Genomic DNA, 119,402 nt, shown 5'->3' on the forward strand with positions numbered 1-119,402 from the left:
GAGCTGCATAAGTACAGTACAAGAAATTCCCCTGCCCTTGGTTTATCAAGACATAAAACTTCACACTCTGAAAAGTCTCCTCACCATGCCTGTATCAAAATATACAATGATAATCGAAGAACTTAAATTGTTTAACCAGTTCAATCTTAAGGAATATTTTGCTTAGATACTAATCTGTGATTTCTTTTGTAGATGACTGGTCTATCCGTGTTTTTATCCATTTTAACTTTAATCGATGTTTTTGTCTATTTTATTCTCAAAATTTATAATTTTAACCTGTCAAAAATGTTGTTCCTTAGTATTTATGTACTATAATGGTAGTATCTATTATTATAGTCTAATTATGTTTTAGTACTTCTCACATAATTTATGTTAATATTAACAAAAGACCTCTGTATTAGATTTAGTAATTAACCACTCCATTGTCCTGCCGTAAGGCCAGGCGACCCCACTATATAACATACAAAACAATCCCCCAATTGTTCAAATGCATAAAAGGTTCTTCAATAATAAGAATTTTATAATAAAATACACTTTAACAATAATAGTCGTTTAATAGTCTACAAATTTGAAAAACAAGTTACAAATGGTATAATATGATGAAAATACAATAAACAAAATATATCCACTTAATAATAAGATATTTTAACGCTATTATATATACGGAAACTAAAAAGTAATTTTTACAAAAATAATATAATGTATAACGCGAATATAAATGCAATAAATTTACTAAGCTAAGGCAAATGTGCAATACAAAAATAACTATAAAATGTATATTTGAAAATGTTCCTGTCTGAAAACTAACTCTCTCAAAACGATTTAATTCATAATAAAAATTAAATATTCTCGAAATATAAAGAAACTGAAAAGAAGTGCCTTTTTCTATAGCAAGAACTTGTAAACAGCCTATTACTTGAAAATTGTTATCTACAAATAACCAAAAGGTATTACAAATATAGATATAGAGCGATCGTTAAAGGCAAAGTTCAAATTAAAGAAAGATTTCAATAAATGGCCCCATTAAGCATACACCCAGTATTATTCGTTAAATTAACAAGTAAATGATAAAAAGTGTAAGATCTTGCTTTAATTTGAACATGTAATAATTTGTATCCTGTATACATGATTATCTATAAACTAGCACCACAATATGAAATATTTATTCAATTAGCGTAAAGAAAACATCAAACGATTAAATTGGCTCAATAGCCGGTAATCAATTGAGTCTTAAGTGAAACCAGTGCACAATTAGACACTGGATGAGGTTGTTATGCTGTAATATCCAGTACAAGTTAACAGGTTCAGGACTACACTGAACAATCGTTTATGTTCCAGAGAAAATAGGCCAAAATTACTCTGGAAATTTACGTGAGTACCTTAAGTAATATTATCTCAAAACTAATGTACTCTCATCCACTTCAGTTCATAATGTGTTAATTATTTAATTTGTACAAATGAAACACTTTTTTTTTAGTAGCATTAAAGAAAAACCTAACAATTTAAAAAGTGTTAAAATATTTTATAGATAATTTGACATGAATGGTTTTTTAGCACCAAAAAAGTCTACTCAGTCTAAGTTCAAGGCACAAACGTCCTAAATAAATGCAAAAAGGAATGGTTTATTCTTATTCAGACAAACGATACGTTAACATATAAAAAATATGGATGTGTATATAACTTTTGACTTAAATGTAGTGATAATCGAAAATCCATTAATGTTCATACATAAACATTATAATTACAAAATTAAAATAAAAAATATACAAAAACGAAAAAATCATAGTTTGTTTTTATAGCTGTATGTTTTGCCTTACCAAGGCACCATCAGGCTCCGGTGCTAAATTTATGTATTATTATTTTATATCTTAATATTGCAACTAAGTCAATTGATTTTCCTTGAAAAATGCTTTTTTTCTTACTAATAACATTTAAAAATTATAATATTACAGAAGATGAACACAGTTTTCCTAAATGTGGTAAAACAGTGAGGTTTAATAATTAGTGACATTTGGCAAGTTCCTATTACGATTGTTAACATTGAAACAATTATTATAGTGTTATTTTAAAATAATTAAGGTAACACTTGGGCAATAAAAAGGCACGTTTTTATGAAAATGTTGTTAAAATGCCACTTTTTAGTAATTACATAGTTAGAAAATATATTTCCCAATAAGGCAAAACCAGGTTGGTTTTTTGGGAATAAAATTTTAAAAAAATTACATTGTTATGTGAATATTATGTTATTGCAACATATTTTTTAATAGTTTCGCACCTTTACTAGAAGGTAACTGTATATTAACAGATCATCAAAAATCTTGTTTATTTTGAAAGATTCATCGTGTTTTATTACATTTTAGAAGTAGGGACTAAAAATTGAACCAATTCTCAGCATAAGTAGATAAGTAGAAATTCATAAGTGAAACTAAAAAAACCTAAATTATTATATATATTTGAGTATTGAGACATGAAAGGTTCAAAAATGTCACTAGATAGCCGAGAACCCATTGTCAACATATAAAAAAAATATATATATATAATTTAAACAACTTATTACTATTGCTGTGTTTCGTGTTAATATTCAGTTACCTTGTGTCACAGGGTCGTAAGGTTGAACATAATTGGCGGGCAACATGCCTACCTGGCCCGTCCTTTGGACCTGACCTGTCATCCAGCCCCTGTCAACGCTGCTCCCGTTGATAATTAGATCTCCATCTTGAAAACTTACCTCGTCTTCGTCTTCGGCTTGGTAATCGTACATAGCCCTAAAAATTGAAGCATTTCATGTAAAATTCAAACGTGTTTCGTTAACAATGTTTGCACTAGCAAAGTGTATATCTGTCATTTATTCAGGCAAAAAACTAATCAACATACAAATAACAGTCAAAAATAATTTGTATGTACAGTATACACAAAAAAAAAACAATAAATTTTCACTAAAATTACATCCAAAGAGGAAGAACAAAGCCAATAAATATTTCATTATTTTATATACAAAAACATGTAAAGATCCACCATTCAGGGTTGTCAACAGATGGTTCTTTAAAGCCTCTTTGTGCTGGCAGCATATTATATTTGCTTAACCCATTAAAAACAAAGAATTCTGAATACTTGCTTGGGTAACTTGTAATAAATAAGTTATTTCTATTAGATGTATTATAATTATCAATATCAGCATTTGTATGGGACCTTCCCCAACAGGTACTGTGATGTTAAGTAATAGACGCTCTTTAACTGGCAACCATTTTAAATTATATAACATTTCTTTCTTAGGAGTCAATCTCTCTAGTTTTCCTAGTATAAAAGTGAGCGTATTAAGAAATAGATGCTGTTTAACTGGCAACCATTTTAAATTATGTAACTTTTCTTTTATAGGCGTCAATCTTGGTTGGTCGGCTAAAAGAAATAAAATACTTGGGACAATAATTAAAATGTGGCAATATTAGAGCAGATTCATACCGTTTTTTTTGGTCCAAGGACTTAGATAATACGAACATTTAGACAAATAATATATTTTAAATGAAATTTTTTTAATACATGGGCTTTAAAGTTTAAATCCCGATCTATCCAAATCCCCAAACATTTGAATTTGGATACTCTTTCTATAGTATTTTCACTAACCTTTATGTTTAGGTCTATTGGTCTTCAAAATGATTCCTTTGCTATAATCATGTAATTAGTTTTTTTAATATTTACCCTTAAATGATCTAAACTACACCAATTATATACTGATTTCATAATTTCATTTAATGTTATTTGAAGTCTAAGTATGTCGGATGTTGAAAAATAAAAAAAGGCAAAACACTACATTTACCCCTTATTAATCTTAAGTACCTGCTTTCTATTTTTTAAGTCTTGATAATTATAAAACTAATCCAAAACAATACCACCTAATCATACACTCCCCAATTTCACCATCAATCGCTTTCGATTCAGTTTCAAAAGCCTTTCTGACATCTGAAAAAATAGCACCAGTAACTAGATCTTGATCAATATTTCGCTTCCAGTCCCCTAGTAGTACACCCAAATGAAAATCACTGATTATGTGGTTGTCAATGATTTTCATTATCATTATGTGGTTGGCAATTAGCACATTGCCAATGACAACACAAAACATTTATTAGTTTTAAATAATTAGCCATTTTAAAATTATTTATTTTTGGAATGGAAATTACTGTTGATATTTTTTTGTGTTTTGTGTTTAAGTGTGTCCCCTATTTCAAGTGAGGATGGCTATTTTATGCTCTCAAATGCGTTTATAAGTGAGTTGAAATATGTTTTAACTAGATTTAACGTATTGGTCATATCAAACAAGATTTTCTTTAAATCAATATACCTTATTTAACGGAACTCGTTAAATGTAGTGGATAAATTATGTTCCCGAGGTAGGTACTACTTCGGGAACTACTTTTTTACTTACTATTTTATTTATGTCTATTAAAAATTCATTCACTCTCAACAAAAAAAGAATTTAGTTCAATGTTCCATTTATTTATTTCCACTTCATCTAGACTCAGTACTTTTTCAACATTTCCCATTTATTTCCATATATTTTATGCTGCAGCATTTCTTTTTGATTTATATTACTTTTATATTTTTTATAGCTAAAATCCATTGCCTTGGTAGCTTTTTTAATAGAATTGTTCCACCATAACTTATATCTAGGAAATATTTTAATTGTTTTCAAGGGAGCAACAATGTCTAAAGCATTCAGTATGTTAGAAATAAAATCATTGTACTTATCATTACTACTAGCATGTACATATCGAAAATTACATTCCTATAGTAGAGTATTAAAACCAGCAAGATAAATAGTTCCTCTACTTTGGAGTGTTTTAATCATTCTTGAATTGCTAGTATGCATTACTTCTATTATGTAATGATTTGTAATTTTTGGTATAACCTGGGCCTTTCCTTTAAAACTGTTCTTATTGGTTAGTTAATACAAGATCTATAATTATTCAGTCTTTATCCCTACCAGATCTGAGTTGTATTACAAATAATACAGGATGCATCAGAGAAACTTACTTATTTAAAAAAATTCCCGCGCGGTGAGTTGGGCGGGTAGAGGGGGCGCACCTAGAGGGGGAAGTTCCCAAGTTTGTTTCTCCCTCCAGTCAGTTGCCATCATGCTCTGGTCTAGAGAGCAGCGGGCCTTCGCAGTCGAGAGCTTCTTTTCTAACGGTCGCTCACTTGTTGCTACGCAACGTGCCTTCCGTGCTCGCTTTGAAATTCCTCCCCACAGACTCGTTCCTGGCCGTAATTCGATTCTGTCCTGTGTTAACTTATTTCGGGAGTGTGGAAGTGTCGCTAAACCCAGAAATGGACTTCAATGGACCATCAGAACTCCGGAAAATGTCGAAAGAGTGAGGCAGTTAGTTGTGCGTTCGGCTCGCAAACACGCAGCTGCTTTGGGAATTTCTGACACCACTGTTCAACGAATTCTCCATAAAGACCTTCAATTTCATCCCTATAAATTGGCTGTTGTGCAAGAATTAACTGAACGCGATTTTTTTGCCCGTCAAAATGCATGTGAAATACTGGTTGACAACCTGCCTGAAGACGCGGTCGTTTTTTTCAGTGACGAGGGTCACTTCCACATATCCGGCTGCGTCAACAAGCAAAACATGCGTTATTGGTGTGGTGCAAATCCACGTGAGCTTCACCAGAAGCCACTTAATTGTAAGCGAGTTACTGTCTGGTGTGCGATGTCGGTAATGGGAATAATTGGGCCTTTTTTTTTTTAAGAAAACGAACGCGCAGTTACCGTGAATGGAGCTCGTTACAGGAACATGATCGAGGAATTTTTTCTTCCAAGACTCGAAGAAATGAACGTTAGGAACGTGTGGTTTCAGCAAGATGGAGCCACAGCACGAGACTCAATGAATTTGTTGCGACAACATTTCCCCGACCGCCTCATCTCTCTCAGAGGCTATCTCCAATGGCCGGCACGCTCTCCAGATTTGACTCCATGCGATTTCTTTTTATGGGGTTATTTGAAATCTCTGGTTTATGTCGATCGACCACGGACCATAGCACACCTCAAGATCAACATTCGCGACGCAATTGCCAACATACCGATTGATATGCTGCAAAGAGTGGATACGAATTTCAAAGATCGACTTTATCAGTGTATGCGCAATAGAGGTCGCCATTTATCCGATGTCATTTTCAAGACTGCATGAAAAAAAAATTGGGATATTGTATTGTCAAATAAAAAAAAAATTAAAACAATAATTGAAGTACTTTTGTTTTTATTGACCTTTCAAATAAGTAAGTTTCTCTGGCGCACCCTGTATTTTTCAAAGTCACATCAACCAAAATATTTCTTAGATGATTTGCCTCATGTGTTTTAAAATCAACATTAAATATGCAATCAAGGTTTTTATGATTTTTGAAAAGTCAATAAAATGTTGACTTATTCATCACTGTATAAATGATTCAAAGACAGTAAATATCGCATTCCTGCTAAATGAACATAATTTGATGTTTGCTAATAATTGATTGAAAAAGGAAAATAATTGCAATAAGGGAAAACTACTACGCTTAATAACCCATCTGCAATTATTATTCAAACTGTTCTAATATGTCTCATTACAAATTCCTTTTCTGTTTTCAGAGAATATTCCAGTTTTCAAAGGTAATGCTTAAATTTCCCTTTAGTATTAACATCTGTCCATTCTTGCAGAATCTGTACCAATCTCCTTTTTTCCTATTCTCCATCTGTTCATTGATGTTAATTCGAAGTTGTATAATCAATTTCTGTCAAAAGAAGGAACAAAATACTAAGTGCCCAATAAAAATATGAAATTATAGTAAGTTGCAGTAAAACAGGAGAGAACATTCCTGTTTTCTCTGTAATGTCCAATTTTAATAGAATAGGTTTTACATGTCTTTATAACAAAGTGACCATTAAAGTTCTGTGTGCCTAATTTAATGTTGAGCTGCATATATGGTTAAAAAAAACTGCATGTAAATTCTATTATTTTTCTATTAACGTTTATTTGTATATATATTTGTGCTTGTATATATAATTATTTTGCATAACCATCTTACCTCGTTATTTTTAAATACACATTTTTAACCCTTCCTTTTGTTAAAATCAGCTTAAATTCAATGTAATCCAAATTCTAAACAAACTTCAACCGACTATTTACCGATCATTCCTAATCAGGTAATTGTAATAATTTAAGATTCCTCAAACCCAATTTCTTTTAGATCCGAGCAATAAAAGATTGAGGTCGTGTGAATCTTTTCGTTGACTTTTCTAAAGCTTTCGACTCTGTGATTCATGAAAATTTCTTAAGTAAGTTCGATGTGGTGTACATGGATGACCTCGTTATTTTATTATAGGTTATTGATATTCTAGGCAATTGAAATAATTTTTTTACTTTTTAAGCAGTTAAAACCCGTAATTTACTAATGTAGTAAGTAAATTCATTTCTTAGTTCTTTCAAGCAGTTAAGGCCAGTTAACTATTAAGACATTTACTAGATTTAAATTAAACATCCTTTTTAGAATTTGTGAGTGTTATTATTCTTTAATCCCCTAAATCTCCTTAAAGAAACCGTAACAACCCCAAATTTCTATATATTTTTTATCATAAAATAAATGAACTCTTCTGAATCCTATTTTTGCTGATAAAACGTCACTTATATTTGCTATGAAACTAAATCCAAGTGTAAAGCTGGTTTTCCTTAAAAATAAATTTTCTTACCTATAGACTCTACCCATACCAAGAGACCCATAATTATGATTAATCGGATCCATATCATGGACCGAACCGATTTGCCTATTCGGAGTTGGTTCCAGGACGCTACTGCTAGTTTCAGAGTTGTATATCAGCGTTTGTGACGTTCTCGACGAATAGGGGCTTTGGAATTGATGGTTAGACGATTGTGGATCGTAGTCGGCTATTTTACCAACAGCCGGATGCTGTATAGGCGCTACATTATTCATGATAGGCTGACTTGTGACCGTTTTACTTATATTCGCGGTGATGTTTTCGGCGTTTCCGTTTTCGTTTAGTTGCCTACGTTGTTCCATTTCCGCTTTACGTTGCAGGTCTCCGTGGTAAGTCACGTTACTGAAAGAGATTTTGCCATGATGAAAATTTGTCCATGTAAAATGTAAATTCAGCAGTTCAAGGAAAATACAACAAAATTCATAAAATGTATTGAAATTATGTACTCTGGATTCATAATTTAAAATATTTCATTCCACAGATAATTCATTAAGTCTTATTTATCAAGCCAATGGGTGAGGTGAATAAAAGAGAGTAAATGCTTTTACTTTCTAATTTTTAAGTAAATTCTTAACAGTAAGTGAATAATAAAAGTTATAGTCCTACTTGTCAAGCAAACACTTGCTATCTCGAGTTATTACTCCTAAAGCAACTATTTTAAGTGTTTACTTACGGTCGGGGTGAATAACAGCAAATGAAAACTTAACTTATTAAGTAAATACTTTTATTTTCGCAAGGTCGATTTGATGCTACCTTACCATAAGATTTATAATTTAAAGTTTGTAAATTATGGCAGCATTTATGAATATTCGTAAAATTAAACAATATCGTGTATGTATCGTAGAGATGTAAGTCTAAATAGTGCAAAACGTCTTTTAAGGTTTGAAAATGAAAATATTGAGCTCATTACGAACTATTTCTTACCATATAGCAACGAAACTCGAGGTGGTGCACTTTCTTCAACAAAATATATGGAAATATTTCTTGGATATATTAGTGACCCTGGATTTCAAAATGGTGTTGCAAATGATTTTGGTGTTGATAGAACAACAGTGTGTAAGACTGTAGATTATGTTGCACAAAAAATTATGGTTAAGGCAGATCAATGGATAATGTTTCCAACAACTGAACGACAGTTAAAAGAAACTAAGACAAGTTGGATGGAAAAATACAGAATTCCCACCGTAACTGGCGCACTTGATTGTACCCATATACAAATTAAAAAACCTGGCGGGCGGTTTGGCGATGAGTACATAAATAGAAAAATGTTGCTTCATTAAATGTTTAGATGATATGTGATGCAATGGAAAGGATCACAAGTATAGACGTGCAATGGCCTGGAAGTGTGCACGATAGTAGGATTTGCAGACAAAGTTCTGTTCAACAAAAACTTGCAATATTTCAAGGAAATGTTTGCTGGGGGACAGCGGATATGGTATATCTCCATGGCTTTTAACACCATTTAGACAGCCACAAACTCAATTAGAAGGGCAATACAATACATTACATTCAAAAGAACGAGTAGTAGTAGAACGGGTATTTGGCCAAATAAAACAGCGCTTTCCAATACTCGCAAATAGATACATATTTATACATAATTATACATAATTGTGTTATAAATTTTACTTCAACAAAAGAAAATCTTGCAACCTATATTCTTTATTAAAAGGATCGTCAGTTTTGGGTATTATTGGCTTTGTTTTCTTGCTCACGTAGGATTTTTAATTGGAGTTCCTCTTTTTCAAATTGTAATTTCGTTAGTTTAAGCTGCTCTAGTAGTAAAGCGTTGGAGCTCGGTTGTTAATAAACTTACAGTTTCTTCTATTTCGGCTGCTAACAATTTTAGTTTTTTAGTTTTGTGGTCACTGGATACAGAAGAAATATCTTTGGCATATTCTTTGCGTAAAAGGTGTATGGGAGGTAAAACACTTTTATTACAAGAATCTAGCCCAACTGTTACTCCTCCTAGTATTTTACTGTACATAGGATTTTCTTCAGCATTTAAAATTTCTAGAAAATCTTTTTCCCATTGCAGTAGCTTAATTGGTTTATTTCCTATTGCTGACAAGTCAGTTTTCTTCTTTACAGAGCTTTTCATATTGTTAAGAAGTTTTTCAACTTATCTATAGTTACGGTTTTTCCTGCATATTTAACAAACTCCTCCCTCATTCTAGTCCAGGCGTTCTCTTTTGCCGAAACCATTTTTGGTACCATGGACTTATTTGAAACAATTTTATTGTTTTCTTGCTGTAGAATTCTGACCCACTGCGCTCGGTTATCAGAAACAAGATTCGGTTCCTTTATGCTTTCTTCATCACTGGAAGACATCCTTGTTAAATATCTTGCCTTTTTTTAATTGGTCCGATTTAAAAACAACTAATTTAAACAAACATTTACCTAAATAGAACGTAAAGAGGTCTATATAACACGTGATTTATAAAGTAAATAATCATAAATAAGACGATCCAAATATGTGAATAAGGCTAAACAAGCTTAGACTCACAAGTATTACTTCAATATTAACAAGTAAACCTCATGTCTACTCATAGAGTCATGTCTTACTTTTATTCACTCATTGACAAGCATTTGCTTCAATTTTCAAGGCAACACTTTTCTTATAAGTAAATGCTTATAAGTGCTTACTTGATTTTATTTACCTCACCCAATGAGTTTTATATTGTGGGTTACAAAATTCAATATACATATTTGAGAGGCATATTCCTGAGGATGAAAACTGAACTGAAAATTTGAGCAAACTCCAGATGTACGGGTTCAATAGTGTTAAAGAAATACCACCTGGCCCAGAAAAAAACACTAATTAAAAACGATAACAACCAATTATCTGTTCTCTAAAAGTAACATAAAAATCTACAAGTGTTTTCCCCTAAATTTTATTTTTTTGCCTACCACACCCCTTTGAACAAAAACCACACATAAATCGATCATTACATGTAAATAACATTCAATATATTAAAAGTTTATATATTTCTGATAACCCCAATGTCGCCATTCCGAATTCTTTAAAACGAAGAGCAGACATAATTAAAAAACTGTGTACAACAATATTTTCTGCTGTTGTTTTATCTTATAAACTTTTAATTATGCAAATCATTAGCTATAGTAACAGATAATTTATTAAATATTTATTGGCACCCTTAGTTCCGAGAAGACATCACTCGCCTTAACTGAAATGCTGCTTTTGGGTGCACTGAGTGTAATTTTTGTTGCAAGTTCTATAGAAGGAGCGAAACCACCAGCTGATCCTTCTATTTTAATAATTGGTAGTGGACCGTCGGGAATTGCAGCAGCAACAAAATTATTAAAAAATGGTTTTAATAATTTTAAGATTTTGGAAGCCGAAGGCAGAATTGGTAAGTAAATATTAGTGTTGTAAGGTTCATATGTTTTTTAGCAGCAAATTACATATATACAGTGTTTGCCCAATATTAGCTGATTCATTAAATTTGAAACTTATCAGGTTTCAGTAATTAAAAAAACACATCGAAAAATATATAAAATAGTAATAAATCTAAGAATTTAAATGCTGTTTCAAAAATCAATTCTTATAATTTTCTATTAATTTTAGACATAACCCTACTCAGTTGATAAATTCAATAAGTGATTTTAAATGCTTTATAATTGTTAAATGCAACAATAAAATCAAATATTTTATTACATAGCAAATATGTATAAAAGAAATCTAAGCGAAAATAAGAAAGTTTTATAAGACTGCTTTTATGATTATATATTATGTATCCTTCTTATAAGGCTATTCCTAATATTTGCAATATTCAAAATAAAATCTATGAACCTCAATAGTCACTATGGATTTAATAACACAAGAAAAAAAATAATATTGAATGTCAAGAAGCAATTGTCGAAGCAACAAGAAGTTGATCCTCTTTAAATTTAACACTATTTATCAATAAAAACAAAGGTCAAAAACTGTGGGCTCATAAGTTTAATTATTATTTTGGCTGAAAGCTATTCCTTCTGAAGGCCTATTAATCATGTGTCTTAAAATGTGAACAAAGTGGTTAAAATTATTGCATTAAATTAAGCCAATAATGAGCCGAAAGTCATTCATGAGTGTGTTATCAGAGACATGCAATTTTTGCAACACAATAACTGTCTCACGAATGAATAAATAAATTATTAAACTTACACATTAGAGTTTTGCTAACAGAAACTGCACAAATTTGAAATCTCTACTATTGTGACCCACACAAATTTGAATTCCTTTCATATTGTTAAATTTGACAAAGTCCAAAAAAGGATTTTGGGTTGTGATATCTTTTATGTTGTGAAGAGGAATAAATATTCATAAAAAAAACCTCCAACGAATGATGTATACTGAATACTATAAATAACAATATCTCTTAAATTGCGTTTTATTTTAGACTATGGTTTATTAAATGCACAGGAAGAATTAATTAATCTCAAAAAAAATCAACCATTCCTTAGTACAGATCCATATAAAAATCTCCTATTAGTCCTATCTATCTGGATCTGAATAATTAACGAGAATTCCCATTAACATCCAGAAGAGAAAAAAATGCATGATTTTGTTTCACTTTTGAAATCTTGAATTGTTCTAGGGATTGTTCGTCTCTACTTAGCAATATTAACCTTAAAATTCCCTCACATACTCTCAGGAAACCTGACATATTGAAAATCGAATAAGATCATTAATCATTTTGAATAAAAATCCATCACTTGATCCTTTAGGGAGCTCACTGCAAGTTTTTAAGAAGAAATGTAGTCGGTTCGATATAAAATAGAATAGGCTGTACTTTTCACGTCCATTCCATTAGCATCGATGCTATAAGAATATCTATAAGCATTCCAGAATTTTGAAGATAAATTTTGTCTGGAAGAATTTATTTGTTTCTTCCAGGCAGTTGAATTGCATATCCAGTTACTTTCTTTTATCTCTATAAAATTGTTGCATGCCCCTTAACTGCCTGGAAAGAATTGAAATTTTCTTTCAGGCATTGTTGGACTCGCAGTGAATTGTTTTACTATTTTGTTCACTCTGGCAGAAATAATAGGATTTTTCTTAACATTTCTAGTTTTTCTGGCATATGCTCTCAATTTCCCGGAAAAAAATAAAAAATTCTTTCAGGGTGTAGAAGCGCATCTAGTTACTATCTTTACTTTCATTGAAATAGTTGAACATTTTAAAACAAAAAGATGTTAGATGAATCATATTTTGTACGAATAAAATCAAAAAAACTTTTTACTGAATTACGTCATTTTTAAAACATCGCAACACAAAATCTCTCAATTGATACATGTCATTTTTCACAAGGATATTTGGCCATATTGCCATACTTGCCAAAAGTCCATCAAGTGTAAGTAAAAGTTGGCAGTTATTAACAATTCTTCTTGGAATTTCTTGTATCGTTCAACATTCGGATTTTAATTGTAAGTTATATGAAGTTTTGTTTGTGTATAGTATTGGTTATATTACCCATGGGTTATATGGGTATGGGTTTATATTAATATTATTTTAGATGTTTTTATGCTCTTGCCTTCATATAACATTGGGCCTGATGAATAAAAATCTAGCAATTACTTGAAGCAATTGCTTAACTAGCAAATGCTATAAGTAAAAGCAATTGCTGGATCTTGATATGAATAAAATTTTGAAGCAAATGCTGCTTTTCCTATATGTATGTTATTAATTCTCTTTTTTGCTGTCCCAATTGACGAACTATATTTGTTGGCATATCGTTATTTTGTGCGTCAATTTCATAATTGATTTCTTCAATAAAAATGAAATCTTCATCATGCAGATATTTTGTGATATTATGAAGCACAACGCAGGCAATTATAATCGATGGTGTACCGAAGGATAGAAAATCTTGCTTTTAACTGCCCAAAACACGTTCTCGACAGAAAACATTATAATTTTGCTGCTGTTGGGTTGTCGGATTTCTCCAAGAAGTCATAACCTAAGGCGATATTGAGTAGCCATAGTCTCCTAATAGTACACATTCTTCTGCGCTGTTCTTAAGGATGTTGTATATATTAGAATTTTTAAAAATTCTGCGTGCACAGAGCCTGGCCATTGGCAGTCCACACTTATTCTTCTGCATATTTTTTCTGCATTACAAGTCGCCTGCACGTTAATACTGGGATTTCCTTTTCGGTTTATATATTCATTACCGAATGCTTGAAACTTTGGAATCCTTACGTGTGTGCAGTCTATCACTCCGATGGCATTGGGAAAACGGTATTTCTCTGACCACAACCGTTTGGCTTCCACAACAGCCTCAGCACTTCTAGGAAATTTAATAAAGATATTGGCCTTCCCCAAAACTGCATTCATTACCGAAGTGAATGTCTTACAGATAGTGGTTTGGTGAACGACTTCTTCACCTACAGAATTTTGAAAGCCTGGATCTGCCAATACTCTCAGAAATATTTTTATCTTAGTTTGAGGTGATAATGCAGCTCCTCGTCTTTCACCAGTACTATTGAAGAAGTAATTTGCTAACCAGTCAACATTTTCACGGTCAAATCGACATAACTTTCTAAAATCATCGTCTCTGCAATTTTTACGTACACCGTATATTTTAGTTTTACGCACAGTCATATATTCAGCCATGTTAACCGACACCGACAGATTAAACTTAGGTTTGTAGCCACAAATGAACGAATTTACTGTTATCAAGCAAAATGATGCTGCGGTTGACCTACCTTAAATTTTTTAAAGCAATTGCTTCACGACAAAAAGCAATTCCTTAATTTATTCATAACATTTTCAGCAAGTGATAGCAATTGCTTCTAATATTTAAGAAAAAGCTTTGACTAGAATCATTTTCTGACCTTTTCAGCAATTGCTGGAGGCAAAAGCAATTACTTCAGGTTTTATTCATTGCTTTTCAAGCAAATACTTAGATTTTATAAGGAAAAGCAATTGCTGCAATTTTATTCATTAGGCTAATTGCAATTACTTTTAGATGCTGAAACCTGTATTAAGATTGAAACTTTGTATTTCAATGGGGTATCCCATATATTGTCAAATATGTAAATAAGTAAATATTTATTATAGCAGTGCATTTATTTACTCCAACTTTTTGTTATGTTTTTAGTTAGTTGACCTTTAATTTTCTCCCCAGTGTTACTATTATTATTATTTTTTACCTATTTTAAGTAAAAAGATAAAATAAAAATAATTTTATTTCATATGTTGTTTTAGTGTGGGGTTAATTAAAATCCAAGATGTTAACTTTCTTCCTTTTAATACCAACGTTTCGGCATATATTAAGTCTTCTTCAGGGTACTCCAAATTAAAAAAAAAAAACGGTAAAACAATTATAGATAAAGTTAAAATCATTATAGTATACAGTGGTAAAAAAAAAATAAAATATACACATCAAAATGGTCTAAGGAACACTTAGAAAGATAGTTTTTTCGCCTTATAAATTTTTATATATTTTTATTTTCATACGCAATAGATACTACCTTTAATATTAAGATACCAACGAAGTAAAATAAATATTGGGGTACAAAAAATCATGCCAGAACAGCGTTTTTTGCTACTTGCACATTTTGTCGAAATCACGCAGATTATAATTTTTAAATTCTAACGCAATATCGCATTTTCTATTTTTCGGTTCCAACGGAACAATTGTGATTTAGTTTTTATTCAATAAAAATGGAAAGACGACATTTAACTCGAGAGGAAATGCTAAGAGCAGTCGGAATGCTTGAGGCAGGAACAAGTCAAAGAGACGTTGCAAGAGCTTTGGATACATCTCCCAGTGTAATTAACGGTTTGTGGACAAGATATAAAGAGACAAATGATGTTAGAGAACGGCATCAAGGCCCGTCGCGAGTTACCACACCTGCCCAAGACCGTTTTATAACTTTGCAAGCTCAAAGAAATCCCACGGTAACAGCCTCTGTTTTGGTTCAGCAGCTCTCACGAGTGCATAACGTCGAGGTTTCAGGTCAAACTATTAGAAACCCTTTGCATGAGAGAGGACTTCATGCCAGAAGACCCCTAAGGGTTCCTCGGTTAACTTTAGGAAATCGAGGTGCAAGATTAATGTGGTGCCAAGAACATGTTAATTGGAATCAAGAAAGATGGGCCACAGTTCTTTTTACGGATGAGTCTCGATTTTCATTTTAACCTGATTCTGGTAGAATTCGTGTCTGGAGAGAGGAAGGAAATGAAAGTCGTTTGCGTCATGCCCGGGAAGTAGTAAGGCAACGTGGTGGATCACTAATGTTTTGGGGTGGCATTATTCTTGACGAAAAAACGAACCTCATTTTTGTGGAAAATACAATGACTGGAATAAGTTATAGGGATAATATACTACTGCCTGTAATTGTTCCATATTTACGCGAAATGGGCCCAAATTCGTTGTTGCAACAAGATAATGCCCCACCACATCGAGCACGGCTTGTACGAATCGCTGTTAAGGAAAATCCCTAGCCCTCTACCTCACCGGACCTTAATCCAATTGAGCATGTTTGGGTTTGGTTAAAAAGGCAACTTCTTCAACGATTTTACTTTTTTCAAAGCGCTCTGGAGCTTCGTCTTGCTGTGACACATGTTTGGGAGGAGTTGCCCCAAGAATTAATTAATAATTTAATTTTAAGTATGCCTAGGCGATGCCAAAGTGTTATTAATAATAGAGGTGGACCATCTGGCTACTAGTTTAATTTGTATTTGGTAAATTTTTATTTTCATAATTTTTTTTAATAAACGGTAATAAATGGAATTTTGTTCTTTATTTTTATTTGAGCCCTAAATTATGAGTAAATTATAATCTACAAAAAAAAGTTAATAATTATATTGTTATTTTATTCAAATAATGTAAAAAAATTGTAATAATTAACTTTTTTCCAAGTGATTACTTCAATAACTCAAATACACCTTTGAAACACAGAGATGAAAATAAACAATAAAATTTGAGAACTATAATTAAAATTAAAAATTAAATGGGAACATACAAATGTACTTACAACAAAAAAATTAAAGCTTTTCGCTAGACTGTAAGTAGCGGTATATTTTTGATGATTCCAGTTGGTTTATTAGTTTTTGAGGATATCAAAATGCAGGTGTGTAAGCAACAAAACTAATCAATAATAATGAATAATAATTTCTGTTGTAAGTACATTTGAATGTTCCCATTTAATTTTCATCTCTGTGTTTTAAAGGTGTATTTGAGGAATTAAAATAGTCACTGAATAACATAAGAGTTTAGTTTTAATGCATTTTAATATTGTTTTGACCATAATGTTTTAACTTTGTCTATAATTGTTTTTCAATATATTTTTTTTTATTTGTAGTGCCTTGAAGAAGGCCTAATATAGGCCGTTGGCATTAAAAGCAAAAAAGTTTAGAACAGCTTGGATTTGAATTGACCCTGCACATCCAACTTAAAAGTTAACAAAATAAATTATATATGATCAAATGCTGATATATTACCTTTCTCGTGGTTTTGTCCTACAATGACAGTAGCTCAACTGAGTTACTATCAAACCTACTTATTCCAATATATTTTCACAGTGTTTTCTTATTTGTAGGTGGCAGAATCCACAGTGTAAAATTTGGAGAAGCTTACGTTGACTTAGGAGCAGAATTCTGCCATGGCGAGGAAAGTAATATTGTCTATTCCATGGTAAAAGACCTAAATCTTCTGAAACCCACCGGGATAAAAGGGAGTTTCTTCATATCAAATGGAGAGGAAGCTGAAAACAGCACCAAGCAAAAAATAATGGATTTCGCCGAAAAGTTAAATTCAAATAACGATCCCATTCCGGGCTGCGAAAATGTAACGTCAGTGGGAGACTGTTTAGATATTAAGTTTAAAACTTTAGTAGAATCTGGCAAGGACGATAAAGAAAAGGAGGTGTTATCAAATACAATGGACACGATAACTAGTTACATTAGTGGATATGATAGCCCTCTAGACCTGCACGATTTAAAATCAACCACATTGTTTCAGACTAGCAAGGGAGACCAGACATTGAACTGGGACGGACATGGATACAAGACGATATTAGAAATTATGATGCAAAAATATCCGGATCCAACCAAACAGTTGCCCATAGATGACAAAATCTTACTCTCACATAAAGTGGCCAACGTTTCTTGGCAAGATGGCAATAAAGTTAAAGTAGTAACAGAAAATAACACCATGTTCGAGGCTGATCACGTTATATTTACTCCCTCGCTAGGGGTGCTAAAAGCCAGCCATCAACATATCTTTAAGCCACAACTACCAGAAGAGAAAATTGAAGCAATAAAAAACATGGGATATGGGGCAATTGCAAAAGTGATTGTGCACTTTCCGGAACGCTGGTGGGGTAACACCACGTGGTGGTCATTTATCTGGACCAAAGAAGACAGAGAAAAACTTACAGAAATGAATTTATCATGGCTAAGAGACATAAGTGCCTTTGTCCAAGCAGAAAACAATCCAAATGTCTTAGTAGTATGGGTCGCAGGAGGATTTGTGCCTTACATAGAAACTCTATCAGAGGACAAGGTTATGGAAGGAGTTAAATATCTTATAAATACATTCTTGCCCACACATTTTAATGTCACCATGCCAGATACACTTATAAGAACTAACTGGTATTCTAACCCAAACTTTAAGGGCACATACTCTTACGAGTCTACAAAGGGTTACTTAGCAGGGGGTAAAAACTTGCAGGAAAAACTGGGAAAACCTTTGAAAGACAAGGATGGGAAGCCTGTTGTTTTATTTGCCGGAGAGGCTACACACCCTTATTATTTTTCGACTGTTCATGGAGCTATTGAAACTGGTTATAGAGAAGCTGATAGATTAATACACTGGCATAAAAAATATATTTTGTAAATTAAATTGGCTCATTAAATTAAATGTTGTGACTGAAAATTTTCCATAATTATTTTTATCTCCATTTTAATTAATGCAAGTTAATAATAATCAATATCCTAATAAATGTGTTAAAAATATAATGCAAAAAGTTTAATATACAAACAAACCATGTAATACTTGATAACATAATTCCACTCATATGGCCTGTGACATCACATGTAAATATATTTTAAGTAGGAACGATAATTTAAATAACACTTATTTTTGAAATTTCTGGGAATTAATGCAGCAATCTAAGTAAATGATAAACAGATATTTACCTAAAAATTTTGGTATTTTGCTTAATCCTTAGAGTTTCAGGGTCATCGGCAACTTGTGTACACTTCCCTTTAGCCTTTTCGAAATCAGCATGATATTTCACATTTGATTGTATCTTGGTATTTTCCGCAATCCTTTTCAGTTCCGGGGTTTCTGCCATTGTTGTAGCTTTGGCTTTAGGTACATGCCTATAATATTTGAAAATTAACAAAACTAAGATGGATAGATTCCAATCGCACTTACGCATCACAGTAAGGTTCTTTGTTAAAACCTTTGTAGTTTCTCATGTTAAGTGCCATCCCACAGTCCTTGCACTTGAAGCATAGCCTGTGCCAAACCTAAAAAATCAGTTAAGAGGTATATTTTCACACAAATTTCAGTACAAGTATAAATTATTAAAACACTATAATTATTTAGAACCATCTGGACAGGGAATTAAAACATAGTGCAGAAGCAATAGCGTCATCGATTTAACCGCCTGCTATTGGATATTTACTGAATTACTTCAAAGTGTCTTTCTTTAGCTTGGCTTCCTCAGATGAGGGATAGAAAATCCATTAAGAGTACTAAAAATATATTTGCTGACTGCCCCTTTTACTATTTACCTTGAGTTTTATTGAGCAGTATTTTGATCATATGTATTTCCTTGTCATAGACAAATTTCTATCTGCAATGAGGATATAGAGGCAAAAATATTGGAGGACTTAAAAACTGTTAAAATTGCCATGCTAAAAACTTACTATCAATAAAAAAAATGTATTCTAATAGATAGGGCCAGTGTGTTGTGTTTGAATGAGTTTTCATGTGAATAAATAGTAACAAAGTAAAGATTTTCTATAATATACTCTATATGATTTTCATACATTAATGTTGACAACTATTTTCTGGTACTAGTTATATTTATATTAGGCCTTAATACTTATTTACAGATTCTGATCTAATTTCTTATATATGGAAATCATGTTGCCTCTTTTAGTATATTAGGAAATATGCAATTTTTAAAAGAGAGATTAAATAAAAAAAACAGAAGATTGCATCAATTTGTAATAATCCAATAACGTACAATGTCTGAGGTGCAGAAAGAAAGAATAATTATTAGGCATTATATATTAAAAAAAAGATGCAAACATGCACATACAAATTTTTAAGTGATGATGCATGTGCTCTTTGTTTTATTAGGATTTTACAGGTAGCTTAGTTCTCAATTTTTTTGTATTTTAAAATGAATTTTTTAGAACTTAATATAAATCAATATATATATATATATATATTTTTATATATTTTAAATATAATATATATATTTTTTTTTAACCTTCATCTAGAGTATTTAAAATTCTATTACAGGGATTCAATTACATCAAATAAAAAATGTGCAATCAATATCTTTTAAAAAACACTTAAGGTATTGGTACTGAAGACTATGTCTACATCATACATAAATATAATTTGCAATGGTTGGTAAAATCTTACTCTTTCTCTAAAGCTGCTCTATATAGCCTAAAGTTACTTAAAATTTTTTATTACCCTTTTTACAAATTAATCATAATTTTCAAGATTTGTATTACTTCTTATATACATATGTATTTTAGTAACAAATTATAAGCCTCTGCTGCTGGAACTAGCGGGCTTTTAGTGCTTTATTAGTTCTTATAACATTTCCCAAAAGTATGTTTAAGCAGTTTCCCAAATCATGGCCGTGAATTTGTTATTAATATAGTTTAATTTTGTGTTAAATTTGTATTTAAGCTTTATTATCTTATACATCAATTTACATTGTTCTAACATCAAAATATATGCTACTGGTCTTACTAATAATAAGTTTTTATTAAGTCTCTGTCAAATAGTCGCTATTAAATAAAAATTTTAATCCTTTAGGGTCAAGTGGGTCAATTGTAAACGATTTTGTCAAGTTTAAAAATTTTCGGTTTTTATATGTGTGGCGCAACTTCTGTTTATTAAATATTTTAGCTACAATTAATTTACTATATTGCATAGATCTTATATTTTGCGAAAATCCAAAAAAAAAACATTTAAAAAGCTAAGAATTAAAAAAAATAATTGAATAAAAAAAAAGTTGTCACTGTTTACTTTTACCCCAATGGTAGTGGGGTAACTGTAAACAGCTACTACAAAAACCATTTAAGTAAATAAGAAAATTTGTGGGGCAATAGTAAACATTTGAATTACAGAAGTACAAAAAACATTCCTATTTAGTTTGAGTGGCTGTTTACATTTACCCCTAAAAAGTAAAAGGCATTATTTTATTATTGATTTTTATTTAGCTAAGTATTAAAAAATACTAAAAATAGAATACAAAATAACTTATTTTTTGCCTTATAACAAATAATAACAAAGAAAACCATATAGATTTGTTTAACATGTAAAAACCTAGGGAAAATTTGGTAGCATTTAGTAACTTGGTAATTTTTTATTATTAGTCATAAAAAAAGGTTGGTACTCTCACAAAAATGTAATATCAGAACATTAATCTTCTACTACTGGAACACTTTTCTCAAAATAGTAATATATCCTTTCTCCTTTCGTTTTAATTATGGGGAAAGGCAAAACACCTAGTATTTGATCATGCTTAACATAACTCAAATCGCTAGAATTGACTGCAAAATTTTGTTTGGTGTCATCAATAGCTCTTAATCCTACGACTTCAACATCATTATCTATGATATTCTCGACCGAACAAACATATTTATAGATTGTTGTGTTTCTTTTCCCGCCTTTAAATTGGACAAGAACGAAACTTCCAGTTTTTAAATCCGAAAGAGCTGTCTTGTTTATATCAATTGGGTCTTCAATTTTCTCATCTTCCCAATCCCAAGGGCTTTCGCTGTCACTTACGATGGCTTCTATATCAATATTATCATCTTCACTTGAACTATCTTGTTTGCTTTTCTTTTTGATTGACTGTTTTGGTTTTTTAGGTTTTTTTGTTAGTTTTTCTTCGGTTTCTAGTGTTTTCCTTTTTTGCTTTTCTTGTTTGGGTTTCTTCATCTTCTTTTCGTGTGCTTGTTAAAGCCTATCAAGGACGTCTTGATTTGTTAAAATTTCGCCATATGTCTGCTGTCTTAATCTTGTTATTACTTGCTTTACTATTGTAGTGACGTTTTCCTTTTTTTTTTTTGGCGAGTTAAAGAACAATTTGGTAAGTGTGTGTGGTGTGTCTAGTATATTACAACTAGATGTACAAGTTTCAGTGGTAAGGTGTTTACAAGATTGTTTTTTTTGGTCAAGTGTTGGAGTTGCTACCCTCACCTCTAGCGACGTAATTGAATCGTCGTGGAGATTATCGGAAATACCAAGTGGGATATTTTCAGGAGTATCTTCAGAGCTTTTTGTTTCTTGTAAGCCATTATTAAGTTCTTTAGATGAATCGTTTTGATTCTGCAGATATTCTTCGAATTCTGGAACATCCTTAGAAGTATCTATATCTGTTTCTTGTAAACCATCATTAGGTTCCTTAGAGAAACTGTTTTCATTCTGCGGATATTCTTCGATTTCTGGAACTTCAAATTCATAATTATTTCTTGGGCTGTCCGTTTTTTGTTAACTATTATTAGGTTCTTTTGATAAAGTATTCTGATTCTGCAGATACTGCTCTAATTCACGCTGTTTAAAGGAGGCTATCGGAAATTTTGTTTTATCGACAGGAAAAGTCCCGCAACTACTAAAACCAGATACAATATTTTTTGGTTTTATTACATGAGCCCAAACTTCGGCTAGTAGTTCCACAAATTCCGATTAAGACAATCTTCCGGTTCCCTTACCCATTTGTTTTTTTCCATACGCGATAAGTTTTTTCTCCCAAAAAGTCTTGGCAGGACCAAACACACATTTGTCAAGGGGTTGTAACATATCCGTCAAATGGCTTGGTAACTTAATTAGGGTAACATTGTTAGAGATAGCTTCTTCAACTATGCGAACACTAATATGGCTAGCACGTCCATCATATAGTAGCACCGCAGTTTGGTTTGGAAGATTCTTTAATTGTCTTATATTTTTTATATAAGGGATAAAACCCTTGGTAAACCAAGTGAAAAATTATGGTTCCTCCATCCAACCGTTTTTTGACACTGCATACAGAGTTCCAGGATACGCTTTCTCGGACACCCAGCGTGCTTGTACACCAGCCCCCTTAAATACAATAAGAGGAGGAAGCACAGAACCATCTGCTTCCACACATGCTAGGACTGTAGTAGATTCGCGACCTGATCCACCAGAAACGCGACTTAAAGGCTTGCCTTTTTGTCCGATTGCCCTTAATCGACTTGGGTCACTTTTAAAGCCTTCTCATCCGCATTAAAAAGGAGACATGCCTGTTCTGGAGATGTTATTTGGAATTGATTAAATGCATTGCTTAAATCTTCATAGAACTTGTAAATTACATCCGGCCTTCTAGCGTCTATCCGACATTTTTGCAGATGTTCAGGCTTTTTTAAAAATAAAAGATTTTTATGCTGTTTTAAAAATGAGCAATACCAATCTATACCTGGGCGGTCATCAACAAACTGTGTAGATATATTACGTGATTTTACATACTCCTGAATGAGATCCAGCAGTTCGTCCTTATCGCACGGAAATCCAGCTTTTGCACGAGCCAACAAGCAATCGACAATTTTCTTTTCTGTGTCATGAGCAAACGTTAATTTACGACCTCGCCCTGTAGAATCAATGGCGGTTCTTCTTCCATTAAGGCGGTGGGAAATAACGGAAAATGGTACAGAGTAGTGTTCTTGTATCTGCCTGTAAGACATATTTCTATTCTGCACATCTTGATCGTCATTTTCTAGGTATTCTTCCTTGGTATAAGCTGGCCCATTAGTTTTTCTAATATACTCTCTGGGCATCTGAAACAAATGTATTTACTAAAATTTATGTTCACATTTACCCCATAAGTCTGTTTACATTTACCCCAACCATGCGTTTACATTTACCCCCCTTCACTTTTTTTCCGGGTAAATGTAAACACTTTTTTTAAAGATATTAAGGTAATATTTCACTTTAAAACTATATTTAGACACAAGAATTAGGGTATTTTTAACAATACAAAGCTTATTTTATAGTACTTACCTTTATAATTAAATTTTCACATAAATATTCACACAGTGGCCACCAATGGAAAAACAGAATTATTGTTATGGTTGGAATGAAAACACAAAACAAACTAAAATCCAACCTGCAGACACCTGCATCTTTGTATAGTATGAAAGGAGGGGGTAATAGACTACTGTGCCCGGAAGTTATAAGGTTTTAGCGACAATTTTAAAAAGATTGCCTATGGCGTTTACAATTACCCCTGTTTACATTTACCCCACTCGACTTTGTAAGATTTATATTTTATTAAAATTTGTTTGGTAGCAGGTTCCCCATACTTAATATCATACAATTGAGAGAAAAAGGCAAAACAAACTTTATACTTAGCATTATTTGTGTAGATTATGTTCCAATTTTGCACATCCAAAAATAGTCCTAAATATTTTATATTTCCTCCCTTATGCCTATATCTGTTATAGGTTTATTTTTTTGTTTAAATAGCACATATTTAGTTTCCTCAACATTTATTTTTAACTTCTTTTGTAGCAACCATTGATATTAATAATATTATTGAAGTTTAAATCATTATTGGCCAAATTTGCTACTTCTGATGTTTTTTCCAGTATAGAGCAGCATAGTGTCATTAGCAAAAGCCACCAAGTACTTGGGGCACTGCACAGAAATTTACTCTTTTATTTATATCACTTTTACAATTATCTAAGCTTACATAATGTTTTCTATTATCTAATTAATTTAACTATAATTCCCCTAAATCTCATATTTTCAAGTTCTCTAATCAAAAAAATCATGACACACCATATCAAATGCCTTTTGAAAGTCAATAAAAATAACCATTACAATATAAGTAGCACTTAAATCGCAGAATTAAGTGTAAAAGTAATGATGTAACATTCAGTATTGGAAAACTTGGGCTGAACATTAATGAGTGTTTCACTTGAAACAAATTTTAAAAAATGATTCTGATGGTATCTTCCACAATTTCTCACCAATTTGCATAATTTTTATACCAAAACCTTGCGTAAAACAAATCTTTAAGGCCTATTGTCAGACTGTCTAAAAATATTTAAAAAATTTCGTTTTATTACGGTTTAAATCAAGAAAAACATGGATAAATGTAGCATGTTCTTTAAAAAAGTCTATAATTGGAAAGCAAAGCAATATTTCAATATATCCCTCTGATAGGTCATAAACAATGCCCCAAAATACTGTAAATTTCTCTTTCCACAGTGGAATAAGAATTCCAGGAACCAGTTGTACTTGTTTTGCAAGAAATGCTATATATATAAAATAGGCTACAGTAAGTTCATTTTTGAGAAAAAACTCAATTTACACTTCAAGATGATATCAACGAATACCAGAATACAATTTCTTTCAGTGATTTGTCTTTTCTTGCAACAAAATTGTGAATCTAGCCATCGCTTTATGGTCTCCAAGGTGGGATAACCTTAATAACAATTTTTAAAAATGTTTAATTCTTCGGAAAACAAGTCAGACACAATTCATCGGAAACAGTCATTTATCACTTTAGTTAATAATGAATTTACATGCTCCTTTATATGAATTAGATCATGCACTGTAACATTATTGTGCCCAAGAGCAGCTTTTTTTAAAGATTAATTAAAATGTCATTCATTACATCTTCACAGGATGCATTTAAAACTAAGCTTTGATTATTTATTACTTTACCAAATCAAATACTAAATCTTACTTTACTAAGTCTATTTACATTATTTTTTTCAGATTCAACATTCCTAATTACTTCTAAATCTATTTTGGAAAAATAATTATTCAGAAAATTAGCAATGTCTTCTGTTTGTAACTGGATCATCATTAATATTCTGTTAATTAATAATAAATTAGAAAGCTTATTAAAAACACTATTAGATCATGATTCACATACTTCCAATATATTAACTCTAAATTTTATATTAATTGGTGCAATTTTTGACACTAGTTTAATGTTATTCATCTGAATGAGAGTTGGTCTAAATTCACTTATTTCATGACATTTATTAATTCTAATGGATTTGGTTATGGGTTGGTTGGTATGTGGTGTTAAGAAATGATATTTACAGAATGGAATTATTCATAGAACAAGGTGAGTATACAATGAATTTAAAAAAATAATGTGGTTTGGTAGTACAGAGTGTTTATTAAGTATGTACAATAAATTTAACAATAATGATAACAATTCTTTGAGTAATTTTAAGACAAAAAGTTCAAATAAACATGTCTCTGCAATTGCTTTATTTACAAGTTACAAATTGGTTTTTCTGCAATATCTTTTATCCAATTTTGTTGTAATTTGGTGGTGTAATTTATGCCAGTAAGGTGTTAATTTAGTCCTAGTTTAATTAAATTTTAATTATAAGTCCAGTGGTGACCTTATTGGTACCTAAATGACTATTTTAGAAGAATGCACACCACTGACTTTTATGGATTTTTTAATTCTTTTTAGATAAATCAACTAAAAATTTTTGTATCTTGCTTAGTTTTTCAGAAGAAAAATTAAAAAACATGGAAAAAAGCTTCTTTTGAAATTTTTTTCTTTTATAATTAACTCCTAAACTAATGATTTCTACTTAACCCTTTGTGTGATAGTGCGCCTGCGGTGAGGACACTTACAAATTAATTTTTACTGACGGTCCTGGTGTGCTTACAGCAAAGATATCATTGATGACGTATGCGGAAGCGTGTCGCTCCTCTAAATTTAAGCGCCAATAAGGGTCGAGTATTATTTGGACAGTTTGCATATTAATGTTCGCATGTGGTATTGTTGTGGTAACAAGTTTCCCTGTTTTTTGGGACCATGGGTGGTAAAATTTGCTTTTATATTAGAAATAAAATATCTAGGATGATATTTATGTTATCGCTAGAATGCAATTTTGAGAAAAGGGTATTAGTTTTATAGAAACTATATGTGTGCTCAGGGCGGTGACACCAGTCTCTTAGGCAAATAATTTTCTCAAAATTTCATGAGTGTTTTTTTAACAGTTTTTTTATAGGATTTTATTTTTATTTACAGATAAATTTTATAACAAGCTTATAAATCTCAACTCCAATGACCTGTATGATTATTTGGAAGAAATTCCTTGTGACAACATTAGCGAGTTGGATTAGGAAGTGTTAGTGAAGATGAGATTGAAGGGGACGCAGAAATAGTAGGCCTAACGGCAGCGGCGTCGCCAGCAATTGATTTGTTTGACATAGAAAATATGCCTAAATTATTTGGGAATGATACTTTGTCCCAAGACGCTGATGCTGACTTAGCCGAATGGAGCAGTGAGGATGAGCTACCTTTGTCACTAATATGAGCCCAGGAAATTCACAAAAAAACTATATGGACAACTCCAACTCACACTGTGTTCGAAATTTTAAACAATTTGGAGAAGAAATAGGACCAAACATTCCCACCGATATAGAAACCCCTACCGACATGTTTTTGCATATATTCCCTGAGCATCTGTTAGACCACATATAGCTTTTCAAACTAACTTATATGCCTTGCAAAGAAACGGAGGTAATAGTCATGCATTAATATAATGTCAATAATGTCAAGAGACAGGTTTTCATGGATGTTAGCCAACCTGCACCTAAACGACAACTCTGTACAGCCTGGCCGTGAACACCAAAACTTTGATAAGCTTTACAAATTACGACCTTTGTTAGATGTATTATCTGATACATATAAAAATGCTTTGAAACCAAGTCAACATCAACCTATTGATGAGTCGATGATCCGATTCAAAGGACGAAGTTCCCTAAAACAGTATTTGCCAAAGAAAATGTGGCTATAAAGTTTGGATTCGTTCCGAAAATTATGTGTATAGAATTATAGGATATGTATGTCAATTTCAGATTTACACTGGTAAAATAGGTCAAATGACCGAAAAGTCTCTTGGTGGTAGAGTTGTTAGAGACCTTATGAGAGACTTAGTTGGAAAAAGGTACGAAATATATTTTGACAATTATTTTAATTCGGTCGAGCTGCAAAAACAACAAACTGAGCAAACTGAGTTGATTTACGCTTGTGTTACCGTCAGAAAAGATCGAAAGAATCTACTAGATGACAAGCAGTTAACAAGGGGTGAATTCGATTGGAGAGTTAACACTGATATGGGTTGACATTTTTGAAATGGCTGATTTTTTAACTAATTATCTGTATCCATGCAAAAATCAATGGGTTTCCCACAAAAAAAAGATGGTTCTGCTGAAGATGTTACTTGTCCTGAACTAGTAAGGAAATATAATACACATATGGGATATGTGGATAAGATGGACATGCTCTTTAACTCTTTATGAGGTTGACCGAAAGTCGAAAAAATGGTGGCATAGAATTTTCTTCTATTTCATAGATTTATCCTTAGTAAATGCATTCATATTGTATCAAAAAAGAACGGATTCCAATGCGCAACTTTCGCTAAAACTTTTTCGACTTTCAGTGGGCCTAGGACTTGTGGAAGCTGCACAAGGTTTACCGAAAAGGGGTCCAGCAACGGTAAATAATTTCAAATGTACTGTACCATACGAAATTCGGTACGACTCTTGTTCCCACATGCCTCTATATGGCAAGCCTGGAAGATGTGCTTTTTGTAGTACCAAGGTGGAACCTCACAAATCAAGATGGCATTGTACAAGGTAGCTGTTGATATTACAATGATAAATAAATAAACATAGTTAATTATTGTTATTTTTTTAGGTGTGATGTTGCCCTGTGCCTTTCAGATAAGAAAAACTGTTTTCGTCAATATCATACCAAATAAATTTTTTATAATCAATGTATTTTTCTAGCAATAAAAAATTAGTTTTTGCCAATTTTTTTTTGTTTATCTGCCTAGTGTCCTTACAGTGAGCACACCTCATTCTAACTAACTCATATGCAAAAAAAAAGATTTAATATTAAAAACATATTAAATAATCTTTAATTAATTGAGCAAAACAAAAATTTTCACCAAAAGGTAAAAAAAAATAAATATATCGTAGATAATAATCAAGGGTTGTAATTTATTAAACAACTTCACAGTTGTTGTCAAACTCTTCTTGTTAATTATTGTTAACCTTTATAATATATTGTCAGTTTTTGGTGATTATTATTTATTCAGAATGGTTTAATTTACTAATAGTGAAATGGCAGATATGCATTTCTGTTATGGAATGACTCATGGAAAGCTGCAAGACACATTTATGAAGAAAGATTTCCTCAGCATGTACTACATAAAGGGAAAACTTTTGTATGTCTCCATGCTCGACTTTCTGAAATGGCATTAAAATATCAAACATAGTCATCTGGAGCTCTGTGGCTGTACATACAGTTCAAGTTAAAGAGGCTGTTTTAAATAAAATTGAAACAACAAAGTACTCAGAAAATCTTACATTAATTAAATAATTTGAATATTAACCATGTCACTGTGTTGTAGATTTTATCATATGCAACATGTACAATAAGCTCCATTGCCTACAGATTTTTTTCAAGAGTAGCTTTTTCTGATTGGAAATAAAAAACTAAAAGAAAAATCCAGGTTTTCTAAAGGAAATATTGTTTACAGATCAAGCCTTTCTCAAAAACTAAGCCATGGAGAGAACCAAGTTACATGGAGCTATGGAAGCCTGGAATTCACTGAAGTTAATCTTATGAAATTAAACAATTCACTAGGTAGAAATGTATATTTCTTATACATTTATTCTCAGTAATGATTTTAAATATTTCAAATAGAAATTTATTACACCTACTAAGTGTGTATATAAATTACTCATCAAACAATTAAGACAACTTATATTATGTATCTGGAAAGGCCAAGGAGGCCACAAACCAATGAACTTAATTAACATCTCTAATACACCCACAAGAAGACAAAATTACAGTCTTTAAGTCTATTATGATTAAGAGGACAAAAACAGAATAATTTGTTGAAAATGGTCACCTAAATTAATGTTACAATAAATTTGCAGATGTTTACAATATGGGTTTTGTGAGTCATAAACCAATTCTTGTTCAGCCTTGATTAAACCTAATTTTAAACAATGAGCTCATTTATAAGGGTGGTGCCCTAAACGAATACCGACTAGACAACATAATCTAAATTCCCTTTTAATTTCAATTAGAAGCGGCCGTTCCAAGTATCGAATTAACAGTAGTTGTAGTATGGAAAAAAATAATTACCTTGTCCAGGCATTTTAGTTCTTCGGTAGGGTAGACGGTCTTGTCGCATCTCGCACAACGTTTATTCATGGCTCTACTTTATTATATTCCAGAAATGATCGAATGGTTGAACTAAATCGAAATTAAAAAAATAAATAAAAAAATTATGGGAAAACAATAAAAAATCGCCAAGCCTGTTCACTGTGCACCCGTTGATTTCCCTTCACAATAAAAAAACAAAGTGACACTAGTGACATTGACAGCTGTCACCTTTCCTCGTTTCTGGGGTCACAATGACCCTCGCATTCTGTCAAACTGCATGTGTCACTGTCATAAACCACGTGTTTATGTGTCAAGTCAACTTTTGACAAGTTTACATTACACAAGGAATTATTTACATTTTTGGTCAAAATATACCTTGAAAAGTATCAAAAAACATTAAATAAAAAACCCTACAATTGCAGTTCAGGATCAGCACTGATATAAAGGAGTGAAAAAAAGTATATTACTTACCTTTTTGAATTCACAGCCTTAAAATTACGTTCTCCAGGATGAGTGACGACGACAGGGAGGTAGATGTTGAAAGTGATGTAAGTAGCATCCCCAAACATCCAAATATGAGTACTAAGTATGTAGCTTAAATTGACTCTAGGTTTGTTTACGTAGTCCTGAATTTAACAAATACAGTAACTCACTAAATAAGAAAATATTTTCCAAAGTTCTTTGGGTTTATTCGCATATTCCAATCCAAGTTTACCATAAATTAACAATCAGTTCATCATACTAATTTTAAATTTCTTATTTTAGTTTAAATCATTAATAGCACTTACTGGTAGGAATATAATATAGAAATGTATAAATTATCCATGTTTATTTACTTTGATGAAGTGCTCTTATCTATCCTAAAACCAATGTTGTTTAAGCTACACATATTAAAAAAAAAAGTAATTTAATATATCCAAAAATTGACTGGGAAGAAAACATTGTTTATTATATTGACCCTGGACAACTTTGAAAATTAATCAAAATACACTTTGCATCACATTAAGAACAATAATATCATCAAATCAACATCAAAAAATAAGATCTATCTCTTTTTTTTATATTATATTTTAGTTTAATGGCAGGGCCAATTTACAATCTTTTTTTAAATGCAATAATCTTGAAACAAGATAAAGCAGCGGCACACATAGAAGTATAGTAATTTAAACCATTTACACATACCAAGCATCTAATCCATAAAACACTAGCCCAATAGAATACTTTTTTCTTGCAATAGTAATAACAATCAGATATTTAAATTTTAGATTTGAAAAACCTTAAATTGCCTGCAAAAGGGTCAATATTTGATCAGTTACAGGTTCTCATCATTTTTGTGAGTAAGGATAAACTGTAAGATAACAGTTTGCATTGCAAGTACACAACTACTTACCCCTTTTACAAGATGTTGCGAGTTTAACTGATTCAGATAAGATGTTTGGAATAATGTTAACTTAAAAGAATATAGTAGTATAGAAGTTTATACTTAGGAGAGAAGTGGAACTATAAAGGTTAAGCAAGGTTGTTGTTCTCCCTACAATAAAATGCCAAACGTCTTTAATCCAATGTATTATGATTAGTATCTGATGATCAGTTACCATCATCAGATACTAAAACAACACAAAAATCATACACTTCTAATCTTAATAATCACTAAAAACCTACCAGAACTAATAAAACACATCACAAAGTTCAGATAAACATTGATTACCATATACCAGAAAAATATTGATTACAATCAGTAGCATAAAATAAATGTTTATCTGCATTAGTTTAAAGATGTTTGGCATTTTTAATGTGGGGAAAATGACAACCTTATTTAACCTTTAAGGAAAATATAGTTTATTAAATACAAGAATGGCGTCAATGATCAGGTTATATTCCTCAATTTGTAAAACTCTTCGTGATGAATGTTTTAGGTCATATATTGAAAGATTAAATACTGAAATTTCTCATGATCCTTCTTCATTTTGGAAACACATCAATAGATTACGTAGGTCTGATTCATACCCCAATAGCATACATATGGAAGCCGAGGTTGCTGGTAATGGTCAAGATATTGTAAACTTATTTGCTAGGTATTTTGAAACTACATACAGGCAACCTGTCCGCAAGGCTCCTGACTATAAATTTGATTACAGTCTGGATTTAAATTGCATCTCTTTTTCTTTATTGGACATATTTGATGAAATCTTACGCCTTCCGAACAAACATTCTTTTGGCCCTGATGGTATCCCATCTGTTTTTCTTAAAAACTGTGTGTGCACTCTGAGTAAGCCTCTGCATCACCTTTTCAATCTTTGCTTGACATCAGGCAAATTTCCTGATTATTGGAAGGTAAGTTTTTTAACGCCAATTCATAAAAATGGGGATAGAACTGATATTTGTAACTATAGAGGTGTGTGTATTCAGTCTGTAGTTCCTAAACTGTTTGACAGGTTGTTTTCTGTGCGATTTTCGTGGCACTGTAGGCGATTGCTTATTGATCATCAGCATGGTTTTTGTCAGGGTAGATCTATGGTGACTAACCTGTTGACTTACCAGTATGATTTGATTGGTGCTTTTGAGAGGTCTGTACAGGTCGATAGTGTGTACACAGACTTCTCAAAGGCCTTTGATAGGGTTGGTCATGAACATCTGGTTCAGAAGTTTGGGGCTATGGGCCTTGGTAGGACTTTGGTCGAGTTTTGTCACAGTTTTTTGACTGGTCGCACACAGTTGGTCAGGATAAGTAATTATATTTCTAATGGTATTGAAGTATCTTCAGGAGTGCCTCAAGGTTCACATATTGGACCGGTCTTTTTTAACTTGTTCATAAGAGATTTGAGTGATGTAATTGTTCATTCAAAACATCTTGCTTTTGCTGATGATTTTAAACTGTATAAAGCCATTGAGTCATATCTTGATGCTGAGCTACTTCAATTGGATTTAAATAGTGTTGCTGAGTGGTGTAATAGCAATAGTCTGGAACTGAATGTAAAGAAGTGTGTATGTATTTCGTTTGGTCGTTCTAATAAAATTATTAATTATCAATACACAATCAACAATAACGAACTCAAGTCAGTTGATACAGTTAAAGATTTAGGTGTTCTTTTTGATACCAAGCTAACTTTTTTGCCGCACATTTTGGATATTATTAACAGGAGTATGCATAGTCTTGGTTTTATCACTAGAAATAGTGTACATCTTTCACCTTATTGTTTCAAATTACTTTATTACTCTTTGGTACGTTCCTTGCTTGAGTATGCGTCTGTAATTTGGTCCCCTTATTATGATTCTCATATTGAACACCTTGAGGCTGTACAAAGAAGATTCTTAAGATCCCTTGCTTTTAGAGCTGAAGTTAATATTTTTCGTAATTATTACATCGACTATAATGCTATCAGTGTCCAATTTAATATCCCTAATCTTGAAGTCAGACGGCATTATTCTGATGCTTTAACGTTTTATAAGATCTTAAATGGTTTATATCATTGTCCTACAATCTTGGAAGCAATTCCTTTTAACACCTGTCAAAGAAGGATCAACTCTTCTATGTTTCGTTTACCCTTTCATTCGGCCAACTATGGGTTTTTTTCTCCACTGACTAGGACTTTGGGTTTCTTTAATAAAAATAGTTTGGATCCATTTTCCGGCGGCTTACGGTCATTCATATCAAAAATAAATAATCTTATACTTTAACCTACGTTCCTTGGATAGTGCTAAGTTTTTAGCCCTGTTGATGACTGTTTTTTCAGAGGTTTTACCGTGGTATATATATATTTTTTTTGTAATTCTAGTATTGTATTTATATTGCTATATTGTTTAGTATTTTGTATTATCTATTTTGTTTTTGTAAACTGGCTCTGCCGTATATTGAAATAAATAAATAAATAAATAAATAAATTTTTCGCAGCATTGAATTTGAAATTAAAATAACTTCCTGCACAGTTCAATTCCTCTTTTGCAATTCAGCACTCTTCTCAAATTCCTTTCAAAGCTACAGATTCAATAGCCAGACAATATAACTAAAATTAATTGTCATAAGTAGTAGATAACTAACTAGTTCTTACAAAAACCGCAACATTTGTAAATTTTTTAATAAATGACACTATTTCATGATTCCAAAACTGTATTCTTAACCCCTATAAGTATTTCATTATATTCATGTGAATTCATGCATAGAAATGTAAATGTGGTCAAGCCTCTTAGGTGCCCCTCAAACCCCATTTTGTTTTAACTTTTATAAACAATATCCTGATTGTGTTGCAAGAGATTATCATAATTATAGAAATACAAAATGATTTAAAACATCTTAACACCTTTATAGGATGGAGATGATTCAGATACCCGCCAATCTCTTTCAAGACAGTCCTCTGGAAGTCAATATTATTCCCAGGTTAGTGTCAACTCACATTTAAATTGTGTTTATGCATTAAACTAACCAAAATTATATTTTTCAATATTCTATAAATCTTAAAAAATATTTGTTTTTTAGGCTGAGAAAAGGGCACATCATAATGCGTTAGAAAGAAAAAGGAGAGATCACATTAAAGACAGCTTTAGTAGCTTACGAGATTCTGTACCTGCTTTAAATGGAGAAAAGGTTAACATTTTGATTCTTAGTAGTTAAATAAAATACATGTGTACATATTTTTTAGGCAAGTAGAGCTCAAATTCTTAAGAAGGCAGCGGAATACATTATGTTCATGAGAAAAAAGAATAACTCACATCAGCAGGACATTGAAGATCTTAAGAGACAAAACAGCCTCCTAGAAGCTCAAAGTAAATCATATTAAAATTTTTCTTACAAAATAATTGTTGGTATAATGTGTTACTTCTTGCAGTTCGTACCTTAGAAAACGTGAAACAAACAGGCGTATTTGACTGTGACCTGGAAAAAGATGATATGTATGACACTGAAGAATCTGACGAGTCAGAAAGTGAAGATACCATAACACAGAGACGACCTCCCAAGAAATTTAAAGCTTTTCATTAATGATGAATGTTTTTTCTTGTAAAATATGGCCCAAAACATTTCTCCATATTAATAGTAGCTAGTAGCGCATTTTATCATGGAAAACATTATGGTTTAGTATTTGTATATTTTTAAGATCATCTGAGGCTGGCTTTAACCTTGAAAAGGGGAATCTTCTTTATTTAATGAAATTAAAAAAAAAAATCTACAGTGACCCAGATTCAAGACTCACCATTGGGATCTCAGAATTAGTCTTGAATTTGGGCCACCCTTTACTGTACAGTCTTCAAATATATACCCAAGCATATTGGGTAATCAAAGATGTGTTCGAAATAAAACTGTCTATAGGCAAAAAATGAAGGAACACAACATATTAAACAGAGATAAGAGTATCATAACTTTGCCTATAGACAGTTAAAATTTGGTTGTTTTGAAGCCATCTTATATGCAAGTAACTCTTTAAATTTAACTGTTGCAAGTGCTACAATCTGAGTTAAATTTAAAATGATTATTGCAATATGTATTTATTTTCAATGAGTGCAAATGTGGTCAAGCCTTAAACTAATACAATCAGTGGCGGTTATTTGTAGTTACTGTATGGAAATAGTCCAAAAGTAATAAAATTAAAGAAAAGCATGATTAAACTATATGAATGTTAGTTGTAAAATAATTATTGATATTTATTTTGTTGCTTTAGTTCATGGTCCTATGGTGACTTTTAAACTGTAAATTCGCAAAATTCTGAATCTTTATTAGTCATAAAGGATTTGTTTATATGGCATTTTTATCAATACTGCAGTTTTCTTTCTTAAATGAACCCTCACTGATTTAAGATCTGGCAATGGTAAATATGCAAAATAGGTTGACCAATAGATTTAAGTTCATTTATAGTTTCTTATTTTGTTAGATGTATAATATCATCGTAAGTTCAAACACTGTGGTAGGAAATAAAAATCCAAAATGTTTATATAAAAAAGCATGTTATTATTTCAACTTATAAACACAGTAAATGGCACCCGTCCTTATCAAATTATGTATAAAATCACTATATAGCCTTTTTTACGTGGCGTTTTAAGAAATTTGAATCGTTCGATCATAAGCCTTCTTGTGGTTCAGATGAGACGGCTTCCCTATTTTCATAAGCCCAAAAACCGTGGAATTCGATTAAAATCGTAACGAAAGTATCTCCCTGTCCACAATTAATTAAATCTTGCAAGGTGATTTTTTCCGGATCTTTTGGCCTGACCATATCGAAAAGTTCATCTTTCACGTCATTAAAGGAGACTGGCTGATCTGAACCGTGAGCTTTCATTTGCTCCTGAATTGCTCTAAAAGAATATAGAAAATAAGTAAATTACTTGATAATAAAGTTCTAGGGGTCCTACCTAAAAAAATAACTTAAGGTGAAGGCATCTAAATATCCACACTCTTTTATATCCAAGATTTTAAACAAAAACGCCAAGGCTTGCGGTTCCGAACGGTTTTCCAGAGCCAAAACTAAATCTAAATACGTTTTATAATCCATTTCGCCACCATAGGTGAGACATGTCTGAAAAACCCTATCTAGAAATGGTTTTGTTAATGTGCCAGAACCATAACTGGCAAGTTCTGTTTTGCTTAACATTCCGTTGTGATTTCTGTCTAAGTTCAAATAATGCCCTGAAAACATTATGGCTTTACAAAAAATACATCAAATGTAATGTAATTTACCATAAATCCTTAAAGCAGATGGAGCACTGAACCAGTTTTGTTCTTGCATCTCTTTACTAAGTTCTTCATCTCTTAACTCTAATAAATCATCTAGAAAGGTGCTGGCCAATATATCCAGAATCCTTATCTGTAAAGAATAAGTTAGATGATGCTTTAAAAATAAATAAAAAATTTACCCTATTAGTTCTTGCTCCATCCAAGAAAAACAAAAATTTCCTTACAGCAGTGCATAAATAGAAACTGTGAAAGGATTTCTCTAAGCCGTCCAACTGGCACAGGCCAGGCAACAAATCATTTATATAATTTTCCAGTTCTGTTTCTGTTAAATATCCTGAAAGCTAAGAAATTAATAAAAATATAATGAATGTTTTTAACAATATATTACCTTGTCCATTACTGTCATAGACAGATAATCCTACTCTCGTATGATCCAGCCACATCTTTCTCATGATGTAATTGAACAATGAAATAATTGATACTCGACCTTGAGGATCGCCCTGTTGCAGTTTGGCAAAAACACTGGGCTTGAGGTAGTGTTTGACTTTTGGTCCTGCTATGTCTATAGCTTTCTATAGAAAAAAATAAAATGTAGTTATACCATGAAACTACTCTATTTTATATTTTGCAACTTCTTTCTTGTAAAAAATTCCCTTAGGGTTGTTTTATATAAGTTCTTTACAATTTGCAAGTGTGATATAATATGGCATCTAGCTGTAGGGGCGAGGGGGGTAAAATGATCCGTAAAAATAAGCGTAATATTGGTAACAATGTTCTAGGCGAAGAGGTTATAAATAGACCACAATCGGAATTGCGATTCAGTTCGAATCCAACAATTGCTACGTGAACTTGTGTTTTTTACGTTTATAATATAAGGTAAGGTATTTGTTTTCTTTTATTTATTTTTTTAACAATGTGACTGATCCATCTTCTTCTTACGTTGTTTTCTTGAGGAAGGGATGCTGAGTTGATTTGTGGTTTTTGTTTTCAATTAATATATGTCAATTAATTTTCATTTAACAAATGGTACTGCATGTCACTTTGGGGTAAAACGATCCTCTAAACGTGGGGCAAAACGATCCCGTTTTAAAAAGGGGATCATTTTACCCCCTAGTTCTTACCAAATTGTTGTAAATCCTAATTTTTATTTACAAACTCATTTTACGTCGTATTGTTACAGGATGCCACGAACATATAAGCGAATAACCAATAGGCAAAATTGGGATGCTGAGCATATGAAAAATGCCATAGCAGAAGTTAAGCAAGGAATGCCTGTGAAAACCGCTGCCCGAATCTTTAACGTACCAAGAATGTCGCTTAAACGGCGTGTAATGGACAAAAATAAGGTAGCAAAGCTAGAGATAAAGCCACTTAGGAGCTGCCACCCTGTATTTTCGCCGGAACAAGAGCAAGAGTTAGTAACTCATATCCTAGATTTTGAAAGCAGGATGTATGGACTCACAACTCGTGATTTGCGACAACTAGCTTATCAACTTGCTGAAAACAACAAAATTCCCCACAAGTTTTCTCATGTAGAAAAAGCTGCTGGTAAAGATTGATTAAGCGGTTTTAGAAGAAGACATTCAGAGATTTCCTTGAGGTGTCCTGAAGCGACGTCAGCTGCTAGGGCAAGAGCCTTTAATAAACCAGTTGTGACAAAGTTCTTCAATTTGTTGAAAGAGATTTACTCTAAAAATAATTATGCGCCTCACCGAATTTTTAACGTAGACGAGACTTCGATTTCTACTGTTCCTGGGCGAAACTCAAGAATATTGGCACGAAAAGGTTCCAAACAAGTGGCAAGGGTAACATCAGCGGAGCGTGGGGTTTCGACAACAGCGGTGGTTTGTGTATCAGCTGCTGGAAGTTTTGTCCCACCGATGCTGATTTTTAGTAGAAAGCGAATGAAGGCCGAACTAACAGATGGAGCTCTTCCGGGTACCGAAGCGTACCGAAGTTTTTAAGCAGTGGTTTACTCACTTCGTATCTTTCGTCAAGCCGAGTAAGGATGCGCCAGTGTTACTTATATTAGATGGACATTTATCGCACACAAGAAATCTCGATGTTATTTTAAGTGCCAGAGAAAACTTTGTAACCATCTTGTGTTTACCTCCACACTGTACTCACAAGCTGCAGCCGTTGGACGTTGCTGTTATGGGTCCCCTTAGTGTTTATTTACACCAAGCATTGGAAAAATGGTTAAACCATCATCCTGGTAGAACCGTGACGGTGTTTCAAATAAGTCAAATATTTTGCGAAGGCTACTTAAAGGCTTGCATACCATCAAATGGGACAATCAAGGGACATCAATTGACTCAGAGGTTTTTTCAGATGTTGACTTTTTGGCCGCTGAAGTAACCGATCAAATACCTAGTGAGACTGATGAAACTATAGAAGATGTGGCACCAGGTTCCAATCCATGTAACCCATTGACAGATATATCCAATATAGCTTCTGATAATGATGCTAGTGATTCAAACGATCCGTACTTGAATCCTGAGCCTGGGCCCAGCTCAAAACGAGATGAACAAATAAATTCATCTTTTTCAGTGACACCACAAGAATGTCAACCATTTCCAAAAATTCAAGGCAAGAGAAACACAAGAAAGAGAAAGTCTTGTGGAAGTGCAGTCTTGACCAGCACGCCATACAAAACTGCGCTTGAAGAAAGTATCAAAGAAAAGGAAGTAAAAGAAAACACAATTAAAACAAAAAAGAGAAATGACAAGAAGACACTAAAGCAGAAGACGCCGAAAAATGGAAATAAAATAAAAGAAAGCCTTTCCAACTCTTCGGATTCGGAAGACGAGACAAATCCAAGTTATCTTTACTGCTGTGAAGAATATTTTACACCAGTTGATGGTTGGATTCAATGCAAAAAGTGTTTAGAATGGGCTCACGAATTGTGTGCGGGTGTTGAAGAAGATGATGATGAATTTATTTGCGAACATTGCTCCCACGTTCCTTTAGCACTAGCAAAAGTTCAGAGAAAGCTTAGGTTTTAAATACAGTTTATCTCGGTATTATACTGTCAGAGTTATTTTTTTTAAAGTTTTTTGTAGAAGGAATCGTTTTACCCCCAATACTCGGGTAAAATGATCCCTTTGCGACTTTCATGATTTTGTTAAATTTTTAAAAAGTAAATAATTTTTTTTTGTTAAAAGTGTGGTTTTATTAAGAGAAATTACTCTTTTATAGGTCATTTCTATCAAACTGAAGTTTAAAGAAAATATATTCCCATTTTAAAGTATTTTTTTCTTAGGGGGATCATTTTACCCCCCTCTCCCCTACTATACATCAGCTTTTTGAAAGTATATACAACTTTTTTACAACTTATATTGGTAAAAACATTTCATATATATATATTATATTTGCCATACATTTATTTTTGTACTAAGCATTATACATTTTCTTAATTTAATTACCATTCTCGGATTTAACAATTTTTGTTTATATAAGTGTAGATACAGTTTTTTGTTTTTTTTTAAGGTTTTTTATTTTTCATGTCCTTTCAAACATTAATGCATATTTTATTTAGAAAAAAATCATTTTATATTTATTATTAATAAATCACAATTGAAAAATATTAAAAACTATAGACGTATACAATAATATTCACTATTTCAAAACAAAACAACACAATTTCTATACACAATAATTATGTTAAATTGACATCATTGTAATGACAACAATTGATCTTCCCGTTAAGATAAATTTTAACTTTTTTAACAAATTGTTGGCATGTTGAATATTTTTTGGAATTGATTTATATGATTTTTATGCCCTGTGTTACGTATTATTTAATACTTTATTTGATCTTATTGTCTCTAGATAAATATAATTTTTAGTACTTGTGTTATGTTCATGTATATGATGGTTTGGGATTAATTCTACGTTACATTTTAATGTTTGATTCAAGATTTTATGTATCTGTTTATAGTGATTAAGCTGTAAGAGATATTTTATAAGTTTTGTGTGAGTTTCATCATAATGCTTGGTTGTTGCATTTGGAATTCTTTGTTATAAAGGAATTTTAAACATTTGTCTTGTAGGGTTGGGTTTTTTTTAAAGCTAGTAGAACCACAAGTATGCTAAATATTTATTAAATATGTAAGATTTGCCACTATATTTATATGCATTATAATAAAGAGTACAATTCTTCATATTTAAGAATACTGACAATCTGAAGAAGGCATTCATCTTTAGAATTATTTTTTGTGTGATTTCATTATATTCATCAATTAATTCAATTTTTTATGAACTAAAGGACCAAGATATATATCATAGAATTATACTTCTGCTGATCAAGTTTTGATTAATTTCTAAAGAAAAGTTATAGTTTTGTGATTTTTTTTCTTAAATAACATGTATATTGTTTTCTCTATATTAATTTCTAGTTTATTTAAATTTAACCACTTTGCCAATCTCTGTAAATCCTGGATTACAATAAACTTGCAAGGACAGCTCCAGGAGCAAGTACTACTGTATAGAGCTTTGCAGAATTCCATAGTTATATACAGTATCCTATTCCTGGTCTCCCCAACCAACACATACTTCTAGAGACCTGTCCCTCAGGTAAATTTATGGTTGATAATATTCTACCTTGTATAACCATTAATTTGCACATAATCTTGATAAAAATAAACAAAAAACCAAATAAACATTATAAAAAGCACTTTGAATTTTTATAATGCAATTTATATTTGGTATCAAGTAGAACATTTAAAAACAGATATTAGAATCATAATGAATATTTGGTTTCTATGATCCTTTTGTTGGTTTTTACAGTTTTTTTTCAAAAATAAATTTTTACTTACTAAAAAATATTTATGTACAAAATATTTTTAAAAATCATTCATTAAAATTGCAGTAACGACTCTAGGAACATATCCATGAATCTCGATTTTGATGATAAAAAATATTTCATGCCCCAGGAATGTTCTAGGACCTTACAAAGATTTCCTAAGTGATGTTAAATATCTTATTTAACTCTATTCTTGGTAGGTCTTGGTTTTATAATGATTGCAAGATACTAATGTTAATTTTACTCCTTTACTCCTATGTACTATGATCAATAGACACTATTCTTCCTTTAAACTACTATCAACACAGGATAATTTATAAACAATATTAGCTTTATCAACTATCCTACTTACTTGGAAATCTGTATAACAAATCAGCTGCTCATCTGGAGATGTCTGATAAGTTTCCAATAAACCCCAAAAGTTTTTGATTTCACTTTTATCCACAATATGAAGACTTTTCCTTTTAAGCAGATCAGATCTGCTCTCTTGCCTAAACGCATGCCTCAAAGGCTCGCTTTCATTTGGTATCCGTTTATAAAACCTTGGAATGCCATTCTTTGGCTCTGAAGTAGATTTTCCCCATTCTTTAAGCAATTTTTGAAAATGATCATCCTCTATTTCAAGAGACGTTTCTGGCGAAATTGGATGTTTGGCTAGAAAATAGCTTAGTTCAAAAAACTTCTTTATCTGCGTTAAAAAAAATTAATAGATAACTGGTTGTATAATTGTTCGAATATATGAAACATTTACCGTCTAATTTTTTGATTTTCTGCTTTAATAAATCTTTTAAGTCCATGTCCCATAAATAAACATAAAGCGATAATAATAAATTAATTATTTGAACAAAAATTTTTGTTTATGTTTACAATTTAATTGTAAAGTATCTGTCATATTAACATGCGTCAATAATGAAGGAAAAATAAGGCACTAGCTACACGTATACGCATTACAGACATATGGACCTTATATAATAGATCGAGTTTGTAACACCTGTTCTTTTGAATATAAAAGCAAAAAAGATTCATAGAAACTGAATATATAAAGTAGAATTAATAATTAAGAAAATATTCTTTAAAACATGATTGGAGCTCTGCACCCAAGCATAGTTTAAACCTGCTGGATTCTATACAGAAGAGAGCTATTCGTCTTATCGACAAACCAGAACTGACAAGAGTCTGGATAGTCTGGAGCACAGGAGAAAGGTGGCTGATCTCTGTTTATTTTACCGTTATTATCACGGTAAGTGCTCCTCTGAGCTGGCAGGCCTGATTCCACCCAGGCCTGTTCCGGCAAGAAGGACGCGTCTAGCAGTTGCGGCTCATCAACATCGAGTCCACCTGCCTACCCCAAGGACGTCGCTGTATCGGGACTCATTCATCTGGAGAACATCTTATTTGTGGAACGGGCTTCCATCTCACATATTTCCCGACGCATACAACCTACAGCGATTCAAGATAAATGCCCACAAATATCTTAGCACCACTCCAAGCATAGGACTTTCCTCTTGTGCTTGTGTTTACCATAAAAAAAAAAAAAAAAATGATGATATTAATCACATAAATGATACGTATTAATCTTCACTACTATTTTTTAAAGCTTTCAGTTTTTTATCTTGCATTTGGAGATTTTTATATAGGTAGTAAGTTCCTTGTCTCAATTCTTGTTTTTTAAATTTTCTTGCTTCTATTGTTATTTTATTTTGTTTACTTTTATAAGTTTTTATACATCCTATTAATTATCTAGATTTTTCTATTTTGTTCTGCGGAAAACTGCAGTTTATAAAATACAGCAGACACCTTACTTTATTATATACAGCGTGTTACTATTTTACTTTAGTTATTAATACTTTATTATATACAGGTTCGATTTCCGATACTTTACCCAAAATCGATTAAAAACCATGTAAATGGGGGTCGCACTCTTCACCCCTCTGAATCGGAGCCATAATTATATATCATAATTCAATAATTTACACATCATAAATCAACATTTTATTTTACGAATTTTAAGAATTCACTGAACATTATTTTTCTATCACTTATATGCCCTTCACATGCATAAAAGTGGTCTTATTTTAAAGATGATTAAATTTACTAGCTTTTAAAACCAATTTTACTAAGAAATTACTTAAAATAATAAGCGAAAAAATATGATTTTGAACAAAAATGTGGTAAACTTATGTGCATTTTTTCAGTTACTATGCTTCAACTTAAAAACCATGCCCTTAACATATCTTTTTTTTTCTTCTAGTTTCTACGCAAAAAGTTATGCTAACAAATAAACATCAAATTATTACCGCCACTTCAGTCAGAGCTGAGAGCTGATATAAAAAATCACCGAAATGACCACTTGTGGCTTACCAAAAACCCACACGTCATTAGGCCTGGTCAATTCCAGTACGAATTTTCTATTAATGCTTGGGCAGGTTTATTAAATGATCAGTTGATTGGGCTTATTCTCGAGAGATTTTTGGAATTTCTTCAGAATGATTTTTTTGGAAGAGGTTCCGTCGGTGTTCAGCTAGCCTCGGCAGCAAGCGACCTTTTTATCTCGAAATAGACGGAGCATCAGCTCATTTCTTATGACTAGAAAAGGCACACCTTGATACGAATTATGTGCCATGGATTGGACGTACTGCTACAATCGCCTGGCCACCTCGTTCTCCCGATTTAACTACTCTGCCTCTGGATTTCTTTTTTGAAGAACTATGAAACAGAAAGTTTACGAGGAAGTTCTAGACACCAGGGAATAGCTCTCTTAAAGGATTATGGCTACAGCTGAGGAGATTAAGAACAATTGAGAAATGTTTATGAGAGCTACTCAGTAGGTTGGATTAAGGGGAATAACTTGCCATCGGAACAATGGCGGCCGCTTTCAGCAAATTTTAAATCTTAAAAGATAATAAAGAATTAAATCTTGTTTTCCTATTTCACATAATTCGTACTTATTCGTCGTATCGTAAAAATACCCCTCTCCCTTATTACCTAATGAAATGTTACCTGTATAAATATTTTATTTTTGTTAATTTTTAACTGCTTTTGCCAGGCCATTTACGTAAATTATTAACGTAAAAGTGGCGGTAATAATTTGGTGTTCATTTATTAGCATTAAAAACATATGTTAAGGGCCTAGTTTTTAAATTAAATACACAAAATTTTACCACATTTTTTATTTTGAGTAATTCCTTAGTAAAATTAGTTTGAAAAGCTGGCCAATAATCACCTTTAAAATAAGACCACTTCTATGCATGTGGAGGGCATGAAAGTGGCAGAAAAATGAGTTTAATTCAGTGAACTCGTGAAATAAAACGTTGATATAGCTACCATTCAGAGGGATGAAGAGTGCGACCCCGATTTATATGGTTTTTTGTCGATAAAATTGGACGTAAAATACGTGAGTAAAGCATCGGAAATCTAACCCCTAACACACTGTATAATATACGATTTGTGCAATTTTATGTAAGAATTACCCGAAAAACTGGTCTGTGGTAGGTTTTCGGTTTATTCCATGTTTTCTTTTATTAGTAAAATGTTTTGTAAATTGGAATTTTTATGTTAAAATATTTGCAAAAAAAAAGTACTAAACAACTAAATACTAAAACTAAAACCTAAAGAAAAAAAATCACTATTTATACTTAACAATAAAGTTAATAATTTTCAGTTTATGACAATAATTTTGGTATCCGGTCAAGCACAAGAACCCCCCATAGGACACTAGGAGAATAGCACTAATAATTCATTATTATTTATAAATTGGACTGACAGAGAACGCACAGATCTAGCCACAAATAGTCAGATAATTTCAACATTTTCATTAAATTGTACGTTGCTCTTGCAAAAGTTTATTTTTAATGTGTTTTGAAAATGTAGATATTGCTAAAGTTTTTTTTTCAATTGGAATATTGTTCCATATTTGAGGTGCAACAAAAGCAAAGGATTTTTGGAAATTTGCAGAACGGTGTTGCGGTACAAGAAAATTGCCAGTATAGCGAGTTTGGTGATAGTGATCTCTAGATATGAAAAGTTGATAGATATGAAAAATATGGCGGTTGCTTGGATTTTAAAACTCTATAAATAAAATTGGTTAAATGTAGCGTACGTCGATTAGCCATAGATAATATTGAGTGTTTATTTAAGTGTGGAGTAATATGATCTCTATACAAAATATTATATGATAATCGCAAACACGCATTTTGCAACTTCTGAATAGATTTAGAAATTCTGTTAGTCAAAGAGCTATGATAAATGATGTCACCATAATCCAACAAAGATAAAACAAGAGAGTTACATAAATAGTATTTTGTTGTTGAGGGTAAAAATCTGTTTACTTGATATATTTTCTTCAATCTTAAATAGGCAATGCAAAGTTTCTTTTTTATATGCGTTTCGAAAGTTAATCTTGTGTCAAGGTAAACACCTAAATTCTTGACTTCTGTGACAACAAGCAACCTTACATTATATGTAATAATAATATAATAAAATGTATGATAATACCTGTAACTCAAGCCAAAATAAGAGATGCATTAATATCTAATAATAATTTATTGTAATTATAAAATAATATTATAGGTGTAGTACCTTACCACCACTAAACCTAGAGGACTTTTGTGAATACAATAAATGATGAATGATAACTAAGTAATAACTAAAAGAAATAATTATAATTATTTTACACAGATTATAATTTATTGGCTCATATATATATTCTATAAATTTTTAACAAGAAAATCTTATAAAAATTTGAATCTATTGTAATAGATCTTATTACAATTGACCAAACAAAAAATAAATAATTGACACATGTATCAAACTAATAACCTAAAATAATACACATTAACTTTAACTATATCTAAATTAAATGACGTCATAAATTAATTCAGTCTTGGCTTTTTCTCAGGTGGTGGTTTGCCACTATTACCGCCACTGTTACCTCCTTTAACTTCTTGCTTTACCTCTACCTTATCTTTATTTTCTTGAGTCCCATTTTCACTTTCCTGTTTAATTGTCACAGCTGGGACTGTCTTGGGTTGTGGGGGCAATGGAAGAGGAAATTTTTTAATAAGTTCTCCAAGCAACATGTCCACTCTCTGCCTTTGGAAGAGTGAACTTGACTCCTCTTTAGGCTTTTCTTTCTCAACCGGTTTAATTTTTTCTGCACCTTTTTGAGACTTAAAGTCCCAATAATAGCCTTTACTCGGGTGGTATCGAGAGAAGCTTGAGGCCTCCTCAAAGGACGATTGAAGATGGTGAACTGCCGATAACTAAAAACAATAGGATTGTAATATATTACAATCATTAATAAAATATTAAGGACATACCAGTCTAGAATTGAGGACACTTGCCAAATCTGGTGCCTGATAGACAATTCCGGCTATAATGTAATAATCTGCCAATGGAGTCACTTGCTGTTGGCTATGCCTATGTTGCTTTCTTATAACATAAAGAATAGGCTCTTGGACATGCAATAGCACATATTCCAAGCCTGTCATATTCCTAAAAGTGGTTATACAAGATGATTTTAAGTGTAGGTTTGTTTCTCAGAAGAAAATAGTTTATTCTCATTAATCTTATTATAACTGTCTTAACAATTCACTAGATATATCCTATAAAAGTTTCTGTACTAACATTTAGATGCCAAGCATCTGTATGTGCAGTTTATTTTTAAATGTATTAAATTTATTATTAGCAAAATTATTATATACATAATCTACTGCATGGATATTATGATAGGAAAAACAATATATTACCCAGCATTCAAATCAAAAGCAGAAATAAAAAAACAATTAAAAAAATAGAGCTCCTCCTAATTTATTACCGAGCACCTCGCTTGGTAATAAATTATAGAGTTTAGGACTAAAATAATTTAGATATGTCAAATTAAGATTATTTGTACTTGTTGGAAGTTTAATGTGTCAGTAGTATTTAGCTCTTGTTTCATAAGTATGATATCTAAGAAAATTTTTAAGTTTGGTTTAGTGTGTATACATATGTGATGCAAGCTGTGAGTATATTGATCTAATGTTTAAAATTTCTTTATTAAAAAGCAAATGAGAAGGATATAATCTGTTTTGCAGATAGTTATTTTTAGTATATACTTCTGTATTATAATAATATATATACCAACATACCAATATTTTATGATTGACTCTACAAATACTTTATAGATTATGTAAATGTCTTCTCATTAAATAATTTTCTTAGCAAGTAAAATTTATGAATTAGTTTGCGAATTTTGTTCGAGACATAGTCAATGTGTTTGACTTTGCCTTTTTAGAAACTTATCTATTATAACTCCAAGGTATTTTGTAGATGAAGTCTCTTTAACAGAATACTTATCGACTAAAATAAAATCATAAGGAGGCCTGTTTGCACTGGTAACGAAAAAAGTTATGTAATTATTTTTTGTTAAATTTAATGTTAGTTTATAAGTTTGTAGCCAGTTCTTTATTTTAACAAAATTATTAATGAACTTATTTTTCACACTTTCCCAAGATTTTCCTGTATCAACAATGGCTGTATCAGTTGTTAAACCATTCTGCCCTCCTTGGTTAAAACGTCCTAACTACAAAATTTTCTTTTTTTGGCTTATTACATTTTATTGACCTATCAAATGGTATCTGCCTCCTTGGCTAAATTAGAAAGTCCTAACTACATTTTTTATGGCTTAAATTCACCTAAATATATTGATCGATGTGCAGAAAAGACGATAATCCCAAATTAAAATATTCTATCTATCTTTTTCTAAGTTTAAATGTCCTAAGTAACTTTCCGTTTGTAGAATATTCATTGATGAGAGAGACACACCTTGTGCATTCAGAAGTATAATATAAGGTTAGCCTGTCAATGGCTACTCTTACCCTAGATTTTTGACTCTTTAATTTATTTATTTTATTTTATTTATTTACGGGATCAACCCCATTACAACAGTAAATTAAATACAAAATCAATTGAACCTAACCATACTTAATAGTAAAATACTAACTATTAAGCAGTAATAAAGCCTACTTATAAATGTAAAATACCGAAAATAGTTTTATAACTTAAATCAATATAACAGAATTCTAAAAATACTAAAAACATACCCTACTAAAGTATAATATTCAGTATTGCACTAAAAAAAAAAAAAAAATTAAACAATTTCTCTTATTTGACTCTTAAATCTAGATAAGGAAATGCCCAAAATTTCAACCTCCCTAGTATTGACAATTCTTAGAGTTCTTTCAATAGGAGCATGTAATGCATAATTGGCGCTATGAAATGGTAATGAAAACACACGATACTGCCTTAAATTCCTAGATGGAATATTAAATTGTATTGTCATCAGAAGTTCTGGACAAATTATCTGACCATTCAATAATTTATACAAAAAAATTAAATCCGCATATATCCGTCTTTGTCTCAATGTCTTCATATCAAGCATTTCTAAAACAATATCATAAACATGATCATCCGGAATTCTTATTCGAAGTTTATAGAGATAAAACCTAATAAATTTGTTCTGAACTCTTTCCAAGGACAAGCAATTATTCATGTAAAAGAGCGACCATATCACTGAGCCATATTCCAGTAATCAAACAACCAATGACATGTATAACCTCTTACAGGTCTCTATAGAAAATTCTTTACAGTTCCTTAGTACAAAACCCAGATTCTTAGAGGATTTGAGAACAATATTGTTTATGTGTGCATTAAAGTTTAAATGAACATCAAACGAGATACCAAGATCTTTAACTATGCTGCAATATTGAAGTGTACTTCCTTGAATGTTATATGAAGTGACAACCTTTTTAGTTCGCTTGAGAAAACTTATATAATTGCATTTGCTTACATTCAAACACAAATTGTTGTTATTGTTGTTAATTCTAAGTCTTTTTTTATATTTAGGGATTTCAGGTGTCTCTGGAAGACAGGAATCTAAAAGTTGTTCAAAACAGGAGGCATAATGTCAAATTCTTTGGAACCTCAAACCGCTTGGAATTTCCAGGACTAAAAGTTCAATGGAGGCTTGAGAACTGTATGGTTTTTGGAAAAAATCGGTATACAGGAAGGGTTGTTTAGAGCCAACAAAAGTCAGAAGAAAAATTCTAAGAGTCGTAAAAAACGAGCCTAAATGAAAATATGCCTGGATTTAAAGTTTTAATATAACAGAATTATATAATATAATATAATAGAGAATAATATAATATAACAGATACTTATGTTACGATCTGGCTTGACGACTGTGCAGCTCAAAACAAAAATTGGGCTTTATTTTCTTTTTGTTTATGTTGTAAACTCTAAATTTGGAAATAAAATATTTTCATCTGGCTACACTTTTATTTCCGCGGACTCGTTCCATCACCAAGTAGAACAATTATTGAAAAGGTACGGTAAGGTGATCGATTTTAATGATTTTAAATCGTCTGTAGAAATGGCAAACTCATCTAAGGTCCACGTAAAAGAGATGAACATACAAAACAACTTTTTTGAAAAGTTTTGAAAGATTGTTCATCCAAGTTTAAGCTTCAAAAAAATGTTCTCAAACCTTACTTGCAGAATATGGTACATTTGCACTTTAAAAGGGGATAAATTGTGTTGTACTACAAAAATGCCTTTTCGGAAGAACCAAAACCTTCTTACCGAACACAATGTCGAGGTGTAAAATTAAAAAGAAAACAAAATTTGATTTCTAAGCTACGTCCTATTATTCCGGCTAACCGAATGATATTCTGGAGGAATTAGCCGTTTCCCAAAATAATGATACTGACAATAAAGAAAATGTAGATTTCCAGTAAGAGTAAAGCACTTTTTTTATTCATAATTTATTTTCATACTGTTTTTAATGTTCTAATGTTTTATTAGTTAGTAATTAAGTTATAATGCTAATTTGAAATGTAACTCCCGTGTCTTTAATAAAAATCAGTCCAAATATATATATATATATATTTTTTTTTTAATTATAATTACTTTACTAAGTTAAAAAGTCCTATATAAGTTAAACTTTTTTTCCAAAAATTTCACCAAATATTGAATCTAGTCCCTTATTAAACTTTACCCACAAATGTAAAAAGCAAATTTCTAAGCACATAAAAAGAACGAGGGAATTGCTTTTAAACATGAGGACTGCATATTAGTTTTCATAAAATCTCAATTTTCTAAGCTTTATCAATTTGCGAGTTAGGACGTTTTAACTAAGGACGGCAGCATTAATCTGTAAATTTAAAAGTGAATTTATATATGTTGTAAATAGAATTATCCCTAACACTGTTCCCTGTGAATACCAATTTTTAGTATCCATTTGTCACTTAGTACATTATTTAGCTTTACCATTTAATAGTGTTTTGACAGATAACTAGAAAAAAGCTGAAATGGTTTTTCCCTTATTCTATATCTTTCAAGTACATTAAGAAGATTACTATGAGGGACAGTATCAAATGCCTAGCAAGGTCTAAGAATATGGCGAAGAATTTTTTATTTGATTCAAACTCTAACTCAAAAAATGCTTTATTGTCAATACAAACATAGAAGTTGGAAACAAAGCCAAAACATAACATAATTCAGAGACATTACAATAAGATACAACAAAACTAGATTGAAATCTAAATCTTAGGAATATTTAAATGCTAATCATTAAAAAATTCCATTAAAAAGTTTTCGGATTTCTAGTAGATTATTAAATAACTTTTTACTTCCATATGCAATAGAGCCACATATAAGTTCAGATTGAGGAATCGGTAGCCTCAGCAGGTAATTTTGTTAAGTGTTATACTGATGACCTAATACTAGTTCATGTTTTTACTTTTTAAAAACTAAACAAACTGTTTCCAGAATAAAAAGACAATACAATATAATACAAAACATTTCCAACAATTAATAACCTAAGTTATTAACCTATGCATGACATCTTTTGTACTAAACGCCCTGATAAATACAAATTGATTTATGGATAAGACTATTCTGACTATTGACTTTAAGAAAGTTTATTAGTCCATTTTTTATACATTTGCAGTTTTGCAAAATTCCTTATTAGACTGACAGGTCTATAATTATTTATGGAGGTCTCAGTACCTGCTTTAGCTTTAACATATCCAGTGATACTTACTGTAGTTGGTCAGGATTAAGCCTTTGCATCTTGACAATTTCATTGTTACAAGTGCGATCATAAAAAGGATTCGAAGCCTGAGAAAAATACTCGATAACATTGGAAGTATTTAATATGGGGATCCAGGGGGAGTCGTGCCATGATAGTCCCAAAGTATTGTCCGCAACTCCGCTGGGAGCAGTTATTGGTAGGCGGTTCATTATTATTGAACGGGGACACCAAAAACTATTTTTAGCAGACTTAAGTGGTGATTTAAAAACAATCTGTATGCACGAAGTATACGAAAAAAGCTGAATTAGTGCGTAACTGTATGCAAAAAAACAGAACGAAGGTAAGGAAATGAAATTATTATAGTCTATGAAGTAAAAGCTTTTGATTTCTGTTATGGAATTTATTAATTTTACGTATTGAAAACAATTGTAAAATTTTCAATATTTACATGGCTTTTTTCAAAATGTTGACAGTTCTTCATTTTTAAGGTTAAATGTTTACGTGACAACATTGCCAGTGTAATTTAAACGTATCAATTTGACGTCAGACGTCATTTCTATTATGTTTTTTAGTTTCTAACCTAAAAATTAGCCATCCTTTGTCCTTTCAATTTTATTTATATTAAAATAAAACGTTTTTTAGAGCGTTTAAGGATTTAAATTAATTTAACGTGCTCAACATTAACAATGCACTAAAAAAAAGGGAGAAACCATAACTTTCTTTATCCTCAACTTTACGCACCAAAACAACTATTTTTACACTTTTACTTGCCTTTTAGATGACCCTCTCAGTTGTTCCAATACACAAACAACCCCAATTCCTCAGGGCTTGTTGTGATTTAGTTAACAGTGAATGGAAAAGAAGTGATACAGCACGCCTTCGAAGCTTAGAATCATCTTGTGACCACTTGCCTGTCTCTTTAATTCTTATTAAGGAAGGCAGCCTTATTGGACACCTGAAACTCTCCATAATTCCCAGCATAAAAGAGGGATGTTTTGTTGAAAGTGTTGTTATAAAACAAGATCACAGAGGCCAAGGTTATGGCACAGTTTTAATGAAAGAAGCTGAAAAGTATTGTAAGAACTTTCTGCATTTAAAAGTGATTTATTTGTCTACTAAGGGTCAAGAAAAGTTTTATCATAAATTGGGTTATGAGGAGTGTGCGCCCATATCCATTTATGGAAGTTTTGGTGTATCTAGTCAAGTAAAATCATTCAAAGACAATAAGTGTGTTAAGAAGGTAGTATCAGAAAATGCACCGATGGCTCCACCCTTGCCAGTTCATATAAACAATAGTGGAAATTCTTTAAAAACTTATATGAGAAAAGAGTTATAATAAGTTTATGGTTTGTACATATGATGTATGTAAATAAATTCGTGTTTGACATCTTTGGACACCATTTTATTACAGTTTTTTCACTATAGTACTACAACTTTTTGAAAACATTTTAATAATTATACACTTAACAAACTTATTATATGTACCTAGTCTTACAAAATGCATCAACCAAAATTTAAATTAACATTATTAAATATTAAATCATTGATAAAAAGCTGCTATACATAAAATCACTAGTTTGGTTTTGATATGATTCCACAAACATGGCCATAATGTTCTGGCTGGCTTAGAGAGTCTACAAAGAACTGAGCCAGGTCATATTTGGAAACAACACGACCAAGGTACTTGTCATGCTCTACTTGGTAAGAAGATGATGGCTGGTCTGAAAGAGAAGTTTATATTTAAAGTTTAAAATATCTCAGTAGTTTGATTTACTGAATCTCAGGTAAAAATTGTAATAGAATTATTCTGGAATGTGTTGTAGAGAAAAATTTATAAAATAAAAAGTGAAAGTAATTAAATTCTTTATAATTTACCTTCTGGCAGGGAAGGTTATAAAATTTACCACAACAAAAATAGAGGGCATCAAATTATAAAATACGTAAAATTCGGGACATTATTGATTACAACAATACTGCTGGAATTAAGTAAATCCCAAGTTATGAAAAAAATGAAACAAAAAAAGCCTCTTACTTTGTCCCAGTTGGTTACATAGCTTCATTCTCAAACAATAAATTGCACACATACAATGTTTTTATTTCAAAACGAACAACCCTTAATAACTAAAAAAAACATGCCAACATAGATATACATAAAAAATACAAATAATAAAAAACACAATTTCTACAAGTTCCAAACAGTAGTATAGACTGAAAAGGTGATGTAGAAAAGTAGTGAAAAAGTTTTCATAAATAAAATAGAATGATTATTTTTTCTATATAAATTGAGATTGATTCTGGGAGGAAAAACACATTTTTCAGAAAATTTAAACAGTATATAAATTAAACAATAATTGTTTTGTAGGAAAAGTCTTCTTTTTTTTTCCGACAGCACAGCATGTTGCATGCATATCCTCAAAATTAATATATACAAGGCACATGATACCATATCTCACTTTTATAGGGATATTCAACGTCCCTATAAAACTCTGTGATTGATATTAGTATTTACAGTGAAAGCTCTCCTTGCGGACAGCTTCTATAAGCGGACATCTCTTTTAACCGGACAAAGTTCCTGGAACCGAATTTCAGCATATCATTTTCAATGTTAAATGCATTCCGATAAGCGGACGCTCTTATAAACGGACGCGGACACTAGATTTTTTTGTATGTGATCAAAAAATCTCCCATAAGCGGATGCGAAACTCTAATACCCGGACGATTTTTAGTTCCGCATATTGCAATGCACATATCTACATACATAAAATTCGGCAATTCCCCGATTTATATTACGCGATTCCCCATTTACGCATTTCGTTGGCTAGCCAGTATGTAATCTTGCGGTTTATTTTCAGTTCAGGCAAATTCATAGTTGATTGAGATATTTTATCATTGTAACTGTAAAATGGCACCAAAAAAAAGGATGCTCTCGTTAAGGAAAAGATGGAAGTTGTTAACGTATTAGACAGAGAAAGTGTTTCAGTTCGTCATTTGGCAAAGAGGTTTTAATATTGGGAAAACGCAAGCAGCTGAAATTGAAGTCAAAAATAAGGAAGATATCAGGAGTAAATCGCAATCAGCAACTAATATAAATCAAAAGAAGGATTTTTTTTTAAAAGGAAGGTTTTGCTATAGACAAAACATGTTTTTTAAGTGGTTTGTGAAAGCTAGAAGTCAGAACATTCCAATCTCAGGGCCGTTAGTGAAAATGAAACCTAAAGAAATCGCCATTACTTTGAGCTATAATAATTTCAGTGCGTCCGACGGGTGGCTGCAAAAGTGGTGCAAGAGACATAGTGTGAGTTTCCAAATGCATATCTGGCGAAGCTGCTGCAGTAAATCAAGTTGATATGTCACAATTTTTGGAGAAACTTCCGTCCATGTTGCTTGGCTACAAACCAGAAAACGTGTACAACGCAGATGAAAATGGATTTTTTTTTCGCGCATTGCCCGAAAAAACTCTGTCCCTTAAAGGAGAAACATGTGTGGGTGGAAAGTTGTCTAAATATAGACTAACCATTTTATTCTGTGCAAATATGGCCGGTGAAAAATGCGATTTGATTGTGATCGGGAAAGCGGCTCGTCCGCGTGCTTTAAAAAACGTTGCTATTAAGGATCTACCAGCGACTTGGAACTCCAACAAAAAGGCATGGATGACTCAAGAAATCATGTCTGAGTGGTTACTGGAATTCGACCGGAAAATGGGAATCCAAAAAAGACAAGTTCTTTTATTTTTAGACAATGCATGCTCTCATCCTCGTGATCTGAAAATGAAAAATGTGAAAATTATATTTTTACCGCCAAACATAACTTCAGTTTGTCAGCCTTTGGATCAAGGTATTATACAGAACTTTAAATTTTATTATCGGCATTTGATTTTAAAACATATTTTAACAAAAATTTACGATGTCCCAAAGCTCATCTGAGCTTACAAAGTCTATTAATGTGTTAGAAGCTTTGTATTTTATAAAAACAGCATGGGATAAAGTAAATTCCTCTACAATTAAGAACTGTTTTGGCAAAGCTGGATTCAGAAAAAGTGGATGTAGCTCAGAATTTGCTGAGCAAAATTATTGCGATGCTGAAGACGATCTGCCCTTAGCGACACTTGCTCAGTTACTGCGACATGCCAAACATTTAGTAGTAGCAGACCCCCAGAAAGTAGATGATTTCCTGGCCTTAGACAATAGCATAACAACAGAAGAAAATGCCATTGACAACTTTTCGAATTTGGATGTAGAAAGCCCAGGCCAACTTGAATATGGTAGTCCAAACGACTCAGAAGAAGAAGTGGAACTAGTGGACTCACTAAGAGGTTCAAAAACTATAAATTCATATGGGGAAGCTCTAAATCATATTTCTATATTAAAAAAATTTGCTAAAGATGATTTCACTGCATTTCAACATTTAAAAAAAATTAGAAAGATATTACGAAAATTGTCTCCTTCAGCAAAAGATGGTATAATTTCGTTAGACAAACATTTTAAACTTTTTTCAAAAAGCTAAAGAATAATGTTTTTTTTTTGTAATTCTCGTACCATGTACTGAAGCATTTATGTTTTTGTATACGTATACATACATATAGATATATAGCATAAATACATACTTTAAAAATGTGGCGAGTTTCTGTTTCATTTTTCTCATGATTATATACCCCGTTATTTATACTGTATACTCACATACTCTCTTTTAAACGGACACCTCCCATAAGCGGACAAAAGTTACGGAACCGTGAGTGTCCGCTTATGGGAGCTTTCACTGTATATGTTAATTTTTTGTTGTTGTAAGTACAGTATAAGAAAACTTTGTATGAGGCACTATGCCTTTAAATAATAATTGAAAAAAAAACAAATAGTATCTATAAAAAAATTGCTCTGGAATATACATACAGGGTGTTTCTTAACTTATACGCATAAACTTGGGAAATTATTGCTGACGGCAACTAATGACTAATAGTGAAAAAAAAATTTAGTAAAATAGTTTTAGTTACGGAGATAAACGACTTGTTAATTAAAATTTAAAAAAAACGTAAATTCTCCAAAATAAATGTTTATTTAACTATTATAGTAATTGTTCGAATTTCCATGACTTTCAATACATAATTGAGCATGGCTAATCCAAGAGTTGCAGACAACAGGTAATCCAGGTTGTAGTCGAATTTCCTCGGCGGCAGCAAATATCCGATTTCTTAATTTTTGTTCATTATCAACTTCGGTTACATAAACCAGAGATTTTAGGTGGCCCCAAAAATAAAAGTCAAGCGGATTAAGGTCGGGTGATCGAGGAGGCCATCCAATTGGACCACCTCGGCCTATCCATCGTTCGGGGCACATTCGATCCAAATGCCGTCGCACTGGTCGCGCAAAATATGGTGAAGCACCATCGTGAAGAAACCACAAATTCTGCCTAGAAGAGGGACTTCTTCAAGGAGTACCGGCAAATTTTGTCGCAAGAATTGTAAATAAAGAGCACCAGTTAGACGATTATCCAAAATGAAAGGGCCAATAAGAATTCCGTTTACAATTCCAGCCCACACATTTACTGAAAATCGTTGTTGAAAGTTTGTTCGCCGAATGGCATGCGGATTTTCAACTGCCCAAAAATGCGTATTGCGAAAATTGTGAATACCATTGCGTGTGAAAATTGCTTCATCCGTAGCTAAAATATTCCTGGAAAAGTTTGGGTTTAACTGCTGCTGATGTAACAACTACTCGCAAAAGTTTACTCGAGGCGCATGATCCCTTGGAAGTAAAGTTTGTACCACAGATGTAAATAGCTCCGTGCGGAGCTATTGACATTGTGCTTGTACCTTTTGGACGTAAAATGGATGCAGTAATTCATGCCTTAAAATTCGCCAAACTGTGACTGGTGATAATCCAAATTGCGTTGCAATTGTTCTAGTGCTTATGTCAGGATGCTCTTTGATGATATCTAAAATCAAATTCTCCAGATTTAAAATGCGCCTAGGTCTAATGGCTCCACCATGTTGCCCTGGCCTCGGCCGCAAATTTCCAGTTTCTCCACCCCGCTGAACCACACGCAAAAAAGCTTCACGCGACGGATGATACCTATGAGGAAACCTTTGTGCATAAAGATTAGCTGCAGCCACACTGTTTTGTCTTGATTCCCCGTATGCCAGTAACATGTCCATTAGTTCCTCATTTGAAAAATTATGCGGCATAATTTTAATAAAAAACGAAATACGACCACAACTGTATCAACTGATAGCAAAGTAGGTACTACTAAACATAATAAACATCATCCGGACTTGTTTAGTTCTTAATTTGAAAACAAAATTCCACCTGATAAAGTTATTACATTTTTGTGAAAAAAAAAAAGAATTATCTCAGAAACTAAAAAACTAAGACAAATTCCTAGTTTGCCAAAGGTAGTAAAGTCTTAAAATTTTATCTAGATGTATAGTGTCTTTTTGCTTGTTTTATTTTGTCTAGTTTTTATCAGCAGTAAGCACTCTTTTAATGTAATAACAATTATATTGTGTTTTAAAGGAGAATAAATAAATAAACTATTACAGGAATATTCATAGAATATTATGATTAGAATTAATGTCAATACTGAGAATAAAATTATCTAAAATTACTATTTAAACGGTAATACTGCAAAAATTAATTGGCATATTTTTATATGTTAATTTTCATTAGTCACAGGAATTAATATAACAGTCCATTATTGGAATTTTTATGTTACCAAGCAATATAATCTAAACACCATAAAACTGTCTACATACCTATATGGTTATAGTAATAATGCAAATACGTACTTATCAATATTATTGCAAACCAAACAAACATAACATGTGAGATAATAAAGATAAAATATTTTTCCAATATCTTACCTGAAATATGAGGAGGAAACACAGCAACATATTTTAGACCTGATTCCTTGAGGATATCAAACATCCTTTGATGGTCTGCATTTAAATCCCTAAAGATTGCTGGAACTTTATCGCTTGTTGGATCATGAAACAAAAATGCAGACAGGCACACAGAAACAATTTCAATATTAGACTCTTTCATTGCCTTGACGATGTTTTTCAGCCCTTCACTTAAATCTGTAGTGGCTTTCAAGTCATTTCTTGTTCCGAGGTTGACTATAACGGCCTTTACACCCTCAAGAGTTTTTAGGACATCGGGATAGTTTAAGACATTGCCTTGTACTATTTCTATTTTATCCTTCAAGTTTTCTGGGACTTTTGTCAGGTCCCTTACAAGAGCTTTTACTTTTAACCCTAAATGATAAGTTAATTAAGTAAAATAAAGTAATATCGAGCAAGTTAAATACAAGAATAATGTGATTTTCGTTAGTTGTTTTACCTTTTTTTAGGGCTGCCTCAGTTGTACAGACGCCGGTCATCCCGGTAGCACCAAAAATTGCTATTTTCTCCATTATTTTTTCTCCTACTTGGTAAATTAACTTTTCTGTTTAATTATATGTTGGTTCATAACGGGTGATTGAATTAATTTACTTGAAAATTAGCAGACTCATTCCAATAATTGGAAAATGTATATGCGATGTAATAGCAATAAGCACTATGTAATACGAAAAGTAAATAAAAAGTTTAAATAATCGTTTGACAGTTGTGAATGAAATGATAAGGAAGCAACCCGCTGTACAAGTTCATTAATATTGTAAATACGCAATTCAAATATTTCATTAATATTTCTCAGAGATCAATTTTTTAAAGATATTTTTGCTTATAAAAATTATAAGATATTCGTAGTTATCTTTCCAATTCCACATTTATTAAATAATATAGGAAAGGACTACATTATTAAGGGCTTGCCTATAAAAGAGACCGGGTGTTAATTTGAAACTTAAAAAAAAAAAAAACACGGTAGGTGACGGTTTGTTAAGAGACACTCCCAAGTTTTTATTTTGAGGTTTAATGTCGAAAATTATTTTTCTCATTTAAAACTTAGTTACAGGATGAGTTTCGCAAAAATTATTCCTCAGTTTAAAAGGTTTGCCCTAACATAAGTAATAAAACCACATTGTTCAACAATATTCTTTCTACACATTTTAAGGTTATGCTTACAACCAAACCTAGGAACAGCTCTTCGACAGGTCTCAACAAATAATTCCCTGTTTTTTAAGGCAACCCCATGTCTTATGTAAGTAGTTCTGCTTCTTTACACTAAATTATACCTACAATTTTAATTTTTAGGGCTGAACCAATGAAGAAGAAAAAAAGATTAGATCCCGCAGTCATTAGAGCCAGGGAAGAGAGGAAAAAGAAAAAAATTGAAAAGCAAATTAGACGTTTAGAAAAGCATGCGAGACAACTAAAACCCCTTAGCGAGTGTGAAGTGCCTCTGGTTCTTTTAGATGAAAAACTGTAAGTGGTTTATCACTAAATTCAGATGTCAGTAAAACATCTTTTGCATGTGTTATTAGGGAAAGGCAAAGGAATATAGTTCATACCCCAGAAACTCTTGAAAAAAGGGCTCTGCTAGAAAAGAAATGGGCAAATTATAAAAGGATTCAACTATTAAATGATTTACAAATGATTGATCGGGTTCAGTTTTATCAGCAAAGAGCTTTAGATGAACTGAAAAAAGAGTCTGAAGAGTTATATCAAGAAGCAATACAGGTAAAAAAAAATATTTTTTAAGGTAATAATTTTGTTTGCCAATGATGCCTTACAGCAGTGAAACTTTTCATTTGAATATATTTTATTTTTTTGGACATTAACATAACACAGACATTTAAAGATGCTATATAACAATAAAGCATCTATTTGACAGCATATCATATGGGCCTAGGTGTTGCATAATGAGGAATGTGTGGAAGATATTTCATAAATACTCTATAATATAAAATAAATCTTTTTATTACATGTATTGCTATGTAAACATAAAAACAAAAATTTATGAAATAATGCATATTTTGGAAAAGTAAGACTTTATATTGTTTAATAATTCTGAGTTTTTAAGTGGCTATTTTTTTTTTTTTTTTTTTTTCAAGTACTTTATTGTCGAAAATTTGGTACATGCACACGAATTTTATTGACAAAGCTTCAGAAAATAAATACAATCAAATCAGATTTTACAAAACAAATATAAAAAAATGTTACAAACAAATCTTTATAAAATAAAATACATGCATGTAGACAAAGGTAGCAGAGATAAAGGGACATATAAAGGTATGTTCAAAATTAAAATTAACAGATTAAAAGCTTAGCATCTACTACACAACATCCTCAGCCTTAAAAAAGTCTTCAATCGAATAAAAGGCTTTTAGAAGCAAATATGACTTCAGTTTACAACGAAACTGGCGCAAAGACTGAACACTTCTTAATTCCACGCTAATGTGATTATAAATCATTAAACCGCGATATATAAATGAATCTTTGATAGATGTAAAATGAGGAATAGGAAGGGGAATATTATTAATCTGTCTGGTAGGATAACTGTGATGTCGGATTGGAAAACTGTTCTTATTTTTGAATATTAAACATGCAGTTTCCAAAATAAATAATGATGGTAGGGTCAAAATACGGCTCTCTTTGAAAAGATTACCACAATGCATTCTAGAATGGGCCCTAAATAAACTTCTGACAGCCCTCTTTTGCAGCACAAAAACAGACTGAAACAGATAATTTGAACATGCACCCCAAAATGGAAGAACATACCTTAAATGCGACTCGAACAAAGCAAAGTACACATCACGAGCAACATCTCTCCCCAGTTCATGAACGGTTGCCCTAACAGAGAAGCAGCCAGAAGCAAGTTTTTTATTTAACTTTATTATATGGTCAGAAAACTTTAAATCTTTATCAATGACTAAACCAAGAAATGCAGAATTGTCTACCATGTCCAATGCGTTCTCACCAAAATCAAGACTCTCAGCTTGAAAATTGAAACCAATAATGTGGGACTTTGACATATTTAAGCAAAGTTGATTGGAATCACACCATTGCTTTAATTTCAGGAGATCGGCTGCAACATCTCTGACAAGCTGCTTGGGATCTTTATTTGACCATAAAACCGTTGTGTCGTCAGCAAACAATGTAAAATGTCCACATATGCTAAGAGTAATAAGATCATTAATGTATACAAGAAATAGAAGGGGACCAAGAACTGACCCCTGTGGAACACCACAATCCACAGACTCCCTACCAGAAAAGTCACCATTAAGGTACACAGACTGCTCGCGACCAGACAAATAGCACTCAAACCACTTCAGTGCAACACCCCTAACTCCATAAGCAGAAAGCTTCTGAAGCAGTATCCTATGGCTCACACAATCAAAAGCCTTGGACAAGTCACAGAACACCGCCGCAGTCGCCTCTCTTCCATTAACACCCTGGAGAAGTTTGGACAAGAAATCAAACATAGCGTCAGAGGTGCTTTTCCCTGATAGAAAACCAAATTGTTCATCTCGAAGAACCCCTTCCCCCAGAAGAAACTTTAAAAGACGATCCTTCATAAGTCTTTCAATTAACTTAGATAAAGTAGACAAAATTGAAATCGGCCTATAGTTGGATGGACTAGAACGATCACCACCCTTATAAAGAGGCAAAATTTTTGCTAATTTTAGGCAAAGAGGAAATGTGCCCAACTGAAATGAAATATTAATAGCATCAGAAAGAGCCTGAATAGCACTCAAAGGAAGTTTTCCCAATAAATTCACTGAAATACCATCGTCACTAGATGCCCTTTTCTTTTTCGTCGATCCTATAGTGCAAAAAATCTCCCTGGGAGTAGTGGGGCTGAGGTAAAATGAGTTTCCACTAGTGGTAGGTAAAAATTTGAGAGGGTCATAAGTGGAAGAGAGACCCTTTGTGAGGATATCAGCAACCGAACAAAAGTACCTATTTAATATGTCAGAATCAATCCGCACTTCTTGAGAGCCATTACTCTTGGACACAACCTCATTAACAATTGACCACGCTTCGCGTTGCTCATTGGAGGAATATTTCAAACGTTTGGAATAATAGAGTCTTTTCGCTTCACACACAACTTTCCGGTAAACTTTTCGATATCTCGAGAATAGCGACAATACAAAATTATTTATCGGGTAGAACTTTTTTAAAATACCAAAAAATCTAAGATTACGACCGGAAATGCGAATACCAGGAGTTAACCATCTTTTCCGGTCCCTAAATCGATTTTTTAATGGGTGAACGGGAAAGTATCTATCAACTAACTTTGAAAGAGATGCGTGAAATGTAGCAAGAGCATCCTGCTCACAAAATATTGAGTCCCAATTAAAAGATCGACATCCTGCGTCAAAAGACCGGAAGTTCCTTGTGCTGTAAATTCTACCCAAACCTCTGGATTTGTATCTTTTTCTGAATGGCACCTGAGCCAGGATGGCATTATGATCAGACAAAGCTGGGTCAAATACATTACAAATTACATTCCCCTGTATATTGGAGGCAACATAGTCAATGGTTGTTGATGTGGTACCTGTTACACGCGTAGGGCTGTTAACATGCATAGTAATCATACAAATCTAAGCAAAAGAGATTAAATGATGAATTTGATCTTTTCCCACTCAAAATAATTACAATTTATATAAATCACTTTCATCTAATTTTAAATAAATGAAAACAACACATACTATATATCTTAACAATACCCAAGAAATAGGAATAACAATAATACACCAACCACACAGATGAGATGAGAGGTTTGCTGAAATATTCTAAATAGAAAATAAAATTAAATCCCAAGAAATGATATTATAGGTTTGTTGTATTGGTTTTCTGTAGGATTTATTTTACTCCTAGCCCTTGTATTAAGTCTTCCTAGGCTTAACTCTCTTTTTTTGATCTAGGTGGTATCCATTCCAATGTTTTTTCTCATAATTTTTTTGGTTTCTATTGGACATTCTCTGGACATGTCCAGACCATATTAGTTTCTTTTTTTTATTTCTGATGTTAGTGGTTCTTCTATACCCATTCCACTTTTACCTTCTGTCTTTCCTAAAGATCTTCTGTATACATCCATTTCTCAACTCTATACAGAAGGCTCTTTTATGTGTGGTTATCATATATTTTCACTGTTTTCCTATTTCTTGGGACCAACAAATTTCATTAAGGTAACCAATCATTCTTCAGAATGTAAATGAATTTATTTAATTAATAATCCTTAAGGCCACTCTTTGCTATATTTAGAATTTTGGTTTTGAGAAAGTCTTTTATGTGGAAAAAATATTTCATTTTAAAAACCTTCCTCAGTATGTAGTTGTTCAAGCTCTCAAACATATGTGAATTGAAATTTATTCTATCCTACAACAATATTCCACGACACGTAGCTTGAAAAAACGTGTTCTAAGCTGAAAAACAAGGTGACCATGAACACTCTGATTGATTTCTAGATTCTGAAAAATAACATGTGGTATAGCATTTAATTTTCCTGTTTCTCCTAGTACCGAAATGTCACCGACTAAAATTAGTGTTCTGTTGCACCCTTCCACAAGCCACTATCTGTAAACTGATCCATCGATTTCCTTCACTCAAACTAGACAAAACAGTTATTTTCAATATTATTGCCACTGTATGAAGGTCAGTTAATTTAAGTAAATTATTTATGAAATATATAACAAATTAAAACTAATACTGACAGGAACAAACCATCTATCCATAGGAAAGCTAAGTATGATTTAATGTAAGACTCTCTGGAATCAAAAACTGAATGCATATTGTTTGGTAATTTTTTTTTAATTTGTTTATTGTTACTCTTGTTTAGTAAGACAAAATGAATCAGTTAAATGAAATTCTTCTATACAGAAATTCATGAGCTGCTATAAAACATTTTTTTAAATATTTTAGTGAATACGGCCATAAAACAACAATGACAAGAATATAGCATCTAAAACCATAGAAAATATGAAATATCTCCATCAAACTAAAATCTCTCAAATACATTCACTTTCAAAAAGACACATATTACAAAATTTAAATCTAAAATAAATTCCCTAGAACATAATAATAATTAGTCTTTATAAGTCTATGTCGTCTCCAGTTGTCCAGGATTAAAGACATGGAAACGTCATTACAAATATTTTGCAATTTAGTCAAAGATTTGAGAAAGAAACTTATCTTCGGTACTTTGAAATGATCAATAAACAGTGTTTAGAATAATGATATAAAAATAATGGCTTTAATCACAGACCTGATATAATAATTTATGACTAACTCCCATTTATTGAAGATCTATTTCATAAATCTAAAACTAAGCTATTTAGTGTAGAGTATAGGGAACATCTATGCCAAAATAAATAAATTTATTATAATTATAATATTATCTTCAAACTTGCAATAATTCACATTTTTTTATTCAGCCCGATTATCACATGATCCCGTTCACAACTGTTGGTCCAGTAGAAACTCCAGCAATAGAGGATTACGATGTCCCCGATGGAGAATACCAGGATGTCTCAAAGAAATGGAAGTAAACTGTCATTTGTATTCAACATAGTAAGGAAAATTGCATTAATAAATATTTTAAGTTTATTTAGAAATTTTATTTAAAAATTCTAGGCCTACATAAAAAAATTACACTTAAAATTATCGAATAACAGAAGAGATCTGTCCCATAAGCAATCGCAAATCGGCACAGTTTTTTGCAGTTAACTTTTCGCGATAACACACTTTTACTAAACATTTTACTTCTCCTTTTAAACGGCTGATAACTTCTGATGCGCAAGAGTCTTCGTCGTCATTATCGATGCTACTAAGAGTTTCTGTTTTTCTGGTTTTTGATTGGTGAATTACAGGTGCATCTGTAACTCGCCTTTTATTTGGTATATTTGCCTTAGCACTATCAAACTTAAAGTTTCTCTGTACTGGTATAACGTTATCTTGAACTGATAAGTTTTTATTCCAAAGTATGCATTTATGTTCAAACTTTGAAGCAATTCCTAGTAATTCAAACGCTTGCACTAGATTTATATTATCCTGTTTCCGTTTAAACGATCCGATATATTCAAAAACTTTTTGGGCTATATCTGGTTTTAACTTGTCTAGTAGCATATTTAAAGTTTCGTTGTCGCGAGTATTTAAGTTTAGTAGCATCTCTAAATAGTTTTCTTCCAGCCAAATAGTTTTTCCCATCACAAGTGGCAGCAGATCGGATATTTGAGCAATAATGTCCTGTTTATTAATTAGATTTGAATTTAGCAGCAGTGAAATTATTTTAAATATCGGTATCCAGTATGAGCTATTTTTCGCAAGGATTTTAAGTTTTGAAAAGACCTAAAAATTAATGAACCTGATTAGTCAAAGTGGAAATTTGGACTTTAAATTTATTAAAATATTTAGTTCACTTCAATCATACAGTTTGTGGGTAATAAGACAAATTATTTCATTAATGCCTCAGGAAATTGCACAAAGCCGCAATGAAGTAAGATTTGGGGTTTTACATTAGATCTCAAGTTGTCCTTTGCAAATCATGTAAACAAATTATCAAAAAAAATTGTTTGTATGGTCTTGTAGCAGAGAACTACATCAGCACCCTAGGATCCGAAGTAATCTTAAAAATGTTTTTCTCAGACTAAATAGATCTTTAAATTCAAATTCAACTTCATACTTTGCACCTCTTGTCTACAATAAGTTACCGATCAGAGTCAAGGATTTTCCAGAAAGTTGTTCCTTTTAAAGAAACCCTTTTATGATATTAATGAATTTCGTAACTGATATACAATAAAATCCAATATGTAATGTATACCTAAGGATTATTTTAATTTCTGTGTTTTTCTTTTATTTTAACTTGTTTAACGTGACTTTATTAGATGTTAGTTCAGAAGAAGCGTATGACAAATCTTCCAGTTCATCAGAAGATGCTTATTGCTGCTTTGATAAGAACAGGACCCAAAAAATGTGCAAAACGCAAAATATTTCGGAACAGAAAAAAACGGATTTGTAATACATTTCATTTACCCGTTAATGAAGAACACCTAAGAGTTTGCAAGCAATTCTTAAAAACTTTGGATGAATCAAACCGATTTATAACTAATGTTTTAAAAAATTAACCAGAATCTAGTTCTGAAGTCTGTCGTGATGATAAAAGGGTCCTGTCAAGATTCCTGATTTTGATTTGCAATTAGTAAAAGAACATTTTAATTTAATACCTTCCTACGAGTCATTACTCCAGAGAAAAGTACTGGCTTCTGATTATAGGAAATATGTTAATTGGCTTCCAGAGGGAAAACGGTACAATACGGTCAAGATTTACGATGGAACTTCATAATCCCAAATTCCCTGAAATGTTTTAATTTTCAACTGCTTGGAAGAAATAAATTATTGTCTGGCAACCTGGCAGGAAATACAAAAAGAAGATGACATAGCATAATTTAATTCATACGGGCAGTTGAAACTGTGTTCTTTCAATCCCATAGACCTGTGTGTTACATAGTATACCCATACAAACATATATATTCAGATACAAAACTATCTATAAATCAATGAAAGGTGTAGATGAGTTAATTAATTAAAGCCCCTATGAAATAATATTCTTTAAGTCAGAAACCTCTGTTTTGACACCAATTGCTTCATTATTTATTTTATAAAGAAAAGCAATAGGGTTTCTTTGCTTAGAAAAAGTAATCTTATGGCACTTATTGATATTAAGGGACATTCTATTTAAGTGGCACATCATCAGAAATGGATGTGATCAGCCTAAATAGCTTCACATCATCAGAAAAAATTAGCACACGACAATTTTCAAGTTTCCAAACTAAATCAATCAAAAAGAGGCAAAACAAAACAGGGCCCGAGTGAGAGCCCTGTGGCACCCCAGATGGCACCAAAATTTCAGAGGAACACGTACCTCCAAGATTAACAATCTGGGTTCTACCTCTGATGAATCCCGAGATCCACTGAAGAAGAGGCCCCACAATACCTAAAGCCCTAAGCTTCTGCAAGAGTACCCCATGGTTAACCCGATCAAAAGCTTTGGAAAAATCTGTATATATTGAGTCAACCTGAAGTCCCTTCTCCAAGCAGCGGTAAAGGTAGTTGACATACAGCACCAAATTAGCATCAGTAGATCTGCCTTTTATGAATCCAAATTGTTCAGGATTAAATAAAGATTTCCAGGCAATCCTATGACTGACCAGGCAGTCAAGCAGCTTTGGTAACTCAGATTGGTTACACACAGCCCGATAATTGGAAATTTAATTTCTACTACCAGATTTAAAAATGGGTTTTAGAAAACTTCTCTTCCAGAGAGTGGGATAAGAACCAGTACCTAGAGATTTGTTAAAAATGAACAGTATCGATTTCGTAAGAACACAAACACATTTCTTTAGGAAGAATGCCGGAATCCCATCTGGTCCAGCGCAGAGCTTATTCTTAGAGGAAGTAATAACCTTATAAACATCCTGCGTTGACAGAGTTAAAGTGCTCAGACAAATTGATTTATCAAAATCAAAAGATGGTACGTCATTGACTTGCTCATCTGAATAGACGGATAAAAAGTATTCTACAAACATATCCGCAGTATCCGAGATATTTATACTAATCCTGTTATTGTATGTTATTCTGCAGGGAAGGCTAAAACCAGTTCTTTTATTTTGAATATATGACCAGAAGTACCTCGGATTGCCAGCGAGATTCATTTCCACCTTATTAATGTATTGCTGATAGCACAACTCTCTTAAGTACTCACATTCATGTCTCAAAAATACAAATTCATCATATTCCTGCTGTTGACCACTAATTTTAAACTTTTTGTGAATTTGTTTCTTTCTTATGATCAAACTGCGAAGCTCTGAAGGAAACCAAGATGGAAAAGAAGAACTTTTGTACCTCTTTAGAGGAATAAACCTTTCCATCAAGGAGTAGATCACATTATAAAAAATTGAAACTATGACATCAATAGATGTCTCTCCCAAAAACAACTGATTCCAGTCTATCCCAGCAAGACAATCGTTAATTGCTATGTAATCTTCCTTACCAAAATCAGAAAAATATTCCTCATATATCATATCATCAGAATTTTTTGCACAACAAAGGTCAAACAGGTCAAAACCAATTGCTGTATGGTGTAAGCTATTCTCAAAAATCTTGTCTATTGCACGTTCGACACTAATTAAATCTGAGCTACTAAAACGAGATCCAAGGCAACCCCGTTGGTATTTAAAACCCCATTTACCTGAAAAAAGTTATAGAAGCTAAAGCAGTTGGCCAGAGAAAGCACAGACTCTCTGTCATTCTCCAGACAACCACCAACCACCAAACCAAGATCATAATTCTCCCATCTAGCATATAGTAAATTGTGATCACCTGCCAAGACAAACAAACTACTTGAATATCTACTATATACATGTTCAACGGATTCACAATGGCTTAAATAGGCTTGAAGTGGAGATGGAGATGGTATATAAATGTAACCAATAACAAAGCTTTGATTGTTCATTGTAAAAGTTAAATAGATCTGATAAATATACACATCAACAAGTATGATACCAATTCTATATGTACATTTAAGCCCATGGACTTATAACCTGAAAGCCAATATGAAAAAAGATAAGAAGAATGATTAGTTAGTCTAGGCGCTTGAAACTGTGTTCTTTCAATCCCATTGGGATTGAATGAACCTCCGCAATCCAAAATGGCCTAACATGTTTTCATTTTCAACTGCCTGAAAGAAATAAATTATTGTCCGGACAGGGACTTTTAACCTGGAAGAAAATATGAAAAGAGAAAAAAAGATTTAATCCGTCCAGGCAGTTATAACTGCGTCCTTTCGATCTCATGGATCTCCACAATCCCAAATTTAATTGGATGATAATGATTTAGTTCGTCGTTTTCGATTACTTCCATTTCATGAGTTTAAAAGTAAAGTTCTTAAATGTGTTTAACTATGTGTGCCAAGTGTGACAAATTTAATATGCTTATAAAAGCAAACATACATTTAGAATCTAATAATAAATCAGTTTATTTACAATAATGGAAAAAAAATATTACAAAATGATTAATTTCAATTTACCAGTAAATAAACAATAATCACAGAAATAGTAGTATACTACTTGTACGTGATAACTTATTACACCTATACATAATAATAACAATAATAAAACGTAGATAAAAATAAAGCATAATACTAACAATTTGTTCCCGGACTTAGGTCGTAGCTATAGGTAATTTAGATTTTGACGAGTTCAGTATTTGTCTTTTTTTGTGTCTTTTGGGTCATATCTGTATATGTCTTGTTCAGTGGTTTTTTTTTGTTATAAATCAATTTTCGAGATCTGCAATTTTTTAGTTTAGTTATCCTATGTATTATTTATAAAATCTTTCTCTGCCCATCTGATGTATCCAATCTCTAACATATATTTTAAAATTTTTATTATTTAATTTATCTGTAATATTTTGGGGAACAAGGTTGAAGATTTGTGGAATGTAATACTTACTGTATCGCTGACCAATAGTTTTTCTACTTCGGGGTACTAATGCATTCTGATTCTGAGCTCGAGTTGCATAGGAACGAACCTACATTTTCAACAGAGATGTCTCCTTTATGTTAGTTCATTAGCAATTTCTGCACATATAATTGCCGCAAATCAAAAATGCCAGTATTAGCAAAAAGCTGATTGGAAGGAAACAGTTTATTTTTATCATATATCATTTTTATTATCCATTTTTGGACAACTTCGAGACAACGTATATGACAGTTTCTTATTCCACCCCATCCGCTAAGTCCATAGGTTAAGTGTGATTGTACTAAAGGAAAATATAATGTTTTTAAGTGTTCTAAATCCAAAAATTCTTTAAGTCGTTTAAATTTAGATAATAGACTTCTTATTTGTTACTTCAGATGCGTGTATATCCCATTTTAAGTGTCTTTCTATTGTTACGCCCAAATATTTCATTACTTCTGCTTCTGGTACTAAAATGTCTGTGTCTATCTTAAGTGGTCCCATTTTTGGCAAATTGCTTGCATAAGATGTAAATGTTAAGTATTTTGTTTTAGATATATTTAAATACCGTTTGTTTATTTGAAGCCAATTCACAATGTTTGTAAAATCTTTCTCAGCTTTAACTTTTACAGATTGCCACGAATCACCAGAGTAAAAAATGGCAGTATCATCTGCGTAGCTTATTATTTGTCCCAAAGTACTCATTTTCTATATGTCAAGTAAGCCGTTGACATATCGAATATCTGAAAATCTGAATTAAGTAAGTATCAAAAAGAAGGTGCTTTTGAGGCAAAACGCAATTGATAAAAAACTTTAAACAAAAGAATTCGTCACTTTTGACCTACAGAAATGCCTGCCTACTTCAGACATTAAAACATCTGGGGTTTTTTATAAGAGGCAACTCTGGGCAGTCAACTTAACAGTTCATAGGTATAGGGACCAAAAAGCCTTTTGTTACATTTAGCTTGAAGCAGTAGCAGCTAGAGGACCCAATCAAATAGGTTCCTCCTTATTTTAGAACCTGAGATTTATTTCTGCCACCATAAAGGAAATTCATGCTTAAGGAGTTCATGCTTAATGCTCCTAACGTTGAGAAAATTAATCACACATATCTTACACCTGGGCATATACGTACATGGAATTTGATAATGATCATTTCATTATTGAAACAAAAAATGTCAGATTAAACATTCAAGGGACAGGGAAAATCTTGTTCCTGTATATGGTTTAAAAAAACCATTTGAAGTCATTCAAATATGCCGAAATCATTTCTTTGAATGTTCTGGACTACTTAGAACGTTTCTTCACTAAAGAAAAGTTAAAAAGAGGTTCCTGAGACTTATAAAGGTGCAAACCCCATAAGAAAAGAAATGTATTTTTATTGAAATGCTAAAAGAAAATATATCTTTCTTTGCTATACGTGTATATATTTGCTAAGAAAAACAGGTATATGTACTGTAATGTAAAAAACTAACCATTGTTTACAATTTGATAAAAATAAAATATTAGCCACCAAAAATTTAAGCCTTTTATACTTTACTGAAAGAAACTGCGTGTTAGGGCATAATTATTATATTAAAATTAAATGTTCAGAATTTTAAAAAATTTAAAAGCCTAATATCTCAAAATCATCATTTTTTAGTTATATTCCTTCTCACATACAAGAGCCAATTGAAAGCCAGGAGTTATATACAGGTTATGTATGATTTTTGTCATATGTCCAGTCCAAGAAAGTAAAGAGATAATAAATAATAATTCTTCCTGACATTCTTTGACACAAGATATCTACAAAAATATACAGTGTACTCCGTCTATAACGTACATGGGACGTAACGTACTTATAATTCGGAACCCGCCCAAATAGTCTTTGTCATTTTACTGGATATAACGTACTAACTAAAATTTTAACACCGGCTATAACGTTCAATATTTTTGCCCGATTGACAGTAATTTTCCGGTTGTAACGTACAAAGGTACGTTATAAGCAGAGTAATTTTCCACCTCTGTCGGGGATTCCCATTAATCGATACTGAGAAGTTTCTCTGTCGTCGCGCGTTGGCACCGAGGCCGCCGGGGATTTCCAGTTCTCGACTCTGAGAATTTTTATAGAACATGCAAAATGAGATGACCGGTAGTTTTAGATTGAACATTGCGTGTTATTGTGCGAGTTTTAGTAGTTTTTTTGGTAAAATGACGGATAAGCGCAGAGCTATAAATTTGAAAGAAAAAATAGACATTAAAAGTATTGAAAGTGGCATTAACAAATCGGAAATTGCGAGAAGGAAAAATATGGCAAAAACAACAGTTTCTACAATTTGGAGCAATCGTGAAAAAATCAAGCAAGCAAGTGAAAATAAATCGCAAAGAATTAAGAAAATTAGGAATCCCGTACGCCCAGATGTGGATCAAGCTCTTATTCGATGGTTTGAGGTCAGAAGAACCGAAAATATTCCTATAAGTGGACCACTTTTAAAAGCAAAAGCGGAAGATTTATCTAAGGGATTACACGGTAAAGATTTTAAGTGCTCTACGGGTTGGCTCGAGCGTTTTAAAGTTCGTCACAACATCAATGTCGGCAAAGTGTCCGGTGAAGCAGGAGATGTTAGCAGGGAAGCTGTGGTGAACTGGTTAACCGAGAAATGGCCAGGTATTGCACAAAATTACAGCTGTAAAGATATTTTTAATGGAGATGAGACCGGACTATTTTACAAGATGACTCCAGACCGTACACTGAAATTTAGAGGAGAAAAGTGTGTGGGAGGCAAACAATCAAAGCTAAGATACACCGTTTGGGTTTGTGCAAATATGACAGGTAGTGAAAAATGTAAACTTCTTGTCATTGGTAAATACGAACGACCGAGGTGCATGAAAAATATTAAAAACCTGCCTGTTATTTATAAATCGAATAGACGCGCATGGATGACTTCAGACATTTTTATTAATTATTTGAAAGAGTGGGATGAAAAACTAAGACGTCAAAAAAGAAAAATATTGCTACTAGTGGACAATTGTGCAGCTCATCCAAAGAATGTAAATCTGACAAATATCAGATTAGAATTTTGCCTCCCAATTGCACTTCTGTCATACAACCAATGGATCAAGGCATAATAAAACCTATTACCGTAGATATTTTATGTATCGCCTAATTCAAGCATAGGATAGTGAGGAAACGTTCAATCTAACAATTCTAGACTCGATAAAAATAATTGCGAAATCTTGGAATGAGGTTTCATAAAAAACGATTCAAAACTGCTTTCGACATGCTGGTCTAGTGAAATCGATCGAGGAGTTTGATTGGGATATTCCGCTAAGTTATTGGTTGAAAAATCACTGCCAAGACGTAACTACTGCAGAAAAATATCTTCCTGAACTAGATAATTTTACGACCATCGACGATAATCTGGTAGCAACGGAGACCTTAACGGATTGCGACATTATTGCCAAAGTTATAGAATCAAACTGTTCAACGAATGATTTAAGTTCCGATAACGAAAGCGGCGATGATAATGGACCAGTGAACGAACCCATTCCAAGTTATTGTGAAGCACTTTGTGCAATTAAAACTGTTTCGAATTTCTTACAATATACTGATTACGGATCTGATGATACAATTTTACAAGCCTCGTTAAAAGTTGAGAAGCACATCGAGAATTTCTACTAATAATATAAATAGTACAGATTTATTTTGATTACATAATATGTATATGTATCCTATTTCAATGTTAAATGTTACATATTAATATTATATCTTTTTTTGTATTTAATACTTAGAATGTATTTTTTGTTAATTTAGTCCTTTTAAAACAAATAAATCTTTACATATTTATTTTTATGGGTTTCTTTTATAGCGTACCTCCGGTTATAAAGTACTAATTTTATTCACCCTAGAGGGTACGTTATAACCGGAGTTCACTGTATTCCTATAGAAATGTCTTCTTGAACAATATATAAAAATAACAAATATATAAAAGAAATTATGTTTTAAACTAAGATTAACTTACCAGTTGTGAACTTAAAAGATTATTTTGTATACAAATAACAGTGAGGGCATCAACCTTAAATATAAAATATTTAAACCAGTTATTATCCAAGACATCATCTCCGAATTCTCTGGTCCAAAATGATTCAAGAAATGTGACTATTTCTTTGAGACTTTCGTCATGAAAATTTAATTCTTTGGCAGTAGATATAAGGTGTAGCCCCTCGCCCTAAAACCGCACGACAATGATTCTGTAAATTCTTTCTAAATACATAAACACGTCATACCATATTTATAATATAATTCTCATCAAATGATGGACCAGCTGGTTTTATACTTGCTGAAGTGTTATCAATAACGGGCTGCATAATTTCTTTCATTTTATATTTAGGGACACTTCTGAATCCTAAAAACCTCCACACCTGTATATGCTGATCAGGCGGAAATATTTCTAATATTTGCTCCTTTAAAGGATCTGGCAAAAGTGCGAATATTCTATGTAGAAGGTGCGTTAAATAAACCATTTCTGGCCTATGAGTGAAATATCCTATAGTCAGGTCTTCTATGCTATACAAAAGATTAATTAGTAAGCAAATACAGTCTTGAGAGGAAATGTTCCTAAAAGAGTAGATTTCTTAAAAAATAATTACTATATTTCATAATTACTACTTACCTTATTAACAAAGTATAGACCTCTAGGGAAAATATTGATATAAAGGGATTATTCTGCAATAAGTATTTAATTAATAGTTCAGGACATTGACAATCAGCGTCATGTACTAAAATAGCAGCCGTTAGATTTACAATTAAAGTGTCGTACACTCCATGATTGTAAGGTTTCCAAAATAATTCTTGTCTACCTGAAACAAAACTACAAAATGTAATAAATTGAATAACGAGCTTTCATATTGGTTACATACACTGTTTAAGAGCCTCAAAAATTTCCGTAATGATTGGATATATAATGGTAGACCAATCAGAGTTATCATTAGCTATGATCTTTAATAACAGATTAAATAACATTAGAAAACCATATGAGTGGTTGGTTTCTGATAACTTAAGGCATTTTGATAAGTTTAGAAGTTGTTCCTGAAAATCAAACGATAACAGTTTCGAAGATTTAAGACTAATGGGATTTTGGGTACCTTAAAAACGTTTACTTGTCCTAGCATAAGGTGCTGCAAATATTTTTCTAGAACACTGTAAACATTGGTTTCCATTAAATCAATAATTTCATCAGGTATTTGATGAAACTTGAGATATTCTTGTGAGAAGCTGTAAAATATAAGATAAACAAATTATTACAAAAAATGTCAAAGTCAAAATATACTTTATTTGCTAAGTTTACAAACTTGTGCTAAAAACTTCCTAATCCTAGAATTTATAATACAAGTATTTATTTGGTTATACAGGATACAGGACAAAAACAGAATACAGAATCGATTTTGATTGTACATAGAAGCATATTTTATATAATCAAAGAAAAAACCAAAAAAGAAGAAAAGAAAAGGCGAGAACCACATAAAACAAGAATAATAACAAAAAAAAAATAAAATAAATCTGATCAACAGATATATAATTAATTTTAAATATTAAATTGAGTCGTTAAAATATTCTTCAATGCTGTAGTAAGCTTTTGGTAAGATTAATTTCTTTAGTTCTCTCCTAAACTTTTTAAGGTCTGTAACAGTCCTAATCGAAAAAGGAACATGATTAAATATTTTACGACTAATAAATATAAGAGAGTTTCTCGTAAGTGAGGAGGTGGGGATTGGAAGAGATAAGTTGCCCACTTGACGAGTATTATGACTGGTGCAGGATGGTGGACTTACGGACTTATGTATGAGTGTTGCAGTTTCCAATATAAAGAGTGAGAAAACTGTTAAAATTCTTTCAGCTACAAAAAGAGGTTTACAAGAGACTCTCAGACCAACACCACACAGATACGTTAATGCTTTTTCTGAATAGTAAAAATTATGTTAAGGAGTCCCTTGGAGCACAAACCCCAAAATGGCAACCCATAACGGATATGAGAGTCTATTAAGGCGAAATAAACTGAACGAGCAAACAACCCCCCCAACTCATGCCTGGCAACCCTGACTGCAAAACAACCAGAAGAAAGTTTAGCACCGAGGCTCAAAACGTGGTTGTCAAACCTTAAACTCTTATCAATGAAGAGGCCGAGAAATCGACAATAATCCCTACCATGTAGTGGGCTCTGCTCATCAAACAAAAAACCCTATACATTACACTTGAAGCCCAGAACAAAAGTCTTATCAACATTGAATACAAGCTGATTGCAGATGCACCACTCTTTAATTTTGTGAAGGTCCTCTACTATGAGAGATCTGACTACTTTTTGATCTTTGTTATGCCACAGAATTGTAGTATCATCAGCAAACTGAACCAATAGTCCATGCAGTGATAGAGAGCTTACGTCATTAACGTATATTAAAAATAAAATAGGACCCAACACTGACCCTTGAGGTACGCCACATTTAAGATGTGCTATCCTATGATGTCGAATACTAAATTAATTCATATTATCCAAAATATTAATATCTGTTATATCGTTAGTACCTGCACACATTGAGATTCAATGTTTAAGTTAATAATCAAAATCATATTTATGTATATTGAGAAAATTTATGGTTACTGCAGCTTAAGAAAAATGTTTTTGACATTTTATTACACCAAGTCTAGTACCTAAGGTTTATATTATTAGGATATTTGGGTTTTTATAGTAATTTATTTATGTTGTTAGCTCATAAGTCATTACCCTACAATAATGAACTTGGTACCTGCTAGTTTCTAGATTTTTAAGCTACAATTTCCATATTTTAGTTCAATTAAATATTTGTTTTCGTAAATTTCTTATGGCACCAGAAAAAATTCTTCTATCCATATCATAACTAATTAATGTAATAATTTATTAAATCTTACCTCAGGGTCTTGACATAAAAAACAAGCAGTTCAGACGCAAAAGAACTTATCTTCTCATAAAACTCAAAAGTCCAAACCTTAAATACAACTTTCAAAAGGAAAGTAACTTTCTTTATTTCAAACTGGTAATCTGGGTCCTAAAAATACTAATTCAATTCATAATTCTTTTGGATATATATAATGTTACCTCTTTTGCAAATTGTTCTAATATTTGGCATACATTAGTAGTCAAAAGCCTTATAGGTATATTTACATCTAAATGATTTGCTAATAAACTGGAGTATTTTGTGATGATAGCGCCAAGGCACTTCCACGTTGAGAAAATTACAGATTTATCTAAAGGTTGCCAAATATTGGGCATATGACATAAAGCCAAAATAACTAAAAATCATAATTGATTATTCTAATTTGAGTAATGTGGCAATATTTACTTACCTTCTGCTAGCAATTTTATATCATGTTCATCCTCTTCTAAACTCAAAGATGATCCTAATATATACAAGAAGCTTGTGTAAAAATGTTTTAACACCACTATTATATTAGATAGTTCATCTAGGTAAGTATCTTTGTACTCATTTGAACTGGAATTAGAAGCCACATTATAAGATACATTTTTCACAACTTGTAATACTCTCACCTATTGTAATGCGTAGCAAATAATTGTATATATTTAGGAAGAAAATCAGCCAAGGACTGAATATTACCTATATTAATGGAACTTTGTCCTAAAATAAAATTAGAAATTTCTTGTATTGCTTCTGTTAATTGGAACACTTCCTAAAATATTTCATATTGAAAATCGTAGCACATATTACGAAAAGTTACATTACCTGAAGGCTATTTTTTATACTGACAGTGTCATCTATAATTTCAAAAATTGAGAGATTCTTGCTAAAATTCTACAATAAGAATTTTGTTTTTATACGAAAGTGAGTTATTTACCTCTAACTTACCTGTTCAATTCTATCATGTATTATAGGCAATATTCTGGATAGTATGTTGCTCTCTACAGTGGCCAGTTCAAATTGGTGCACTGCTGCACAAATCGATTGAATGTGATTTAAAAATTCTGATGATTCTTTGAGGTTTAATGAATTCTGACAATTCATTAAGGACTATTCATAAACAATATTATTTATATATAGGACAAATGTTGCATATAGAATATATATGCTATGTTAACTGGTAAAGGAAATTGCTTTTTTCTGAGAATGGTGGATTTAATCACTCTATGATCTTAAATAATAAATTTTGTACATTTTCTGGTTTTTCTTACAATTTTTATTATGCGAATGCCAATATAATTTTAACATTTGATTTTCACACCATATGCATCACCAAGACATGGTTGAGGCCAGAGATATCTAGTGGTGAAATATTTCCAAAGACTTATGATGTTTACCGGTCGGACCGCAAATTTGAATCCGTTATTGCCACACGTGGTGGCGGAGTTCTCTGTGGAGTTTCTAAAAACATTGTGTCTGAAAAAATTAGTTTGACTGATTTTTGCAACAGTATTGCGCCCTCTATCGATGTTGTTGGCTGTAAATTTACTATAAGTTACAGATATTTTACATGATTGTTTTGTACATCCCACCATCTATCACATCTGTAATTTTCGAGCAATTTCTGGATCAGTTTACAGTTTTAATATCAAAGCTAAACCATAATGTAATAATAGTGGGCGATTTTAAGGTGTCTGATCTCTCTATTAACTCACCTATAGGTAATCATGTTAGTCAAAAGTCTATTGCTGTGAATAATTTTGCTAACACTTTTAATCTTGTTCAGTGTAATTACATCCTAAACTATAATAACAGACTATTGGATCTTGTTTTATTTAACTTCACCTGTACTGTTTCGCCTAGTGACGTGTCTTTTGTCTTGGAGGATTTGCATCACCCTGCACTGGAAATTGATTTTACCGTCTCAGGCCAACGTGTCCATAATTTTCAGCTTAATAAAAACTTATCTCATTCTTTTAATTTTAGAAAGGCCAACTTCAATCTCCTTTATGACTCGATCCTTGAAGCTGACTGGTCTACTGTGTATTTATCCTCTAAAGTTAATGATGCATGTGGAGCCCTATATGACATATTCAATGACATATTTGCCGCACACATTCCTCTTAAGCAGCAACGTAAAAGAAGATTTCCAAATTATTTATTCTCGAGAATTGATTAAGAACATTTATAGGAAAGGAAAGGCTTTCAAGGACTTTAAAATGTACAATTCTCCATTCTTTCAAAATAAATTCCATTCTCTTAGACGCCTTATCAAACTACAAATACGCAATGAATATAAGTTGTATATATCAAACACCGAAAGAAATATTTCTTTGGACCCATCTAGCTTTTGGAATTTTATTGGTTCTAAGAAGGCTGGCACCAGGATTCCTGGTATGATGAGGCTACCCGATGACGTGGTAATTAAGGCTCCGCTACCTATCTTCTAGCCACACAGCTGAGGGGCAGCGGTGAGAGACGCGGTAGTAATAAATGTCTATTTTAGAACGGTTGATAAAATTTCAGTCATCCTCTTACGCCGGGATCCGATGTAATTTCAGGGTTGGCCTACATAAATTTGGTGCAGGTTATGCAAGTATAATTATATACCTGCATTACCTAATATTGCTATTATATATGCATTTTGGTTTTTTTTTTGTTTAGTGCGTGGTAGTTCCGGGATGTAGCTGTGTGGTTTCGTTGCGATCATTTTTTGCATTTTATTTTGGTGGTTACATACTGAAAAACTGAAGTGTTCCTGTGTTTGCACTAGTATTTTTTAAAAAAATCTTCATAAAAAACAAATATTGTACAATTTGCCAACTCTCAAAAAATCAAGGACACAATCAGATGCCTAAAAGGCATAAATGCTTTAAAAACTTTGAAGGTTCTTCAACGAGCATGGAAGGCAATATTTTAAAAGAAGGATTTCTCCATAGTTTAGAGCAACATGGATTAATCTACCATAAATTAATAGCTGACGGAGACTGCAATTCTCTGAAAAAAATGTTAGATGCTCATCCATATAAAAATGTCATTGTGAAAAAAATTGAGTGCAGAAATCACCTTCTACGAAATTACTCCCGGAAAATTCGGGATTTAGGTAAAGACGTCAATGCTGGGCCATTAGTTCTTCGGAAGCAAATAAGTGTAAGTACTTACTATTCGTAGAAAAATTATTTTAGGAAAAAATACTTATGTTTCTGGTAAAGAAAAACATATTTGTAGACTTATAACGTTGTTTTTTTTTTATAGAAAGAACAGCTAAGATTACGATATGCAGTTACAAAAACTATCGAACATAGAAAAAATGAGGGTGTTCCGATGTTAGAAAAAATAAAGTTGTTAAAACAAGACATAGACAATTCTATTAGCCACGTTTTTGGAGAACACAAACTTTGTGCAGAATTGGGATATTTCTGTCATGACCAATATAAACCCAGTGGTAGCATATTATCAGACTTAAAAATGACAGGTAGGTTCTAAAAGCCCAAAGTGTAAAGAATTACGGTTTATGACTGCCTTATAAATATTTATAATTTTTTGTTGTTTCAGACCTATATGACAAATTATATAGCTTTGTCAGCTATCTTTCAAGAAATAGCGTGAGTTTAATACAAGATGTTGACAATAATGTATCGGAGCAATTTAACTCAATCATTGCAAAATTTATTGGCGGAAAACGCATTAATTATTGCCAACGAGGATCATATCAGGCTCGCTGTTTAAAAAATTCCTTAATCATAAAAGCCCGATTGGCTTAGTTAAAAACAGGGAATTAAAGAAAAAATACATTAAACGGAAAAGATTATTCCAAACCAAAGAGAAGTCTGGACTTGATAGCAGTTACGGTGATCAATGTCAAAAGCCTGATCTAACACCTGAGGAGTTGCAAAAAGAAAAAGAAGATTTTCTAGCTAGTATTAAAAAAAATGCAGAAGAAATCAAATTAATTGAAGAGCTCACAAAGAAACTAGAGCTAATCTGATTTGTGGCACTTAGAGCGAAGAAAGCGTCTTACGGCATCAAATTACTATGCAATTTGCTCTAAATCTAGTGCCAGAAGCAACGGCGATACAAAAAAGCTCGTGGAACAACTTTGTACCCAAAAACAATTTATTCTGCTAGCATTGAGTGGGGCAAACAAAATGAAAAACGGGCAATCAATGTTTTAGAAACATTAATTAATGAGAAGATATTACCATGTGGCTTATTTGTAAGCGAAAATATTTCATTCTTGGCAGCGACTCCCGATGGCCTTATTGGGAAGAAGGGGATTGTTGAAATCAAATGCCCCTTTAGTGCTAAAAATCTCACTCCTGAAGATGCGATAATGCAAAGAAAAATATCATTTTGGAAGAAAAACGGAGAAATTAATAAAAACCACAAATGGTTTTACCAAATACAAGGCCAATTGTTGGTAACTGGGAGATCCTACTGCTGCTTTGCAGTTTGGACACCTTTGGGCATTAAGAAGGAAATTATTTTAAAAAACGATGTATTTTGCGAAAACATGAAAAAGAAATTAACTATATTCTATTCGATATGTTATTTACCTGAGCTTGTAGATCCTCGCAAAAATAGAAATATGCATGTTAGAAATATTTCCCTAAAAGAATATACGATCGCATAGGTTTTTTTTTATATGTAGCCAACTTTGTATATTTTGTAATAAATGTCTTGTTTTGTTTGATTTATGTGTTATTGGTCTTTATTTTTATTATCATCACATTTTATAATTATACCAAATCGAAAAAATTTACCATAAAAACTCTTATTCAAAGTATCTATTTGAATTGGATATTAAAATAAGAAGAAGGTATAGCAATGGAGTCAAGCAAGTAGGTAGGTAGGTATGAAAAAAAAATTGTGAACAGTCAAAGATAACATTGTATACCAACTTATAGTTTTTATTTTTTTACCTAGATTAAAAGTCAAATATTTAAAAAAAGCATGATGTGGGTATTAATTTTGTTAGAATATAGATATCAAGAACACGCAAGAATGTTGTTCTTCAAATGTTATTTTCTACCAAAATAAATAGAAAAGTATTGTTAGTGGTATCATTTAAAGCAATTTTCGAACCATTGTCACAAAAAAGGAAACAAAAAAATAAAAAATATACAAGGGCGAACCACCTAATTATACACAGTACACATTAGATCGACACAAACTATTAAATAGTGATTTTAACTAAAAAGCAAGTTCCCTTTCTCAATAAAATATAATAAAGTATCACATACAGGGTGACAATTTAAAAACTTGAAATGGCCATATATTAGGAACGAAAAACTGGAATAAAAAAACGCCCAAAAGAGTTTCTATAAAACGAAAGAGGAACAAAACAAGCATATTATCCCACCCTTATCTGCAACCCCTTGGACAGGGTAACATACACCCCTAAAATCTTAAATAGAAAGGGGAGTCGAGTGACATCAATTTCCTGAAATGTGGCTTTCTATGGTATCATTGGAAAGCATTTTTCAAAAGCTTCAAGATGATCTATTACTCGACTCCCCTTTCTATTTAAGATTTTAGGAGTGTATCTCACCCTGTCCAAGGGGTGCAGATAAGGGTGGGATAATATGCTTCTTTTTGTTCCCCCTTCGTGTTATAGAAACCGTTTTGAGCGTTTTTTTTATTCCAGTTTTTCGTTCCTAATATAAATTGTCATTTCAAGTTTCTAAATTGTCACCCCGTATATTATTCCATTCCTAAATATTCCTAATCACTACAATAAGTTCCTTTTTTTCAAATCACTTCCTTTTTAAGAATTGCCAAATAGAGAATAAAACCCTTAAATTCGTATAATTTTTACCATCCAAGAAATTTGGAATTTAAGAGAGATTGATAGAAAATTGGAATAATAACAATCCTGTATTTTTTAGGCTATTTTAATAATAGTGTTGATTTAATTTAATAGGCTTTAGTAATCTGAATTTTTATTCTCAGCGTAATTAATTAATTTAATACATTTATTAAAATTTACTGCCATTTTCATAAAGTCATAATGATTAATCAAAACACGAGCACAACTTTTTCCTTAAAAAATAGTGGGTACCTAGTTGATTCAAATATGCCTTTACTAACATATAGATCTGATTCCAATATGACTCTAATATTTAAATTTAAATAAAATATTTAGAATACGAACCTGAAAACCACCCATCTCATCAAGTATCAAGTACTCATATAATCAGCAGAGGCCGCCACGTCGCTGCTAGTAAAAATGCACTTGTAAGGCTCTCGAAATCCGCGAATATTTCAGCAATGGTTTAACTTTTTTTTTAAAAATTTGACTAGCCTTTAGACAAAGGTTTGGTCGATGTCTATAATTATGTTTAAACTTAATTTAAAATTTATAATTACTCTTAAATGGCGTTTGAATATCAACAATGTTTGATTAACAAAATTATATATTTCTAGGCATATCCTCAGATTTTCATATAATTACAGACATGTGTTGATCCTTTATCCATAAAATAAAAAAAAAATTGAGTCAAAAAGTTTAACGATTTTCAAATTATACCCGGATTTCTAAACCCTTAAAATGATATTTTCGCATGGCCGTGATGCGGAGCCTTAAAGACCCACAAGACATAGTTGATGCTTTTGCACTGTTCTTTGGTGAGGCATTTATACAATCAAATTTCATTAACCATTCGTCGACGTCTGATAATGTGCCCCACTTTGACATTTCCAACGTTGATGCTTCCCAGATTATTTTGGCTAGTAAAAAACTCAAAAATAAGTTAATATCTTGTGTAGACGGTGTGCCTAGCTTCTTGGTTAAAGATTGCATTGGTGTCCTGGCTGATCCGCTGACCTTACATTTTCAACTTAATACTGTCAACAGAACAAATCCCTAAAATTTGGAAGACTGCTAAAATAATACCTATTTTAAAAGCAGGGGACTCTGATCAAATCGTGAACTACAGTCCAATCTCATTACTCTGTAACTTCTCAAAAATTTTCGAAATTATCTTGAATCGGTCGCTATTTAGCCACGGAAAAGAACTCATCTCTGTAGACCAGCATGGATTTTTTAGCGGGCGATCTTGTGTTACTAACTTATCCTGTCTGTCTAGCCACATCTGTGAATCACTTGATCTTAATACTCAAGTCGATGTTATTTATACCGACTTCCAAAAAGCCTTTGATCAGATAGATCACTATATTTTGCTGCATAAATTAACTCAGTATTGTTTTTCAGGGAGATTATTTAATTAGTCACTCACTTATCATAGGCTGGCTTTTGTCGATGATTTGAAGCTATATTTAAATGTATATGGTTTGGAGGATTATGTTTTTCTTCAGAACTGTCTAAATACATTGGAGGTATAGTGCGCTGTTAACAGGTTAGGCTTGATAGATCAAAAACACCCTTAAATTTTAATTACTTTATTAATGATACTATTTTGAGTAGATTAGAACAAATTACTGATCTTGGTATAACCTTTGACTCTGAATTTACATTCGTTCCACACTTCAACGACATAGTCAAGTCAGCCCTGAGAAGGATTGGATTCATAATTAGAAGTTCTCAGAATTTTACTTTGGAATCTACATTAAGACTGCTTTTCTGTTGCTTTGTGAGATCAAAACTGGAGTTTGGCTGCATTATATGGAACCCTCTCTATCAGAATCATGTTGGTCTCCTTGAATCTGTTCAGCGTAGATTTGCTAAGTTTTTGGCCTTCAGGCAGGATGGCATATATCCGGTAAGAGGGTTTGATCATCGGCAACTATTGGAACGCTTCAATCTACATCCATTACATCTCAGAAGTATGATCTTCTCTGTAAAATTCCTGCATGGGTTACTGAATGGATTCATTGATAGTCCTGTACTTCTTTCTGGTGTACATTTCATGGTGCCTAGGCTTAATGCTAGACATCCCCTAACATTCTTTCTGCCAAGGCCTATACATACTAACATCCTGTTGAAATCGCCACTATATACAATATGCGCTATATTTAATCGGATCTGTCACATGCGCGATATAAATTTCTCTCCGGTTCATGTGATTGTCGATACCTTGGTGGATCATTACTCTTGGGATTAAGACCCATGTGTTTAAGTTATAGTTAGTAGGTATATTGCAGTTAATTTAATTTTGTCGAATATGTGATTATCTTGTTAAACTTTTATAATTGGTTTTTTATATCATATTAATAGTTATTTATTCTAATTTTTTGGATAACTTTTGAGAATGTGACTTTACTTTACTTTTTTTCTTTTCTTTTCATTCCTTTAGGTTTGTTTGTGTATGTTTTTTTTAACTATATTTTTCATTGTTTTGCAACTGTTTCCTGTTATTGGGCAAGTTGCCTGTTGGAAATAAAGGCTTATTATTATTATTATTATTAACATTAAATTCTCTCAAAACAAGTGAAGTAGTTGTAAATTGGGGTCTCTGATTGACCTTGTAATATATCTGGGCATGTAATGTTTGCTTTGTGCTTGAACTGTGATTTTTTGTTAGTAGTTAACGGTTAATTTTTAAACTGCCATAGTGCTTTATAACAATTTTATGTTCGATTGTTGCAATGTTTACTTTAGAATAAGTTAGCAATTATATACAAGGAAATAGAGATGATACTACCCCAAGAAATATAGTAATATTGCTTCAAGAAAGCTTTAGAATAGGTTAGAACCGTATGCAATAGGAAAATAAAGAATATACTACTGAAGACTTAAGATATGGCCATAAACAAGATATTGAGGATTTATTTAAAGATATAAAATAGATGTCTTAAAAACACTTTCAATCCTGTGATAATTAATCTAACTCAAACTAACAATTTTGAGAGTGGTTTAACACATACCAGACCCAATCAACAAAACAAAAATTAATTAATAATTGATAACTTTATACATTAAAACGGCAGTTACTAAAAAACTACAATACAGACCATTTATAAAAATCTCATAAAAGTTGTGATTTGTTCATTTAAAAAAGTTTAAAGTAATCCAAAAATTTATCATAAGTCTAGAAGATAGCCATCAAACTGACTTTTTTCTGCAGAAATCCATAATTTAAGAATGATATATATTCATTCACACAGCTTTCATGTATATCCATAAAAGTCAAACTAAATTAACTGAAATCAACTAATTGAAAGACTACTAAATGGCGAGAACATAAAACATAAATTTCAAATTTATTACTTGGCTTTGACCTAACATTTACAACATTTAACCAAAGCAAATTAAGGACATAAACTTATTGAAGAGAAGAATTAAATCATTTATATATCAGTACTATTATGTGGCCAAATTTGAAACTATTCTAAACTAGACTAACAAGAAGATGTAATACTAAGAAAAAATGGGACTTTAATAAATATTATATAAAAGTAATCTTAATATAGTGTTTGCATACCTGGGTGCTATCAAGAAATTTGTGTTTTTTTTATGTACAGCAGGAGACAAATTATGTTACAATTGAAGGATAATGAATGTGGAAGAAACACATGGTGTAGTGTATTCCTCTCTCTAACAAAAAATTGATGTTATTTATGATTTATGGTAAATTAATCAACAACTTTAATATATTGTTTTACTATACTTTACTATTGTTTTAGAGGTTTTATGTGCCTCATTTTATCATTTTATGTGTTTGGTTGCAACAATTAAAAAGCTTCCCAAACTATAAATATAGCATTGGTCAAATTAATACACTTCTTTGTAGTAGTACTATAGTTCTTAATGTTAATTAAAAAAAGCAGTAGTAATATACCCTTCCATCTGCTTTTAAAATCATAAGTTTATCCAATCAAATAAAACCATTTACAAAGCAGATAGGTATGACATATTTACACAAGATATGCCTTATTTTAACGTGAAAAAATGCTTGATAAAAGGATACTATATGAGATTCTATTAGGTCCAAATCTGGAGGCTCTGCTGGCACACTGCTAAAATCCATAGATTCATTCTCCATTCTTCAAGAGTTTAACTAAAGACAAATATTTTCGAAGATCAGTAAGTTCATTTGAATCTACTACTTTATGTCAACAAAGTTAATAAATGGCAAATCTGAGTAGATTAAAATGTAAATAATTCTATTTTACGTTGGGAAAAGCGGGAATCCGTTCATAGTTTCAAAAACATAAACAAGACAATTTATCTATTAACCTCAAAATATAGAATGACATATCGAAATAAAAACACGTGACATCGTTGCCAGTTTGTCCTTGGATTCAATCCTTTCATAGGCCACCCGCTAAACTCACGTAACTTTAATGATTACGTAAGTTCTTCCACAACGCCATAATCACGATATCGCCACGCCCATTTTAAAGATAGGTTATATTTTGTTATTTTTAGATTTTGGGGGACTAGAAGCTAGAGGATAAAAATAAAAATTTTGATAATTAAATGTTCTATTTCCAGCGCACAAGTGGCCATGCATATTAATAGGGCCGTAAATACAATAATCCGGGTCACAAACTTTTAACAAAAATGTCTCAAATCATGTTGATTATTGCCGCGGCACATCTGGTTTATTGTCCATTCACAAAAGTTGAGGAGAGTTTTAACTTACAGGCTATACATGACATACTTTATCATAAGTGGAACCTCTCTCAGGTAAGAGATTTACATCATAATTCGTTTGAATCACATGCACAGAATATCTTCGAAAACCTACTTTAATTATTTATTCTGTTGCAAATCAGACTTGTTCACTCTCTATGCTCTGTTTGTATTTAAAAAATGCCCTGTTGTTAAAAAATGTTTTTTTGTTAAATAATATATGAGATAGCCTTCATAAACATTCAATTATATAAAAGTAATTACACTATTATCTGAAGGCAACAGTATAAAAACATCTAAAATAATAATAGAATAAAACTGTAAAATATACACAAACAAAACTTAATATAGGATTTCAAATTTAGACCGATTACTGTATACTGACCCTAAAAGCTTTTGGTATCACCTCAACAGTAGGAAGGCAGTAAATAAAATTCCAAATTCAATGTATTATGGTGATAATGAATTTCCTGGTTGCGAACAGATAGCGGAGGGTTTTGCCCAGTTTTTTTCAACTGTCTACAATACTAATATAAATAAAAATAACAATTATTATATGGGTCAACAGGTGGGAGAAAATATGACAATTACTAATCCCCAAATGTCTGTTGATTTAATTTTTGATAACATTTTAAAATTAAAGGCCAAAGTTAGTTCAGGTCCTGATGGGATACCAAAATATTTTTTACAAAAATGTGTCTGTACTGTTTCTCGCTCTCTATTCTTCCTTTTTCAGAAATCCCTTGGCTCAGCACTCTTTTCTTCATTATAGTAAGCATAGTTTTGTGGTACCAATATTTAAATCAGATGATAATGACCAAATAGGCAACTATAGGGCCGTTTGCATCCAGTCAGCCATTCCAAAACTGTTGGACAGTTTTATCTACGACCAAATTTATTTCTATTGCAAGGAGCTGTTGCTTAATCAGTAGCATGGGTTTAGTTCGGGCAGATCTATGATCACTAACTTGTTGATCTATCAGCAGGATCTGTTGGATGCCTTGGAGAGGGGATGTCAGATGGATGTGATTTATACAGACTTTTCCAAGGCTTTTGATAGAGTCGATCACAGAATCTTGCAGAAGAAACTTAGAGTGTTTAGTTTCTCCAATCATATAGTTGCCTGGTTCACAAGCTTCTTGTCAGGCCCGACTCAGCAGGTTAGATTGGGTAGTGCTAGATCCAGCAATATCAATGTATGTTCTGGTGTACCCTAGGGTGGACACTGCTCACCATTGCTCTTTAACATTTTTATTAATGATATAGCTATGTGTTTTGAAAATAGTGCCTTTTTATTGTTTGCAGATGACCTGAAATTTTATAGAGTAATCCAGACTCCCAAAGACCAAATTTTGTTATAGAATGACCTGAATAGGCTAAATACTTGGTGTTTCAACAATATCTTATTCTTAAACATAAAGAAATGTAATTATATTAGTATTCACAAAAGAAGTAAAAAAGTTGTAACATGATACAATATAGAGGGAAGCTCTGTTCACTATTCTGATATAATCAAGGATCTTGGCATTTATTTTGACAATCATTTAAATTTTAATATACACATAAATAATATAGTGGTTAGGTCCTCCAGGGTTCTGGGTTTTGTTTTGCGTCACTGTAGAGAGCTATCAGTCGAGACCTGTAAGAGAGTGTATGTGTCTTTGGTGGTTTCTTTATTGGAGTATGGCTCAATGATATGGTCCCCCTATTACATGAACAGCTGTCTGGCCCTTGAAAGGATTCAGAATAAGTTTTTAAGATTTTGTCTATTTAAATTAAATTTTGAAATACCGAACGATCATGTTTATGATGATGCACGGGAAGTGCTGGCTATGACAACATTGAGAGAAAGACGTATTCATGGTGATTTAACCTTTGTATTTAAGCTTCTTAATGGTCTGATTGTATGCCCCGACCTTCTTGGATTAGCTTCGGTGTCCCCTCAAGACTCTTGAGATGAAACCGACTATTTGCTTTGCCTTTTCACAGTACCAACTATGCCACTCCACAGAATAAACGATCTCGCTAGCCCTTTTTACCGAACCGGTTTTTCGTTCAGGCTCCTCCTATTTACCCCCATTCTAACGGGTACAACTGTCATCGCCCACGTGGGATATCGGGTCATAATTAGTGTATTAGTAAGAGCGTTAGTGTGTATATTTGCGATATTTTGTAATTTGCCGTTTTTTATTTAATTTTTGTTAAGTAGGTATTACACATTACCTTGTTTTGGAGTTTAACTCTGTGCTCTGTGACTTTGTTTTTTCTTTCATTTGTGTTGTGCTAAAAACTTAAAAAAAAACACTAAAATGCCAACTTTTTGTGCGTATAGGGGTTGTTTTGCCAAAAGCGTCGCTGGAAAAAGTTTATTTATGTTTTACCTATCTATTATTGATTTATAATACTTTAGTAACGGAATATGATATGGTAGCAATAATACCTGCTATCACACCTAGGGCATTATAAGCGGGCATTATGATAATGCCCGGAAATTTTATTGCTTATCCAATTTTATTTCTCTCATAATAAAAAATAAACATCCATTTAAAGATTACAAATAGGGGAAATTTAAAGCAAAAGCTAACAAAAGCTAAAATTTAATTTAAAAATACCTACCTATGTACATATGTATTTGTATATTGTTAACATATTAACATCACACAAATAGCAAACTTTTTCTCAGCTAGTGCCTTACTAAAGGCAAATATTATTTACCATTATCATAAAACAACTAACACAAAAATTCCATTCCAAAACAAATTAAAAGTATACTAATCTACACCTCTATCGTGTATCAAAACAGTCAAATAACAATTTTTATAAAAATAATAATTATTATAATTATTCTAAAAAGCAAGGACCAATATAAGCCTTAACAAAAAAAAATCCTATTGGAAATATAACTAAATTTTGTAGTTTGCTCCCGTATTATATGAATATAACCATTTTGATTTTAAAAATAAAAGCACTTCGTTCGGTGTATGCGTTTACTATAACTTCACGAGATCTCTCAGTGTATTTGCGCCGGGTGCATCTGGCAGTTGGGCTTATAAAAAACTGGTTCACGGATATCAAAGGAGCCGACGCAAGCCTTCGCTTCTGTGAGATCGTTTATTCTGTGGCCACTCACTCCCCTATCGAAAGAACCTTAAATATTATCAACCATGAGGATATTGAAGTTGTGGGCATGGTCTTGTCTAGTTTTAGGAATCAAATTAGAGAGATTGTATAAACTCTTCTGTTGATTTTACGTTGGTTTGCCTGTAAAAACATATTTGTATTTTAGCTATTTTAAGTTATGGTTAGGTGTAATTATTGAACTTTGTAATATTGTTTTTTTTGTAATGGGGTTGATCCCGTCTATTAAATAAATAAATCAATAAATATAAACTACAGTCTATTCTATTCTATATCTAACACACTATATTTCTTCTTGCAAACTTGCAGTGAGTCTCCAAAATGATCAAGTGTTGGATTTCTATTCCAAACAATTAATGATTTTATTAATCGCATATTAGAGCCATGCATTTTTTTCTAGATGATGGTGATTGTAATTTCACTTGAATGTCAAATCTCATGTCGAAATATTTCACAAATCTATTTTGAATGGATTCCAACTTACAGAGAGATTTGGTCAGAAATGACTTCAAGATCCCTCATAGTCCCTCCATCAATAGCAACTTGATGCCATCTATGCAATAGCATAGGCTAACGAGAGATTTGTCTCACTCCCTGTATAAAAGCTTATAAAGTTGTACCTATTTGTTAACATTTAGATATTAATGGTTATTGTGTATCCATTCTACAAATATTACAATTTGACTGTAAAGATATAACATTTTCTCACCTTATTATTATGAAAAGTTTTACATCATCTGTGAATATTAGGCTACTATAAAAGAGTATAATATATAAAGTTTTGCTGAAATCATTAATAAAAAGGTTAAAGAACAAAGGCAAAAGATCAAGGTTGGTCACTCCAGATGTTACCTCTTTCATTTTTGGACCAAATCATCCAGTCAGAAAATTTTTCAGCCGAATTAACAGGGTTTCAAAGAGTCAAGCAGATCTTAAGATTATCAATTAATGATTTCTTCAATAATATAAATAATACTTGACTAATAGTACTTATCAAATTCTATACTAACAATTTTAGAACAAGTAATAATAATTCTGAACCACTGCTAGATTTTTTCAATGAAAGATTTTTATCCAAAATACCTATTAACATAAGATGGTTAACTCTCAACTCACAGTTAAGTTCGCAGTTGTAATTAGCTGTTACAATATCACTATTCTCTGGCAAATACACTGTATAGAAAAAGTCCACAAAGGAATCAACCAGTCTTTGGCCATCATCTACAATTTTTATCTTCAAAAAAGATCCTGGCCAATAAGTTGTTATGATTTTCATTAATATACTTCCAAACATTTTGTGGATTTAAATAGATATCTCTATCAATCTAGTCTCTTATATAAAGGTATCAGTTCAGAAAGCTTTGCATAATCAACACTAGACCTAAACTGCATATAGAGTTTATGGGCAGCCCTTTTCCATATAATGCTCATGCTTCTAAACTCAACACTAAAATATCAATGACAGCTTGAGCCTTTAAAGCATTTTACAGGTACAACATTTGATATTCCAAAGTTTAATACCTCATAAAAGTGTTCAAAGGTTTTATTTATATTTAGTTGGCCCAGAACAGTGTCCCAATTGAACGGTGTCAAATAGTTGCTAAAACCCAAATAGTTAGTATTCCTAAAATCATGCCATTCTTCCTTTTACAGAGTTTTAGGATGATTAATAGATATTTCACAAAGTAAGCAAGAAAATCTCTTAAATTGCTAAACGCTAATTGCTAAATCTAAAACTACATTACATGAATTAGGACTAGAATTAACGTGAGATATATCTAAACACTTATTAGTATCTGTCAAGTACTTTGCTTACTAATTATGTGGACATTTCATTAGATTTAATCCATTTTCTCAAGGGTAGATTATATTCACCAAATATTAACATTTTGGCTGATGTGTAGTTAGACCAAAGGTCCTCAATTGTGTCACAAGGTATTCTCTGAACCATCTAGAATATACAACCCACCTATGACCATTTTTGAAAACCCATGTTTTAAAAAAATATATTCATTTATTTATTTGTTAAAAAAATCCATTTACATTGTAATTATAGAAATATATAATAAATTACATTTAAGTTTAGTGAAAAGTATTACACTTTGTGTCACTCAAAATCACAGTAAGCAATAAGTACATTTAACACAAAATACAGGACCATGATTAAAGAAAGGACAATTTACGAAATCTGGTTTTAGTTTTTGCTTAGAAGTACTAAATTTAGAATCAAACAAATTTATTTGTCCTAGCAGACCACTAGCTCTGCAAAGCAATCGTGTAGTTGGTTCATTCATGCCGTAGTCAGTGTGGTGAAATGGTATTTCAAAAGTTTCAGATTGTCTGATATTTCGAGAAGGAATTCTAAGTTTAAAAAGTGACAAAAACTGAGGAGTCTCCATAGAAGCCATTTATCACTTGACTCTAGTGTAGGCAAATTCAGACTATCCCTCACCCACTAATATATTTGTCCTTGCGACATCCACTTCTAATTGCAGCAATTTTCAAGAGTTTATTCTGGACTTTTTCAAGCTGTTCAATATACCAATTGCAAGATGGGGCCCAAACAATTAACCCATACTTCAAAATTGGTATAACAAGAGAGCAATAAAGTATTCTGAAAGTAAACATAGACAATTGACCTCTGAATGAAACCACGCACCTTCATTGCCTTATTTATTACTTGATTGATTTTTGAATCCATTCAGATTTTAAGTTTGAAACTTTTGTCTTAGAGCCTTTTGGAAGATTATTTATTGAGAAAATAAAATTTATAGGTTTTCTCTGTCTTGAAAAAGTAATTTTATGGCATTTATTAATATTAGGTGACATTTTGTTAAAATCATACCAATTAAAAATTTATTGCAAATCCTCGTTTAGAAGAGCAGCATCATGAAAAGACTCGATACCTTTAAAAAGTTTGACATCATCCGCAAGCATCAGGGTACTGGAATTTTTAAAATTTTTCGTTAAATCAATTAACAAGAGGCAAAACAAAACGACGATACCACTCAAATACGATTTAATTTAAGTATTAGGCTTTTTAAATTATTTTCATAAATTCTTCTACTATTAGCACCAACATTATTGATAAAAATTCTCTGTACTCTTATATCATCAAAAAATTTTAGTATGACCATCTGGAGTTTCCGGGAGTTGTTCCCAGGACATTTTTGGGTCCACTCTTTATCTCCTTCATTTCTTCACCATTAGTATTTCTATTACAAATACTTAATTTGAATAAATTTTGGGCTCAATACATAGGTAAGTGTTCAATAAAAAATCAACATTCATTTAAGTAATATTAATTTTCATTTCAGTAAGAGCTACATTAGCCTGTACTGTTATACTAAGCTTTAAAAGACTGAGCAATACTTTAGAAAAACAATTTGGTTCAAGATGGTTGCAGTGGTTTATGGCAATTACTGTTACACAAAGTCATTTTATGTTTTACTTGAGCCGACCTTTACCCAATATAATGGTGATGCCTTTGGGTAAGTTTTGCTTTCAAAAATATTCATAAATGTATCTCTTGGTTTTTAGTGCTATTGGCATTAGATGCATGGCTAAAAAATGAGAAAAAAATATTCATATTATGTTCTGGGGCATCAATTATAATATTCAGATCAGAATTAGCATTATTTTTTGGTATTCTTCTACTGTATGACTTATTCTATAAGAGAATTGATATCAAAGAGTAAGTAAGTGCTTTATATGACAGAGAAAAATCGGTTTCTTAAAACACTATTTATTTTTCAGATTAGTTCAAATAGCAATTCCAGGAGGTTTAATTCTGTTAACATTAACAGTAATTGTAGATTCCATTTTTTGGGGTCGATTACTATGGCCAGAGGGAGAAGTATTATGGTATAACACCATTTTAAATAAGAGTTCCAATTGGGGAGTATCCTTTAAAATATTTTAAACTGTTTTTAGCACATTAAACTAATTAAAATTCCTTAACTGTTTCTATAAAGACTTCGCCATTTTTATGGTACTTTTACTCGGCAATACCTAGAGGTCTTGCAGCATCAGTGTTCCTAGTTCCGGTGGGCTGTATTTTGGACCAAAGAGTGAGAAAACTGGTCGGAGTATCCTTGTCTTTTGTGCTTTTATACTCTTTTTTACCCCATAAAGAGTTAAGATTCATTATTTATGTATTTCCATTTTTAAATGTGGCAGCTGCATCAGCTTGTCATCGAATGTAAGTTTACTGTTATGGTACCTTTAAGTTATGGTCTTTTTCTACATATTTTTTCAGATGGGAGAATAAGGACAAATCTCCCATATACAATCTTTTATCGATGGGTGTTGCGGGTCATTTGGCAGTAAATGTTATGTTCACTCTGTTTTTGCTAAGTGTTTCTGGTACCAACTATCCAGGAGGTACCGCAATTTCTCACCTTCATAGACTGGCAAGGAATGAACCGCATGTTCATGTTCACATTGCTAATTTGGCTGCCCAAACTGGAATATCGCGATTTGCACAGTTAAATTCATCTTGGATGTAAGTAAACAGTTCAGTCAGTTCAAATTCAATGAATTTATCATTTTGGACCATTAAGTTATCAATAGATGCCAGCATATAGAAATCCCTGTTTTTATCCTATAAATAATCTTGACTACAATAATATGATCTATTGGTAACTTTTGTCTGAATTAAAAAACATGTTTCTATAGCCCCATATATTTGCCTTGTAGATATGACAAATCTGAAAACATAAAAACGACTGACCTACAAATTTTTAAGTTCACTCACCTAATAGAAGAAGGAAAAAGTAAATTTGCCTCTAATCTAAAAGTTCTCGCTGCCACTCATGATATCATAGACACAATTGAATCGTTTCATCAAATTTCGTTTAATTATTTAACGATACCCCCTGTTAAAATCAAAATGAAACCTGTTTTGTACTTATTAAGAAGAAGGGAAAATTTTAAAGATATTTTAGAGATGCGTGGGGACGATTTAGATGCTATAGAAAATCCTTTACCAATGAGTCTTGAAGATAGTGAGCATATTGAGGAATCTTCAAATGATCCTATAAAGGAATCAAATGAATTGTTTGAAGAGTCTAGTAGTAAAATGGTTTCTGCATCAAAAGAAGCAGATGAAAAGGGGACAAGTGAGGAGGAGTTTGCAATAAAACCGTCTGCATTTATAGAAACAAACGATAAACCGGTAGAGCCTACAAGTTTACCAGAAAAAGATCAAAAGGGAAAACTGAGAAAGCAACAAAAACCGAACGAAAACATGTCCGACGTTCAAAAAACTGTAAGAAAAAGTGAATTTGATACTGTAGAAACAAATATTCCATCTGAGGAGCTTAAATTGGATTCGAAATCCAGGATTTTGCGAAAAAGAGATTATCTTAGCAAAGAGGAGGAATCAAGCAATGATAAAGAAAAACCTTCTAAGAGGTATTTAAACGTTGAAAAACCAGAAAAAGTCTTGAAAAAACCTTTTATACCCCTTAATAAAAAGAAACCGACAGAATCAGAGGAAAAAACTCACTCTGCTCCTATAGTGCCAAAGAAACCGAAACCCCTACTTAAACTAAAAAATAAATCTGAAGCAACTGATAAAATAATAATAGATAATAAAAAGTCTATTCCAGAAACAAGTCAAACTGAAAACGAAATAAGCAAATTACATGTAAAACAAAACATAAAGAAAATTATTCAAAAATACAAACGAAAGAAAGTCACAGAAGACGAACGACCAACAGTAACTGTCGAGGAAAAACATGCAGACAATAAACCGGCAGACCTGCAAGATGAAATATCAAAAATCGAACAGCAGATCATTGATATCATTGAAAGCAATCCGAATATTATTAATAAGGAATATATCAAAGCCAAGTTAGCTAAAACTATAAAGCAAGAGCTGCTAAATGCTATGAGCCCTACTGTTATTACAGAAACTGCAACGAAATCTGAAGAAAAGGTTATTAAAGAAAAATCTGAAGAAGTCCTTGTAGTTGATACACCAGAGGACGAAACTGATGGTGAAACTGAAGTTGGCAGTGCAGTGGACGTATATGACGAAACTCCTTCCGTTACAGATGAAGTTTTAGTGGATGATGCGCAATTGACCGACATACTTAACCAAAAAAGCATTGTTAAAAAGTTTAAGAAGAATACAGAAAATATTGATAAAATAATTAATATTATTGATCAGATTGTTGATACTATTGAAATTGTTGATGATGATGACAGTGTGGAGGAGTATATAAGGTAAATTTGTTATTTTTGCTTGTTTAATTATACTATATTGTTTTTACTTAAATTGTGTTTTATTTTGTATGGCCTCTATTAATTATTAAAACCTTTGGGATTGTTGATTTTTGGGAAAAATTTGTGTGTCAAAATACACGGAACGAGAAAAAATAGAAATTCTGTGCATGGTTGGGTTTGGTGATAGAACACGTACTCAAATTGTTGCTCAATGATTCAATGAAATCCATCCTGATCGTCCAAAGGTGGTGGGTAGAATAGTGGCTAAATTTTGGAGAATCCGGTCATGTTAGAGATCTGCCGAAATCTCGTCGTCCTGCTGGAGATGAAAATGAATAACTTGACGTTTTGCTTTCTTTGGAAGAAAATCCATGCACTCCTCTGTCGCACATTGGGGCAAATTTACACATAGCGAAATCTATAGTTCACCGAATAGTTAAAAACCACAAATCAAATATCACCCTTACAAAGTTATTCCTGTGCAAGAGGATGACGATTTCGATAGGCGAAATGAGTTTTGTAAACGCTTACAAAACATGTGCAATCTAAATAATAATTTAGTAACAAATTTAATTTTTTCCGATGAAGCCACGTTCTGTTTGAATAGTAGTGTGAACAGACAAAATTGTCGATATTGGGCAACAGAAAAATTCGCATTGGATGATGGAGGTAAACACCCAGTACCAAAAACTAAATGTGTGGTGTGGAATAATGCGTGGAAGAGTAATAGGCCCTCTTTTCTTTGAACAGTCTTTAACGGGACAAGTGTATCTCGATTTTCTCCAATTTGAATTAGTTCCAGCATTACTAGTTTTATTTCCAAATCCATTGGACCCAAACTATCCTGACGAAGAACTAATTTTCTAGGAAGATGGCGCTCCTCCGCACTTTGCTGCCACTGTGTGTACATTTTTGAATGAAACCTTTCCCAATCGGTGGATAGGAAGGAGAGGACCCATCGAATGGCCTGCTAGGTCGCCTTACCTAACACCAATGGACTTTTTTTTGTGGGGATACCTCAAGTCCAAGGTATTTGTTAATAGGCCAAATAATCTAGACGACTTGAAAGGGAGAATTCGTAAGGAAGTGCATGCCATAACTCCGGAAATGATTGAAAATGTGCAACGAAACTTTATTCATCGCCTTGGATATTGTCAAGCCGTGAATGGCAACCATTTTGAATATTTAACTTAATTTTTGTTCTTTTTTTATTTGTTACATGAATCGCCTTTTTTTCGGTAACTGTTGACTTAGGTATAGGACATGATGCATGAAACATACGTAGAATTCCACGCGAAATTCAAAGATGAAATAAAAAAAAGGTGCTTTCATTTAAAAAAATGAAATTGATGGACGTAATTTATTTTTGAGCAACCCTGTATATACAAACTTCACGTACAAAAATGCGCAACTTGAAATACAAATCGACGGGTCCGAGCGTTTTTTTTTCGAACACACCCCTGAATTTTAAATGAATTTAGAAATAACTCTTGGGATGCACTGTATAATATTCGCTAGTTTTCTCCTGCTTTCGAAAGTTAATATTTTAAAATTAATTCCTATATCTTTTGTCTTCTTAGTAACTATTTAAATTTTGCTTGTAGAATAAACTTTTCAAAAATTTTATTTGCACTTTTTCATTTTTATTTTTATAGGAAGATAGGGTTTAGCATTTATTAAATATCTAAAGATTGGCTGTTAATAAATCTGTCTTTCAGTCCCTGCACTCTCGTTACAATTCAGTTTATTTTTCTGCATTTATTAGAAGTTAATTAAGTTTACAATAACTTTCAAGGCGTGTCGAATCTCCTTTTATTAGTAAGTTTTGAGTCATAGGTCCAACCGTACTAAAGACATGCATAAAGAGAAAATTTACAATCATGAAAACATTTCCAACAAGTTCCATTTATGTATACATTAAACTTGCGGTCAATGTAGCACGAGGAAACCTATTTTTATATAGAACCGCCCACATTAATTTTAGATAGTTTCTTTAGCATTATGGAGTAATATACTGTATCGACGCCTTACTAAAATCAGAATGATCTGACTTCTAACTAGATTATTATATAATTATATATTAGCCTTTAAAATAGCTTGACGAAAATAAAAAGTTTACTACACGTTTGTAACTAACTTGTTGTTTACTAATTATTTAAAAAATAGGCACAACATCTATATATATAAAAGAGTTTGTCCTGACTGACTGACTCATCATCGCAGAGCCCAAACTACAATAGCTAGAAACGTAAAATTTTGCCAATGGGTTCCTTTTATAAGGTAGGTACCAGATAAGAACGGATTTTTCGAAATTCCACCGATAAGGGGTAAAAAATTGGAAAATTGTTACCCGTGACCTCGAGAACTAAGGGGGCGTGGCTTCGGAGTTTGAACGGAGACTGCCCGCACCAACGAGTCGCAGGCATCAACTTAAGAAAAAAAAATTAACTGCAACAATGTTTTTTTATAATGTAGGCCCCGGATACGAAAGAAATTTTTGAAATTCCACCGATACTAATACCCCTTATTAGCGATATGATAAGTATCGCATAGCGGCATAAAACTGAATAATAAATACGATTGAAAAAGTGCCTCTGTATTGTTTATATTTTGGTAGACATAACAACAAGGCGGGTCCATGCGAGACTGATACCCGAGAGGTGACTCGACTCAGTCTTACCGCTCGCTCTGCATCTAACGAATCATTTTTAAGATTATTTATGTCTTGGTTTTATAATAATTATATTATATTAATCGCGCCCCCTGACCTCAAGAAAAACGGCGTGGCAATTGTGGGTTGCATGTACTATCAATGAGGCGAGGCTTCGGATTTTATTTTTATGTATTGTGGGTTACATTTACTATTATTGGAGACCTTCTTCGACTTTTCTTTTATTTTCACGCGAGCAACGCCGCGGGCATTCAGCTAGTGTGATAATATGAGAGACTCTCAATATATTTTGTTTCGTCTGCAATTGTAAACAATGTTTATTAAAGTGATTTATAAGGCAACAGATTCAAGGTGTAATCCGTCAACCATGACAGATACAATTTTAGTCAGAAAAAGTCCAATAAATTAATAATAACTAACATATTCCAAAGACAGAGAAAATCCGGCTGGAAGGACCAAAATGTTGGAATTGCTTTATTAAATCCGATATTTTCTCTTACTGTTTTTGTGTTATAAATCGGTTATACAAAAATTAATTTCAGACTTACACAGTTTTTTTGCTTCAGGTTTTGTTCATCCTTTCTAGAATGTACTTCTCGCGACTTCAGGGGTTGTCAAACTAATTTTTCTTTTATTCCAGGCATTCGACGTTATTCTTACATATTTAAGGATTTGGACCTTATTTTTCATTTTACCTGCATTTGAAGTAATTTTTAATGATTGAATTTAATGAAGAGGAGCTTAGAATAGGAGAGCCGCTTCTGGTAATTATAATTATTACGCATAATTCTCCGAATTAAAACAAAAACTTTATGCAGATAACATTTAAAAAAAATTAACACTTATAGTTCCAAATAAATTGCAAACACTGCAATACAACTTCTATTATTTTTTTTTCTTGTAGTTGAATTTGTTTTTAAGTAAGTCGAATATGATTCTCTTGGCCCATTCTCTTTTTAAACGTGTTCTTTTTGCTATTAATATAATTTTATTATTTAGGGTAATGTAGGGTAAATTTTAGAATGTAAATAGGAAATGGATATATTACTTAAAAAAACTAAATGAAACAATCAGTTTCCAAATAAATGTATATATTACTGCTTAATGAAAACACAGTCACAACATTCCGACCGACCGGTAAAATGGCTTTTAAAGTCAAATTATGGCGGGTCGAAAAAATTGCTGTACACCAAATAGTAAAATTTTCTAATTTAACATGGATACGGCACACGCTAAATAAAAAATAAAACCAAAGCAACGTAGGAAGGTGCTTTTTTTCGCACGGTTTTTTTTTATAAGTAACCTCGTACGTATATGTTAATATATAGTATACGTCCGCCACTTTTATTCCACGCAAAATGCATTTCGTCCCTGCACCTCCGGGTCATATGTCTATATATATTATATAATTTTTTTTTCATATATACAAATTTATTTAAAAACTCCTAAACATTAATTCATTTATTAAATTTATGAACCTAAAAATCTCTACAATAATTTTGTCGATACCAAATTTTGATTTACACCAATATAAATATAAAAATACTCTCAAATTTTTACACATATAATTTTTTCTGCCAATGGCCACGAGGTGCAGGGTTAAAATTAAAAATTTTGAGCTATCTCGATTTTTTTTTCTTACTTTTGTACTAAATATACAATCTTATTCGATTCTAGTGATGCCTAACCTTAAAATAGTTACTGTTTAAATTTATGGAACCTTGTGGCGTTGAACACCAGTGACTAGGTCCCGACAACAATTTTATTTATAAAAAAATTTTATCAGCCACAACCTCATTTTTTTTTAATATATTATTTTTTTCACGTTATAGGCTCAACTGTGTAATTTTCTTTGTCCCCAAGCATAACTAACTAATACAGTAAGCGATTATATTAAACCATATTTAAATATTTAATAGTAAAATCATCATTTTTGGCAGTTGAAAATAATTAAAATTGATTTTAAAGGTAAACGTTGTGACCACCTATGACTGGTTTAATAATTTTGAAAAAGGATTATCAACCATTTATTTTAATTTAAATAATCCCCAGTTGGTTATTTTTAATGATTTATATTCAAGTTTGTAAAATCGTTTATTTGTTCAGGGTTTAATATTCAAGAACTACTATTCATATAATTTTTTTTCAAATTATTGTTTATTATTTTCAAATTTCTTTTGAAGCTTTAGGACCCGCACAGCAAGTTAATTTCCTATAAATTACCTTCTACTTTTTTTGTTTTACTTTTCATATATGCTACTTCCTAATTTGTCATCTTAAATGACATATCTTCTCCATTTTAGACCCCTCAAGAGGAAATAAATACATTATGAAACTACGGCAAAAAACCGCTCGGCTTATTTTAATTTTTAATATAATTTAGTTTTTACGCTCTTATTTTTTAAGGTTTAAATAATTTTTTAAATGTTTTAATGACAAATAATTATACAGATCTTTTAACATACAGAGTCAATGAGAAAAATGCATAAATAATGAACGAGTTAACAATTCTAGGTGGATTTTAATCTTATTATTGTATTATTTTTTTTAAATAAATATGATTAAAGTAAGCTAAAATTGTAAAAGATTTAAGTACTGCATACTCAATCCAACAAACCCAAAACATTGAATAATAAATGAAATATTTAAAAAATATATTTATTTTTATATCTCATAGACGTTGTATTTTAGAATAATAAATTGTGCGTACAGGTAGGTTATTTTAAATATTTTTTTCCAAAAAACAAAGCTATTTACTCAATATTTTATTCCCAAAAGAGTGTAAACTTTATGGTTTACTTCAACATATACAGTATGTTGAAGTAAACCATAAAGTTTACACTCTTTTGGGAATAAAATATTGAGTAAATAGCTTTGTTTTTTGGAAAAAAATATTTAAAATAACCTACCTGTACGCACAATTTATTATTCTAAAATACAACGTCTATGAGATATAAAAATAAATATATTTTTTAAATATTTCATTTATTATTCAATGTTTTGGGTTTGTTGGATTTATTAAAATAAAAAATAAAACAGAGATGTTACTTTCTGACGTATTATGGTTTCTATCTTCTTTAGAGCTAACAAAAAATTATCTTTCCCTTTTTATGGTATAAATAGACATAGCAATAGTAATTTAAAAAAAAAGAGAAGAGGGTATAAAAGTATAGCAATTAGGAAATAAATAAATTTCCATAACTTTTTCCTTCCTTGATAATAAAAAAAATCACAAAAATTAAAAAAAAATTTTTGGTATATTTTTGTGGAATTTTTTAACAGTAATTGTTCCACCTACTAAAACAAAAATATTTCCTCCTTCGACTGCTTTAGAGAAAATATACTTAAAAATTTTAGTTTAATTATTAAATTTCTATACATTCAAGTTGCATATTTGTGATTTTTTTTGTTAAATGTTTATGTCTTTTTAGTACGAGTTTCTGTTAAATATGTGATTTTTTGGCACAATATTTAAGCACCTTAAAAAAAAAGGAATATTTTTTAATTTCTTTTTCTTTGGAAAATAAGACTTAAAGATTTAATCCTATGATATTAAATAAATTTTTAATAAGAAGAAAAATTAATAAAAATAAAAAGAGAACCCGCAGTGGCGATCTCACAACGTATAATAAATGGCTACCCGTGTTTTGATATAGCTAGAGCTTCATCAGGCCTAAAATAAAAAATCAGTCTAAACAAAATGAAATTTAAATAAAAAATATTAAGGACCTTTAAAAGCCATCTCACAACGCTCACAGTGTGTAAACAAACAAACATTTCTAGATTATAACTATAAAAATAACTAAAAATACAAAAAAGTACAACTTTAACATAGACTTATTGAGATATATGTCATCATAATTATTAAACATAAGGTAAAGATTAATAATTAGAATAGCATTTAAGTAATTTAGTATTAGTGTCTAGATAGTCCAACAATTTTATACTCATACTTCTGACCTTGTGGTACTGGGTTCGATTCTCGGTAAGTCTATATTGTTTAGTTCTACTCTCTTATTTAATTTTATAATTATAACCTAGAAATTTTTGTCTATTTACATAGTGTGAACGTTGTGAAATGGCTTTTAAAGGTTTTGGTGTTTTTTATTTAAATTTATTTTTTTTAGACTAATATTTTTGATTCTAGGCCTGATGATGCTCTAGCTAGAGCGAAACACCTGTAGTCTTTTGTTATATGGAGTGAAACCATAACTGTGTGTTTTTTTTGTTTGTTGGTCTCTTTGCTATGAGATTTCTGTATTTGTAAACAGGAAAATTCTTCTAAGAACAATTTTTCTTTGACAAAAATCACGTGTTAATTAGCCAAAAGTCCAGTAGCTTCAAAAAGAAAAAGAAAATATTTTTTTCCTTTTCTTGTAGCCCTGAAGAAGGTACTAAAGAAAGAAAGTACCGAAACGTCGGGTTAATTTAAACTTATTGGAATAAATCCTGTCAGAGAAAGCTTGTGATGATTTTCTTATGATTTTTAAAAATTTTGAAAACTGGTTTCGTATTTTACAAAATTGCATTAAATTAGATTTTTTTTAATATCAAATTTAAAATTTTAAACCTGTCTACAGCACTATGTATGTATGTTAAAATTAAATACTTCAATAGAATATTTAAATTCATGATTAAAACCCTTAAGAAAGATGCAGTAATATAAAAAATTAAACTTCCTGCTGTTTAAAAATTACCAAAGTTTCGATCAATTTTAATCTTCTTCATTGATAATTTTTTAGTTCAGGAGTTTGTCATTCAAATTATATTTATAAAAAAAAAACATTATTTATTAAAAAAAGTAACCACGAAGTATTTGAATTTTTTTATATAAAAAATGCCTTAGAAATTTTTTGGAATTGAAATCCCCAACACGGTATTTTAAAATTCTTTTTCTTAATCACCCAGTACAATAATGGTCAATCCCAACCTAAAAATTCAACCATAATTTTTTTCCAAAAATCTGTCAAAAAACAACTAAGATTTTACAGGTTTAAGGAGTCCTTAGTGAGGACATACTGTATACTTTAAAAAAAAATGCGAAATATAGCCGCTTACTGTTTTAGCTTTACAATAATAAAATTTAACTTTATAAAATTTATAGCCAATCTATACCTAAAATATATACATTATAATAGCCTATAAATATGGACACTTAAAACAATTTTAAATATAATTTATAATATAATTTTTCGCTCTACAATCTTTTATTGTACTGTTAATTAAAGCCAGATTAAGCGCCCATTTACATAAAATTTTGTTCGCCTGGGGTCAACAATTTTCAATTTTTTCCTTTTTCTAGTTGAGCCTTAAAAAGTTTTTTTTTTAAACCGAAAAACCATTTATGAATTATCGCCGAAGGGTGGGAAGTTTAAAATTTTGTAATATCTATGCTGGCCCTCGTTGGCCGCATTCCCGGAAATTTAGAAGCCAAATAATTGACATTTTCAGTGGCTGAGGAACATCGAAACAATTTACATTTTTATAAGTCGTTGTCGAGCTTTTATTTTTATCTCTTTTATTTTTTTTTTAAAGAAAGGAAGACGAAGCGCGTCTGTCAACTGGTGACAAAGATACGAAACTTAATAATGAAAAGTAAGTTAATGGGGGTATGGGGGTGCGTTCTGTTCTCGTATTGCACGCGATTCGCGAATGGAAACTTGTCATATCGGTCAAATTTTGAATCACTTATAAGGTACAAGTGTTGCATAATTTACAAAAAGTGTGCGGCTATGTGTATGTACAAGTATGTAGTATTTACAACCATTGCTTGGCCAACTTTAGGTTAAACAATGGCTTCCGGGGTTGAATAGTTAAGTTTAAATAGAATTCATTGGGTGCTTTTTATTGAGCTTTCAAGGAAAATTTGGAAATCTATTGCATCGAACCATATTTAATCTTAACAATTCAATAGTGTCTATTGCAAAAAAGTGGAGTTTCCATAACGCCTAAGATTTGCCCCCGAACGCTCCCCCTTACCGGTCTGAACACTAACAAATAACAAGGATAACAGCTAACAAAACGTGTGTTTTATAACATGGGTTTTAACTGAAACCATTAATCTGTTATGTTTATTATCTACGTCTAATCAAAGTTACTATATACCACAAATAGTATAACCAGGAACCTACTGGTTCCGTGGCCACCTTAGCATAACAATATAATATTTATGAAATAATCTTATGTTTATGGAAACCGAGTGCCCCTTGGTTATAAACTAGCCTAAAATAATCGAGGGGCGCAGCTCCGGGGTGGGCTTTGGTTGGGCGTCGAGGCTATTTAGGGCCCTAATTTTTTGTTTTATTTTTTTTTTATTTCGTAAAAACAACTTTGAAGGCACTTTTTGTCGGACGAATTGGCCCAGTGGAGTTTTGTGTGAGTTTTGTTTTAAATGTAACAAATAGGTGTCAGTCGCGTCCAAACGGGTTATGCACAAAAGATGTTTTTTTTCAAAACTATATATCTATTTTTTTGAAATTTTACTGAGGGTGAGGCACTAAATGTGAAAAAAATATATTTTTTTAAAAATTGCTTACACGATAAAACATTCGCCAGAAGTTATGGGAAAAAATTGCTTTAACTTTGAAAATATTTTTTATTTTTACATGCGATATTACTCTCTTAACACATAAAAGTGTTTACTGCCCCTTAATATTGCTTATAAGTTGGCCCGATTAAATAAATTTATTAATTAATTGATTTTTTAAGAATGCTCATTAAAGACAACGATATGGAGAAATTATTAAATTTTAATAAAACGAATTAAATTTAAAAAAATGAAAAAATTATAAAGAGTTGCTTGAAACTGAATTGGAGCTCATTAAAAATATATTTGGAAAAAATTAATTAAAATTATGAAGTTAAAATAGAAAAGAAAATATAATAAAAAAAAGTTAAACATTTCTCAAGTCTTTTTGTAGAATTTGATTAACAAGATGGGCAAATTAGATAAGTTTATAATTTAAAAATGCTAAAGAGTTATGTTTAAATAAAACGACAAAGATAATTGAATTAGGGTCATAAAATGCATATACATAAAAATTGGTAAAATAAAGGTATAACCAACTTTATCCTTATTTCTTAAAATAGATAAATCCAGAATTATTAATTTATTTAAAATTATTTAAAAACGTTAGTCGAATAAAAATTGAATAGAAATAATATATACCCATCACTTCTTTCCACATGATTCATGCTAAATTAGACATTATTAACCAAAAAAATATAATAGTTTTTATTTCTGGTATATTTTCAAATCATCTTTGTCTATGGCACCCTTCTAATATTCTGAACTAATGTGTCATAGATAAATATACATAGGCTTGATTTGATTATACTATTTTTTATGAAAGCTTTGTTTAAGTAGTGAAAAATTTAAAGAACATATTGGAAAATTAGAAAAACTGTTGATTAGATAGGTTAGAATAGAGAAAATAAATAAATATTAAGAAAATTAAATTAAAATAGGCAAATTAAAAATATAAATTCATTGAAAATTGGAAGAAAATTATTTTTTCTTAGTTATGTTGAAAAAACCTTATTAAAAACATTGAAAAAAAATTTAATTGATTATTCATATTACTATTAGACTTTTTCATTGACTAATAGTTAAGAAAATTTAATTTTTAAATTTAATAAATAATTTGCAAAATACTTTGAGAAATTGATTACATTTTTGATTGAAAATTTTGAAATTTTCGGTATTTTAAATTTGTAATTTAAGTTCATAATAAAAAATTTATAAATAAAAATATACTTTACATATTAAAAACTAAGATATGTTTGAAAATTTTAATTAAATTCTTAATTTTAGTATTATTTCAGCCTATTTTAATGGAAATTTTAACATTTTCGACATTTCTAATTTAAGTCAATTTTAATAATTTAATTTAGCTTATTTTAATTGAATTTTTCTTCCATTGAAAATTGTGAAATTTTTCTTTTTTAATACAAAGATAATGAAAAAAATAACTTAATTGAAATTCAGAAATTTAGACTAAAATAGAAAAATTAAATTTGAGAAAAAAACTTAAAAAAAAAATATTTTTGGTAAAATATGATTAACAAGAATTAAGTTATATTAAACTAAAAAAAATAAATTAAGATAGACAAATTAAAAAAGTTTTCACATAAAAAATGCTAAGAGTAATGTTTTAGTCGAAAGACGAACATACAGAAACTAATTGTAACAAATAACCATCTCTTTCTTACCCATGTTTCGTTTTAAATTTACGCATAATTTTCAGAGCATTTTTGTCTATGTAAGCAGTATTCTATTTGTAAACACCCTTCTAATATTCTGAAATAATGGGTCAGATAGAGATGGATATACATATGTTTGATTATCCTATTTTATATGAAAGTTGTTGTTGAAGTACCCGAAAATTGGAAGATATTGGAAAATAAGAAAAACTGTAAATTAGACCGATTAAAAATGTACATCGATTAAAAATTGGAAAAAGTGTTTTTTTTTTAAATAATTTTGGCAAAACTTAATCAAAATCATCGAAAAAAATTATCTTTATATTAAAATAATACAAAAAATTAAATTTAAATTTAATTGATTAATTATTTTATTGCTAGACTTTTTCATTCACTAATATATAGAAAAAGTTGTTTCTAAATGACTATATAAATATTTTGCTGTATTATAATTTTAAAAATTTTATCAAACATATAAATAAGGAATTATTAATTAATTCAAAATTATTTGCAGTTGAATAAAAATTTATTACAAATATTATATACCCATCTCTTTCTTACCCATGTTTTATTCCAAATTTACCCATAATAAGTTTGACAAAGTAAATGGGGATGAAAATGATTTTTTTTTTGGTATTTCAAATTTAATTTTTTTCCAATAATTTTGAAAAAGCATAATTAAAAATATTGGAAATAAATTATTATATTGAATTAAAAAAAAACGAATTTTAATTTAACTGATTGATTGTTATACTTCTTTACTGATTTTGCTTTTGAAAATATTGCAAAAAATAGTTAAAATAAAACAGTTAAGTACGTCAAAATTCAAAAAATTGAAAAATGTTTTTAGAAAATATTATAATTTTAAAGCAACTATATTAAAATAAAAAAATTGATAAAAGTGAACTTGAAAATGAATTTGAAACTATTTATAAATGTTATTTAAAAAAAAGTTAAGATAAACTGATTAAATCAAAATTAAGAGTATTAAATTCATACAGACAAATTGGTTGGATTGGAACTGGAAAAAAATATAAAAAGGAGCTTAGAATGGTAAAAATAAAAAAATAATTAGAAGTTGTAAAAAAAAATATATAAATTAATTTTTAAAGCATTGTCATTGCAATAATAATTAATAAAATTAACTAGATAGTTTATAACATTATATTGTAATTTATTTAATAATAATTCTCTTTGGATTAGCAGAAAGTTCTGTTTGTTCATAAAAAATTTAAAAACGAGCACGAACATTAAGCTAAAGCCACTTAAATATCTGCTAATAGTTTCTTAAAATATGTACTTCTGGACACTATTTTCATTTTTACAGTGCAAACCTTTAAAAAAACCCCATTTGTTGCACATTTAGCAAATCACCCTCTATAAACATTAAGAAATATTTAAAAAAATCTTAAGCAAGAAACACAAATTAAACACTTAAAACTAAATTAATAACAAAACGGGCGTCATAGCGCCACAAGTAGTGCTGCATCGAATCACAATTATTTGTTACATTCAAGTGCCGGTTTGCGAAAACATTTTTTTTTTAGTTTAAAACTGTATTTTTGGTTGGTTGCCTTCATTGCTATTGTGTCAGATTTAGTATGGAATTTGGTAATGGCTATTTCAAATTGAGAACTCGCCCAGAAACCGCGCCGATCGCTAACGGAAAAATTGCACTTTAAACAAATAAATATTATATGCACAATATTACAGGGTCCGGGCCTTCGCTCGCTCTCACTCTCTCGCTCTCTCTGTCGCTCCTATATTTACTCATTACTATTTTGATTTTTTTTGTGTAGTAGTAGTAGTAGTAGTATCTACTTGATCTACTGGTTTAGTTATGGGTTGGGTACGTGTTTTTTTTGGTTAAATTGGAAAATCCGGACCCTGTAATAAGTAAAGATTTTTTTTTATGTTATACTGATATATAGCAGCATTACTTGACCAGTGGCGGCGCTCGGGTTTGAGTTTAAATTATATAATTGAAAAAAAGTGCCGCCACTGTTCAACGTTTTTATACAATTATGAGTGTATACGCAAGTTAAATACTATCAAAAATGTCTCTGGTTATTCAGTACATTCTCATTTGGGGTACATCATACAAAATTAGTTCTATTGTATTGTTACAAATAATTATTTAAAATAAACTTCTTGTACATTTTATATTATATGGTTCTGTAAATTAACTATACATTATCCGGTTCTATTGTAAATAAAACTGTGTTATAAGTACATTGTGTATGTATAAAACTATATTAAGTTTTAGTGTTGGGGTAGCAATAAGTGAATTTAAATATGTTGTGATTTATATAAAGAAAAACCCTTATGTGCGTATATATGATTTTTAAAATGCACTGTCATTTGAAAATATAAATTTACTTATTGCAAAATATATACCCCTTACTATTTGAGTTAGCCCATCGAGCGTACCTACTATTTACTTCCTGTAAAGTAGGTTAAGGATAACCGAAAACATATTTCGTCAAACAAGATGGTAACCGAGATACAAGTCAACGGGAGACACCCGGTAGATTTTTACCAACAATTGTACATGTATACTACAACCCACACAAAATTCTATGTATTATATATTGGACTAGATTAGTGGATATTAACTTCATATGGAAATTATGGTTAAAAATCGTCAGTGTCAGGTGATAAAGAATGATAAATATGATACAAATAGCAAACAAGACGCTATAACGGTAGGAGATTTTTTTTTCGTCATAAGAAAATAGAATTAAGGCAGATTTTGGTTATACACACTCATATCAATTTTTTTTTGCTTTCGAAAATTTAAGGCGCAGAGGTGCTTAAATTAAGCTTGTACTTTTTTCGTGATATATTTTTTTTTAGACGAGCCTAGTTCGTCGCACCATCGACGTCACGTTATTATTATACCGAAAAAACCTTAATTTTTACAATATACAACACGTATAAAATACCCTTACGTAACATCAAATAAATAATTTATTCTAGGCTTACGTTTAGGACCGAATTCTTAGAGCAAAAGGAACAATTTCGTTTTTTTTTTTTAAAATTGGGCCTCGATGGCATGACGAACGCGGCGAGTTCTTTTCATTTTTATTTTTTTATTATTTTTTGAACCGGTGACCGAAATGTTTTATCCGAACAGTGTTTCTTTCTTGTTAGACCTGAAAAATAGAATGTGCCTTCTGTAAATCAATAGTGGGATCAACCTCTTTATTTATGTGTGTGCATACGATACCAAACGTGAACGTAAAACTTGGAAAATCATCGTCTTTATTGAATAACGGCCAAAGTTAACTGTAAGAATAGTTATAGGCTACGCAGTTATTAAGTTGATTCATTATGTTAAAGCCCTTGATGGGTTACTTTTATGTACTTATTTATTAACGGAATACATTTACAGTATTTCATGCTCTTATGTAAAAAAAAACTGTTTTTTAAGCCAGTATTTCAATATGTGTCTAAAATAAAAATTTCTTCTTGAAATTTTCAATAAATATTGAGATTTCTTGCTTAGATATTGGTTAAACTTACTTGGATATTATGCTTGGAGTTTAATAGTTACAATAATTTGTAATATATATACAAAATCTGATTGAACTATTCTAATAATCTCAGGTATTTTCCAAAGTGATATGGAGCACGAATCTTAAAACACATATAAGATCAAATACGTTCCAATAATAATAAAGTTGCTATAACAACCAAATACAATATACAGTTAGCCTTCTTCAAGTTTCATAATTCCTGTGCTTTTTTTAGAGTCATAGAGTACATAAGTTTGTAAATCAAAGTAAAATTTATAAAAAATTTAAATCTGATACTTGAAACTTCATTAAAGCGATGTGGGACAAACATTTTTAAATTCAAGGTGTCAGTGTAAAAAAAGAGCGCCAAGTCGTCATAAATTAATAGAAAAATTGCTATATATTTGTTAAATTAACATCATGGTTACTAGGCATCTGATTGTATGTAATGAATTATAATTCATCAGTTACAATAAATACATCATAAAAAGCGTTCAGCTATCAATGATTCAGAATAATTATTTATTATAACATGAGTCCCACATCGACCTTCTCTCAATCTACAATTATTGTAGTGAATACTTGCTACTGCTACTAGCGTTGCCATTTATATTTTCCAAAATACCAATGTATTAATTATTCCTGAATTCCTAGCATTTTTTTTAAGTGATATATGACATAGAATAGCCATATACCATATCCGAATACCATCCATCAATCCATACATGGTAGTTTCTTATATTCAGCAACAAGATATCATCTGATATTTCCACCCAAATTCCAAGTTTGACTGTTAATTTATAATTTCCATTTACTGCAATTCATGAATAATGTCCACAGAGTCTTCCAAAGCTATGTAGGTTATTACTTGTCAATTAACATTTAAATATATTAGTACGAGGACAACTAGGGTATTCCAATAAGAGGTTTCAAATCATTTAATTTGCTACTATTCTTATCCCAAGATTTCTTTATATTATTCGGTTTTCATTAGAGAATTCTGAACAATTTTAACAATGGAGCACTATACAGTCGAACAACATGTTTATATGATTACTTTGATGTACACAATCGTCCCTCAGAAGTAACTATTGCATAAACTCGAAACTACCGGATCTGTGCAAGATATGAAACAAAAGTACGGGAAGTTCCAGCTCGTTCGGTTAAGAATATTCAAGGTGTTCGTAAAAGTGTGGCTGAAAATTCACAAATGTCTGTTGAAAGGCGTTTGCAAAAATTAGGTACTAGCAGAATTTCAACGTGGCGAAATTTGAGAAAAGATTTAGGTCTACATCATGACAACTGACCATGGACAACTCTGACACAATAAACGATAATAGCTTGCAATAAAATCATTTTTAGTGACGAGGCTCTTTTCCACTTAAACCGTTATGTGAATAAACAAAATTGTCGCACCTGGGGCAATAAACGAAAAGCCAACGCATGATTTTTCGGTTGGGGGTATCATTGCACCAAATTTTAAAAAAAATTAAGACGAACAAGCTCTTACAGTAAACGGAGAGCAATACCGAACGATGATTAGTTTTTTTGAATGACATAATGGACATAAATTTAGACAATTTGTGGTTCCAACAAGATGGTGCAATATGTCATACAGCCCAACAAGACACATTGAACTTATTGCATACACGGTTTGGAAGATGGATTATCTCATGGAATGGAGACGTAAATTGGCCAGCAAGATCATGCGATTTGACGCCAGTAGATTATTTTTAGTGGGGCTATATAAAAAACAAAGCTTACAAAAACAATCCCCAAACGCTTCAATAATTAAAAGAAGAAATTAGACGAACAGTTCGTGACATAACTCCAGAACTATATTTAGTAGTAATGGAAAATTTCAACCAAAGAATTGTGTTCTGCCGGAGAAGTCGTGGTGGCCATTTGGCCATCGATATTGTGTTCCACGTATAATTGTAGACTGCAGCTAAATACTGTCCTAAATAAGTTGCGAGTATATTATAAAAAAACTATTATATTCGCTACCAACATCCGAAACCTTTTATTGGAACAGCTTTTAGTTACATTTTGGAATAGCAACATTATTTCTTTCCAAGATTATGCAATACTCCCTTTTTATTACTATTTTCCAAGGTGATGTGGGCTACGGGGCTCCAACATTAAGTTTGCTAATTTTCCACTTTAAAGTGTGATAAACTATTTGTGATTTTCATTTGCTGTAGCTGATGAACAGTAAGCTCACTTAGTATTTATAGCTTTATAGCTACGTGACGTGAATTGCCATTAATTAAAATTGAAATATATTAGTACAAGAATAAATATATATTGAGAGATTTTTTTTAGTGAGACCTTCAATAGCCTTAATAAATAGTATTTCATATTATCAGAATAGTCACTTATTCAACGAAATAATCAGAAGATCAAATGATTTATTGGATTAAGTATGGAGTAGCAGGTTATAAATGATCAGGCTTACAGTCAATTTGATTTGGCGGGACATTACAGATCTACATAATCTGTGGAAATGTTAGAAATGATGTTGGATCACATGCAGAGAAAATTGAAATCATTACAATGATTTATAGGGATGTGATTTCGTACAGACGAATCAAAGATCGACAAAGGTGTTGGAATTTTTGGAGAAAACCCAAGAAAATTGACATTAGGAAATTACTCAACTGAAATCATAGAAGCTGGAAAAATCAAAGCCTGCCTGAAAAATACATAAAAAAAATAAATTCTATTTCATGGAGTTGAATGAAAAATTATTTTATATTACCTTGGAATGGCAATACTATTGCTTAGCTTTTAAGTCTAAGATTTATTTTTTAAGTTCTTTTTTATTAAATCATATAGAGCTTTATTAAATCAAAAGAGAGTTCTATAATTTTATCTATTTTAAATTTATATAAATTTTCATCATTACAGTAACCATTGGTTAAATTTTCTCTACTTTCCCTCTCGTAAATTTTATTTCGTTATTTTTTATTTCTATATTTGAGTCTTTAATTGCGATTCTTTTTTTATGCTTGTGATTTTTTTAAATCAATTATTTTATGTTTTCCACTCTATATTTTTTTAAACTTAATAATTTTCATAAAACTTATTTAAATGCAAACAGTCTTTAAACATTTACATTAAGTGGCTGCTATTTAAATTTTGTGAAAGACCATCAGATCTTTTCACATTAGTTTAATTATTTATTGGTCAATTTACAATGCTTCCAAGATGTTTTCTAAAGCGATGTAGGATATGAGTTTTTAAGTATAATAATTTTTATTAGCTGTATGGAATGATCTATAAATACTGTATTTGTGATTATTAACCCTCAATCATTGAAGAAAGGCACTTTAATGACTTTTTTATGATTTTAAAATACAAAAAAGGTTTCCAAAATGAAATTCTTGTCCCAAAACATAAATTATTGAGAGCATCATACATGTAGGTAGAAAAAAAAGTGAATTTTTATTGTATTTTTATTTAAATTATTAAAATTAAGCTCTAAATAAGATTTGAGTTTCTGAATTAATTTGTTAATAACCTATAATTTTTTAAAGAGCACACATCCATCAAAAGTTAATAGAAAAGCTGATAAATGTTAATATAATATTATAATATAATATATAATATTACTCAAGACTGTGATAATTGCAATCAATCATGTATGTACAATAATAGCAAAATATAAATTTTTCTTGGATTCTGAGCCATTTTTTTAAAGTGATATTGGACATGCATTTTAAAATGGACAAATGCAAATAACCTCTATACAATGTTTTTTAAATTCTGTGAAAGACCTTCGGATCATTGGTTAATTTACTAATGCCAAATATTAAAATTTAAATATACTAGTACGAGGACCACCAGTCACATTTCGAAATAGCAACACTATTTCTTTCCAAGACTATCCAATACTTTCTTTTTGTTACTATTGTTCAAGGTAATGTGTGTTATGAGGCTTTACATAGGTAATCTTATGTTTAAAGGGTCGCTCCTAATATTTATCAACATTCATGTTGCTCATTATCATCGGATTTTTCACCTTAAAGGGTGATTAATGCTAAACTACTATTTGTGATTTTCATAAGCTGTAATTGATGAACAGTATGCTGACTTCGTTTATAAAATTATTAAATTTTATTTCTTTAATTATTTAAATTATTTCAAATTTATTTAAAGGCATATTTTTTTACAGCACCTAAGGGTTAAACTTATTTTCAGTAGTTTTTTAAGTACTTAATGGAATATTAATGAGTTAATCTATTATGAAAGTAATTTAAATAAAAATACTGTATTTCTAAGTAGTTATTAAACCCTTGAAAAACTGCAATTTTATAACTATTTCATCACTTTAAAATATAATCAAGTTTTTTAAAATGAAATGTTTGCCCTAAAAGATAAATTATTAAGAACATCATACCTGCAAGTAGAGAAAATTGATAGTAGGTTAATTTTTTTATTATTCTATATTTATTTTAATTATTAAAATGAAGCTCTAAATGAAATTCTGGACCACTTTTTGTTAATTTAATGAAACTCTTCAAAAAATTCGCATAACTTTCAATGTTTTTGTATAATAAAAGGTGCAAATTTACTGTAAGAGAAAAATTGTTCCTAAGCAAGAATTTCCTAATAAAACTATATTGATTATACTGCTTACCAATGATGACAAAATATTTTTTAAACCGTAACTCATCAAAAGGCTGTACTTCACAAAAACGTTCTTTCGCGTAGCCTAATAACTAAAAAAAAACCCAAAAACTTCATCATGCTGGGGTTTTCCTACCTACAGAAAAAAGGGGGAGTTTTCTACACTACAACCGTCACCACCTCGCAAGTGGGGACTCGGACTATGGAGTGACCTCAAAAATTACTTAAACAGTCTCATCCAGAAATGGAAAAGTTGGCTTTAGAGGGTTTTTAAGACCTTAAACGGGTCATGGTTCTGCTTGTTTTGTATTTAAAAACCTCGAAGTATCGAGGTTAAGACGCGAGTTGTTTACTCGCCGTGGGATGTGAACGGTACCATTAGTACCGTTTACTTTAGTCATATTATCGGTTTAATCTGCGTATTGGGTGAATTGTTAAAACCAACAGTAACTTTTTGAGGTCTTGTTGTAAGTTTTAGGATAGTTTTAATAACGAACCTCACGGCTGTATTACGGACACTATTTTAGATATCATATATTGCTTATTATGATATGGACTACTGTTTGGTCCTTTGATATTTTAATATAGTGTCCGATACGGGAAAATATTGACATTTCTCCGGAGAATAACTAAAAACCTTTTTATTGTTCATTATTAAAATTGTCCACAGTCAAGTGAAAATCTGCAAAATACCTATAAACACGATTAAAAATAAAGCACTTTGGGTATTCTCTTCATAATCCCTTGGTCACGTGATGCCGGTTTTCAAACTTTTGTACTTCGGTTAGTACCCGATTCGTCTATTTTTTTACATTTCGAAATAAACACCAAATTTACGTGCTTTCGTACTAAATATGTTTTTTTTAATTACTATTGTATGGAGATAAGCTTATATTTACAAAATATTACAAAGTTTTTTTTTTAGATTTATTTTATCATTTTTCTCATGCTCATGAAAGTTCGAGAAAAGTGATATAATAAATAGTATTTTTATATAGATATAAATACAGTTATGGTTTTGAAGAACCGAGCATTTAAGGGTTTGAAAACCGACAGCATTCTTGGGTACTTTACAGTCCACAACGTTAAATACTTTTTTTTTAATTCTAATAAACAACTATAATCTTATTATTAATTTTTTGTTCAAAAAACGTTTTTTAATGTAACGTACCTGAATTGTTTCAGTCCCGAGATAAAACACAAAAACAAACCAAATATTTTATTAACATCCAAAATGATTAATTTTGAAAAGTAAACGAGAATCTTAACGAGAACAAAAGCGACAAATTAATTCTTATAAATGAACGGCAGTCTTTCGAATTTCGGCAGTTTCGAATAAACTTTAGGAACAGCAAAATCACTATCTCATAGCCTAGCTGTAGGCTAAGTTAACTTTTTTTTTCAAGGTGACCGTACACCTTCCGGAACATCAAGTGGAAAATCCGGTAACGCGTACGGTCGCCTTTTTCTCGGGACCGGAGTTGCAGTTGTGACATTACTATTGCGGGATGTGAAGGAATACTTGGTTAAATTTAATTTTCTTTACTGTTATCAATGAAAAATTATTTACAATTTGTAAATTTACGGCTAGAACAGCGATTTTATGCGGTTGATTTTCTGATTAATTTTTTTTTCCGAAATTTACCCCACTGTAAACTTGTACTGAAATTATAAATTATGTGTGACATAATATTTTTTTGATTATACAAATTTTACTGTAATGTTGTGAAAAATCGTATTGTTAAATGTATAGGCTGTTATAATAGTAGAAAGTGTGTTTATGATATAGTACCCAAAACATGAAACGTCATATTGTAAATTATCAGATCAGGTAATAAATATATGCAGTTTATCTTAAAATTGGGTGGAAACCAAACCCAGGGAAAAGTTAAGTTTATCGATTTTCTTCTTGAAAAAACACGTAATTTTGATGCTTTTCAAAGCCATATTATTGCTTATACGACTGTACTAATTTAGACTTTTTTTTATAACAGCCTATATATGTCCACAATAATAAATTCATTTGTCAATACTTTTGGTTGCTATGCAGGGGTTTAAACAAAGTATGGTCTTTAAGCAATTTTCAATAAAAACTCAGGTAAACGATTTTTTATGGCATGCAATTTTGAAACTTAAAATTCTATGTTTTAACATAATTTTCATTTGCTATATTATTTAAACAAAAACCTATTTTAATTCATTAAAAGATAAGCTAGGTCGAATAAAACAAAGAATATTTTTTAGAATTAATAAATATTTATATACCTGCCCTTAACTGTTCCTCAAATATTCGCATTTAACATTTTTAATATTTGTTTACCTAAATTTAATATATCAGGTGGGCTTTATGCACTAAAAATTGATTCAAAAGTAATCGAGATACAGAAAAATATTTAGTCTGAGGATGACATATATCTATCAAGATAATTTTGACCTTTAAGTCATTTTTAAAGGACAATTTAAGGTCAGAGTAAGTTTTTTACATAGATACCCTTATTTTTTGTAGCGGATTCAAAAAAAGTCGAAAACTTTTCTTAATATTCAAAAGGTCAAACAAAGTAATAAAAACTGCTTTCTGTTTTTAGGTTGGAGTGACTTCAGTTAATGAGGACTTTGTTCAGAGTGGCTTCTATTTTGTATAACATTTCAATAATACTTCGGTAACTAACATGCCAGACAATTTTTGTACAAAAAATACGCTTGGGCGGATTAGACGAGGAGGTCCGGTTTACTGGCCCGCAAACTCACCCGATATAACCTCTTCAAATTTTAAGACAAACTTTGTTATTAGAAACGCGAATGTCATAGGCATCTAACGTTGTCTTCAGGCAAATGGAGGCAACTTCGAACAACATACGCTAATCAAGCATCCCAAAAGAAACAAGAACTTACTACGTTCACGTCATTGTTTCCAAATGAATGAAAGTCACTCGAACCTGAAAATGACCTTGATAATGCCCATGCCCTAAATGAAAAGACACAAGTAGATGTTATTTATACTGATATGGAGACGGCATTTGATAAAGTAAAGCACAGCAATATTATAAAATCTCTTTACGAAAACAACGTCAATATTAAGTTAATTTATTTATTTCAATCATAGTTGTAAAATAAGCAACAATTTGTTGAAGTCAGGAGTGCCAAGTCTGATATCTACAGTACGTGGAGTCCCCCAGGGCTCCAACTTAGAATCTTAATTATTTTTGATTAACATGAATAACTTGTGCACTGTAAGGGGTAACTCTGAAGCTTTACTTTTTGCTGAGGATTTTAAGTTATACAAGGGTATTGGGTCTGTGGAGGACTGCTCATTTTTACAGAGAAACTTTGATAATACTGTAGACTGGTGTAGTATAAATGCACTTTTCATCAAGAACAAAAAATGTTCGACTATGTCTAGAATCGTGATATTGTAGAATATTTTTACCATATTTATGGTACTTCTCTTCACAAATTTACAAATGAACGGGATTTGGTTTTTTATGG

At 31.4% G+C, this 119,402-nt stretch overlaps 10 protein-coding genes across 11 annotated transcripts; 5 read left to right on the forward strand and 5 right to left on the reverse strand.

The window, feature by feature from the left end:
- Positions 1-534: 534 nt before the first annotated feature.
- Positions 535-30,333, reverse strand: LOC126736643 (LIM and SH3 domain protein Lasp). Its single transcript, XM_050441103.1, has 5 exons — positions 30,116-30,333; positions 19,132-19,226; positions 18,891-19,076; positions 7,718-8,086; positions 535-2,765 (listed from the first exon to the last, which is right to left on the reverse strand). Exons 1-5 carry the CDS (start codon positions 30,182-30,184, stop codon positions 2,582-2,584), a joined length of 903 nt encoding a protein of 300 aa, XP_050297060.1. The 5' UTR covers positions 30,185-30,333; the 3' UTR covers positions 535-2,581.
- LOC126736641 (spermine oxidase-like) lies at positions 10,848-18,627 on the forward strand. The gene is made up of 2 exons (XM_050441101.1): positions 10,848-11,115; positions 17,291-18,627. Exons 1-2 carry the CDS (start codon positions 10,935-10,937, stop codon positions 18,586-18,588), a joined length of 1,479 nt encoding a protein of 492 aa, XP_050297058.1. The 5' UTR covers positions 10,848-10,934; the 3' UTR covers positions 18,589-18,627.
- A 115-nt stretch (positions 30,334-30,448) lies between the features above and the next one.
- LOC126736648 (protein max) lies at positions 30,449-36,053 on the forward strand. The gene is made up of 5 exons (XM_050441109.1): positions 30,449-30,684; positions 34,443-34,511; positions 34,611-34,718; positions 34,774-34,897; positions 34,960-36,053. Exons 1-5 carry the CDS (start codon positions 30,646-30,648, stop codon positions 35,109-35,111), a joined length of 492 nt encoding a protein of 163 aa, XP_050297066.1. The 5' UTR covers positions 30,449-30,645; the 3' UTR covers positions 35,112-36,053.
- LOC126736642 (serine/threonine-protein phosphatase 2A regulatory subunit B'' subunit gamma-like) lies at positions 36,052-42,491 on the reverse strand. Its single transcript, XM_050441102.1, has 7 exons — positions 42,353-42,491; positions 41,954-42,255; positions 37,186-37,369; positions 36,977-37,131; positions 36,801-36,927; positions 36,476-36,749; positions 36,052-36,418 (listed from the first exon to the last, which is right to left on the reverse strand). Exons 1-7 carry the CDS (start codon positions 42,396-42,398, stop codon positions 36,184-36,186), a joined length of 1,323 nt encoding a protein of 440 aa, XP_050297059.1. The 5' UTR covers positions 42,399-42,491; the 3' UTR covers positions 36,052-36,183.
- Positions 42,492-46,124: 3,633 nt separating this feature from the next.
- Positions 46,125-52,146, reverse strand: LOC126736644 (mediator of RNA polymerase II transcription subunit 6). Its single transcript, XM_050441104.1, has 3 exons — positions 51,683-52,146; positions 46,920-47,094; positions 46,125-46,862 (listed from the first exon to the last, which is right to left on the reverse strand). The coding sequence occupies exons 1-3, from the start codon at positions 51,880-51,882 to the stop codon at positions 46,473-46,475; spliced, it is 765 nt and encodes a 254-aa protein (XP_050297061.1). The 5' UTR covers positions 51,883-52,146; the 3' UTR covers positions 46,125-46,472.
- Positions 52,147-52,242: 96 nt separating this feature from the next.
- On the forward strand, positions 52,243-53,062 carry LOC126736647 (N-alpha-acetyltransferase 80). The gene has a single exon (XM_050441108.1). It carries the CDS (start codon positions 52,452-52,454, stop codon positions 53,007-53,009), a length of 558 nt encoding a protein of 185 aa, XP_050297065.1. The 5' UTR covers positions 52,243-52,451; the 3' UTR covers positions 53,010-53,062.
- LOC126736645 (flavin reductase (NADPH)) lies at positions 53,054-59,246 on the reverse strand. Its single transcript, XM_050441105.1, has 3 exons — positions 59,005-59,246; positions 58,527-58,919; positions 53,054-53,394 (listed from the first exon to the last, which is right to left on the reverse strand). The coding sequence occupies exons 1-3, from the start codon at positions 59,075-59,077 to the stop codon at positions 53,246-53,248; spliced, it is 615 nt and encodes a 204-aa protein (XP_050297062.1). The 5' UTR covers positions 59,078-59,246; the 3' UTR covers positions 53,054-53,245.
- A 184-nt stretch (positions 59,247-59,430) lies between these two features.
- Positions 59,431-65,153, forward strand: LOC126736646 (39S ribosomal protein L40, mitochondrial). Its single transcript, XM_050441107.1, has 5 exons — positions 59,431-59,652; positions 59,716-59,802; positions 59,856-60,026; positions 60,086-60,281; positions 64,982-65,153. The coding sequence occupies exons 1-5, from the start codon at positions 59,618-59,620 to the stop codon at positions 65,093-65,095; spliced, it is 603 nt and encodes a 200-aa protein (XP_050297064.1). The 5' UTR covers positions 59,431-59,617; the 3' UTR covers positions 65,096-65,153.
- LOC126736640 (uncharacterized) lies at positions 65,133-88,026 on the reverse strand. Of its 2 annotated transcripts, XM_050441100.1 has the most exons (14): positions 87,910-88,026; positions 86,857-86,946; positions 77,936-78,079; positions 77,813-77,881; positions 77,620-77,759; positions 77,418-77,563; positions 77,170-77,363; positions 76,983-77,119; positions 75,185-75,314; positions 74,960-75,128; positions 74,713-74,899; positions 74,327-74,657; positions 74,062-74,268; positions 65,133-65,894 (listed from the first exon to the last, which is right to left on the reverse strand). In XM_050441100.1, exons 2-14 carry the CDS (start codon positions 86,929-86,931, stop codon positions 65,208-65,210), a joined length of 2,616 nt encoding a protein of 871 aa, XP_050297057.1. In that variant the 5' UTR covers positions 86,932-86,946; positions 87,910-88,026; the 3' UTR covers positions 65,133-65,207. The 2 variants fall into 2 exon arrangements, with proteins under 2 accessions (XP_050297057.1, XP_050297056.1); XM_050441099.1 differs by lacking the exon at positions 87,910-88,026 and having other exon boundaries at positions 86,857-87,112.
- Positions 87,293-96,945, forward strand: LOC126736639 (probable Dol-P-Man:Man(7)GlcNAc(2)-PP-Dol alpha-1,6-mannosyltransferase). The gene is made up of 8 exons (XM_050441097.1): positions 87,293-87,578; positions 93,791-93,923; positions 93,980-94,153; positions 94,203-94,356; positions 94,419-94,563; positions 94,637-94,863; positions 94,921-95,166; positions 95,361-96,945. Exons 1-8 carry the CDS (start codon positions 87,453-87,455, stop codon positions 96,895-96,897), a joined length of 2,742 nt encoding a protein of 913 aa, XP_050297054.1. The 5' UTR covers positions 87,293-87,452; the 3' UTR covers positions 96,898-96,945.
- The last annotated feature ends 22,457 nt before the right edge of the window (positions 96,946-119,402 follow it).

Source organism: Anthonomus grandis, chromosome 5, assembly GCF_022605725.1.
Source record: "Anthonomus grandis grandis chromosome 5, icAntGran1.3, whole genome shotgun sequence".
Lineage (NCBI taxonomy): Eukaryota > Metazoa > Arthropoda > Insecta > Coleoptera > Curculionidae > Anthonomus > Anthonomus grandis.

Excerpts from the sequence above, each read along its gene's own strand:
- LOC126736648 (XM_050441109.1), top strand. The coding sequence starts at position 30,646 with ATGAGTGACGACGACAGGGAGGTAGATGTTGAAAGTGAT. Across the intron at positions 34,512-34,610 it reads GAAGTCAATATTATTCCCAG|GCTGAGAAAAGGGCACATCA; the intron begins GTTAGTGTCAAC and ends TTTGTTTTTTAG. Across the intron at positions 34,898-34,959 it reads CAGCCTCCTAGAAGCTCAAA|TTCGTACCTTAGAAAACGTG; the intron begins GTAAATCATATT and ends TACTTCTTGCAG.
- LOC126736644 (XM_050441104.1), bottom strand. The coding sequence starts at position 51,882 with ATGAACCGCCTACCAATAACTGCTCCCAGCGGAGTTGCGGACAATACT. Across the intron at positions 47,095-51,682 it reads CTTAATCCTGACCAACTACA|GAATATGACAGGCTTGGAAT; the intron begins GTAAGTATCACT and ends AACCACTTTTAG. Across the intron at positions 46,863-46,919 it reads GTGTCCTCAATTCTAGACTG|TTATCGGCAGTTCACCATCT; the intron begins GTATGTCCTTAA and ends TATTGTTTTTAG.
- LOC126736647 (XM_050441108.1), top strand. The coding sequence starts at position 52,452 with ATGACCCTCTCAGTTGTTCCAATACACAAACAACCCCAATTCCTCAGG.
- LOC126736641 (XM_050441101.1), top strand. The coding sequence starts at position 10,935 with ATGCTGCTTTTGGGTGCACTGAGTGTAATTTTTGTTGCAAGTTCTATA. Across the intron at positions 11,116-17,290 it reads GGAAGCCGAAGGCAGAATTG|GTGGCAGAATCCACAGTGTA; the intron begins GTAAGTAAATAT and ends TCTTATTTGTAG.
- LOC126736646 (XM_050441107.1), top strand. The coding sequence starts at position 59,618 with ATGAGTTTCGCAAAAATTATTCCTCAGTTTAAAAG. Across the intron at positions 60,027-60,085 it reads GTTCTTTTAGATGAAAAACT|GGAAAGGCAAAGGAATATAG; the intron begins GTAAGTGGTTTA and ends ATGTGTTATTAG. Across the intron at positions 60,282-64,981 it reads TATATCAAGAAGCAATACAG|CCCGATTATCACATGATCCC; the intron begins GTAAAAAAAAAT and ends TTTTTTATTCAG.
- LOC126736645 (XM_050441105.1), bottom strand. The coding sequence starts at position 59,077 with ATGGAGAAAATAGCAATTTTTGGTGCTACCGGGATGACCGGCGTCTGT. Across the intron at positions 58,920-59,004 it reads TGAGGCAGCCCTAAAAAAAG|GGTTAAAAGTAAAAGCTCTT; the intron begins GTAAAACAACTA and ends CTTATCATTTAG. Across the intron at positions 53,395-58,526 it reads GTTTCCTCCTCATATTTCAG|ACCAGCCATCATCTTCTTAC; the intron begins GTAAGATATTGG and ends CTTCTCTTTCAG.
- LOC126736640 (XM_050441100.1), bottom strand. The coding sequence starts at position 86,931 with ATGGAGAATGAATCTATGGATTTTAGCAGTGTGCCAGCAGAGCCTCCA. Across the intron at positions 77,760-77,812 it reads GTATAAAAAATAGCCTTCAG|GAAGTGTTCCAATTAACAGA; the intron begins GTAATGTAACTT and ends GAAATATTTTAG. Across the intron at positions 74,269-74,326 it reads AGAATTATATTATAAATATG|GGCGAGGGGCTACACCTTAT; the intron begins GTATGACGTGTT and ends GTGCGGTTTTAG.
- LOC126736643 (XM_050441103.1), bottom strand. The coding sequence starts at position 30,184 with ATGAATAAACGTTGTGCGAGATGCGACAAGACCGTCTACCCTACCGAA. Across the intron at positions 19,227-30,115 it reads AACTAAAATGCCTGGACAAG|GTTTGGCACAGGCTATGCTT; the intron begins GTAATTATTTTT and ends CTGATTTTTTAG. Across the intron at positions 2,766-7,717 it reads GGTATGGGTAGAGTCTATAG|GGCTATGTACGATTACCAAG; the intron begins GTAAGAAAATTT and ends TTCAATTTTTAG.
- LOC126736639 (XM_050441097.1), top strand. The coding sequence starts at position 87,453 with ATGTCTCAAATCATGTTGATTATTGCCGCGGCACATCTGGTTTATTGT. Across the intron at positions 93,924-93,979 it reads ATTTTGGGCTCAATACATAG|TAAGAGCTACATTAGCCTGT; the intron begins GTAAGTGTTCAA and ends TTTTCATTTCAG. Across the intron at positions 94,564-94,636 it reads ATAAGAGTTCCAATTGGGGA|ACTTCGCCATTTTTATGGTA; the intron begins GTATCCTTTAAA and ends GTTTCTATAAAG.
- LOC126736642 (XM_050441102.1), bottom strand. The coding sequence starts at position 42,398 with ATGGACTTAAAAGATTTATTAAAGCAGAAAATCAAAAAATTAGACG. Across the intron at positions 37,370-41,953 it reads TTTGTTATACAGATTTCCAA|AAAGCTATAGACATAGCAGG; the intron begins GTAAGTAGGATA and ends TTTTTTCTATAG. Across the intron at positions 36,419-36,475 it reads ACCTTAAGTTATTTTTTTAG|AGCAATTCAGGAGCAAATGA; the intron begins GTAGGACCCCTA and ends ATATTCTTTTAG.